General features: G+C 43.4%; 2 protein-coding genes across 6 annotated transcripts; one reads left to right on the top strand and one right to left on the bottom strand.

Moving 5' to 3' along the window:
- The first annotated feature begins 59,835 nt into the window (after positions 1-59,835).
- On the top strand, positions 59,836-113,245 carry SPDEF (SAM pointed domain containing ETS transcription factor). 4 transcript variants are annotated; one of them, XM_027876542.1, is made up of 6 exons: positions 59,836-60,262; positions 90,249-90,695; positions 107,034-107,231; positions 108,241-108,330; positions 108,467-108,613; positions 112,669-113,245. In XM_027876542.1, exons 2-6 carry the CDS (start codon positions 90,275-90,277, stop codon positions 112,845-112,847), a joined length of 1,035 nt encoding a protein of 344 aa, XP_027732343.1. In that variant the 5' UTR covers positions 59,836-60,262; positions 90,249-90,274; the 3' UTR covers positions 112,848-113,245. The 4 variants fall into 4 exon arrangements, with proteins under 4 accessions (XP_027732343.1, XP_027732342.1, XP_027732340.1 ...); XM_027876541.1 differs by having other exon boundaries at positions 60,187-60,262; positions 108,286-108,330; positions 108,470-108,613; XM_027876539.1 differs by having other exon boundaries at positions 60,187-60,262; positions 108,286-108,330.
- Positions 113,246-122,320: 9,075 nt separating this feature from the next.
- Positions 122,321-133,194, bottom strand: PACSIN1 (protein kinase C and casein kinase substrate in neurons 1). 2 transcript variants are annotated; one of them, XM_027876678.1, is made up of 9 exons: positions 133,132-133,194; positions 130,837-130,993; positions 128,143-128,378; positions 127,389-127,544; positions 126,376-126,551; positions 124,671-124,797; positions 124,411-124,538; positions 122,903-123,090; positions 122,321-122,430 (listed from the first exon to the last, which is right to left on the bottom strand). In XM_027876678.1, exons 1-9 carry the CDS (start codon positions 133,192-133,194, stop codon positions 122,321-122,323), a joined length of 1,341 nt encoding a protein of 446 aa, XP_027732479.1. The 2 variants fall into 2 exon arrangements, with proteins under 2 accessions (XP_027732479.1, XP_027732478.1); XM_027876677.1 differs by having other exon boundaries at positions 124,677-124,797.
- Positions 133,195-144,179: the final 10,985 nt, after the last annotated feature.

The raw sequence follows: 144,179 nt of genomic DNA, 5'->3' as shown, positions 1-144,179 counted from the left end.
TTCCAAATGTGAAAGAAGTCATGAAGGGAATTGCTATTCCGGACTTGATTTTGACCGGTATGCTGAAGGAGAAATGGTGGGAACCTTAGAAGAAATCTCAGAACTCATGATAGAGAAGAGAGAAACCAATACAGAGTCTGAATTTGGAAAGGAAGCTTCAAATAATTCATAGAGGGCATAGATAGCATCCCATGGCCTAAATTCTATAAAAGAAGGCAGCCTGGAGGAAAGGAGAGTCTTAAGAATGAAATTCTAAAGCCACAAAGACAAACAGTTCTGATATGGAGGAAAAATCTGTCGACAGAAGAAACTTTTGTGCATGCATGGGGAACTCATCTACCAACTTAGATTTTTTTTCTTTTTAGACATCTATAGAAGATGAAAACAAGGGCACTTAATACAAAAGAGTGTCTCGGCCCCAGAATTTTAAAGTTCAGAATGAGCTGAGCCTGACCGCAAATGCTAAGGACAGAGAAAAGAGTTCTGTGCTTTTTAAGCTAAAAATTGAAGTGAATTGGATGCCAATAGCTGATAGAGGGAGATAAAACTTTTTTGTTGTTGAGTAGTTTTTAAGTCATGTTGACTCTTCATGACCCCATTTGGGATTTTCTTGGCAAAGGTACCAGAGTGGGTTGCCATTTCCTTCTCCAGCTCATTTTACAGATAAGGAAACTAAGGCAAACAAGTTTAAGTGACTTGCCCAGGGTCACACAGTAAGTATCTGAGGCTGGATTTGAAAGTATGAGTCTATCTGATTCCAAGCCCAGTCTATCCACTGTGCCACTCCCCTGCGCCCCCCATTCTTACCTTGACTTGTCATTAATTGCGATTGAAAAAAAAATGATTTATGTGGAGTTGAAATGCAGAATAAGTCAATAAGTCAACAAGAATTTGATAAAATACCTACTATGTGCCAGGCACTAGGCCAGAAAGAAAGGGAAAAGATCATTTCTGCTTTCAAGATGCTAGCAATTTTGGGGCAGCTAGATGGTACAGGGGTTACAGCCACCAGCCCTGAAGTCAGGAGGACCTGAATTCAAATCCAGCTTCAGACACTTACTGTGTAATCCTCTGCAAGTCACTTAACCTTGATTGCCTTCCCCCCCCCCCAAAAAGATGCTAGCAGTTTAATGGGGGAGACATGCAAGCAACCATGTACCAACAAGATACGGACAGGAAATTGGGAGCAGGTTCCGCAAGAAGGTACAAGATTGAGGTGGACTGAGAGAGGCTTCTTGCAGAAGGTGAGACTCCAACTGAGCCTTAAACGAAGCCAGGGAATCCAAGAGTTGGAAATGAGGAGGGACAGCATTCCAGGTATGAGGGACAAGCCAGTGAATGTGGAATGGTGGGGAGTAAGAAGACTGGAAAAATAGGAATGAACCAAATTATGAAGAAATTTAAATGTGAAAGAGAGGATTTTATGCTTTATCCTGGAGTTAATGGGGGGCCACTTGAATTTATTGAATGTATATTTGTGTGATAGTCATACCCGAGTTTTAGGAAAATCAGTTTGATAGTTGAGAAGAATATGGGCTAGAGTGGGGAGGGACCTGAGTGAGGGAGCCCAACCAGCAGGCTATTGCATGAGTCCAGGGATGAGGAGATGAAGGCCTGCAGCAGGGTAATAACAGTATCCAGTGAGAGAAGGGGGCCTATACAACAGATGTTTTGAAGGTAGAAGAGACAGGATTTGGTACCTGATTGGATATGGGAACTGAGAGTGAGAAGTCAAAGATGATTCTGAGGTTGCAAGTCTAGGGAACTGGGAAGATAGTGGTGCCCTCAACCCTCCAAGTGGAATAAGTCATACTATTATACAGAGGATCTACTTGACCTGGAGTAGTTATATTCTCTGACATGACTTCCCATTTACTCTCCATTAGAATGTGAGCTTCTTGGGAGCAAAGACTTTGTTTATGCTTTCTCTGTATTCTCAGTTCTTAGCACAGTGAGGGGCATATGGCAAGCAAGAATTTAATAAACGAGTGTTAACATGAGTTGATTTTGGTTACCGAATCACCTGTCAATACCTTTGGAACACTGTGCAGAATAGTAGAGATACTGAAGGATTAGAGAGGGCAAACTCTCAGAATAATAATAATAATAATAATAATAGATTGTTATCTGTAGATTAAGCCTCCGAGTTTGACTTTGATTTCTAGAAAAAAGTCCAAAAGCAGCCCATAAACACTCTCCTGAATCTTTCTTGTGTCTCCTTAATGAGATGTCAGATTCCCTTGATGAGGCTAGCTCTTTGATAAAATCTGAAATCAACTCCCACCCTCCCACCCCCAAGATACTCCCTTTGTTCACATTGAGAATCATTTATTGGGCAACTCTAGAGTTGGTCCATATACCCTTGGACTTGGTACTTTAAAAGGAGCACTGTAGATTAGACTCAGGGCTAAAGAAAGAGGAAACCCAAAGTTGGGAGGTCAGACGGAAGCTGGTTTAACAAACGGGAATTCAGTTGCCAAGAGGGAAACACCTTCAGAGACTTAACGCACTCCAGGAAACCACTGGGTTACAGAAATTACATTGAATAGAGGCAGCAGCAGAATGATAGAGGAGTTCCTAGGCCAAGCCTCTTGGATTCATCAAAAATTTTAAGACCTAATGGGACACGGAAGAAAAGAAATAAACATTTATTAAGAATTTACTATTTGCCAGGCACTGTGCTTAAGCAATTTATAAAAATTATCTCATTTGACCCTCACCACAACCTTCCTAACATAAAGCCAAGGAGCAACAAGGGATAAAGCCGTGATGTAGAGGAGCAAACCTTAACCTTGATCATTACTGCTATTCAATCAACAAGTATTTATACAAGCACACATATTTAGATATAGATCAGTTATTAAGCATCTACTGTATACCAGGCCCTATGCCAGATGATTGGAATTCAATCATAAAGAATGAAATAATCCCCACAATCTTACATTCTAATGGGGGAGATAAGTACATCAAAAATACAGAAAGCATAAATACAAAGTAGTTAAATACAGGGCAGTTTGGGAGGGAGAGGACTAGCAGTTGGGGAGGGGGGACATCAGGAAAGATTTCATGCAGAGGATAGTGCCTGAGTTGGCATCTTGAAGAGGGAGACCTTTTTTTCTGTTATATTTTTTTAGAATTATATTTTTTTTCCCCAATTACATGCAAAGAGAGAGACTCTTTGAGGAGGTGAGTTATGTAAATTGTGCACATCTCAAAGGCAGGTGGGACCTACCAGAAAGCAGGGTTGATGAACATGGTAGGAGATTTTAGTTTTTGATCCACTTGGAAGAGGGATAGGGAGGGTTGTGGTGGTGGTAGCCTTCAATTTCCCAGTTGTGCTAGAATAAATCCGAAGAGACTGTGTATTATCTTCAGTAGCAGCCCAGCCTCATGGGGCTTGACTCCTTCTAGCTGTGCTGGGTTGTTTCCTTGCTACGGAATGGACTTCAGACCCAGGAGAGTCCTCTAGGGCTGGAGGACTGTTTAGGTCCTTAGGGAAAAAGAGTTCGCTGGAGGAGAAAGGAGAATTATCTTGACTGTTTATGGACTCAGGTGTAAGTTCTTTGTATTTTTCTGTTGAGTTAAATAAAGCCTGTCCTGTATTCAGTATTTTGCTTAGCCTGAAGGTTTTATAAGAGCTGAGGGTACTTCTTTTGTTGTGGAGAGCTAGACATGAGCCAAATTCTGATATGCCCAAGGGAAACTCTGGGTGGGGGGAAAATGAGCCAGATTCTAATTTCTCAGAGAGAACCCTGGGTGGGAATGTGATCCAAAAAGAGAGGTTATATGAGAAGTCCCAAAGATTGAACCCAGTCTTTGTAAACCCCAACCTCAGGTCCTGGGTGATAGGTTGCAGCATTATTAAAGGGCTTCTGAATCATTGGAAAGGGAACCAGTGATTACCAAGAGCCTACATAAGTTCATCAAGAACAGTTCATGTCAGGGGCAGCTAGGTAGCATAATGGATTAAGCCCTGGCCCTGGACTTAGAATGCACAAATGCAGGGTGAGGGGTAAGAATGGGGAAGGAAGGAAACAAGCCTTTATTAAGTGCCAGGCCCTGTGCTAAGTAGTTTTATAAATATTATCTCATTTAATCCTCACAACAACCCTGAGAGGCAGGTGCCTCCCTTTTTATCTCCATTTTGCAGTTAAAAAAACTGAGGCAAGTACAGGTTAAGTGACTTGCCCAGGATCACAGTTAAGTATTTGAGGTGGGATTTGAACTCAGGTCTTCGTGACTCCAGGTGCAGCACTCTTACCCAATGGGCCACCTAGATGCCTCTAGTATCTAGACAGCAGGCCATGTGGGAAAAGACCTGAGGGACATTAGTGGGCTATAAGCTCAGTTGGGCAGCTAGGTAGTGCGGTGGATAAAGCACACCTAGAGTTGGGAACACTCATCTTCCTGAGTTCAATCCGGCCTCAGACACTGACTGGTTGTATGACTCTGAGCACGTCACTTCACCCTGTTTCCTCAGTTTCCTCGTCTGTAAAATGAGCCAGAGAAGGAATTGGCAAAACCACTCCAGTATCTTTGCCAAGAAAACCCCAAATGGGCTCACGAAGAGTCAAACATGAAAAACAAAAAAGCTCAATTAGCTGTGTTACAGTGGCCAAGAAAGAAAAAATGATTTTGGAGGCAGTTGGTGGCTGAGCCTGGACTCAAGAGGCTCCGAGTTCAAAATCAGCCTCAGACTTGGTAAGTGTTAGACACTAACAAATTAGACACTAGCTGTATGACCGTGGACAAGTTACTTAACCTCTGACCCTTTCCATTTCCTCATCTATAAAATGGGGTTAAAATAGCATCTTCCTTCCAGGATAGTTGTGAAGATCCTATAAGATAATATTTGTAAAAAGTGCTAAGTGCAGTGCCTGGCACATAGTAGGCGCTTAGTAAATGTTTCTTCCCTTCCCTTCCCTTGTGTTAAGAGAAACGGTGTCCAGAATACTGGATATGATAGTCCTGCTGTGACCTACCCAGGTCAGACCACCTCTGGATATGGCATTCAGTCTTGGGCACCCCATTTCAGAGTGGACGTGTCTAAGCCGGAGCACGTACAGGAAGCCCGACATACAGGGAGACCAATATGGTGAGAGGAGTGAAGCTTGGGGATTTGGGAGTGGTCTAGACCGTGGTAGCTGCCTTCAGATATTTGAAGGCCATGATATAGAAGAAGGATTAGATTTTTTCTGTTTGTGCCCAGAGGGCAGAACCGGGATAATAGGTAGAAATGGAAGAGAGGCGAATTTAGGCTCAGCATAGAAACAACAGCAACCCAGAAGAGAACAAAACTTCCTAGTCACTTGCTGTCTAAAGAGGCAGCTAGAGGACTAAGTGACTTGAGCACTGGACTTGATAGTCTAGAAGGCCTGAGTTCCTATCCCACCTCAGATATTTACTAGCTCTGTGATCCTGGGAAAGTCATTTGACTTCTCTCTGCCTCAGTTTCCTTATTTGTAAAATGGAGATGGTAATAATAGCACCTACCTCAGAGGGTCATTGTGAGGATCAAATGAGATAATACAGTGTATCTCAGATGTCCGTTTATCTTTCCATAGCTAGATATATCAATATCCACAGATACATAAATGTAAAGTGCTTTGCTAAATACAAATGTTATAAATATTAGCTATTGCAAATGGAATAGACAGCCTCAGAAGTGGTGAGTTCCCCATATCTGAAAGTCTTCAAGTGAGGTCAAAGATATTGTGGAGGGAATTCCTTTTCAGGGATTTTGTGTAAAATACTGGATGATCACCCAGATTCCCTCTAACTCTGTGAGGTTTAACTTTGTGAGGTTAAATGATTTGTTTGAGGTCACAGACCTAGTAAGCACAAAAGCTAGACCTTGAGCCCAGATATCTTGATTTACTGCCTAGCAAACTTCCCACTGTCCTAGACCTGTTTCCTTCCTCCACCCTCATGCTTAACGCTCTCCTATGGAGATGTTCAGTGCAGCTAGGTGGCACAGTGGATTGAGCACTGGGCTTAGAATCAGGAAGACTCATCTTCCTGAGTTCAAATCCAGCCTCAGACACTTACTAGCTGTGTGACCCTGGGCATGTCACTTAATCCCCTCCTTGCCTCAGTTCCTTGTCTGCAAAACAGGGACACACTAGAGAAGCAAATGGCAAACCTCTCCAGTATCTTTGCCAAGAAAACCCCATGGACAATGTCATGCAGAATCGACTGAACAACAAACATTAACTACTCATACTCTAAATGTAAAATCTTTGCCCAGTGTTTGGTGTAGTAGATATACAACTTGCAGAATATAACCTTATCAATTTTGACATTCTCGCTATAAATGAAACTAGAAGACAGGAGCTAAATGGGAAGATGGTCCATGGAGCCCTCCTAGAGAGACACATAAAACAACTGAAAGAACTAATTTTGTCATCTGTCCAGGGGCAATAAGAAGCATGATTTCATGGGATATTTGGACATCTCTCAAGATGTCAACCCTTCGACTTAACCCTACAAGTTAAATAAAAATATATGATACTCATAATGGAAGCCAAGGTAGAAGAAAGCTTCAAGAAGACGTTTGTCAACAGTACTGTAGAGATGTCGAAGACGATGAGGAATGAGAAAAGGTGATTGGATTTGGTCATGAGTGCCTTAGTGGTCTTAGAGAGCCGTTTCAGTGGAGTGATCTCTGATTTTTGGTGGGGAAGGCTTCTCTGAAACCCGTAAGGTCACTCTCCGTAGACTGGCTCTGCTCTGGACATTGGGCCTCCTATTCCTCTTTTTTCTAGAAACTTCCATTGCTTATGCTCGCTTTACCTAGTTTATTTACCAGGACCATCCCTAGGCTCTACCTGCCTAATGCATCCGAACTGGAAAACCAGCCCAAGGTGCCTGAGCAGGAACCTGCACTTTTCCTTGGATGCCTTGTTGAGCTCCCTTAGTATGGCTAGGATGGGGACCCCAGACATCATTGCAGGCTGAATGCTGCACTTGGCAGATCCTGAGTGTGCCAAGGCCAAGGGCAGCTTCTCTGAAGGGACATCACTGACTCCTGTCTCTCCTCTTGCCCAAAGACCAGCCCACTAAGCTCTTGCTTAATCACTCTGTGATTAAGATCCATTGTATTTATCCCCTCCCAGCAACTGAGATCAACTGGTGCTCTTCACCCTACGTTCCTCTTCCCTTCCTCCATGATTCATTTTAGACTGGCCTTCAGCTTTGCTGTGACAAAGGCTTATTACATTACATATCACTGGTTTGTCTTACTCTTTTGTGAAAACTCTAAATCCCTAAACTGCTACATTGAATTAAATAAGTGGGTGGTGAGGAAATGGAGGCAGGAATTGTGGATGATTTTTTTCTAGGAGTTTGGCTGACAAGGGGAGAAAAGAGGATGATGGCTTGATAGTGTCAGGGTCAAGAGAAGGAATCTTCCTTCCTTCCTTCCTTTCTTTTTTTCTCTTTCTTTCTTTCTCTTTCTTTCTTTGTTTCTTTCCTTCCTTCCTTTCTCTCTCTCTCTCTCTTTCTTTCCTTCCTTCCTTTCTCTCTCTCTCTTTCTTTCTTTCCTTCCGTCCTTCCTTCCTTTCTCTCTCTCTCTTTCTTTCTTTCTTCCTTTCTTCCTTTCTTCCTTCCTTCCTTTCTTCCTTCCTTCCTTCCTTCCTTCCTTCCTTCCTTCCTTCCTTCTTTCCTTCTCTCCCTCCCTTCTTTCTCTCTAAAGGTGAGACCCAGGCATGTTTGTAGGCCAAGGAGAAGAAGCCATTAAAGACAAAGAGACTGAAAATGTAAGAGAGAGAAGAGATAGGGAGTTCAGATTCAGGGAGTTTGAACTCCCTGGGGACTCCAGCTCTCAGGTAATCAGTGATTCTACTGCTGTAACCTTGATTTGGTCCCTTTCCTGTTCCCTCCATCTCCCTGCTTCTTTCATCCCATCTGGCACCCCCTCCTTCTCTCCCTTTATTTTATTTATTTATTTAGTTTTATTATGAACTTGTCAAATATCAAATGTAAACATTTCCATATACAAAGAACAGACAAAAGATGATTGCATAAGAAACCATTTATTTCTTCAGCTCTGTTAGATAGATTGGCATTTTTAAAAATATAGAATAAATTTAACACAGTAGTACTAACACTGCCCTGATTGTTTCTATCCCTTTCTGCACTTCCTTCCACTCTCCTCAGTATATTTTAAAATTGTTCCACTGGGGCTTTTTTCTTTCTTTTTTTTTTGAAGTGGGGAGGGAGAGTATCTCCCAGCCCACTTAGTTCCCCACTCCAGACTAGAGCCCTCGATCTTGCTTTTTCTGGGTAATGTGTTTAATGATGCTAGTAATCCTACAAGCACAGAATAGTAAAACTGGAAGGAATCTCATTGGTTATCAATCAATCAGTAAGCATTGATTAAACAATTACTTTGGGATTCTACCAGGTACTGTGCAAAATACTAAAGAGACAAAGGCAAAAAACAATGGCACCTGCCTTTAAGGAGTTCACGTTCTATCAGAGGAGAAAATAACAGCCACAACAACAACAATAATAACGAGCATTTATATAAGAACTTTAAGATTTGGAAAGTACTTTACAACTGTCTTATTTGATCCTCACAATAACCCTGAGAAGAAGGGGTTATTATTATCCTCATTTTACAAATGAGGAAGCTGAGGCAGGGAGAGGTTAAATGACTTGCCCAGGATCACATGGCTAGTTAAGCATCACATGGCTAGTTAAGAGGCAGGATTTGAATTTGATGGTGTCAAGGTCAAGAGAAGGGATCTTCCTTCCCTCCTGCCTGCCTTCTTTCCTCTCTCCCTTCCTTCCTCTTACTCCAAGTCCAGTGTTCTATACACTGCATCCTCTCACTGCCTATATAAAATAAATACAAGGTAATCAAATCCAACAGAGAAGACAGGCCTAGAGAGAGGAAATAATTTATTTAAGGGTTCCATAGTGAGAACGGCAGAACCGAGGTCAGAATCTAGACCTCCCTTCCCAGGGATTCTTCCTCTGTCCCTGGGTGTGTTATCTCTTTCCTATCCATTCATCCATCCATCCATCCAAGAACAAGTATGAATTAAACGCCTCTTTTTCTTTTCTTTTTTTTTTAAATCCAGCTCTGTAACAGGTCCAGCAGAGGCTACAGGTAAGTATAAAACATCATTCCTATCCTCAAGGAGCTCATTGTCTATCTGGGGAGCAAGACTGAAACATAGGAAACAATGAAAACAGTGGAAGGTAAAGCTTGATTAAAGGCAAAATTAGGTGGCATAGACTGTGAGGACAATTGGAATTCAAGGAAAGGAGATTAAAGGTTTCACAGGAGAACATACCCCAGCAAAAGCTCTTCCAGTGACTAGGGGTGTTCAGATGATATATGTGTGGGAGGACAATGTTGGGGGATGGACTAGGGGAAAGGTGACAAGGAAGACCTCTCACAAGGCAAGTTTCCTAGAAGATTCCTAGCCATTTGATCCTTTCAATGGCCATAAGAAAGGTAGTGTGGCAGAGCCAGCCTCAGAGTGAGGAGAAATTGGATTCATATTCCACCTCTAACATATATTGGCTGAGGGACCCCAGAGCGGTTACTAAACCTTTCAGTGCCTTAGGCTACTCTCTAAGACTATAAATTGCAACCAGGCTACCAGTCTGCATTGGTAGAAAGAATTCATAGGCTCATAGGTTAAGAGCTTGAAGGGATCTAAGAAATCATTGAATCTAATCCTCTCATTTTTACAGATGAGGAAACTGAGACCCAGAGAGGTTCGTATGTATCTAAGGTGAGATTCAAACCCAGGGCCTCCTTACTCCTGCTTTCTATCCACTATGCCAGTTGCTTCCCTTAGGGCTGTTTTAAGGATCAAATCAGATAGTGACCTTCCAAGAAGCTTTCTATGGGAAGTTTATCTTCATTGGCTTCTTTCCTTCAGTCCAGTTTCCAATACCAGCCTTCCTCATCATGAGTTGCCAACACCAATGAAATTACAGATCTAGTTTGAAAAAGAGACATGGGAAGGGGCGTTAGTGGAGAGGTAATCCTGCTATTATCATCCCCATTTGACAAATGAGAATAATGACCCCTGGAACAGAGCATTTGACTTAGCCATATTCACACTGTTGTTGTTTGTTTAGATGTTTCAGTCATGTCCAACTCTTTGTGACTCCCTTTGGTTTGGGGGTTTTTGACAAAGATACTGGAGTGGTTTGCTGTTTCCTTCTCCAGCTCATTTTACTGATGAGGAATTGAGGCAAACAGATTAAGTGACTTGCCTAGGGTCACACAGGATTTGAACTCAGGAGGATGTCTTCCAGATTCCTAACCCAGTGTTCTATCCACTGTGCCACCTAGCTGCCCAGATTCACGTAGTAAATTAGTAATATGGCCAGATTAAGAACCCAGATCTCCAGGTGCCCATGAGGTTTCTGTTATATCATTCCAAACTTTTTGGTATCACATACATGCCATGCATGCTCCCTAACAGGGTACCTAAGAATTTCGGATAACAGTGGAAGCTGGGTAGGATTACAGTAAGTATATGGTAAGAGGAAAGAAGTTATGAAGGGAAGGTAGTGTTTATGAAAGGAACCAAGAAGCTATTTCCTATAACTCTGTGGTCCAAAGCACAGTTTCAATCGATGGAATTATCATTTTTAATCGCCCCCTCCCTCATGTGGAACCATAAAATTCCATTTTCTGATCATAATCACTTAGCCTGCAATCTCTCCCTCCTCTCCATCCTTCCTAGACATTCTTTCTCACCATCATTCTCCAGTCCCTCCACCCCCTCTTTGTTCTAGTCCATCAGCTTTTCTTTGACTTCATTTTCCTCTCTTAACAGTCTTGATTTTATAACTAACCAATTCAACTCTACACTACCTTCCGTTCCACCTTTGAATCCTTTGCCCCCTTGCCCTACTGCTGTTCACACCCTATTGGTCCTCCACCCTGTGGCATCCATCTGCCTTCTCCACTCCTACTTCCCTGCTGCTGAACATAGGTGGAGGAAGTTATGCAACAATTCAGACTGAGTCCACCACAAATTATTATCTAATCTCAACCCAGTCTTCACTGCTGCCCCTGAACTCTTATTAGAGCCTGGTGGACTCTATCACATTTTCCTTAGGTCCTATTCTAAACCGTCACCTCAAGTTTCTCACCCCTCTTGACCCTCTCCCTCTCTCTGCATATGATCTTACCTTTTGTTTTGTAGAGAAATTGAGGTCATCCCATCACCAAGGCTTCCTCTTTACTTAGAGGAAGACCGTGGAGTCTTTTGTTAAATCCAACCTCTCTCTACCCTGCTTCACTTTCCAGACTTTTGCCACCATCCTTCAGCTGCCTTCTCCCTCCAACTCTACGGTTGCATTCTCCCATTGATGAATTCCTTCTGGAACTTCCATTTTTAAGGAAAGACCCATACCAGCTATCTTTTATCATCTCTGAACTTTGCCACCATGCCCTTACACTTCCCCTCTCCACTCTTTAAGCTCTCATTTAATGTGTCATTTTCCCCCATTAGAACTTAAAATAGGGGCAGCTAGGTGAGATGGTATATAGAGCACTGGCCCTGGAGTCAAGAGGACCTGAGTTCAAATTTGACCTCAGACATTTATTGTGTGACCCCGGGCAAGTGACTTAACACCCCCGCCCCATTGTCTCCAAAAAAAACCCCAGAACAAACTAAAACAAGTAGTTAAGCTTCTTGAGCTCAGAGACTCTTTGCTTATATTTGTATCCCCTGCATTTAGCACAGTGCCTAACATATAATAAATGCTTATTGTCTTCTTGGCTTGACTTAACTTGGATGCTATCTGGGAAGATTACCCCAGCAATCTATAATCTCTCACTTCCTGCTGGCTGTAAACATCTCTCCTCAAGCTATCATCCTGTATCTCAAGCTTCTAGGAAGAATTATCTATTCTCACCCTTCTACTTCAAGTCCCACTTCTCAATCCCTAATAATCAGGCTTCTGATTCAGCTGCTCTCTTAAAGGCTAACAATGATCACTTAACATCTAGATCCAGCCAGCCACCTTTTCTAAGTCCTTATCCTTCTTGATTTCTCTTTAATTTTTTAGCATTATAGCCCCCTTTTCCTGAATCTCTCTCTTTTCTTGGCTTCCGTGATACTCTGCTGTCTCCTGGTTTTTCTCCCTAAGGTCTGACCTCTCCTTTTCAGTGTCTTTTGCTGGTTCATGATTTGTTTCCTGCCCTTATATTTGAGTGCCCCTCTAAGGTTGTATCCTACACCAGTGGTGTGCTGGTAAATGTTTAACAACTGACTCTCCTCCAAAAAAGAAACGGATACAAGGCATACTTTTAAACTTAATCTGCATTTAATCTAGCACTTTCTTAAGTCTAGACAATCAACAGAACTATAAATCAAGTCCTAATTTGTAGCATTTGTCAATTTTCTGGTTCTAAATGCTCATCCTAAAAATTTAACAATTGGTTCTCTTGAAGTGGTACAAACTGGCTCCAACACACCGTTGTTTGGACTACTCTCTCTCTCCCTCTCTGTCTCTGTCTCTCTGTCTGTCTGTCTGTCTTGTCTGTCTGTCTCTCTCTCTGTCTCGCTCTCTCATTCTCTAACTCTTCATCTTTCTCGGTCTCTGTCTGTCCCTCTCTTCAGTTCCCATAGATCTCTTTGCACATGCCTCCCAAATTTATATTTTTCTTTCTTCTAAAGTCTCGTGTTGTGTATGCAGTTGTGTGCTAGGCATCTCTATCGCAAACTCACTCTATCCAAAACAAAATTCATCTGTCCCTTTTAAGCTTGTCCATCCCTCCAGACTTTGCTATTTCTATCAAGGGCACTACCATCTTTCTAGGCACCAGAGTTTTTAAACTTCAGAGGCATCCTTGACTCTTCCTTCTCCCTCCCTCATTTCTTACATTCAGTCAGGTCTTGCTGTTTCTATTTTCATACTGTCTCTCACATTCATCCCCTCCCTCTATTAACACAGCTGCTTCTGTAATTCAGACACTCATTACCTCTCACCTGGACTATTCTAATAGCTTCCTAATTGGTCTTCCTGGTCCCTTATCTCTTCAATTCATCCTCCACACAGCTGCCCAAAGCGATTTTATTAAAGTATGGACCAGACCATGTTGCTCCCCCTACTCAGTAAACTCCAATGATTCCCTGTTACCTCTAGGATCAAATGTAAACCTCTGATATTTAAAACCCTTCAAATCTGGCTCCAACTGATCTTTCCAGCCTTATTATGTTTTACTTCCCTTCTCACACTCTTTAGTTCAACCAAACTAGCCATCTTACTATTCTTAGGACACTTTTCCCATGTTTCTGTTTTTGCTTAGAATATATTCCTTCCTCACCTCAACCACTTAAAAGGCTCAGCTCAAGCCTTAGCTGCTTTTGCTTTCTTCTCTGCCCCAAATTACCTTTGTAGGTTTTTATTTATTTACTTGGCATATATTTTGAATTTACTTGTGTCTGTATGTATATAACATCTTCCCCATTTAAACATAAGCACCTTGAGGGAAGAGACTTTTATTTTTCTCTGTGTATCTCTAGCACCTAGCATAGTACCTAGTATATAGTAGTTGCTTAATAAATGCTGTTCATTGGTAGACCCCTAACCTGTTGTTTTGTTTCTAGTCTTTCTTTTATCTAATTCATCATAAATCTGATGAGTTAATATTTCTTTTTAAATATACTTTTATTTTATTATTTCCCAATTACATGTAAAAATTTTTATTAATACTCATTTTAAGCTCCAAATTCTCTCTGCCCTTTTTCCCTCCTTAAGGCAAGCAATTTTATATCAGTTATACGTGTGACATCATGCAAAACATATCCATATATGTCATGTTACAAAACAAAACACAAACTCAAAAAAAAAACAAAACTCCAAGAAAAATAAAGAAAGATTAAAAAGTGTGCTTCAATCTGCATTTAGAGTTCATCAGTTCTATCTCTGGGGGTGGGTAGCATTTTTCTTCCTGGGTCCTTTTATAATTGGGAATGACTGAATAAGTTGTGGTATATGATTGTGATGGAATACTATCATGCTATAAGAAATAACAAGTGTGATGATTTCAGAAAAACCTGTGAAGTCTTGTATGAACTGATAAAAAGTAAAGTGAGCAAAACCAAGAGAACATTATACATAGTTACAGCAATATTACATGATGATCAACTGTGAAAGACTTGGCTTTTCTGTTCAAGACAATGATCCAAGACAAATTAATATTTCTGAGATACAGATCTGACCATGAACATTCCCTTGCTCAAAAATCATCAGTCACTCCCATGTCTTTCATATAGTAGACACGTAATAAATGATGACTCTATTTTGATAGAGGCATCCAGAGAAGGATGGAGAAAGCACAAGAGAATGGGTAGGGCTTCAATTTAGTCATGGTAGGAACTGGGACCTCAGAGCTTAATTGACCAAGATACAAACAGTTCCCGAGCCGTGTCAGGAGCTCTTGAAGCTGTGATGCCGTGGTAGACCATAGGACTGAAGGAATAAGAGCAAAGTAAGAGAATATAGACCAGTCAGACACCACGGCATGGGAGCAGTCCCTAGGGATGAATCAGGTAAGATGTGCATTCTATATTCACTGATGTCTCCAACTCCACTTGAACTACTTTGAGTTCCCCTATTGGTGTTGTGAGTTTTGTTTATGCCATTCTGGAGAAAGAGAGTAAGGAAATGACACTATTCTCTTGTTAACCAGGTTCAGATGCAAGTTCCCTTTCAATTTTTTACACTATTTAAAAATAAATTCAATCTCTGGCTGCTTGTTGGAAGTTTGTTGCTTAGAGAAAGATTTAGGGGAAAGCTAGAAATAAACCAAATCCATATGTTCCCGTGGACTGAGTGTTCCTAGGAGGAAACAAGTATGAACCATCTGACTTCTTAGTAGAAGGAAAAAAAAATGCCCATAATCCTTCAGGGGTCTCCCTAAAATCTTTAGGGGGTATGTAGCTAACATCTCTGGAAGTGTGATCCAAGAGGAAACTTTGCATTGTCATATGCCTCCATTCCACTGTGGTACCCCAGTCTAAAAAACATTTTTATTTCTTTAAATATTCCATAATTATATTTTCATATGTATCTTTTAAAATGTCAAGTTCTAAATTTTCTCCCTCTCCTACTGCTCCCCTATAGCTTCAGAAGGCAAATAATATGATACTGATTATACATATGAAGTCATACAAAATATATTTCCATTTAGCCATTTTGCAAAAGAACACACACAAAACAAGAAAAATAAAGTTTAAAAAGTTGGCTTCAATCTGCACTTAATATTCAGCAGTTTTCTCTCTTGAAATAGCATTTTTCATCATTGGTCCTTTGGAATTATCTTGGATCATTGTCTTGATCAGAGTGGCTAAGTCTTTCATAGTTGATCATCGTACAATATTGCTGTTATTGTGTACAGTGTTCTCTTGGTTCTGCTCACTTCACTTTGCATCAGTTCATATAAGACTTCCTAGGTTTTTCTGAAACCATCCTGCTCATCATTTCTTATAGCACAGTAGTATTCCATCACAATCACATACCACAACTTGTTCAGACATTCCTCAATTTCCAATTCTTTGCTTGTGGTACCACATTTATTAACCACTGGTGATAAACGCCCCAATTCCATTTAATCAGTTAACATGAATTAACCTTTACAGAGGGATATTTACTTTGTAGATATCACAAGAACAGAAGTACAAACATTTTTCTCCCTGAAACCTGAGGGCATAATTCTCCCCCTACACCACCTTAGGTCTGGGAAAAAATGAGTTCTGGGAATTCAGTTTCTTAATAGTGGACCTAAGACAAAGAACAAAGACCTGTATCTCTCCACTTAAAGCACTGTATCTCTTTTCTCACCAGAAAAGACTGGCTTGGGCATTTTGGATACACCCTAGTTCCAGCTTCTGCAGCTAATCAGAAAGCTCTTTCTCACTCAGGATAGCCAGACAGGAACACAGTTACAAAACGTGTGCATACTCTCCAAATCTCTTCAGGGTACTTCTTTTATATGTCATCATGCCTTTCCAGAAACAGGCTCCCAGGCTCTTCCATGTGAAAGACTGTATCAGCTGAGCACACTGATGCCTGTTCACCAGCCCCCCGTTATCCCACAGTGCAAAAAGATTGCCTATAAGGACCTAGAATGGAGGATATGGTAGGTATGATATAGTGCAACCATTTGTTGCACTCCTAAGTCCAGCTACTTCCATTCTATCACCTTCTGGTGATAGATCCTTGGCAGCAGTGAAACTTCCTTTCCTCCTTTCAATTACCACCCCCCTGCCCCCATCCCACTTAATGGATGGATCTGTCATCAGAATGGGTGTCTGCTCTTAAAGCCTGACCTCTGCCGCAGGCATAGGCCATGTATGGCCTCGTCATGCTCCACTGCCCACGCTGGGAGGGGCTTATTTTTCTTCTTGGATCACTGGTAATCATGCCTGTTTCATCCGGCCTACATCTTGGCAGGGACAACCAGAGGTTAGAGACCCAAGCAGCCTTGCTATGCCCCCCTAAGCCCCCAGATTCTGCTGTAACCAGTCACTCTAGGGAGAGAACTTAAGTGGTGTTGAAGGCTTTGGGAGAAGGCAGAAAGGGGAAGAGTAAGGAGGGACCTAAGGGAATGAAGAAGATTGGGTTAGGGTAAGTAGAAGAGATAAGTTGATAGGAAAAGGGGATTGATGAATGATTATGAGGTAATAGGTCAGGAAAGGAGGCCAGCTACATCCAATCCACGTGGAATTTTAATCTTTTCTCTGTATGCAACCTTTATTTGTCCATACCCCAAAGCCAAGATGCAGGTGTCCCTTCCGAATTTCTCTACTACCAGTCAGGATCATAGGATTTAGTTATTTTTTTTATTTTTTATTTTTATTTTTATATTTTTGGTTTTAGGCAATGGGGTTACGTGACTTGCCCAGGGTCACACAGCTGGTGTTATGTGTCTGAGGCCACATTTGAACTCAGGTCCTCCTGAATCCAGGGCCAGTGCTGTATCCACTGCGCCACCTAGCTGCCCAGGATCATAGGATTTAGAACTGAAAGGGTCCTTGTTGTTGTTCAGTGGTTCAGCCATATCCAACTCTTTGTGACCCCATGGACTATACTGTCTATGGGATTTTCTTGGCAAAAATACTGAAGTGGTTTGCCATTTCCTTCTCCAGCAGATAGCACACTAGGTTAAGTGACTTGCCCAGAGTCAAACAACTAGTAAGTGTCTGAGGCCGGATTTGAACTCAGGTCTTCCAGACCCAGCGTTCTGTCCACTGAGCTAACTGGAGGGGATCTTATACAATATTAAATCCAAACCCTTTTATTTTACAAATGGGGAAGCTGAGGCCTAGAAAGGTTAACATAACTTGCCTAAGGTCACTCAGGGGCAGCTAGGTGGCTGTGAATAGAGTAAAGGCCTGGAATCAGGAAGACTGATTTTCCTGAGTTCAGATCTGGCCTCTGACACTGGCTAGCTATATGATCCTGGGCAAGTCACTTAACCCGGTTTGCTTCAATTTCTTCATTTGTAAAATGAGCCTAGAGAAGGAAATGGCAAACCACTCCAGTATCTTTCCCTCAGAAACCCCAAGTGGGGTCACGGAGAGTCAGATACAACTGAAAAACGACTAATCAACAATATGGTCATTCAGGTAGTGGAATTAGAATTTGAACTCAGTTTCTTGTCTAGACCAACCTTGTCACCACCTTCCTAGCTTACGGGGAAAGAGAGGGTGGTTTTCTTAATAGGGGTTTACTGATTTAATACTAATTGGTAATTGAAGTGAACAATAACAATAACAACAGCCCTCACAGAATGCAGAATTTCTTAAGCTTTAGAGCACAGGAATCAAAGTTAGAGGGTGTCAGAAGTGGAGGGAACCTTAAAATATGCCTAGTCTGGCTCCCTCATTATACAGATGAGGAAACTGAGGATCAGAAAAGGGACGTGATTGTCCAAAGTCAGACAAGTAAATCAGTGGGAAGAGTGATACTTGACCCCAGGTTTTCTGACTCCTAATCTTCTATTCCTGTTGTACTGCTCTACTTCCTAAAACACCCCTAAATCAACCGCAGAGGCTAGTGCAGCTTCCTGGGACACCTAGTCTGGTTCCCATCTATCTAATGAGCCACCACTTATCTGAGAAGAGAACCGGACTTCTGCTGTTCCCTACCCTCTCTCTAAGCTTTAGGTTTCCCATCTGCAAAATGAGGTGATCAGGCTAGACGGTTTCTAAGGTTCTAGCTTAGAAAATTTTTTGTTTGTTTGCACATGAAACTGGGAATCTCTGTTTTGTACATCTTGGGTTGTTTGGGGGTTTTTTAAGTATATGATAAAATAGTTACAGAAGTGTCCCATTTGTGTGTATCTCCCTCTCCCTGCTCACTTCTTCCTCCTGGCTTCCTTCAAGACTCAGATCAAATCCTACCTTCTGCAGGAGGCCTTTCCCAGCCCTCTCTTCCCCGTGTCTTCCCTCAGATTGCCTTCCATTTATGCTGAAAAAATCTTGTACGTACTTAATTGTCAGCATGTTATCTCCCCCATTAGACTGTAAGCTCCTTGTGGGCAGACATAATGGTTTTACCTTTCTTTGTATCTCCAGCAATTAACACAGTGCCTGGAACATAGTAAGTGCTTAATAAATGCTCACTGGCTAATGGATTCTGAATTTCCTTCTGGTCTCTTCTGTGCATTTTTTTTAATGTTTCATTGATTCACTTTTTTCTTTTCTTTCTTTCTTTCTTTCTTCCTTTTTTTCTCTTCCTTTCTTTCTTCCTTTCTTTTTCTTTCTTTCTCTTTCTTTCTTCCTTCCTTCCTTTCTTCCTTCTTTCTCTTCCTTTCTTTCTTGCTTTCTTTCTTTCTTTCTTTCTTTCTTCCTTCCTTCCTTCCTTCCTTCCTTCCTTCCTTCCTTCCTTCCTTTCCCACTGGTATCTCTGGTCCTATGAGGAAGACCATGCTCATTCATTCCCCAGGTTGGGGAAAGTACTGCAGATTCCTCTTGCCTGTTCAAAGCTGGTGACCTTTCTCACAGTCCCTGCCCCCAATTCTAGGGTCACACGCCAACAAGTATTTGCAAGATTCCACTTTCTTTGCTGAATCGTGTCAGCTTCATGTTCCCCAGGAAGTTTTTTATCAGAGCCCCTTTCAAGTTTACATTGCCATAAACTCAGTCACATTTCGTCATATCTATACGTGAGCCTCACTGGTAAGGAGTGGGCTGTTTCTTCACAGTGAGAAAGAAAGGGGGAAAAGAGGAAGAGAGGATAAGGAAAGAATAGAAAAAGAAAGAAAAGAAAAGAAGAAGAAGAGTGAGTATGAAAAAGGAAGGGAGTTGATGCCCATCAGTTGGAGAATGATTGAACAAACTGTGGTATATAAATGTAATGGGAAATTCCATCGGAATTTATACCATAGGATATTATAAACAAGATTTCAGAGAATCCCAGATTATGTGAAGTGCCAGAGTAAAGTGAGCAGAATCAAGAGAATAGTTTACATAAGGACAACAACATGATAAAGAAAAACAACTTTGAAAGACTCTTCTGTTGTTGATCAGTCATTTCAGTCCTGTCTGTCTCTTTGTGACCCCTTTTGGGGTTTTCTTGGCAAAGATACCGGAGTGGTTTGCCATTTCCTTCTCCAACTCATTTTATAGATGAGGAAATTGAGGCAAACAGGATTAAGTGAGTTGCCCAGGGTCACATAGCTAATAAGTGTCCATGACTGAATTTGAATTCAGGAAAATGAGTCTTCCTGACTCCAGGCTCGGGACTCAATTCACTGAGCCACCTAGGCACCATAGTAAATTCTATATTATCTTTTAAATGAGATAAACATATGTAAAGTGCTTTGCAAACCTTTAAATGCTAGCTATTATTATTTTTCTATTATTCATTGGTATAGGAGAAGAGTGTTTACAATGCAGGCCAGTGACTCCTCAGCAATTTGTAGTCTTAGAAGATTGTCAAGAACTTTGATAGCTTAAGTGACATGCCCAGGGTCATATAGCTGTAATGTGTCAGAGGCAGGTTTTTAACACAGGTCTTCCTGACTCCAAGGTTAGCCTTTTTTCCCCCAGTATACCATAATGAGAAATGCATAAGAACATTTAGATACCCTGAACAAAGTACTATGCAAGTGGTATATAAAAAATGAAACTCTCTGAAGTTTCAGGTTTGGAAAACCAAATTTAAGGAATTATACTAAATTGTATTAAGTCTGGTTACTAGCAGATTTTATCAGAATTACATAGGAACATCTAAAAATGATTTGGAACTAGAGAAGCAGAACCTCCTTTATAGCAGTCCTGAGAGTGAAGCCTATTCCAGAATGTACAAGAGAAGATATTCAATGACCAGACAACCACATGGGACATCTGGAATTCAAAATGTGCAGATTAAATGGACATTGGGAGTGGGTTATTAAGATACAAGGAGGCTTGATACTAGTTAATATTGGCGATAATTGTTGTAAAAAACAAAACAAAAGTGTTATGTGGAGTCCAAAGGAGAAGATCAATGCTGACAGGGCATCAGGGAAGACTCCCTGGGGGAAATGGATGGGTAGGAACTCAGCATGTGAAAAGGGAAAGAGAGAGCCCTCTAGGTAGGGAAAAAGGCCTCAACAAAGGCCCAGAGACAGGAAAGTGTAATATCTTCACCATCTGGTCTAGCCCCATGACCAAAGGGAGTACCTTACAATACCTTTCTTAAATAGAATGGTGCAAAGGGTTGAGGCCCAGGACAATGAGAGTATAGGCAAGGGCCCCAGTGAGGCAACCCAGGAATCTCTTTCTCTATCTTTGCTCTGCTTCTAAGAATCCTGGGGGGTGGGGGAAGGGACTGTTGACTGTCTTGGCTCCTTAAAGCTGGTACCTACTTATCCCTGATGTCCATTCTTGGCCTTGGTTGCCTGTCCATGGGCCCAGGAGCCTTGGGAGAGGCAGAGTTTTCTGCCGAAGGGAGTGGTGGGTTGGGAAGAAACACCCTTGGTCCTTCCTGGGCAAAGACAGGAAGCTTACCAGGGGCTGGTAGCTAGCTGTCTGCTCCATGTGTGACCTAGATTCGGAAATGGCTTTATGGTGACATCTGGGAGATGTCAGGCAAACAGCAGAACTCGTAAAGGGGAGGGGCAGGGCTGGGCTGGCATGAGGCCATGGCAGAGGGAGGGACAGGCACCAAGCTGCTGCCTGGCAATGGAGGACTGTGTCCAGTTTTGTTCTTCTGGGGCAAGATAGGGGCAGGGAAAAGGGAAGTGTTGTGGGGGTAGAGGAGAAAGAGATCCGTATTTGGAGTCAGGACTTACATTTGAGTCCTGGGTCTGCTATTTACCTGGGCCTGCTATAATCTGGACCCATTGTCTCTAACCTTATCACTGCTTTCATTTATGAGGCTGAATAAATGACTTAACTTCTCTGGGCCTCAGTTTCCTCATCCATAAAATGAGGAGATTAAACTAGATGATCTTTAAGACACCTACCATCTCTAAGTTTATGATCTGGGTACAAAGATGGCCACCATTTCTGACCTTGGGTAAGAAGGTTGTGCTGAACTTCAGTACTTCCGTCTGTGAGCCTCAATATCTTTATAAGATAGGGGAAATGAAATTTAGGGGAAAAGTTAAATGACTTGTCCAAGACCATACCAAGCTCTGGGGTATAGGACAGTGTATTTTAATAGAGGATAGAAGTAGTAGGTGGGGAGTTGGGGCAGGAAGAGGATTTTGCTTTGAGGCTGGACATTGGTGGAGGGTTTTAATTGTGTGACTCGTCAATCCAAGAACCTACCATCAATCCCTATTGCCATATAAGTAGGGTTCAAATACATCTCTCTGGCATTCTAAGACCTTTGGAATCTGGACCCATCCTTTCTAACCTTATCACTGCTTTCCTACATAAGTACTACACTTAGTAGGCCTTGTGAAGAAGCTAGTGTTAGGATTTAGGCCTTATTGAACTATCAGCTTCCCAGAGTCTTAACAGATCTTTGGAATTGGCCCAGAGGACCTTTCCCTTGAACCCAGGGCTTTTACCTTACCTTATACACTGATTTTCAACTTCCCTGAACACTAATTCGCTTGAGTCAATCAGTCAATAAGCATTTGTAAAGATGTGCCAGACCCATTGTGCTAAGCTCTGAGGATACAATGAAAGGTAAAAGATGGTTCCTACTCTTGAGGAGCTCACTATCTAACGGCCTTGCACTTCCCCAACTTCTTGGTTCCTGAGCCTACTTGGCTCCTTGGAATCAGAGCTCTTCCGAAGTTGATCCTGTTACTTTCCCCCTCGCCCATTTTTGTCACAGCCAGGACAACTACATGCCTTATTCTAACATCTACTCTCTTTCTCTTCTTTGCTGGCCACACACCCCAGACCAAGAGTGCATTTTATGGGGCTTCCTCATATGGGAAAGGAGAATTATACAAGTTTAGAATATTACACCAGGTGTAAGGCAATTAGTATATATAAACAGAAACTACTCTGTCCCAGATTGAGTTGCACCTAAGCTTCCTAACATCTTTAATTAAGGTTCCTTAGAACTATCTTGGCTTTCATGAGTTTTCTTAGTTCTGGAACCCAACCTACGATGCTGTTTTATAAATTTTCTGAAGAAGACCGGGGTTTGAACCTTAACTCTTGTCATTTACTACCAACGTAACTTTGGGCAAATCATTTCTCTTTTCTGAAACTTAGCTTCCTCATCTGCAAAACAAAGGAGTTAAATCTCAAAAGTCCCTCCTAGGTTATAAATCCTATAAAGTTCAGAGGGAGTATGTCCTGTTACTGTAGTTTGTATGCTCCCCCTATATTCCTATCCACTTCCTCCTCCCCCAAAAAGGTAAAGGAAGTACTCCCAACACTTCTATCTCCTTGGTCAAAAAGATGGATTGGGGCTAGATTTTAAGGTCTTTAAAAGATAAACAGAGAACTTTGAATTTTATCTAAGAGGCAATCCAGAGTGACTGCAGTTTATTGAGTTAGGAATGATGTGGTAGGACGTACACTTAAGGATAGTCACATTGAAGGCAATATAATAGGTGGACTAGATGAGGAGAAACTTCAATCAGGGAGACCAAGTGTGAGGCCATTGCAGTAATGTCCACCCAACTCTCACCTGTGGCTCCAAGAAGCTGTAGTAATCAGGAGCAGCCATACTCTGGTAAAACCATCTCAGCAAATGGGCTAACCGGGTTGAGGGTAACTGACAGGCTTCAAACCCATTGGTGAGTTAGGCGGGGTGTCTACCCTGAGCATGTGAAGACTTCCTCTGGCAGAATGGGTGGATAAGAACAGTTTGTTCCAAAGGCCATAAAGGTGGCTGAAGCAGGCACTACGGAACACTTAAAACTTACTCAGGCATCAAAGATGCCAAGGTCATCCATTACCTCCCAGGCCATCGCCAGTCATCCTGACTTTTGTCTTGTCACTAGACTTTGATGACTGGCAGAGAGAGTGAAGCTAATGACTTAGTGAAACTGCCTCACTTAAAATCTAATTCATAAAAAAAGTCGAGACATCATTAGTGTTCCAATTTTCCCACATCTTCTCCAACATTAAGCCTTTTCCAATCCCTCTTCTAGTGCCTTCCCTCTGTTGATTTTTTCCATTTTTTTTTTTGGTTTGGGCAATGGGGGTTAAGTGACTTGCCCAGGGTCACACAGCTGGTAAGTGTTATGTGTCTGAGGCTGGATTTGAACTCAGGTCCTCCTGAATCCAGGGCCGGTGCTCTATCCACTACGCCACCTAGCTGCCCCTGATTGTTTCCAATTTATCTTGTATATAGCTTGTTTGTACATAATTGTTTGCATGTTGTCTTCCCCATTAGACTGTGAGCTCCTTAACAGCAGGGACTGTCTTTTATGTTTCTTTATACTCCCAGAATTTAGCATAATGCCTGGCACACAGTAGGTGCTTAATAAATGTTTATTAACTGATTGACTTTCAAAGGTCATCTAGCACATATGTAGGCATTCTTTCCCAATTCTGCTCACAACATTCCCTGGACTTGGTATATGTCCCTCACTTACCCACTCTTATGTACCTCTGCCAATTATGACTATCCATCCTTCAAGGTACATCTCAGATGCCAGCCTTCCCCTGACCTTCCCCAGTTGTAAATGGTAGACCTTATCCCCAACTCTCTCCACCTATCATGTTGTGGGTCTTTCCTTATGTTCTTATGTTCTATTTTGTCTTATACTTGATCTCTGTATATGTTTAGGTCTCCCCACCTACTCTTCCTACTCTTAGCCCAGTACTATTTAAGAGGTAGCTCTTATAAATATTTGTGGAATTGAAGCCTCTGACCAACTTAGCCCATAGTGATTTTTCCCTGTTCTACATTTACTCTGTTGACCATTTATTTGTCATTTACCGCATGCTACTTTGTGACAGCTTTTGCATTGTTTAGCTTAACTGTGTCTCCTTAGCATGTGCATCCAGGTGTCTGTGTTTGTGTGTGGGGGACATGTCCCCTCAGCTAGATGGTAAGCTCCCTGAGGGCAAGAAGTGTCATACTTGTTTGTATTCTCCACCATACCTGGGCAAAGCAACTGAGCCCCTAAGGTGTTTAAAAAATATTTGATGAGAGGGAGAAAGTTGTGGGAGTATAGAAAGTGCTGGATTTGGATCTGAGGATCTGATTTTAATTGGACTTGGTCAATATTAGATTGGTTAGTTTTACTGATTTTTTTTCTTTTTTATTCATAATAAGGGATATCTGTCTGGGAGGGGAGAATGGAGGGATATCTTGGGAAATGAAAGTGATGTAAAAAACAAAGTATCAATATTTTGAAAATAAAAATAAAAAGCAAATGTAGTAAACAAGTAGAACTACCAAAAACTCCAAAAATCTGGGTTTAAATCCTAGCTTTACTACTGGTGATCACAAGGACCATAGATTTAGAAGTAGAAGGGACATTAAAGGACATCAAATCTAATCTTCTCATTTTACAGACAAGGAACCTGAGATTCCAAGAAATCAAAGGAATTGCTAGTGTTTGAAGTAGGATTTGAACCCAGGTCTTCCTGAGTCCAAATCTAGTATTCAAATCTCTATAGTATTTCCATTAGATTGTGAACTCCTTGAGGGCTCTTTGAGGTACTATCTTCTACTTCTTTTTGTATCCCCGGTATTTAATACAGTACCTGGTATCTAGTAGGTGCTTAATAAATGCTTATTGATTGATACCTGTGGGACCCAGAGTAAGTCCCTTAAGTTCTCTGGGCCTTAGTTTCCTCATTTGTAAAATGAGGAGGTTGGACTAGGTCATATCACGAAGACTTGAGTTCAAATCCAGTTTTAGACACTTAATAGCTGTGTGACCTTGGGCAAGTCACTTGACCTCTATCTTCTTCAATTTATCTGTAAAATAGAGATTTTAATTGCACCTACCTCCTAGGATTGTGGTTTTTTTTGTTTGTTTTTGGCTAGGCAGTGGAGTTAAGTGACTTGCCCAGGGTCTTATAGCTAGTAAGTATCAAGTGTCTGAGGCTGGCTTTAAACTCAGGTCCTCCTGACTCCAGGGCTGGTTCTCTATCCACAGTGCCACTTACCTGCCCCCTCCTAGGATTGTTATGAGGATTAAATGAGATAATATTTGTAAAGTGCTTGGCATTGGCACATACTAGGTGCTTAATAAATGTTAGCTACTGGCTAAATCTAAGGTCATTTTCAGATCTAAATCCAGTAATTGAAAGAGTTGGGTTAATGGGAGTAGGAGTGGGGGAGGGTTGACCCCCTAGGAGAAAAAGTGATTGAATGATACTTCAGAAGCCATCAGAGCCTTTACTTTACTTACATCCCCTGCCAGCTCAGCCCCACACAGGAGGAGAACACCCAGATGACCTGCACCATCCTGATACAGGGGCTACGTTAGGGGGACTGGGATAGATTGAGGGGTGGCGGTGTAGGTAGAGAAAGGAGGTCAGTCACCACAAGCCCAGAAGCAGGGCAGGTTCCTCACATCTGTCTTTCTCTCTAGCGCACACCACTTTGGATTACCTCACCTCTCCATCCCCAGGAATCCCCATGAAGTGACAAATCCTGTGGAACGTGTTTTAAAGTTGGAGGAGAGAGGAAGGCCGGTGACATTGAGCCGCTCTGCCTCACTCAGATCCGATTCACGCACAAGTCAAAACATCAAGCTCGTGACATCATCGATCCTCTTGGAGAATGAAGTACAAAGAACAACACCAACAAAAGCTGCAGGAAAACATCTGTGGTGGGGCTGGGGGAGGGACCATTTAAGGGCCATGCACTCACTAGACAGAGTGACCTGTGGAGGACCCTTCCAGGAATTCTCTGATCCTTTAATCCTGTTCACGGTCCCATGGGCAGAGAAGGAAGACTGAGTCACTCAGAACTGTAACCTATCCAAAGTGACTCAGTCAGTCACCGCATACTCCCAACTGTGTTTTAGGAAAATCAGCTTTGATGGCTGAATGGAGAAAGGATCAGAGATTCTTATTTTCTGTGTGGCTTTACCTTTCTATGCCTCATCTGTAAAATGAGGTGAATTGGATTCACCAGCTCTAAACATGTGATTCTATGGGTTTCATATCTTAACTCTCCCACTAACTGGCTCTGTGACTTTGGACAAATCCATTAACTTGCCTCAGTTTCCTTATTTGTAAAATGAGGGAATTAGGACCAAATGATCTCCAAGGCCCCTTCCAGCTCTAACAATCTGGAAATGGGTAATAATTAATTTTTTTCACGGGATGCATAATTTCATCAGTGGAGGGAATTGCTGGGGAGGTACTTCCTCCTACCAAAGCAGATTGACACCTGCTTCGCACCTGTTCCAAGAGAGCTGCCTGAGGTGCTGAAATATTAAGTAAACTGGTCAAGGGTCATGGAGCGAATCCATGATAAAGGCAGGACTTAGACCCAGGTCTTTCTTCCTCAGAGGCCAGTTCTCAAACCACCATAATACCATGATGCCTCCTCAATAAAGTAAAACCAATTTTAGAGCCTAAATCAATTCCATCTTATTTTTTAAGTTCCAAAAGATACGAGGATGGTACTTTTACCCATGCCCCTCTCTTTTCTCTCCTTTCTCCCTCTTTCTCATTGTCCCTTCTTCTCTAAATGAGTATCTGGGAGAATAGTGGAGTGGATCAGGGTCAGTCCTGGAGGTGAAAAGGGAAGGCGTGGTGGGGCTGAGGGGAGGAATCATTTGGCTGTTTGTGATGGAAGGAAGAGAGGAGATGGGAAATCAATAATATCCCCTGGCAGCATTCCCTTTCTCCCTTATTGCAAACATTCAACTCTGGTCAGAGCCCTTCCCAACCTGGCCCCAAGCTGATTGCCAGCCTCATTATACAGCATTCCCTTTCTTAAACTCTACCATCCAGGCAAGCTGAGTTCTTCACTCAGGACACACCATCTCACATCTCCGTAGCTTTGCACTAGTGGTCTCAAATGCTTGGAATGCCCTCCCTCTTTGACTCCTACTAATATTTATCTCAAGTTCCAAGACCTTCCCTTCTCTTCCCTCCCAACTGTTAGTTTTCTGTCTCCCAAACTACCAACACAGGTTGTGTTGTTGTATAGTCATGTTTGACTCTTTGTGACCCCATTTGAGGTTTTCTTGACAGAGAGATACTGGAGTGTTTGCTATTTCCTTCTCCAGTTCATTTTACAGGTGAGAAAACTGAGTCACAGTTAAGTGACTTGCCTGGGATCACAACTAGGAAGTGTTTGAGGCTGAATTTGAACTATGAAGATGAGTCTTCCTGGTTCCAAGCCCAGTGCTCTATCCACTGTGCCACCTAGCTGCCCCAGTAAACACAGTAGGCTTTGTATTTATTCTGTTTACACTTACATAGTACATATCATCTCCCCCAAAAGAATATAAACTTTGTATTCCCAGTACACATAGAAAGTGCTTAGTAAAGGCTTATTTGATAGATTGACTGATCTCCTCATGCCCCACTGTGGGTGGAGGCTTCTCTCCACCCAATGTGATTCTTACTCTCCTATAGTCCTTGTTCCCCAAGTGGGGAGGGTGGGGGACAAAAAGAGGCTCTGCTTCTGCCTCAGTTGGCCTTCTTCTCTGAGAAAAGAGAGAATTTGTCTGGGGAACACTAGCAAAGAGACACTGCCTTTATTCTCTCAATCTGGCTGAGGGTATGGTGGAGTTGTTTTTCTTTTCTCTTATATTTCCAGAGACAGCACAGCGAAATGGCAAATGTCTGCCCCTCACTGGGTCTCTCCCATAAGTATAAAGGAGACAATGATCTTGGTCCTTCTGTAGGCTTGAGGAATAATTCAGTGGGATCAGAGTTGGGCAGGAGTATGAAGGGGAATGAGCTGGTCTTAAGAGCAATATCCGTGTGTCTGGCAAAACTTCAGGGAGGCATCATCTTTGAAGTAGAAGGAGAGCTGAATTTCAGAGGACCTGGATTTATGTCCTGATTCTGTTTACTACCTGTGTGACCTTGGGCTAGTCACTTTACATGTATGAGCCTCAGTTTCCTTATCTGTAAAATAAAGGAGTCAAATGACATTATTTCTATTGTCTCTTCCATCCTAAGGTCCTATAACCTTCCTTCTAGTTCGGGGCCCCTGTCTGGACCAGATTTTGAGTAAGGGAGTGGTTCTCCTGACTGACTCAGATGGTGGCTTCTGTGGCCAGAGCCCCAGGGGTGAATAGCCAATGGCTGCATGGGACCAGGCAGCCGGAAGCAAAAAATAAATCCACTTTTTCCCAGCTATTCTCCACTCCCATTTCTTTGTCAGGCTATCCCACCATTGTTATATAGTTGTAATGAGACCTTCCCAGCTGCTTATCACACCTGAGCATCAGGTTGAGGAGATGGAAGGGTGAGAAAAATGCAGCCTGGGCAGCCCTAGACATCCCCAACTCTCCCCTCCAGGCTTTGTCTTTTCCATAACCCTCCCAGCCCCACCTCAACATTTTATCATCACAAGTTCGCTGGATATTAGAGCTGGAAGAGACCTAGCTCACCTAGCCCAGTTCCTTTGTTCTTCAGATAAGGCAGCTAGGTTAAGTAACTTATTCAAGGTCAGAGGTAGGTCTTAAACTGTCATCTCTTGACTCAAGGGGTCTTTCAACTAGTGCACTCGTGGACTCTGAGTCCTCTCCCACCAACTCTCCAGCCCCAGTCCTTGACTCCAACCCCGGCACCCTCCCTGTAACCCCTACCTTGACCCTAGCGATGCTCCAACCCTGATCCTGGTCTTAATTGAACTGCCACTTTCTCTGCCTCTGATCTCTGATCCTTACGCAAGAGGGTCAGGGCCCAGCCTGTGAGAATCCTGTCAAGAAATGAAGGGTCTGAGAGTGCCTATTCCCCTTGGGGGATGCCTGGCAGCCAGGTGATCCCTAGGAACCCCTCCCGCTTCCTGGTTTACAGTTGAAGAGGCTTAGACCTGTTTCCCAGGAACCCCATGGTAACTGTATCTGTGAAGCTAGAGGGTGGGGTGTGATAGAGGAGGTCGGGCAGTGACTCACTCCACCTGGCCTGGGGAGGAGCTGCACAGGTGCTCAGGTCCAATGCCTCAGGCAGAGATGGGGCTTCCTCTGCTCCCCTCACCTGAATAGTACCTCCACACTCTGATCATGGCTTCTGAGTCCCCTCCCCCAACTACTCAGGCCTCTTATCCCAATATCCAGGGCCTGCATCCCACCTCCTGCCTATCCTGGACCCTTACCCTTAGAATCACAGAACCACAGAATCTTAGAACTGGAAGATATCTTAGAACCGATCCAGTCCACTCATTTGGTAGAAGAGGAGGCAAAGTGGGTATGGTGGAGAGAGCATTGGATGCAGTTAGAAGACCTGGGTTCCAGTCTTGGTTCTGCTACTGACCACCTGTGTGATGCTGAGCAAGTTATCTTACCTTTCTGGTCCTCAGTTTCCTCATGAAGGAATAGTAAGGGAATAACTAATTCCCTTGATAAGTTCAGAGAAACTGGTCCAAATGAATTAAATGCTAGGGGAAAAAAACTGCCAGATATGATTGCTGAGCTACCATCAGTGATTCTTTTTGGAGGCAATTAGGGTTAAGTGACTTGCCTAAGATCACACAGTAAGTGTCTAAGGCAGGATTTGAACTCAGTCCTCCTGCCTCCAGGGCCAATGCTCTATCCATTGTACCACCTAGCCGCCCCACTGTCAATGATTTTTTTTGAAAGATAGTGAATGACAGGTATCATAAGACTTTTGCTGCTGTTGTTATTGTTCAGTCATTTCAGTTGTGTCCAACTCTTCATGACCTCATTTGGGGTTTTCTTGGCAGACATACTGGAGTGGTTTGCCATTTCCTTCTCTAGTTCATTTTACCGATGAGGAAATTGAGGCAAACAGGGTTAAGTGACTTGCCCAGAGCTGGCAGCTTGTATATTTGAACTCATGAAGATAAGTCTTCCTGACTTCCAGGTCTGGCATTCTATCCACTGTGCCACCTAGTTGCTCTTAATGCTGGGGTAAGTCTGTGACTATGATCAAGAACATGTTTACCTTTGCCATGTACTTCTTCAGTACTATACCAATCAATACCCTGACTGCTTAGGCAGGGGACGTCCATCCTCTGGAATTCTACTCTCTGATCTGTATTGGGAAAAGAAAAGGCAGAAGACACAGGAACTTGAGGTCCCAGAATCTCAGGCCACCTGAGCAAACACATACAGTTCACCATGTGCTTCCCTGGCCCATTCTCTGCCCATTAACTGTTATTGGGCAAGGTCGATGGTGGAAGAGAGGGAAGAAGAGATGAATCTGTTTAGTTCTTCTCAGTTGTGGGAGACAGAGATAGTAAGAGAAAAAGATACAGAGAGAGGCAGAGAGACAGACAAAGAAAAAGAGAGACACAGAGACAGGGACAGAGACAGGGAGGAAGAGAGGAGAGAGGGAGAGAGACAGAGAGAGACAGAGAGAGAGAGAGAAATGACCAGCTTATTTTATACACCATGTGGAGGAGACAACTCTTTGGATTAGACTGTCTCCCAGTGCTCATACTTATCTTCTGTGGAGAGTCCCCTTAAAATGTCCCCAAAGGACCATGCCCTGTCATCTATCAAGTTGATTGAGGACCTTATCAAGTTGATCAGGGCCTCCCCCATCAGGCCACCTTAAATATTATTGTTTTTATTTAATTTTAATATTATTAAAGAGTTGATTAGTGAACATGTAGAAGAAAAAAGTGGTGATCACAAAATGCTAACATAGCTTCATCAAGAACAGGTTATATCAAACTAACCCATTTCTTCTGTTGACAAGGTTACTAAAAAGGTAGATGAGAATGTTGTAGATATAATTTATCTAGATTTGATTTGATTTGATTTTTTGGAGGCAATTGGGTTAAGTGACTTGCCCAGAATCACATAGCTAGTAAGTGTCAAGTTTCAGAGGCTGGATTTTAACTCAGGTCCTCCTGACTCTAGGGCCGGTGCTTTATCCACTGAATTTTTCTAGATTTTAGCATGGCATTTGACAAAGCCTCTCATGTTATTCTTGAGAAACAGAGAAAAATGTGGGCTAGATAACATTACAGTTGCTCAGAAGTTCCTCCTGGAACCTCCATTTTCAGGAAAGGCTCATACTAATCATCCTTCATTCTTTGGACTTGGCTACCATGTTCTGCTATATGTGACATACCCACTCCAAATATTCATGTGGACTATTGGTGCCCAGCCTGTGGTAGAGCCTTCCAAGCTTATATTGGTCTGATCAGCCGCGGTAGGACGCACTGTACCTTGAGCCCAACATAGTGGTGTCATTTGGGTCCTCCTTGAGCATGAAGGACTACAACCAACCACCACCCCTGTATGCCTTCCTGTTCCCCATTCTTCAGCTCCCGTATTAGAATGTAAACTCCTTGAGGGAAGGGACTATCTTTGTTTTTGTTCATATTTGTGTTCCTAGTGCTTAGCACAGTGCCTGGCACATATTAAATGTTTAATAAATACTTATTAATTTGACTTGGTTTGGAACTGGCCAGACTCAAATAATAATCATTAATAATTTGAAGTCAGCTTGGAGGGAGCTCTCTAATTGAGCTCCTTCAAGGGATCTGGCCTTGTGTTGTTAGACATCTGGATCAGTGATTTGAATAAAGGCATGGATGGTGTGCTTTCAAATTTACAGATGATATATGAAGCTGGGAGAGATAGCTAAATTACATGATGATAAGTGAGAATTCAAAAACATATAGATATGCTAGAACATTGGGCTGAATGGAATAAGATGAAACGTAATGGAGTTAAAATATAAATTCTTTGGAGTCAAGATGGCAGAGTAGGAGGAAGAAATATGGTGAGCTCCCCTCAACTGCCTCCTCCCAAAAAAACCTTCTCCCAAACAGATCTAGAACATGTATCAGGCTGATTCCTCACAGGAAATTAAAAAACAACACAAAACACACTGAGTCATTTTTTCTATACTAGGTTGGTATAGACAGAGGCTCTGAGGAAAAGGTCTGGTCAGGAGCATATTGTCTGAAGTATTTCAGCACAAGTAGAGGCTGTGCACCAGGCCAAGAAGTCCTAGATGTCTCAAAGAGAGGCCTAAAGGTGCAGGATACAAGGTCAGGTGTTAACTGGTTACTATCAAGCTCCATTCAATTCCAGGGTCATAGATCCAGGATGGACTGAGAGGAAATCTGCACTTAGGGCCGACATTCCCTCAACAGCACGGTTCTTTCTGGGGAGCTAAGGCTGAGCTTATGAGAATCATCCTCCTTTTTCTTGTTTCCCTTATTTTTAAATTTTCCTTTTTAAAAAATTATGAATTTAATATCACAAAAAAAACCTCTAACACAAAAGGAATGAAAAAGATTTTATGTGAAATTGTGAACTACTGTTACATAAAATGTATTCTTTTTTTTTTTGGCTAGGCAATGGGGTTAAGTGACTTGCCCAGGGTCACACAGCTAGTAAATGTCAAGTGTCTGAGGACAGATTTAAACTCGGGTCTTCCTGTCTCCAGGGCCGGTGATCTATCCACTGCACCACCTAGCAGTCCCCCATAAAATGTATTCTTTAAAAAAATGTGCATTAAGTTTAACAAGATAGTGACAAAATTGCCCAGTTGATTTGTGCCCCTTTTCAACTTCTGTTTTCTTATGTACATTTTAAAATGTCACATTGGTGTTCTTTTCTTTCTTCTTCTCTTTTTTTTTTTTTTGCATCTATATCACTTCCCACTAATTTACTCCCCTCTCCCAATAGAAGCTCTCCATTATAACAAATAAGTACATTAGGCTGTGAGTTCCTTTAGAGCAGGGACTGTTTTTTGCCTCTCTTTTTTGGCTTAGTGCTTAGCACATAGTTGGAGCTTAATAAATGTTTATTGATTGACTTTTTAAAAAAATTATATTGAATTTAACACATTCGGAATAATAAAATTTCCCTATTTGTGCCCCTTCTGAACTTTTTGCATGTGAGTGTATTTTTGATTTTATAAAACCATAAGTAGTTAATGCTACTTATCTAATAGTTGAGGCAACTAGGGGCTAGGAAGATCGAGTTCAAATTTGATCTCAGCCACTTATTAGCTGTGTGAGCCTTGGCAAGTCACTTAACCTCTGTTTGCCTCAGTTTCCTTATCTGTAAACTGAGGACACCTACCTCTCTGGGTAGTGGTGAAGACCAAATGAAGTAATAATTGTAAAGCACAGTCCCTGATACATAGTAAGTGCTATATAAATGTTAGCTATCATTATTGTTATTATTATTATTATTATGCTTCCTACCACTTTTTTCCGTTAGTTCAGAAACCCTTTGAAATACACACTGAGATTGGTAGAATTTTACTAGATAGACAAAAATAATTTTTCCTTTTCTTCTTCCTCCATTATTGCCAGTTTATAGATGAGGAAACTGGGGGCAAGCAGAGGTAAATGACTTTCCCAGGATTACACAGCTAGGAAATGTCTGAAGCTGGATTTGACAACACCTGCTAAGCAGAGGCTTACAAGATTCTGCAGTTTGAGAGCACCAGGGTGACTTCAGATCCTCCAACTTAAGGATAGACTGAGAGAAGTTCTACTTTGGAGACCTTTCAGTGCCTGAGAAATGGAAGGTTTACCAAAGGAAGTATATCAGGGCACTCTGGTGCATGGAATGTCAGATCTACCCAATGAATGGTGCAACAGTTCACCTCAATGACTCCTGACCACACCACTAGCTGTCTAGCCTATAATTGAGATTATGTTATTCTTTTTGAACAGTGGGCTGAGCTACCTTAGTTCTCCTATTCACAGTCCTGTGTTCGGTTGTTTTTTTTCAGTCATGTGTGACTCTTTGTGACCCCATTTGGGGTTTTCTTGGTGACGGTACTGGAGTGGTTTGCCATTTCCTTCTCCAGCTCATTTTACAGAGGAGGAAACTGAGGCAAACAGGGTGAAGTGACTTGCCCAGGATCACACAGCTAGTAAGTGTCTGAAGCTGGATTTGAACTCAGTCTTCCTGACTCCAGGCCCTACACGCTATTTACTGCACCATCTGGTGCAGTACAAAGGCAAGGAAGGGTTAGGTAACAAGACTTTATTAAGTGGTAACTATATACCATACACTGGGCTATACCAGTAAAAGCAAAAAGAAAGGCAGTCCGTGCCTTCAATGAGCTTACATTCTAATGGGGAAAGATAACACATCAAAGAGAACCAAAAAGTTGTGGTAGGGACATGATTTCAAAATCTAGAAAAGGAATGATGAATGAAGATTAGCCAACCTGGGGCCCTCCCCAAAATGGAGACTGGAAGAAACTCACCAATGGAAGAAGGAGGCTAGCGGCAGAGGGAAGTTCCAGGTTAAGAAGGTCTCAGGGGAGGAGGAGCGCTCCTGGGTGATGAGGCCTTACACACTGAGGGAAGCTCCAGGGTGAGGCAACTGCTGAGGCCTGGTGGTGAACGCTAGAAAGTCACAAGCAGAGCTAGGAGGCAGGACCCACTGCCTGTCTAAGCCAGCCCCTTTCACTTTTGGCCAGCTCTAATCGTTAGGAAGTTTTTCCTCATATTAGGCCTAAATTGGCCTCTTTGCAACTTTTACCCATTGCTTCTGGCTCCTCCTCCTCAGTCCAGACAGAACAAACTGAATCCTTCCTCCCCAAGATGTCCTCTGCACATAGAAGATATTTAATAAATACTTCTTGGTTAATTGGTTGATTCTAGTGGTTATCACTTGGTTACATCCACCCTAGATGAAGATTTCTTTTTCTGAGAGCCCGTTGTTATAATCAATGATCACATCCAGTACTTCTTAAACTGTGGGTTGCGACTCCATATTAGCAAAAATGAAAGGTTTCTGAACGCACAGCGACCAAAAATTAATTATAAATCAAATGTGTAATGAATCCGAGGTGTTTCTGGTAGCGCCCGCCTCTGTTGCACCACACAACTTCACTGCAGCCTTGATTCTGAACACACTTTGTATTGCACGTGCTGTCACACCCATGCAACGCCAATGAATGCTGCCGAAACTTGAAAAAGATTCTGGAGAGGAAAAAGCTCAAGAAGCCTTGTCATATACCATTCAGGCATTCATATTCAACATCAAAAAACAATTCCTACTGACTTCTAATACATCGGTTCAATCATTTTTCATTTGTGTCAGACTCTTCATGACCCTATTTGAGATTTTCTTGGCAAAGATACTAGAATGGTTTGTCATTTCCTTCTCCAGCTCATTTGACAGATGAGGAAACTGAGGCAAACAGAATTAAGTGACTTGCCCAGGGTCACACAGCTAGTAAGTGTTTGAGGCCAGATGTGAACTCAAGTCCTCTTGACTCTAGGGCTGGCACTCTGTCCACTGGGCCACCTAGCTGCTCCATCTAGTACATTTTAAAAATACTGAAAAAAAAAAATGTTTACATTTTTAACACAGGCACCTCCGGGCTTCCTGTCTAGAGCTGGTTGTGTCTAAATTTACAGTAACTTTAGAGAAGAAAATTATTCTTTCACTGACTTAGGAAACTAAGGTTTTTGAATTTATTTATAAATTACCTAGGAAAATAAAATAACTTGGACATGTTCTTCCTCTGAGCTTTAAACTTAAACTGGCCAGCATTAACTGAGGTAGACTGGTGTAGTGGAAATAGCAAAGGTCTAGGGTTCAAGAGACCTTTGTTTAGTCCCAACTATTCAACTTACTCAACTGACTTGAGCAAATGCCTTGTGTTGATGGTGTGTTTATCAAAGCTGGAACAAAACTGGAATAAACAGCTAGCAGGTTGATGGAGAGAACTGGGATGCATAGACTAGAACATGGGATGAATATAGTAAGATGAAATGTAATCAGCAGAAATATAAAATCTTCCCCTTTAAAAAAAATTAACTATATTCTATGTTGTTGTTTTGATTAAAAAGAAAACCACCATGTAATATCAGAGCTGAGAGGGACCTTAGAACATAAACTATCAAACCTGGAAAGGCATTTAGAACGTAGAATGTCAGAAACAGAAGAGACCTTAGAGATCATCTCAGTGGTTGAGGAAAACTGAGGCTCAAAGCAGAAAAGTCACACAGAATGTCAATTAAAGGTCATGACTAGAGCCCAAGCCTTCTCTTTCCCAGGCTGGTTATTTAGGAAAAGAAGAAGGAGAAAAAAAAAGAAGAAAGAGGAGGAGGACAGAAAGAGAAAGAAACAGAAAGGAAAGAAAGACAGAACAAAGAAAGATCAACTGTGTTGATGGAGGCAGAGTGACTAGACATCAATTCCTTTGAAAAAGTTGTGGTGGGTTTAGTGGGTTGGAATCACAATGTGAATCAACAGTGTGATATAGTAGCCAAAGAAAGTATGAGAGCTTAAAGTGAATTGAGAGAGGTATATTGTCTGGATAGAAGGTGGGCTGACTGCTCTGGTCAGAAGACATCTGGAATAATGTGCTCAGTTCTGGGGTCCATGTTTTTGGAAGCACATCTGTAACTTGTCTGTCCAGAAGAGGGAAACCAAGTCAAATCAAGTCAACAAGAATTTATTAATCACCTACTGTGTTCCAGGCACTGTGCTAAACACTTGGGGATACAAAGAAAAGCCAAAGATACTCCCTGCCTTCAAGAAGCTCACCATCTAATTGGGGATACAGCATGCAAACAACTGTGTACAAACACTGTATGTACAGGACAAGCTGGAGATGATTGAGAGAGGAAAGGCACTAAAATTAAAGAGGATAAGGAAAAACTTCCTGTAGAAGGTGGGATTTTACCTGAGACTTTCAGGGAAAAAAATATAGTCCTAGCTTTCCAGGAGTTTACCTTCTATTTTTTTTAAATTTTTATTTGTTTTGGCAATTGGGGTTAAGTGACTCACCCAGGGTCACACAGCTAGTACATGTCAAGTGTTTGGTCTGAGACCGGATTTGAACTCAGGTCCTCCTCTATCCACTGTGCCACCTAGCTGCCCCAAGGAGTTTACCTTCTAAATAGGGGAGCTAATATAAAGAAAGTCTCTCTGCAGGGCAAATGAAAAGATTGGAAGTTTTAAAGGCAGACCAGTGAGATGGATGACAAGGCCTAAAGGTACCTAGGTTACAGAAGCAGTTAATATGACAGTACCAAGAGAACCCAGGGCATTGAGGGAGGGCAGATGATAAGGCCTGCTGGACCTCCATCTCATCAGAAGGAGTGGAGTTGTTGATTCTCAGCTCATGCAAGCTCTGTGATCAGTCAAGCAGATTGCGTATAGGAGGAAAATGAAGATAGCCCCTGTCAGTGGTGGCTCTTTCCACTGCCTGCCTGTCCTAGAGAAGTTCTCTAACAGCCAGGGGAGGGATAAATAGGGGAAATTAAAAGAGATGAGTGGTTAGGGTTCCTATGATGGCAGCATTTGAGGCATTTATGTAAAAAAAAAATCACAAAATAGAGGTAAGCAGAATATTCAACTTGCAAACATCCCAAAACAATAGAAAGATAAAGGTAAATAAGTACAATTATGGAGAAAAGATGAAATGATTAAATCTATTATTTTGTGCTTATAGGCTATTTTTTTTTTAAAAAGATTGGCCTCTTCCTATTGGTTCTAATTCTTCCTTACAACATGACTACTGTGAAAATATGTTTAATAGGAATGCATGCATATAGCCTATATCAGATTGCATGCTGTCTTGGGGAGGGAGATAAGAAGGGAGGAGGAGAAAAATTTAAAACTCAAAAGCATATGGAAGTGATTGGTGAAAACTAAAAATAAATTAATAAAAAAAAATAAAATAGATTGACCTGAAGGATAAAAGAAAGAGCAAAAAGCCTGGAAGAATTGAATTAACACACCACAGACTAAGTCCCAGGATCTCCTATAAGTAAATCAGTCTTTTGTGGGAAAGGATAACACTGTGGGAAGAAGACTAGGTAAAATTCAGAGAGGAGCTGAAGAGACACTCTTACTCAGCTTATAAATAAACAGCAAAAGGATACTAATTTCTCTAATCTCTCAAAAAGAATGGGGGGCTATAGAGAAATAAAACAGAAGTAATGGAGAAGAAGAACTGGGATAGAAAGGCAGGGATAGGCTTGCCTTGGAAAGTGAAAGGAAAAGCTGTCACTAAAGTACATTCTCATGGGGGAAGCATATATCTTTAATAAGAGACAGGAAATTTATAAAAAGTTTCATCTGAGTGGAATTTGTACATTAGGAAACATTCTCTGAGAAACATTTGTATCTCATATAACTTCATTCTAATCCAGGAAAGGTAATATATGATATCCCCAAAGGCAGCTAACACTTAGAGAAGTGGGAGGATCTTAAACCAGAGATAGGACAACTTGGCCCTAGGAATGGTGGATGATCATAGTACAGTATGGTACTATGGGTGACTCTCACCACGTGTCACTGCTTCCATTTGACATTGCTTCTGTCATGAATTGATATTTCTAATATTGAGACAGATCAGAAAAAAGGAGGATGAGGTAAGGTTTACAAATAAAATAACAGAGAATGGAACAGAGAAGAGGGTTCAACTTTGGCACTCCAGAAATATGCCCCCATAAGGAACACAAAGAGAATAAAGAAGAAGCAAAAAGGAGATAGAGCATAAGTTGGAAAATAAATTTTAGAAAAACTAAGAAGGAAGAGAAATGAGAACAAAGCAAAAAAAAAAAAAAACACAAACTTCTTGGAAAAGTACAACAAAGAAAGAATGTTACTTAAAACTTAGAGGTTGAAAGGACCAGGGAGAAAGAAGATTGTGAACCACATTTAACTGGGTAGAAAAAGAGAAGGGTCAAAAGACAGGAGAAATAGATAATAAATAAAAGAAAAAGGGAAAAGAGAAATTAACAATGTAAATAAAGTCAAGGAACTTTTACTATGGAGAATGATTTAAGAAGAAAGAACCATTGGGAATGTGCTGTAATCCTAAAAGTAGGAGCAAAAGTAATAGCAAGGACAAAACACTGAGAAAAAGGACAAAAATTAGTGCAAAAGAAATAATGGAGAAAAACACAGGCCTAACCACCACCACTTCAAATGGGAATGGATTTACAAAATAACAGTCGTAACAGTGCAAATTAATGGGATGAACTCACCCATGAAATAGAGTAGGATAAACAAATAGATTAGAAAGCAAAATCCAACAATATATTGTTTACAGGAAGCACACTTGAAACATGAAGATTCACAAAAAGTTCAAATGAGAGACTGGAGCAGAGTTTACTTCTTTTTAGGCAAATTCAAAAAAGCCAGGGTAGCATTCATGATCTCGGACAAGGCAGAAGTAAAAAGTGACATGGTTCAAAGAGATAATTAGGAAAACTACATTTTCCCTGAGGACACTATAAATAATGAAAAAATATTAATACTTAATACATATGTGCCAAACAGGGACCATAGATTTAGAGATGGAAAGGAATAACTTAGAGGCTTCTTTGTGTGCCCCTTTCAGTCCTAGAAAATTTTATGTGGGTTTTTTTTTTGGCTAGGCAATGGGGTTAAGTGACTTGCCCAGGGTCACACAGCTAGTGAGTGTTTTGTGTCTGAGGCCGGATTTGAACTCAGATCCTCCTGAGTCTAGGGCTGGTGCTCTATCCACTGCACCACCTAGCTGCCCCTGTCCTAGAAAATTTTAACAAAAATAAAATAAAGAAGAAGTTAAGGGTTTGAATGAAATTTTAGAAAAGCTAGATATGGGAATAGAAATGAATACACATATTTCTTGGCTGTAGTTTGCCCTTTTACAAAAATTGTTCATGTGCCAGAGTAAAAATCTCATAAACAATTGCAAAAAAAAAAAATATTCAACATATGCTTTCCTGACTACAATGCAATAAAATTATAACAAAAGGCTTCAGAAAAAATAATTTAATTCTAAAGAATTTGCAGGTCAGAAAACAAATTGTAAAAACAATGAGTAATTTTATTAGAGAAAATAACAACAATGAGATATCATACCAAAATTTTAGAGTTGTAGCAAAACAATCCTTAAATGAAAATTTCTATTTCTGAATATTTTCATTAACAAAAGAAAGAACAGATCAATGAATTGAGCATTCAACTAAAAAAACAGAAAAGCAACAATTTAAAATATAAGAAAACTAAACTCAAAATAGAAATTCTGAAAATTAAAGAAAAGACAAAACTGAAAACATTTATTAAAATGATAAATTAAACTAAGAACTGTTTTTTAAAAATTCTAACAAAACAGATAAACCATCAGTTAATCTGATAAAGAGAGAGAGAAACAAAATTTCCAAAAGAAAAATGAAAACAAATGAAGAGGAAATAAAGGAAGTTAATAGAAACCATTTTGGCAAATTATATAGCAGTTAAAAAGATAACAAGTGAAATGGATGAATATTTTAAAAAATATATAAAATACCTAGATTATCAGAGTAGGACATAGATCATTTAGTAATCCAATCTCAGGAAAAGAAATTGAGCGAGCCATAAATGAACCTAGGACCAGATAGATTTCAAGTGAATTCTATCAAACATTCAAAGAATAATGAACTTAAAATTTATCTAAAATCTTTACAAAAAATTGGTATAATTGGCATCTCTTTCTATAACTAAGTTCTTCTATAAGATATAGTCCTGATACCTAAACAAGGTAGACAGGAATTTGATAAATAAAACTATAACCCATTATGTCTAATGAATATTGATATAAAATGTTGAATAAAATATTAAGAAAGAAACTACAGTAACATATTAAAAGCATTAGTCACTATGTCTAGAATTTATATAGAAATACAAGGTTGGTATTAGAAAAAGTATAAACACAAAATAGACCATGTCAATACCCCCCCATACAAATTACATGATTATATCAAGAAATGCAGAAGAGATTTTTTACAAAATATAATACTCAAGTTTAAAATACACCAAAAAAAGCATAGGACTAAATACACCTTCCTTTGATATGGTAAACAGACTCTAGCTAAAACCAAAAGCAAGTATCATTTATAATGGAGAAACATTAGAGGCCTTTCTAATAAGATCAAAGGTAAAGATGTCCATTGTCACTATCATTTCACATAGTTCTGGGAATATTATCTAGAAATAATAGCAACAAAACAAGAAAAACTTGATGGAATAATCATAAGTTAGAAAAAATAAAATTATTACTTTTTTGAATGAAATGATGGTTTACTAGAGGACCCCAGGATTTCAAATAAATTAATAGAAACAATGAGTTAACAGGATATGAAATGAATCTAGAAAAATCATCAGTCTTTCTGTGCATTACCAACAAAACCCAGGAGAATGAGATAGAAAAAATTATATTAAAGAATATGTAAATCAGTTAATAAGCATTTACTAGGTACTTACTTCTATGTGCTAGCACTGTGCTAGGCCCTCGACATACAAATACAATAAATGAAACAATTTCTGTGCATAAGGAGCTTATGGTTGTTGTTCAGTCTGGTCCAACGCTTCATGACCCCATTTGGGGTTTCTTTTTGGCAAAGATATTGGAAAGGTTTGCTATTTCCTTCTCCAGCTCATTTTACAGGTGAGGAAACTGAGGCAAACAGGGTTAAGTGACTTGCCGAGGGTCACCCATCTAATAAATGTCAAACTGGATTTGAACTCAGGTCTTCCTGACTCCAGAACAGAAATTCTATCTATCCACTGCACCACCCAGCTGCTTAACAAGATATGTACAGTAATAATGTGACTACAACTACAAAACACTTTTCAGGCATAAAGGATGGCCAATAAATTGAGAGGAATTAATTACTTAAGGTTGGGCCATGCTAATATAATAAAAATGACAATATTGCCTAAATTAATTAATAAATTCAATCCCATACTGATCAAATTCCCAAAGGATTGCTTTGTAGAACTAGATAAAATTAAAACAGAATTCATCTGGAGGAATTAAAGGTCAATAATCTCAAAGGAAATAACAAGAAAAAAAAAAGGCAAGGAAGGAAGGTTCCAGAGCAACACCAGATCTCAAACTGTACCACAAAGTAGTAATCATCCAAACAATTTCCTACAGGTTAAAAAAAATAGATAGGTCGATCAATGAAACAGATTAATAGGTACACAGTAGAGTAGTGTTCAATAAAACCAAGGACACAAACTTAATGGGGTAAGGACTCACTATTCAACAAAAACTGCTGGGAAAATTAGAAAGCAGTTTAGGAGAAATTAGTCTTAGATCAACATCTTGCACCATATACCACAATAAGCTCTAAATGAATACTTGACCTAGATATAAAAGGTCATGTAATAAACAAACTAGAGGAAAAAGGAAGGTGATACCTTTCATAACTATGGAGGAAGAGTTTCTGACCAAACAAGGGATAAAGGGGATCACAGGCAATAAGTTAAACAAATTTGATTACATACAATGGAAAGGTTTTTGGGTAAACAAAAGTAATTCAGTTTAGAATTAGAAAGGAAACAGTTGGCTGGGATAAAATCTTTGCAGCAAATTTCTCTAATAAAGTTTTAATCTCCAAGATATATAAAGTATTGGTACAAATGTATTAAAACAAGAACAATTCATCGATAGATAAAGAGTCAAATCATATGAACAAGTAATTCTCAAAAGGAGAAATGCAGAGCTATCAACAGTCATTTGAAAAAAAAAAATGCTCCAAATCACTAATAATAAGAAAATGCAAAGTAAGACATTCTGAAGTTCAACCGCATACCCATTGATGGGCAAAGAAAACAAATAAAGAAAATGACAATTGTTGCAAAGATCATGGTGGAGTTAAAAAATGGTCTAATTCTGGAAAGCAATTTGGAACTATAACCAAAAAGTAACTCATCTAGGGGTCAGCCAAGTAGCGTAATGGATAGAGCACTGGGCCTGGAGTCAGGAAGACCTGAGTTCAAATCCAGCCTCAAACAATTACTAGCTATGTGACCCTGGCAAGTCACTTAACCCTGTTTGCCTCAGTTTCCTCAGCTATAAAATGAGCTGGAAAAGAAAATAGCAAACCACTCCAGTGTCTTTGACAAGAAAACCCCAAATAGCATCACGAAGAGTTGGACACAGTTGAAATGACTGAACCTCAAAGTCACTTGGACATACCCTTTGATCCAACTATACTGTTACTAAGTGCCAACAGAGATCAAAGAAAGAAAGGAACCTTATCAACAAAAATATTTATAGCAATGTTCTGTTGTAGCAAAGAATTGGAAACAAAGTAGATACCCATCAACTGGGGACTGGGGGAACAAATTACAGTATATGAATGTAATGGAATATTACTATATTCTAAGACATGATGAAAGGGACAGATTAAGAGAAGCCTGAGAATACATGTATAAACTAATGCAGAGTGAAATGAGCAGAACCAGGAAAACAATGAATGCACTAGAATAACAAAGGAAACCTGGATGGCTCCAAAAAAGACTGTGTCAAAGATAGAATTGGACAGTAAACCAGGAAGATACCCAGTTCGTAGATTTTACCTTGCCGTCTCCAGAGTGTGGTATTTAGCTCTCTCTCCTTGGACTTCCCATGAAGGAATGGGGTAGGGACAACTTCTTCACCCCAGCTCCAGCTCACCTAGAATTGCACATGGTAGTCAGCACATGCACTGGCCTATGTGAGCTTAAGATGGCATTTCAAAGCCCTACAATGCCTCTTTTGCTTTATGTTTCTTTCTTGAGCATAGGTGACTAAACAACAATACTGAGATGAGCCCTTCTGGCTTTGGAGACAACCTTGTGATCTCAGTAGGTTGGGAGCTCCTAGGTTTCTTAATTGGCAATGGCTTCACTATAAGACGTTTACCATACAACTCTTCTTGGAGGGTAGATGACCACCAACAGTAGGATAAACTGAAGCCCTGGCCTATCTTGACAGAAAATATAGACCTTGAGGAAAATTTTCAGGCAGTGCAAAGTTAAAGTGAAGGTGGGATGGCTACTCAGCAATCCTACAAAATGTTTATACTTTGATGTTTTAAGTATCAATCTTCTGGGAGATAGTTCTAAGTAACTGCGTTATGTTTAAATTTTTGTCAGTGAGTGTTTGTGAGTCTTTTGTATCTGGTGGCTTTAAAAAAAAAGCATTTCTTTTTATAAAGGAAATAAATAGCTGTCCTATACCTGATGTACATTTTATGTTGAGTACCTTCCTAATCATCTTTTGGGGAGAAGCTAGGCATGAGTCAAACCTAAGCTTTAAGTGATTCTCCTGGTGCTCTGGGGTGGTAAAAAGCCAGAGTGAGAAAAAACAAACAAACTTTATCACTATGGTTCACATAGACCTTTAGTGGGAAAGAAAGAAAACAAGTTCCCCAATTCCCTTGAGCCAGAAGGGATTTTTTGGGGGTATATACGCACACATGTATACAACACTCACATATATATATATATACATGTATACATGTATATGTGTGTACATGCATATATACATAATATGTATATATTTATATACAACATATGTGGTACATATGCAAATATGCAATCCACATGTGTCTCTGTAGTGTAAACATATATTTATACATATGCATTTATTCATTTAGATGTGAATATGTGTGTATATTATAAATGTACATGTAGAAATACATGTGTATACATATACATATGTATAGATGACCTTAGGTCAAAATACCCTTCTCTGGACCTCATTTTCTTTCCTTAAAAACACAAGTATTGAACTATGCAACGGCAAAAGCATCCATCTAAATTCTCTGTCTCTGTAACCCAGCAGTATCCTTGGCATCCCCCACAGACTACCACACAATGGTCTGGTTTCGTCTTCACCCATTCTAGCACCACCAGGGTCCTTTCTTCTGGTCCAGTTTCATCAAAGGGAGCAGAGGAGCAGGTGGAAGGTCAAGGCTGAAGTCTTAAGGAGACTGAAAGACCTGGAGGAGGAAGGAAACAGAGCTCACAAGAGAAGATGCCGTCTAGGGGTGGGATGCCTGATCATGGAGAGCATCTATCTCCATGCCTATCTCAGTGTCCAAGGAGAAACTCAATTTTTGTATCCCAGACTGTGATTGAGAGACCATCTAAGTAACTGGACACAGCACTGGGCTTGGAGTCAGGAAGATTTATCTTCATGAGCTCAAATCCAGTGACTTCAGACTGTATGACCCTGGACAAGTCACTTAACCCTATTTACCTCAGTTTCTTGTCTGTAAAATGAACTGGAGAAGGAAAGATACTCCAGTATCTTTGCAAAGAAAACCCCAAAAGGGGTCACAAAGAGTTGTTTATAACTGAACAACAGTAAGTAACAGTGCAACTCCTCACATACACATACACAAACACACAACACAAGAGCAGCTAGAACACAGAATCTAATATTACCACTAACTTACTATGTGACCTTGGTCAAACCTGGGGCTGTCAGTATGGATTTTTGAATCTAGAGCAAGGGAGAAGAGAGGGCAGGGATGAGGTGTTGAGGGAGAGAGAAAGCAGAGTCAGAAGTCAGAATGGATGGGGCCCTCCTGGGGTCCAGGCATCCTAGGAGGAGGAAACATGAATGATGCTGTTGGTACCCTCTAAATTTCAGCACACTGGATCAAAGCACTGCTTCCCCTGTCCTAGTTAGTGCTCACAGAGTTCACCACTCTGGGCCTCAGTTCCCTCATCTGTGAAATGAAGGGACTGAAGTAGATAATCTATAAAGTCCCTTCCATCTAGAAACCCTGTGATTCTAAAAGGAACAAGGCCACCTTCTTAAGGACCTGACAGTCTTGAACCTTCTTTTCCTGCCCCCCCCTTCCCGCCACGTGTTGCCTTCCAACTACAAAGCCTTTCCTCTGGCCAGAATCTGAGCCCTGGAGGGCAGGCTGGCAGGTGAAGGCTAGGAACAAAGGTATAATCACTTTTGGCTCAAGGAAAGCTCTCTCTGTTGATAAGGTGGGTAAATTTCAAACTGGGCTAATGAGGCAAGGAGTAAGAAGGGGTGTTGGTGTTGATAGCCTCCTGATTCAGGGGGCCCTTGTGTGGCCAGACCCCTCCCCATTCCCCAACCCTCCCACCCCCTGGCTTCCTCCCCACCCCTTCCCCCTTGCAGGTCTATTAACAAAACAGGTTCCGATTGTGCTCTTATCGGAGCCTGTGGTTTTGTAAACGCGGCTGTTTGGCACTGGGCTAGTGGGGAAAAGGGCAGTGGCCACCTCTGGGGGTGGAAGCAGTGACACCCTCTCTTCCCTATGGCTCTCCTCGGCAAAAAGAAGCTTCCTGGGATGGCAGGATGAGGCTGGATAGTGCCCCCAAACAAGGGCACTCCACCATCAATCAATCAGCCAGCATTTCCTTAAGACAGTAGTCCGTATTATATGCTAGGTGCTGGGAGCATATTTCCAAAGAAAGAAACAATCTCATCTCCCTCATCCCCAGGGTGGAGCAGGAAATATGGGGCACACAGAGTTCCAGTAGAGCCAGGGGCTGGAGGTGAGGGAATCGGGGTAATTAGAGAAATCTGGAACAGTGCCAGATCTAGAAGGTTTGCCAGAGGCGCTGTCCCTCTGAGAGTTGGAATTTAGTGTTGGTCCTCCCTGAAGGCAGAAGAAGGGATGAGCAGACACTTCTCTGTGTGTATATACCTGGGTTTATGTTTGTGTCTAAATGTGAGTGTGGTTTTGGGAATGTTATGACTGTGTGTGAATGTATATATGCCTTTCTTTTTCAGATCTACTCTGTATTTTGAGTAGGTGTTATTTAGTCATGTCTGACTCTCTGTGACCCCATTTGGGGTTTTCTTGGCAAAGATACTGGAGCAGTTTGCAATTTCCTTCTCCAGCTCATTTTACAGGTGAGGAAATGGAGGCAAACAAGATAAAGTGACTTGCCCAGAGTCACATAGCTAGTAAGTATCTGAGGCCAGATTTGAACTCAGGAAGATGAGTGTTCCAGACTTCAGGTCCAGTAGTCTATGCACTATGGTGCCACCTACCTGCCCTTTTTACCCTCTATATATCTTCTATATAACTAATTATTTGGCATATAGTTTTCCTTGTTAGAACATGAGCTCCTCGAAGACAGGCATAGTGCCAGGCACATGTAGCACTTTATTTATTTATTTATTTTATTTTACTTTATTTTTAGGCAATTGGGGTTAAGTGACTTGCCCAGGGTCACACAGCTGGTGTCAAGTGTTTGGTCTGAGGCCGGATTTGAACTCAGAACCTCCTGACTTCAAGGCCGGTGCTCTATCTACTGCGCCACCTATCTGCCCCCACATGTAGCACTTTAATAAATGATTGTTGACTGATTGATTGTATATGTAAATGTATATGCCAAAATTCGTATTCACAGTGGCACAGTGGTCCTGGAATCAGGAAGACCTGTGTTCAAATAGGGCTTGAACACTAGCCGTGTGACCTGGGCAAAACATTTAAACTGTCTGACTCAGTTTCCTCAACTGTAAAATGAGGATAATAATAGCACCTACATTACAGGGTTATTGTGAGGATCAAATGAGATAATATTCGTTAAAAAAAAAGCACTTAGCATGATACCTAGCACACAGCTGCTGCTATATACATGCTTATTCCCTTCCCCCTCTCCCACTTCCAGTTATTGTCTCCTTCTTGCCCCTCTCCTCGAAAGCCATGCTCACTTGACTCTTAAAGAACCAGATTGCTAGCTATTGGCTTTAATCTCATTGGACGGGGGTAGGGAGGAGAGAGGTCACTTTCCAACGCTTCTTTACTTCGGTGGGGAGACATCCCCCACCAATGCTCTCTCCTCAATTTTCTCTATGCAGATCCCTGGAGGGCTGAGATTCAGAAGCATGATCAGATAGGTAACCATGGCTGGCAAACCAATTCAGGAAAAAATAAAAGCAAATCATCAGAATTGGAGCTGGGAGGAAGCTTACAGGTAATTTAATCCAATCACCCCTTTTCATAGATGAAGAAATTGTATCTGAAGTCAGACAGATAGTAACTAACAGAGCACATCTTCTGTCCCCAAATCTGGAAATTCCTACTATATCATGCTATTCCAACAGACAGATCTCAAGGGTTTTTATTTCATCCTAGAGGGACAATTAGATAAGACTTCATCAATGTACCTGTTTTTCAAAGCAGAGACCATGACATGGGGAATTAACCCTTTCAGCTCTGGAATTCCTGCCCTAAGCCCCACACTGTCCTGACTGGTATGTCATGTGGTCTGCTACATCTAGCTGGCCTCAGTCATGATACACTTTCCACCCTGCATAGCTTCTTGCCATCTGACCTGCCCATTCAACCTTTCCCCTACAGTCCTCATGGGGCCCCATATTGCATCTGTGGGACCATAATCTAATCAACACTACCATTACCACTAGAGAGGGCATGCCAGTCACCTCCTTTATGGCCCCATTCACCATCCTGTTCTTCTTAAACCTCCTTTCTTCTTCCCCTTAATCCAGAATAGAGACTAAACTTGTGTGGGCTGCAGGAATAGGTGCCAAATGGCAGCTTTGTTGCTCACTATGCAGTCCAGGGTCATGGATGCAGGACAGATGGAGGAGGGAATCTGCATGGCAAGGTAAGGAGTGGTTGCAGGCTCTGGGTGGTGCACTGGGCAAGGAACAAGTTCAGAAGTAAGGAGCAGCTGTGTGGTTCTGATCCCACAGGATCAGAACAGTAGCAGAGTAGGGTCTTAGTTCCAGTTCATAGCCCAGTCTGAATCCTGCAGTGGAATATGCAGAGCAGGAATCTCAGACCAAAAGGATTTTGGTCATTATGAGCCAGCAGAGGTCCCAACTAGAAAACAGTTAGCTGAATCCAATGTCAGTCAACTGGAACTCCAACTAGGCAAGTCCATAGGCCTCTTGGTCAGATGCAAACCCATGTCAAGAGACTTGCAGAGTTAAGACAAGGGGGCAAACATCAGACTTTGCACTAGAACAGAACATTTTGGGAGCACTGAAATCTTTCAAGTTCCCAGTCTAAGCAGCCCCTGAGATCTTAGAATAACTACGAACAGAAACAAAAAAACAGCATCACGACCAGCCCAAACATTCCCTTCAGAAATGCACAGAGCCTGAACCTAACATAAAATCTGAAGTCAGAAAGTAGGCTGAAAAATATAAGCAAACAAATAAACAAAAAAGAATCTCATCATGAAGAGCTATTTAGTTAATATAGATACTCAAGACACAAACTAAGAAGAGAATGACTCCTCAAAAATCTACAAACAAGGACTCAAATAAAAATAGAGACTGGGCAAAAAATCACCTAGAATTCTTGGAAGAAACAAGACCAGAGGTAAATGGAGAGTTTAAAAATGTTACAAATAAAATGAGAGCAAAAAAGGAAAAAATTAGAACAGAAATGAGAGCTATAGAAGAAAGAAGTAGAAGGGGAATTAATAGCTTGATGTAAGAGGTACCAGACCTTACCCAAGCAACAAACTCTGAAAACTAGAATGGACCAAATAGAAGTTAATGACTCCATGAGACAACAAAAAATACTAAAATAATGAAAATAAAGTCAAAAGACTAAGAAATAGAAGTATTTGTGAGTTATCTCATTGAAAAAACAACTGACCTAGAAAACAGATTGAGGGGAAATAATTTAAGAATTAATGGACTACCTGAAATTCATGACCAAAAAAGAGTCTCGACATCTTGTTTCAAGAAATCATGAAACTGCTCAGACCTCTTAGAACTAGAGGGCAAAATGGATGTGGAATGAATCTACCAGTTACCTCTTGAAAGAAATCCCAAAATGAAAACTCCCGGGAATATTTTAGCCAAAAATCTAGATCTTCTAAGTCAAAGAAAAAATACTTTCAGTAATCAGAAAGAAAGACTTCAACTACCGAGGAGTCACAGTCAGGATCACATGAGATTTATTTAGCTCCTACCATAAAGGAGAAGAGAGCTTGGAATATGATATCCCAGAAAGCAAAGAATATAGGCTTATAGTCAAGAATAACTTACCCAGGAAACTGGATATAATATAATGGGGAGGGGGTGAGCAATGGATCTTTAATGAGATTGAGGACTTGCAAACATTCCTAATGAAAAGACCAGAGCTTTAGAAACTTTGAAGTGCAAACACAGGAGTCAAGAGAAACAAAAAGGAAAACATGAATGATCATAAGGGTCTAAAGATAAACTGTTATATTCTAATGTGAGGAGATGATACATGTGATCCTTCAAACCCTATCATCATCAGGATTCATAGAGGAAGTTTAATTAGACAAGACCTGAGGGTGTTTCTGTTATGTCTTGATGATCCTTTAAAAAAAAAAAAGACTAGAAAGGGAGAGAAAGAGGAAGACATTAGAAGAGGAAAGTTAGAGAAAATTATCTCATATAACCAGAATGCACAAGTAGAAGTCTGTACAAAAAAGGAGGAAGGGGTGAGCAGTTGATACTAGAACCTCAGTCTCAGGGTAGCTAAGTGGTACAGTGGACAGAGCACCAACCCTGGAATCAGGAAGACCTGAGTTCAAATCTAGCCTCAAACACTTGACACTTACTAGCTATGTGACCCTGGGCAAGTCACTTAACCTTGATTGCCTTGCCAAAAAAAAACAAAAACAAAAAAACCTCAGCCTCATCTGAACTGTACAAAAGAGGCGAAAATATACACACAGAGAGGTGGGTACAGAAATAGATGTCACTGAACAGGGGGAAAGACAAGAAAGGGAAGGAAGGGGTGGATTAGAGAGACAGAGTAGATAAAGGGTAAGAATAATCCTAAACTAAACAAATTTTAATTAGAGATGTACAAAAATATTTATAAAAGTTCTTTTTGCAGTGGCAAAGAATTGGAAACTACTAATTGGGGAATGGCCAAACGAGTTATGGCATATAAATGTGATGGGATACTATTGTGATGTAAGACGCAGAGTTAGGCAAACAGAATTAGAACAGTTTATACAGTGACAACAACATTGTAGATACAAACAACTCTGAAAGACTTAGGAGCTCTGATCAACGCCATGACCACCTACAATTCCAGGGAACTCGTGATACAATAGGTTGCCCACCCTCTGATGGAGAGAAGTTGGACTTTGGAATGTGGATTGTGACATTTTTTTTTGGACATGGCCAATTTGGGAATTTGTTTTTCTTGACTCTATATGTTTATAACAGATGTTTTATTTTTCTTTCTTCCTCAGTTAGGGTGGGAGGGGAGGTAGGAAGGAAAGATTTTTTTTCTGATTTAAAAACATTTTATTTTAAAAAAACATTTTATTTTTTAAAAAGTCTACAATATGGAAATATATTTTACATGATTGTATATGTATAACCTATATCAGATTGTTTACTATCTCAGGGAGGGGAGAAGGGAAAGAGGGAAGGATAGAATTTGGAACTCAAAACTTTAAAAACCTCAAATGTTTAAAATTGTTTTTACTGTAATTGAGAGGAAAAAAAATAAAATATTACTATTTTTAAAAAGCCTCTTGCTGTAATTGAGACTAGAGATCATAAGGGCCTGGACTAGGATAATGGGAGCAGAAATAGAGAGCAGAGGACATATTCAAGAGATAGTTGGAAGGAAGAATTAATAGGACTTGGAGAAAAGACCCTTTCTGCCTCCAGTGTTTGGGAGCTGTGTACTTGGCCTTGGGTGCTTGGTAGGAGGAAGAGAGGACGGAAGGTGCTGAGCTAGGCTGGGCTGGTTGGTGCCCGGTGAAGGAATCTTATGGGCTCCTGAAGCAAGGGATCTAGGATCTCAGGATGAGGTTCTCAGAGGCAAAGCCTCTTTCTCTGGCTCAGCTCTTCTTTCCTGATCTCTGCTGACTGGACTCAATCCTTTCTTTCTTGTAGGAGAACTAGTACCAGGGAGCCTCTGCTCCTCTTGTGTCCAGCTGCAAGTAAGGAGGTAGGGGACAGGCAGAGTCTTCCCATTCTTCCTATATGCTGGGGCTGGAAGGATAATCATAATGGGCAGGCCAATGGAGCATTAGATGGACAAAGAAATTGGTGGCCACTGAGAACAGTGCCCTATTTGTGGGTAGATGTCAAGCTTGGGAAGACTGGGAAATGGTGAATGGTTCAATGCCTTATCATAGAATCAAAGGATCAGACATTTAGAGTTGAAAGGGGTCTTAGAGGTCATCCGAGCCAACCTTCTCACTTGACAAATGAGGAAGATAAGACCCAAAGAAGAAAGAGGTGAAGATGCAACAAGACAGAATATGTCTCTTAAACATAGAGGTTTTGTTCTTTTTCTCTTCAGAAATACATCTTAATGGTCAGAACCACCCCATAGTGGAATTGGCTTCCTCGATCACTAGAGGGTATCAAGAGGAGACTGGTTGACCATTTGTCAAGGTTGTTGCAGAGAGGCGCCCTAAGTATGGGTTGGACACAGGGGTGTGCTGGTTAACAACCACATCTCTGAAAAAAAAGTATGCATGGCACACTTTTAAGTTTAATCCTCATTATTAACATTTCCCCAGTCACTTTCCTAAGTCTAGACAACAATAAAACAATAAATCAAACCCTGGTTTGTAGCTGATTTCCAAAGTGTAACTGCTCCCACTCAGAATTTAACAATTTGCTCTTGTCAGCTGGTATGAGCTGGCTCCAGCACACCCCTGGCTGGACTAGAAGTCATCTGAGCCCTTAGATTCTGTGATTCTAATCTACTCAATTCTTTACTCACCAGGAATCTGGAGCTTGGGGTGGGAGTAGGGGTGGCAGTGGAAGGGATGGGGTGAGAAAAGGATGCCAGCTGGAGCTCTCACCTGCTAGCTTCATACCTGAATGCCTTCTTTCTTCCCTTTGGAGTACCTAAGACAGGGGTTGGCTTTTTCAAAAGGGCTTTCCTCCTGCTAATAGCTCACATTTCTTTATGGTTGAAGGTTTTCAAAGCTATTTTGGCACAACCACCCTGTGACTTAGAGAGTATAAGTAGCAATTACTATTATCATCATCCCTATTTTAGGATTATTGAGGTTCAGAGAGGGAAATGTCTCACACAGCAATGTCAGAACTTGGTCTTGAACTTGAACTGAGGTTCTCAAGGTTCTGATTCTGAACCCTGCCCTTTTGTTGTCGGTGAGTCATTTCAGTCATGACCGGGTCTCCATGACCTCATTTGGGGTTTCCTTGGCAAAGATACAGGAGTGGTTTGCCATTTTTTTCTCCAGCTCATTTTACAGATGAGGAAAACAGGGTTAAGTGACTTGCCCAGGGTCACACAGCTAGTAAGTGTCTGAGGCCTTATTTGAACTCAGGTCCTCCTGACTTCAAGGCTGGTGCCCTATCTACTGCACCACCTAACTGATCTTCTGCTTCCATGGGCCAAGGAGGAAAAGATAATAGAAAGGAGCCTCAGAAACACAAGACTGATCCCCCACAGAGCATGGGAATCTTAATTTAAAATAATAACAATAAAATTGCTTATGTATGCATGTATATGTGTATGCATATATATGTATATATATATAGTACCCCCAAAGTCTTAGTCAGTTGGAAGCTTTAATAACATCAGAAGTATAATGCTACAGACTTACAAGAAGTTTATTAGTTATTTATATTTCTCTTATATTTATTTAGTTTTGTGAATTTTGAATAATAAAAATATAATTTTAATTTAATTTTCTGGATGACACTTTCTCAGATCAGTGAATCAGAAAAGGAGGTCCCTTTGCTTGGCCATCTTGGTTACCTGATCTCTCTCCATTAGGCTTTTTTTGGTAGAGTCATGTTAAAATTGCCATATATACATAAAAATTGCATTCTTTGGATGACCTTAAGATTAGGATTACAATGCAGTCCTTTTAGTCACTGAACAGCCAGCTGATGAAAGTTTTTTTTACAAAGTTTGAAAATCTACTAGAGCAATAGGTAGCACAAGCTGGTGGTTATATTGAATTTTCAATATGAAAGTTATCAATATTTTAAATAACCATTCGAAAGTTTTTTTGTAAATTTATAGCACTTATTCTTATGAAGTTATTAAAAATCAAAACTGCACTAAGACTTCTGGGACACCTTGTGTATATATTCTTTTGTCCAGAACTATGATTTCATTTTCATGAGGTACTCTCAATGTGGAAGTTCCCTCCACTGATCACAAATCATAGATATATAGCTGGAATGGGCCTCAGAGGCCTAGTTCAATTTCCTTACTTTGAAGATGAAAAAAACTAAGACCCAATGGAGATTAAATGATTTTCCCAAGGTCACATAGATAATTAACATAGAGAGTTAACCACAGATAGTTAACAGCAGAGTGAGAAGGGGAGACTTGAACCTGGACCTCTGACTCAAGAACTTTGGATACTAAGCCTCCCTAAGAGGCATCTTATCTTTAATTTAAAGAAAGTCACCAGAGACACTGAAAAGTTAAGGGACCTGTCTACAGCCAGAATGTCAGAAGCCGGTCTTGTGGACTCCTCTATTCTCTATCCACCACTCTAATTAATTCATCACCATCATCATCACTAGTGTTTATAAAACACTTTAGGGTTTGCAAAGCACTTTGCTCACAACACCCTACGAGACAGGTAGTACAAATGTTTTCACCCCCTTTTTATAGACAAAGGGAACCAAAGATTTGAGAGTTGATGGTTGAAGTGAACTAGGATAATGGGAATTGCGGCTGGAAGGGACTTCGAGATAACCCTAACCCAAACCCTTCATTTTACAGATAGAGTAACTGAGGACAGAAGGGAAGTAACTTGTCCCAGGTTGTACTACTAGTAAGTAACAGAACTGGAATCCAAATTCAGGTCTAGTCTTGCTACAGTCTTAGTCTTTAGGCCAGGAGTGGGGAACCTGCAGCCTCGAGGCCACATGTGGCCCTCTAGGTCCTCAAGTGCAACCCGAATCAAAGGGCCACATGTGGCCTTGAGGCTGCAGGTTCTCCACCCCTGCTCTAGGCTTATCTATGTCCTATGGTCTCCACGCTTTTTTGGGATGATACTGATCAACTGTCTCTTCCAGCCCCTTTTACAGACCAACTCCCCATTGCTTTTGCTACAGAATGGGTATCCTTTGTGGTACCTTGTTCTATTTGAAAGGCTGTACTCAACTGAAAACTCTTGGGCCCAATTAGACCCAGTTAGATATTTACTTCTTTGTCAGCTACTGGCTCTACCCACTCACAGTAAGAGAAGGTTCATTTCATCAGATATGAACCCTTTGATGCCCTGACACTCTATACTCTAACAAGGGAACTAGGTAACAGCCCCCAGCCCAGAGAATCTGCAAGTGCTTTATCGAGCATAACCCCATGTTGTTTTCCCAGGGTCAAAAATCTCGTAAAGTTTGGATTTAACCTTTGGTTTTCTGATTCCAAGACCAGTGCTCACAGCTCCCCTAAGGCCTTATACAAGCAAAGGGCAATGTTTTCCTTTTGGTGTCCAGACTAGAAGCAAAACTAGGCGTAGGCAAAGTGGATGGTTGACCAAAGTGCAATGTGTAGGACAGTGGTGGCTGAATAAAGGACACTTTTTCATTTTTCTTTTTATAGACACATAAACATATATACATATAGATATTTAGAGAGACAGAAAGAGAGAGAAGAGCACAATGTTTGGATTATAGTGGACACTTAATAAATGTTTATTGACTGACTGACTGACATATATTTGTAATACCAGAAAACTCCGGGCTTCGTGGCAGGTTTTATAGAAATAGCAGCACAGTGTAGTGGAGTGAGCACTAGATTGGCACACTAGAGTTCTGGCACATGGGCAAGGTTGGATAAATGCTTCTTAATTGAATGCCCAACTATCACTAACTATCGTAACTGAGTAACACTGGACAGATCACCCTATAATATCTGTAAAGCACTTAGAACAGTGCCTGGCACTTAAAAGGAACCTAATAAATGCCTGTTTCCTTCTCTTCCTCCCTCCTTTTTTTCCTTTCATCCTTCCTTTCTTCTCTCCCCTCCTCCTTCCTTCCTACCCTCTCTCCTTCCTTCCTTCCCTCCCACCTTCCTTCCTTTGTTCCTTACTTCCTCCCTTCCTACCCTCCCTCCTTCCTTCCTTCTTTCCTTTCTTCCTTTATTTGTTCCTTCCTCCCTCCCTCTCTCTTTTCTTGCTTCCTTTCTTTGTTCCTTCCTCCCTCCCTCTCTCTTTTCTTCCTTCCTTCTTTCCTTAGGAACAGTCAATGTTAGGCAACAGTCAATATCTGTGGACATTTGACCTCACAAGAGAACATCTAACCCACTAAACTAAACACAAGAAATCAATGGGACTGATAGGACTAGAAAAAAAGGGTCCAAGCACTCTGGATGAGTCTTCTGAGACACAGGAGCCCTTAACAGTATCTCTCCACTTTCCCTTACCAAAACCTGCTTTTAGTCAGTTAGTAAGTTATTAAACATTTATTAAGCACTTACTGTGTGCCAGGCACTGTGCTAAGTGCTGGGGGTACGAAGAACAGTAAAGGCGAGTCCTTGCTCTCAAGGAGTTTATAATATAATGGGGATGACAACATGCAAACAATTATGTACCAATAAGCTATCTATATACAGGATAAGCTGGAAATCATCAACAGAGGAAGGCCATGGTGTTGAGATTGGAAAGGGCCTCCTGTAGAAGGTGGGATTTTAGCTGGGATTTGAAGGAAGCCAGGAAAGCCAGGAGGCAGAAAAGAAGGTTCTGATCAACTCAATGACCTTGAAGAGTTAGCTCTCCTAGGAGAATTGGTATTTCAAACAAGAACAAAGCCTGAAGTCAAAGGAATAAAACTCAAATAGTAGAATTTCAGACATCAATTAGCAGGTGGTGAGGATTTTTTTTCCACTGTAGATGGCAAATCATTGGATCATGAATTTAGAGCTGGAAGGTGCTTCAGGGGACGTAAATCCAACCCTTCATTTTATAGATGAGGAGACTGAGGCCCAGATCTGGCAACTAGGAAGAGAGGCAAGTTTCAAATGAATTCAATTCAACTGATTGAACATTTTTTTTTTTTAAAGGACTTGTGTGTCAATGGGCAGCTAGGTGGCGCAGTGAATAGAACGCTGGGCCTGGAGTCAAGAAGACTCATCTTCCTGAGTTCAAATGTGACTCTCAAATACTTCCTAGTTGTGTGAACCTGGGCAGGTTACTTCACCCTGTTTGCCTCAGTTTCCTCATCTGTCAAATGATCTGGAGGAGGAAATGGCAAACCACTCCAGTACCTTTGCCAAGAAAACCCCAAATGGGGTCACTAAGAGTCAGACAAGACTGAAACAACTGAACAACAACACAGACACTAGATGGTACCTATAATGTGCCAGGCACTGTGCTAAGCACTTTACAAATATTATCTCATTTGATCCTCATAATAACCCTGTAAGGTAGATGCTATCGTGGTCCCAACTTTACAGGTGGTAAAACCGAGGCAGAATGGGGCTAAGTGACTTCCCCAGGTTACGTGTCTAGTAAGTGTTTGAAGCAGGATTTTGAACTCAAGTCATCCTGACTCCAGGGCCAGCAATCTATCATCCCCTGCACCTCGATGCTTGTCAAGTGCCTTCTGTGTGTTTAGCCCTGTGCTAGGTTGCAGAGCAGCAGAAGTTAGTGCCCTCAGGGAGTTTGTATTTGGTGGGGAAAAGGCCCATGCACATAAGGGACGTCAGGAGAGAACAATTAAGAGCTAAACTGTATATGGGCTCCTTCCCCGATGTAGCTGCAGAATACAATGTCAATGGACAGACAGCTGGACACAAGAGAGGGCGAGGAAAGCTGGGCAGTGTTCATAGGGTGAATTCCCCTTCCTTCTCCCTGGTTTGCCCTTTCCGAGGGGGAGGACCTTTGGCTATGACTCCAAACTTAGGCAAGTATAGTGGAAAGAAGATTTAATTCATTGCTTTTCAATACAACAAACATTTATTAAGAAAGTGCCATGTAGGAGGCACTGTACATACATAGATGTGACATGGGCCCTGCCCTCAAGGAGCTTTTGTTCTAATGGGGAATTTGAAGTCTATTGGACTTGAAGACAGAAGAAAGGGGTTTGAAGCAGGTCAGAGTTGAACTGGATGATTTCTGAGGTCTCTCCCAACTCTGAGATTCTATAAATCTCATTGCCTCCCGCCATTTTGCTGTTTACTAGCTATGTGAATTTGAGCAAGTCACTTAAGATTACTCTCTCTGAGCCTCAGTTTTATCATCTGTATAATGGAGATTATTGTTGTTCAATCATTTTTCAGTTGTGTTGGCTCTTTATGACCCCATTTGGGATTTTCTTGGCAGAGATACTGGAGTAGTTTGCCATTTCCTTTGCAAGCTCATTTGACAGATGAGGAAACTGAGGCAAATAGAGTGAAGTGACTTGCCCAGGATCCCACAGCTAGCAAGTGTGTGAGGCCAGATTTGAACTCAGGAAGATGAGTCTTCCTGACTCCAGGCTTGGTACTCTATCTACTGCACCACCTAGCTGGGAAATATTTAATAAAATAAATAAAAATACAATAGAATATAGATAATGTTAAATTTTGTTTTTCTAATTCAATATGCAGCCTGCAGGGATCCTTACATACAGTTTAGTGCTCCCTACACCTACCTTCTACACTTTTCTATTTGAGTTTGATACCATTGGTACAGAAGATAGTTCATTAGACTTGTAATCAGGCAGATCTGAGTTCAAATCCAGCCTCAGCCACTTATTTTCTGACTCTAAGCTAGTCGTGTAACTGCTCTGGACCTCAATTTTCTCATCTATAAAATGATGGGGTTAGATTTGATGACTTTTGAAGTCCCTTCCAGTTTAGAATCTGTGATGCCATGAAATGAGGAGATGTATATGAAATGGATTTGTGAACTTGAACGTGCTATAGAGACTTTGGCTATTATTAATATCTTTTTAAGGGAGGGAAGAGAAGAGAGAGAGACTTTTGTTGTTCGTTTGTTTCAGTCTTGTCTGACCCTTCATGATCTCATCTAGGGTTTTGCTGGCAAAAATACTGGAATGGTTTGCCATTTCCTCCTCCAGTGGATCCATTTTGCCAGGCAATCGGAGGTTAAGTGACTTGTCCAGGGTCACACAGCTAGTAAATGCCTGAGGCTGGATTTGAACTCAGTTCTTCCTGACTCTAGGCCTAGTGCTCTCTATCACTGAGCCACTGGCTGCCTCAAGAGATGGATTAGGAAGTATATATTAAACACCTACTGTATGTCCAAGACCGTGCTAGGAGACAGAAAATAACCACCATTTTAAAATTCTTCTTTGTTCTGGGCACTGGAAATGGGACATTTAGATAGAGGCATGGTAGCTACCCCAGATAGCTGACAGTCTTCTGATAGGGGATGAGGCACCAACTATAATATTCAGCATCACATGATAAGCATATTAGAGAGGGCCTAGCACATCCCACTGTGATGTCTGAGGGCTAAGAAATGTGACCTCAGGAATACGTCTTGCCCTCTGGGTCCTTGGAACCTTGCTGGCTGTTTCGGAAAAGCTTCCTGGATTAAGTTTTGGGGGAGGAAGGAAGAATCCAGCCCTGCAAGGGTTAAGACTCCAAGCTATCTCTGTGGTCTGAGGTAAGCAGGGAGAGTATTTGTTCAGGTAAATAAGGAAGGATTACTTATAATGGGAAATCAGGCTCTGACCCAACACTTCATCTCCCGGCTCTGCTGACTTCCTTCCAATACATACCTGCACACCACCCTCTCCCGAGCTGCCCCGACAGCTCCGTCCCCCAAGCTGGGCACTTCTCCCCTTCCACCCCCCGGGGGCTGGGCATAGCCACAGCCCTGGAAGGTGGCACTGGACAGGGGGCAGGTGGCACCCTGAGGACAGCATTGCCTTTAGTCAGAACACCTGTCTCCCCTTCCTTTCTGCTACCCAATCTTGGGTACCGCATATAGGGTGGCATTGCCCACCGTGCCACGCCCCATCACTGCCTTTGCCTCCTGCCTTGTCCCCCCTATTCCCAGTTTGCTCTCCTAATGCCTGGCTGAAACAATCCAGCACCTACAGCTGCCCTCACCTCTTCCTTGCCTCTGGGATTGGTGCTGCTGCTCCTGAGTCCTCCCTGGACACGGGACATCTAACGGGTAAGTCTGGCACAAAATGACACAGGTCACTTTGCCCTTGGTTCTTCTCCTGGGCTGCTGACTCTGCTTCTCTGGGGGTCCTAGGAGTGAGGTAGGGAGTGGGGTTGATTCCTGGAGGACCCCAGAACATGGATGTAATTTATTCTGAATTTTCCATCTTAACTTCTGGGATTCACCCTTGGGGTTTGGAACCTCGTTCCCTAATCTTCTGGGGGCCATGCCCACCTGTCTGTCTCTGCTACTCCCACTGTCCAATGCCAGGTGCAGAGAACAGGAAAAACTGCTAGAAGACACAGTCCCCAATAGCATGAACGTGGCAAGTGTCTGATGCCATCCACACTTGGCATGGTCCTGGTGGAGGAGGGGAATCCCCTTGCTTTCCCTCACTCTTCCCCTGCACAGTGCTCTCTCCTGGCTTTTCACCCTCTGGGCTTGGGCAGGGGTCAGTTTAGGGAAGTGTCTTGGGCCCAGTGAACCCCCTAATGTATGGCTGTTGGTGCTCGTACAGCAAAACACAATCCTCCTGCTGCCGGGGTATCCCAATGCCCTCTTTCTGTGCTCAGAACATCCCTCTGAGGTCAGAGCTTGGGGGACGGTTAACCCCACATGAAGGGGTTCCAAAGTCTGGGGCTCCACATACATTTGTACTTCTCATTCCTCAGTGGCCATAGCTTAGAGCTGGACAGAGGGGAAAAAAGAACACCGACGGTCCAGGATCCAGCCATGGCAAAGGGACCCAGCTGGGAAAAAGCAGGGGCATGGAGGCAGGAGAGTGGGGAGTTGGGGTGGGGACAGAGGACTAAGGCAGCATGGACATAGAAGGCAGTTGAGGAACAGCTGCAGGGTAAACTGCTTTGCCATGTGGGGTTGTGGGCATAGCAGAAAAAAGGTGGAGTCTGCGTGCCAGTGAGGACTGTCTGTACATTTTACTAGGCATTTGCATACAGAGGGTTTGGTGAAGGATTTTACCCCCACCCCCACCCCTTCTTCAAAGCTTAACTTTTTTTTAAAATTCCAAGATTTGCAAGATATATCCCCAGGGGGAGTGGAAGGATTGTAGAACATTGGGGTGGGGGTGGAAAAGGAGGAGGAGGAGGAGGAGGAGGAAGAGAAGGAGATGGGGGCGGTAGAGAAATAGCTAAGGGGAGAGAAGGCAGGAGAAAGGATGAGATTTTTCTAGGAACTGAAGTTGGGGTGGTGACAGGAATGGTTGAGAAAGGTGGCCAGAGGGGCAAGAGAATAGGAAAGAAAGATAAGATTGGAGAAGGAGAGGAGGAAAGGAGTAAAAGAAGGCAAGAAAAGGAAGGAAAAAAGAAGGATGAGAGAGGAAAAGAAGAGGAGAAAGGAGGGGAAGCTGAAACTATATCTTATTTATATTTCTGGTGTCTGGCACATAGTAGGTGCTTAAGTGTCTGTTGAATTGAATCCCCAAGGGAAGAGTGTAGGGGTGAAGGATGGACTTAGCAAAGAAAGGGCAAGAGTCAGGGTGAAGAGGCTGGAACCAGTTGCTCTTCTGGGACATGGCCAAAGAGATAAATTAATGGAGTCTTGAGGGAATCCTGCCTTGGGTTGGGGGTCAGTCCTTATCTTCAGAGATCCCAGGTAAGAGAATGATGGTGGAGCTGGGCAGAAGATTTCTCTCACTCAGAGTCAAACTCAATAAATAAATGCCTTGCAGCTTCCTACCTTAGGTTCTGACCTCCCAAGCCACCCCACCCCACCCCACTCCACCCCCCTCAACTCACGTCCTTTCTCTTATTTCTTAGTTCCATGGCCCTGGCTGGGCCTTTGCTCTCATTTCCTGCTGTGCCCCCAATAAACCTTTTTCTATCACCTCCCAATAAACCCCAGCTCTCCAGCACCAGCTGCCCGCTGAGTAACAAAGCAAATAGGCTAGCACAGAACTATCCCTAGTCTGGAAGAGATAAATCTTATATGGACCCTAGGGCCTGCCACCCTCTCCAGCCTAGCCTGCCCACCTCAGAATGTCAGGGAGGAGAGAACAATTGTGGGACAGGCCACAGGCTTGCATCGGTGACTAGAGGGGTGGGACCTTGGTCTGGGCCCAACCCCCCTCGACCTTCTCTCCTAATCAGGCCTAAACACCCAGATTTCAGTGGAGAGTTCTACTTTCTAGGCACCCCGGGGAGGTGAAAGAAGGGAGACCAGGAGAGATCTCTAGGTCTGGGATTCAGATTCGGTGCAGATTTCCCTGCCCAGGGTTTACAGTTCAGTCAATTAACGAACAAGTATTTCAAATTTTTGTTGAGGTCTTTCTATTCTGTGGTAGGCACTCTAGGGGATGGATGCTAAAGCACTGGCCTTGGAATAAAGAGTTGACTCCGTTTCAAGTCTTGATTCTGACATTTATTACTTATGTGGCCACTTAACCTCGATAGGACTCAGTTTCCTTATCTGTAAAATTAGGGCGTTGGACTAGATCAGTGGTGTTGAACTTAAATAGAAACAGGAGCCACTAATACACACATAAAGATCCCTGTGAGCTGCATATTGACTTAGTTTTTAAAATATGATGTTATCTATGGTTTATTGTATTTTTATTTATTTTTAAGAAATATTTCCCGATTATGTTTTAATCTGGTTCCAGTAGCACTTGGGAGTATTGTGGCCTGTTGTGGGCTTGACATTTCTGGAGTAGGTGAACTCTAAGTCCTCTTCCAGGTGGTGCCATAGTGCATAGAGCTCCAGGCCTGGAGTCAGAAAGACTCCTCTTCATAAGTTCAAATCTGGTCTCAGACACTTACTAACTGTGTGACTCTGGACAAGTCACTGAACCTTGTGTGTCTCAGTTTCCTCATCTGGAAAATGAGCTACAGAAGGAAATGGCAAACCACTCTAGTACCTTTACCAAGAATGGGGTCATGAAGTAGTGGTCATAGTGGATAAAGTGCTGGGCCCGGAGTCAGGAAGAGCTGAGTTCAAATCAGCCTCAGATAGTAACTGTGTGATCCTAGGCAAGTCATTTAACCCTGTCTGCCTCAGTTTCCTCATCTGTAAAATGATCTGGAGAAGGAAATGCAAACTACTCCAGTATCTTTGCCAAGAATACCCCCAAAATGGGGTCATGAAATAGGGTCAGGAATGGGTCATAATGGATAGAGTGCTAGGCTTGGAGTCAGGAAGACCTGAGTTCAAATTCACCTCAGATGTGTACTAGCTATGTGACCCTGGGTAGGTTGCTTAACCCTGTTTGCCTCGGTTTTCTCATCTGTAAAATGGGGGTAATAATAGCACCCATCTCCCAGGGTTGTTGGGGAAATCAAATGAAATAATATTTGTAAAGTGCTTAGCATAATGCCTGGCACATAATAGGTGCCATATAAATGTTTTTTCCCTTCCCTAAATCTGTGTTTCTTCAAGCCTCAGTTTTCTCAGCTGTAAAACCTACTTGGTAATAAAGTTACTGCACCGGATCATAGATTGAGAGCTAAAAGGGACTTTTAAAAGATCATATAGTCCAATTCCTTCATTTTAGTACCAAAGAAACTGAGTCTCAGAGAGGTTAAGAGCTTTGCCCAAGGTCACACAGCTAGCAAGTGGCCAAGCTGAGATTTGAACACAGGTCCATCCAGGATTCTTATAGGTTTGTGAGGCTCAAATGTGAGGCTCAGACACTTACTAGCTTTGTGACCCTGGACAAGTCCCTTAACCCTGTTTGCCTCAGTTTCCTCATCTGTCAAATGAGCTGGAGAAGGAAACGTCAAGCCACTTTGACATCTTTGCCAAGAAAAACCCCAAAATTGTGTCATAAAAAGACTGAACAACATTTAATAGCATAACATTTTGTGACATGGCCGACAATGGAACATTCTTTACTTGACTCCATATATTTGTTATGAGGGTTTTCTTTTTCCTTTTTTAATTGGGAGGAAGAGAGAGATAAGACGAAGGGAAATAAGTGCTTGTTAATTGAAAAACTTTAATTTCTTTAAAAAAAAAAAGGATTCAGGGGCAGCTAGGGGGCACAGTGGATAGAGCACCGACCCTGAAGTCAGGAGGACCTGAGTTCAAATCCGGCCTCAGACCAAACACTTGACACTAGCTGTGTGACCCTGGGCAAGTCACTTAACCCCACTGCCTAGCCAAAAAAAAATGTGTCAAGCACTTTGCAAACTTTAAAGTGTTCTCTCTCTGTATGTATGTATGCATGTATCTGTGCCATTGGTAATTATTACAAGAGTGTCTAAAGAAGATACTCAAAGGCCACCTCCTTCACCAATCTGTTCCTGACCTTTTCCCCCAGCTGTAAGTGCCTCCCCTTACCTCAAAATTTATTGTTGAACATTGTCATTTTTCAGTTATATCTGACTCTTTGTGACCTCGTTTTTGGGGTATTCTTGGCAGAGATACTGGAGTGGTTTGCCATTCCCTTCTCCAGCTCATTTTATAGATGAGGAAATTGAGGCAAACAGGATTAAGAGATTCATCCAGGGTCACACAGCTAGTAAGTGTCTGAGGCCGGATTAGAACTCACAAAAATGAGTATTCCTGCCTCCAGGTCTGGTACTCTACCCACTGCACCACCTAGCTGCCCATTCCCTCTAAATTATCTCATGTTAATTTTGTACATATTTCATGTCCACTTCTAACGTCCATGTTGTCAGCCCAGGTAGGACGTGAGTCTGGAGCTCAAATGAGCCTCTCTCTCAGCTTTGTGTGGGATTGGAAAATTATAGGAACCATTTCTAATTCAAAGACATTCACCTGCATTATTGGACTATTTAATTCTTATGATCATCATAACCCCAGTGTCTGGCACAATCCCTTAATTTTACAGATGAGGAAACTGAGTCTCATCCAGGTTAAGTGGATGCCAAATAATAAATGTCAGAGCCAGTAAGGCACCTAATAAATGCTGATTGATTAATCCTATAATCATAAGAGGATCAGAATTGGAAAGGACCAGAAAAACTACCTAATCCAACTCCTTTATTTAATGGAGAAGGAAGCTGAGGACCAGGGATGCTCAATTCACTGAACATCATGCAGTGAGACAGTGGCAGTTGGACTTAAAGTCCAGGTCTCCCACCCAAGGTCTCTTCTCCCATAATTACCTACCTTTCTATGATGCTTCTTTCATTGGTAACCAAATTCTGAATAGCCATAAGGATATGAGGCCAGTAGGTGGTACAGAGCGTAGAATGCTAGGCCTGGAACCAAGAAGACTCCAATTCCTGTGTTTAAATCCAGCCTCAGACACTTACTAGCTTTGTGACCCTGGACAAGTCACTTAACCCTGTTTGCCTCAGTTTCCTCATCTGTCAAATTACTGGAGAAGGAAATGTCAAGCCACTTTGACGTCTTTGCCAAGAAAAACCCCAAAGTTGTGTCATAAAAAGACTGAACAACATTTAATAGCTGTGTGACTTTAGGCAAGTTACTTACCACATCTGTGTTTATTTATTTATTTTTCGACAAGGCAATCAGAGTTAAGTGACTTGCCTAGGGTCACACAGCTAGTAAGTGCCAAGTGTCTGAAGCCAAACTTGAACTCATGACCTCCTGACTCCAGAGCCAGTGCTCTATCCACTGTGTCACCTAGCTGCCCCTATAATCTGTGTTTATAATCAGAAGATCTAGGAAGGGTTCAAGGAGGAAGTGGGACCTGAGCTGGGCAGGATTAGGATGGTCTGAGTGGGGGTTGGGGTCTTGGTGGGAGTTGGGGTGGGGGTCCAAAAGGGAGGAGAGGAACGGAGATCTGGTTTCTCTTTCCCCTCCCGGAGATTTAGCCATGGCAGCAGCCAGATAGGGTTAGATTTCTTTGCCCCAGCAGTACTCCATTCTGAGGCTAGACTCAACAGGAGCCCCTCAATTTTGTGTGGGGTTGTGGTGTCTGAGGTGCCTTTTATATTTCAGAGACATTCTCTATTCATTGGATCCCATTAGGGTTTGATGAAATCCACCCCACCCCTTCCTTCTACTGTGCACCAGCTGTGGAAAACCCGGGGACCAAGGCAGGTATTGGTCCAGCGCTGCCCTAGGGAGGACAGGAGCCATCGTGGGGATGAGAGGTGGAGGGTAGTCCTGGGTTGTCGGTCACCTGGCTCATCCTGGAGATGCTAGGGAGCAAATCACACTCTGTGCAAGGGACACCGAACTTTATTCATTTCCCTTGTCCTTTTCCCCTTCCCTATGGACTCCAGACCTATGGCCTCACCTATCTTCTCACCTGTTCCTCACCTGTCTCCTCCTGTCCCCTCCCCCTTTTACATGTGTCTCCTCACCCCAGCCCACTTCACCTGGGCTCTCACCTCACCTCTCTTGTCATCTCCCTAACCCTCACCTCCCCTGTCCCTCCATTCCTTCCTTCACACCTCCAGCTTCCTATCCTATAATCTCAATTTATCCCCCACCCCCAGCCTAGCTGCCAGTCAGGTGGAGCAGCCCTTCCCAAAGCAAACTTTACACAAGGAGACGTTGCCCTGGGCCCTTCCTGACATTTAAGGCAGTTCATTATCTAAACTAGTTTGCATATGTTTCTGCTCAGCCCTTGGGCAGCCCAACCCAGGTGATTCCTCCCCTCCCTGGGACCTGGGTCAGAGCCCAGAGTTTTTACCCCTATAGAGCCCCCGACTTCATTTCTCTGAACAACCTCTCATGGAGATTTGATGGGAGTCTGGGAAATGAGCTGTCTTGACTGTCCTTCCTCTGTTTTTCTTAGGCCAGAGGGAGGGGGAGTTTCCTTCTTCCTCCTGTGACCTCCCTTCTCCTGCTCTCCATGGGCTCAAATTTCCCCCCTTCCCAGGGAAACTCTTGCCAGGGAACTGTATGTGTCTATGGCGAAAAGACTCCTACACCACTGGAGAATATAGGATCTAGGTTATCCATCCCACCCCACCCCACCCCCTCACATCCCACCCCACCCCACCCCATCCCACCCCATCCCATCCCATCCTATCCTACCCCATCTCAGTTCTGCTTGGTCCCAGAGGGCAGGGCTAAGAATAGTGGAAAGTTAAGGAAAAGTAGATTACTGGCCTATGTAAAGAAAAACTATGTAACAATTAGAGCTATCCTTTTTGGGCTTGCTATAGAGGTCCTGTTCAGATATTGTTGCTGTTCAATCATTTCATTCATGTCCAACTCTTTGTGAGCTCATTTTGGGGTTTTCTTGGCAAAGACGCTGGAGTGGTTTGCCATTTCCTTCTCCGGCTCATTTTATAGATGAGGAAATGGAGACAAACGGGATTAAGTGACTCATCCAGGGTCACACAGCTAGTAAGTGTCTGGGGCTGGATTTGAACTCAGGAAGATGAGTCTTCCTGACTCCAGACCCGACACTCTAGCCACTGTTCCACTTAGCAGCCCCCACCTGTTCAGATATGAGTTAGACCATATGACTCCCAAGGTCCTTCCAACTCTGAAATTCTGTGACTCATGTTATGCTATCCCACGCCAGGCCATCCCATTTCATCTCATCCCCTCCCTACCATAATATTCCATTGATCAGTCTCCTCTTTTCTCTTCTACTTGCACAATGACTATACCCTAGTTCAGACCTTCCCCACCTCTTCTTCAATCGTTTCCCCTAATTCTATCTTTCAGCTCCTTCCATTTTGGTAAATGATCTGAGGGTGTTGGGGGGAGGGTCTAGAAGCTGAGGAAGAATGGAGAATTGGAGATAATGAAATCATGCTCGATTTGAGTCACAGGATTTGGTTCAAATCCTGGTGTTGCCATTTACCATTTATGTCACCGTGGGAAAGTGATGTCACCTCTATGGGCCTCCATTTCTCATCTGCAAAATGAAGGGGTTGTACTAGATTGCCTCTGTGGTTTCTTCTGGCCCTGTATCTGTAATCCTAATTCATGAGGCAGTCTGGTACGTGGGAAGAATTCTGGATTTGGAGGCAGAGGACCCGAGTTTGAAGACTGCCTCAGTTGTTTACTATGGGACCCTGGGATATGTTGCACATGTTTTTTGCTCAGCCCTTGGGCCCCCCAGGACACCTTCCTGTGTGCTAGTGATTCAACTCTCTAGAGCGTAGTTCCTTATCTGGGGAAGAGAGAGAGAGAGAGAGGGAGAGAGAGAGAGACAGAGAGAGAGAGAGGGAGAGAGAGAGAGAGAGGGGGAGGGAGGGGGGGAGAGAGGGAGAGAGAGGGAGGGAGAGAGAGAGGGAGAGAGAGAGAGGGGCGGGGCGTGGAGAGAGTCTTGGCTGTTCTCTACATCTCTACTTCTCCAAGTTTCTCCCTTCCTTCAAGCTGGGAAGACTCAGCACAGGTGGGACTTCCTCTTTAGAGCCCTCTCCTATCCCCCCAACTAGAAGGGATCCTTTCCTGCTCAATCTTTCCCGATGGCCCTCTATCCTTCTTCATTTTCCTCATGTGAATTCATTTTTAAATAAGACTTATTGTGTGCCTGGCTCATTCTACCCCCCCCATCCCATTAAATTGTAAACTTCTCAAGGGCAGTGACTGTGTGTCCTTTTTCCATCTTTTATCTCTCCCCCACAGCCTAACAGGGTGCCTCAAATAATCAGTCCTTGATGAATTAAATCCAATTCTAGACAATACCATTCCATCCTCACTTCAGGGAAGTCTCCTGCAATCAATTTTCTCATCCTCTTCCTTGTAATCACCTCAGGAATCTATTATTCTATAGGAAAGAGTCCTCCTTCTCCAGAAGCAGCTCACAACTCCTCCATGCCTTCAGAGATAGTCTTTGCATTTCTGATTCTGAGCCCAGCCTTCTGGGGATGAGCCCCTCTGAATCTAGCTAGTCTGGTCATTGGATGACAAGACACATGCGTCACCAGACCCCTCCTCACAGCAAACTCAGGTCACAGACACATCAAGATGTGATAATGGAATGGACTTTGGTAGAGGAAAAATAAGTAAGCAATAAAATCATTTAAAAAAATGGGCAGCTAGGTGGCACAGTGCCGGGACTGGAGTCAGGAAGACTCATCTTCCTGAGTTCAAATCTGGCTTCAAACACTTACTAGCTAGGTGACCCTGGGCAAGTCACTTCACCTTCTTTGCCTCAGTTTCCTCAGCTGTAAAATGATCTGGAGGGGGAAATGGCAAGCCACTACATTGTCTTTGCCAAGACAATCCCGAATGGGGTCACAAAGAGTCGGACACGACTGAAAAACAACTGAATGAATGATTTCCCATGTGTAAAATGAGGGAGTTGGATTAGATCATATCCAAGGCTCCTTCTGGTTCTATGCTGATGATCCTTTGATCTCCTCCAAAGCTGAGATTCTATGATTCCTTCATTTGATATTCACAAAACCCTCTTGGAGGTAGCTGTAGAACAGCAGCTTCTCAGCAGAGTTGAGACTCAAGGACACCGTTCTGCTAGGCCTTGGGTCCATTACGGTGGAGCCTGTACTCTTTCTTTTCTTAGTTAAATTCCTGGAAGAAGCTGTCTACACTCACTGCTTCCACTTCTCCATTCAATCACTACTCAGCCGTCAATAGATTTGGTCGATTTGCAATTTGCCTTCTGACCTCCTCACTCAACTGACGCTTCTTTCTCACAAATTACCAAAGATCTCTTAATGGCCAAATCTGATGGGTTTAGTTCCTCATTCTTCTCAACCAGTTTGCTCCGTTGGACACCCTGGACCACCATCTCATCCTGGATATGCTCCCCTCTCAAGAGTTTCGTGGTACTTTTCTCCAATCAATTGTCAGATGTTATTTTGACCACCACAATATCTCTTACATATATTCCTTCCTTCCCACTGAGCTGCTTTGTTGTTGTTCAGTCATTTTCAGTCATACCTGACTCTTTGTGACCCCATCTGGGGTTTTCTATGCCCTAAGCCCTGCTGCTCTTCTATCTGACTGCCCTCAGTCAATGATCTCTTCAGTCCCATTAGTTTAATTGTGATCTGTATGCCAGGGACTCCCATTTCTATATCTCTGGTCCCAGTTTCTCCTGAGTTGAATCAATACTAGCAATACTGCTTCAACTATTGCCTATTGTACTGGATATTTTAGAGATATCTTAAACTCAGCATGTCTGAAACAGACCTCAAACCTACACCCTTCCAAACTTCTCTATTTCTGTTGAAGGCACCACCAGCCTTGCAGTCTCCAAGGTTCATAATCTTGGCATTATTCTTAACTCCTCATTCTCTCACTTCATATATACAATCACTTACCAGATCTTGCCATTTTTACCTCCACATCACTCGCATCTGACATTTTCTCTCTACTTACATTGCCACCTCTTTAGTTCAGACCCTTACCGCCTCTCAACTAAATTATTGTAATGGCCTTCCAATTGTTCTTCCTGCCTCAAGTCCCTTCCCTTTTCAGTCCATCCTCCTCATGGCTGCCAATGTGATTTTCCATAAGTGCAGATCTGTCCATGTCATTCTTCTACTCAATAATCTTCCATGGCTCCCTATTATTTCTAGGATCAAATATAAACTCCTCTGCTTAGATTTAAAAACCCTTGACAACTTTGCCTCAACCTATCTTTCCAGCCTCATTGGATATCATTCAGCTTCCCACATTCTTGTCGTTGTTCAGTCATTTCTCAGTTGTGCCCAACTCTTCGTGATGCCGCTTAGTGTTTTCTTGGCAAAGATACTGGGGTGGTTTGCCCTTTCCTCCTCTAGCTCATTATACATATGAGGAAACTGGGGCAAAGAGGGTGAAGTGACGTGCCCAGGGTCACACAGCTAGTAAGTATCTGAGGCCAGATTTGAAGTCAGAAAGGTGAGTCCTCCTGACTCCAGACCTGATGCTCTATCCACTGTGCCACCTGGCTAGATTAGTCAAACTAGCCTTCTCTCTGTTCCTCACACATGACTTTTCATATATCCTCTACATGCCTTTGCAATGGATGTCTGTCATACCTGGAAAGAGTTACCTCATCACCTACTCCTAGTAAAAGCTCTTTCTTCCTTCAATATGCAACTCAAGCACGAATTTACCCATGATTCCTTTCCTGATTCTTCAATTGCTAGTGCCTTGCCTCCCAAATGATCTTGTATTTAACTAATCTTTATTTATTTATTTGTATTGGCTAACTTTATATTTATTCTATGTAGACATAATATATTGTTGTTATTGAGTTATTTCAGTCACGTCCAACTTTGTGTGACCCCTACTGGGGTTTTCTTGGCAAAGATACTAGAGTGGTTTGCCATTTTCTTCTCCTGTTCATTTTATAGATGAGGAAACTGAGAAGAATAGAGTACATGACTTGCCCAGGGTCACACAGCCAGCGAGTGTCTGAGGCAAGATTTGAACTCAGGTCTTCCTGACTCCAGGCCTGGCACTCTATCCATTGTGCCATCTAGCTTCCCATAGACATAATATACACACATGACTCATCACATGATACATATATGTCACACGCATATGTTGCATAAGTTATATTATGTAATATATTGTATGCCATGTAATGATTTATTATATGCTTTATGTGTGTATGTCCATGTTGTCTCCCCCATTTGAATGAAAGCTCTTTGTTTCATTCATTGCATTTTTATCCCAAGGACATATCACAATACCTGGCACATAATAGGCTCTTAATAAATACTTGTTGATTGATCAGTTGATTGATTGTTCCAGATATGAGGCAGAGAAATATTTCATACATTCACACTCACAGAAACAAACTTTAAGTGAAATACAGACCTTGGCCTTGTGGAGTTTACAGTTCACTGGGCATATAGAGCCAAACACCTGTGGAAAGGCTTCCCTTCTTTCAGTGTCCAGCCTAATAGTCACCTCTCCCCCAAAGCCTCTCCTGACTCTGCCTCCTCAAATCTTTCCATGACTCTCTTTGGCTTTCCTTTGCCCTTAGGATCCCACAGACTCCTAGGGTCACACACCTAGAGTTGGAAGGGACCTCAGAAGTCATCTCGTCCAACCTCCTTGTATTTTAGAGATAAGGAAACTGGAGTGTGGAAAAGTTAAGTGATTTGCCCAAGGTCACGTGGTTGTGTCAGAGGAAGCACTTGAATCCAGATCCTCTGAAACTCAAGCCAGTGCTCTCTCCACTGTACCAGACTTAAAATATTCTAACTTTTATATTTGTCTTCTGTGCATGTCTTATCCCTCCTCCCAGTCTGACTAGATGGCAAGCTCCCTGAAAGCAAGGATTTTGCTGCCCAGGGAATTATACAGAATGGATGCTTATTAAGTACTTGTTCCCTTAAACTGAACTGAGGTGAACAACTGAATTGAAATCAACAACATTTGTACATAACAATAACAAAACCCAGGGGGAAATAGTATAAATGGAAGTCCATTATTCAAAATACAAAAATGCATAAAAATCAGCCTACTGAGGTACCCTCAGGACCTGTATAAATGTAACTACAGAATGCTACTCAAAGAAATACTGACCCAAATAGAAGAAAGGATATTCAGTGTTCATGGTTAGGCTGTGCCATAATCATAAAAATGGCAATACTATTTTAATTAATTTACAAACTTAGTAGTAAGAAGATCTCTGGACTTGGAGTCAAGAAGACCTAGTATTAGATCCAAGACAGCTATTAGCTCTATGACCCTGGACAAATCATTCTCTGTGCCTCAGTTTTCCCATATGTAAAACATAGTAAGCAATTAATAAATGTTTATTGCTTGATTGACTGACTGATTGTGAAATGAGGATTAAATGGCCTCTCAGGTTTTTCCCAATTCTAAGTCTATGAATCTAGAAACTCCAAAGGGGACACTTTATGGAGCTAGACAAAATAATAGCAAAATTCATTCAGTGAAACAAAAGTTCAGAATCTCAAGGGAAACAATGGGGGAAATAGGAATGGAGGGGCAGAACATAATTGAATTATATCCCTATGAATAAATAAATATTGATAACCCCACCCCAGCCCAGGATTCTGTCTTTGACAGTAGTTCTGAGGGCAGAAGGGTAGGGGTACCCTCCTTGAGTTCAGCCTCACAGATTAGAGATGGCCTTCAGATCCTCCTGACTTTCTCAAATGACCCACAGGTTAGGGATGAACATGGATCTATCACCTAAGAATTGATCTAAAGCCTTATTAAACCTCTTGGGATTTGCAGATAGTGTTATCTCTCCAGCACTGAAGCAGCAACAGACAATTACCTAGAGTGGAACATCCGGGGGCTCCAGGGAGGGGCTAGTGAACTTTTCTCTTCATAAATCTACACATTTTAAAATTTCTGTTTATTTATTTTTAGTTTTCAATTTTCACTTACACAAGATTTTGAGCTCCAAATTTTCTCCCCATCTCTCCCCTCCCCCCACCCCAAGGTGGCATACATTCTGATTACCTCTTCCCCCAATCTGCCCTCCCTTCTATCACCGCCCCCCCCATAATCAGCACATTTTTGAAGCCAGAAATTTTGCTCCAGGCACAGATTAAGTCCTATGTAGTCCAGTGAAGGCTTAATGACTCTGGTAGTCAGGAACATACAGGAGAGGCAGAATTCCCAGACCCAGAGGATGTAAATACTGCCTACTATACCACGTGATGAATCTTATAAGTTTCTTGACCCATTGGATGATGGAGGACTTCTTTTTATTGGTCCTAAAGGGGTCTCTTTCAAAATTTAAGAAGTTCCCCTTAGTTCCAATAACAACAATAATAGCTAGCGTTTCCAAAGTGCTTTTTATTAACCCCATTTTGCAGATGAGGAAACTGAGGCACAGAGTTTACGTGACTTGTCCAGGGTCACACAGATGGCAAATGTCTGAGACCGGATTTGAACTTGGGTCTTCCTGAGCCCATGTTCAGTGCTCTAACCACTGTGTAACCTAGTTTTAGCATTTAGGGATCAGGTCCCTGTATCCTCCATCCCCAAATATGCCTTTGGTGATGTTTCACATTTTGATCAACCAACAAGTATGTTTTGAGCACCTTCTGTGTATCCAGCTGTATTTCAGGTGCTAAGGGAGATTCAAAAAAGAATAAGATGTGGTCTTTAACCTGAAGAAGCTTACAATCTCTTTAGGGGAACAAGATATGTAAAGATGAACCACAGATAAATATAGTTAATGCTGTATTGTGTGGTACAGACTGCTTCTTGGTGCTATAGGAATATGGCACCACTTCAGGGTATTGATGGGGCAGCTAGGGGGTGCAGTGGATAGAGTGCTGGGCCTGAAGTCAGGAAGACTCATTTTCCCAAGTTCAAATTTGGCCTTAGACACTAGTTGTGTGACCCTGGGCAAGTCACTTAACCCTATTTGCCTCAGTTTCCTCATCTGTCAAATGAGCTGGAGAAGGAAATGGCAACCCACTCCAGTATCTTGGCTGAGAAAACCTCAAATGGAATCCTGCAGAGTTGAACATGACTGAAGGGACTAAACAAGAAGGGCATTGATGTAACACTCCAGGGCAGCAATTCATGTGGACTGGAATAGTCACAGAATACTTTGCAGAATCATAGACTCACAGAACACCAGAATTGAAATGCACATCAGGGGGCCATCTAATCCAATGCTTTCTTGAACAAGAATTCCCTCTAACGCATCTCTGCTAATTGGTCATCCAGTCATCTCTTGAAGACCTCTGGTGATGAGGAGCTCACCGCCTCCTGAGGCAGCCCATTTATGGAGGAGCTGGACCTTAAAGGTGTGGAGAGGAAATTAAAAACGAACAGCATGGCTAGGACGTGAGCAAAAGCCTGGTGGCCATATTGCTCATGGCAATGTCAAGGACAGGGAAGAGACAATTTGATTTGAGGCTATCTATTGTGATATAGTGAGTGATAAGTTTAGATAGCTAGGTTGGCATCAGATTGGGAAGAGGCTTTAAATGCCAGGCAAGAGGAGTGTGAATTTAGAAAGGAGCATGGTGCAGGGAAAACCATGTTAGATTTGGAGCTGGTGGCCCTGAATTTGAATCTTCCTTTTGCCATTTACCACCTATGGTACTTTGGATAAGTCACTTAATCTCTCTGAGCCTCAGTTTCCTCATCTATAAAATGAGAGAGTTGGACTAGATGACCTCTAAAATCCTTTCCAGCTTTAAATCTATAATATTGTGAACATACGAGCATAGGAACAATGAGTAGAAGCTGAGAGAGGCAGATACAGACGTGGTTGAATAAGCAGACACTCATTTATTTTGTGTTTAATGTGTGTCAGGCTTGATTTAAAGGAAAATAGCATGGCCCTACTTTCCAACCATCTTGAACTGCACCTCTGGCTCTGAGAGATGAGCTTTCACCTCATCTTTCTGGGAGCTCAGACCTCTGTGACACTTCCTGGGCATATCCTCACCATGTCCTGACCCAGTAGATACCTTCTTACTTCTTTACCCTCTTTTCCAGCCCCTCTTTATGTGTTGTCTTTCTCCATTTGAATATAAGCTCCTTGAGGGCAGGGATTGTCTTGCTTGGTTATATTTATATCATCAGCACTTAGCACAGTGCCTGGCATATGGCAAACATTTAATATATGCTCTCTCTATCAATCTATCTGTCTATCTATCTATCTATCGTCTGTCCAACAAATAATGCTGTCTAAAAATGGAATGGGCTACTGTAGGGGGTGATTGGTTCTCTTTCATTGTTGTTATCATTCAGTCACGTTCGACTCTTTGTGATCCCATTTGGGGTTGTCTTGGCAGAGATACTAGAGTGGTTCTGCCATTTCCTTCTCCAGCTCATTTTACAGATGAGGAAAAGGAAGCAAACCAGATTAAGTGACTTGCTCAGGGTCACACAGCTACTAAGCATCTGAGGTCAGATTTGAACTCTGGAAGAGGAGTCTTTCTGACTGTAGACATGGTGCTTTAACCACTGAGCCACAGGGTTGCCCATTCATTGGAGATCTTTTAAGTAAAGACTGGATGACCATTTGTCAGGAACTATGTTGTAGAAGAAATTACTGTCGAGGTGTTTGTTGGACTAGGTGTCCTTTGGGGATCCTTCCAGCTCTAAGACTATTTGATTGATAGAATCTTTGAATGTTAGGATCATCTAACACTCTCACTTAAAAGAAGAAGAAACAGAGACACACAAAGGAGAAATGACTATTTGAGGTCACACAGGAAGCAAGGGCTTGATGTAATAACAAACAGGGATCACTTGGTCATTGTGAACTGTGACCGTGTATTCTCTCAGCCCTCCCCCTTCCAGTCTAAAGATTTTCTGGGAATCTTTTCCGAATACTGAGGGAGAGAGAAGAGGAGAGCAGGGATAGGAGTTGTGAGAGAAACTGGGAAAAGAAATGGGAAGATCCGTCATTTGGGGAAGAAACCAATTAGCCTCAAATGAAATTGTGCCTAGTGCCTTTTCAGTGGCCACTGACCCTAACTCCATGGTTTGGGGGCTGAGCAGTCTTTCATAATGCCCCTCCTCCTTCTCCAGGGGCTGGATTAGGGCAATTGAAATAACCCTACATGGAAACAGACACAATCACCACATAGACCAGCCTTGAAGCTCAGTCTGGGATTGTGGATGGGACAGAAAGGCTTCCATATGGAGACTACCTTAAGGCTCCAACTGCTGGTCCCTTATCTCTGCAAAGTATCACATGTATTCACTGTGTGTATGCATGCATACACATATACATATATCACTACGTGTACAGACATGTGAACTGTACATGGACATGTGTGTCTGTGTACATGTGCACATGAGTAGAGCATAAATATGGGTGTGTGTTCATACATGTATATGTGTTGTTTCCTTTTATAGAATGTGAGCTCCATGAAGGCAAGGGCAGTCTTACTTTTGTCTTTGTAGTCCTAGTACAGTGCCTTATGTATAGTAAGCAATTAATAAATGCTTATTGATTGACTGATTGATTGTCTATGTGGGAGACTGGAAATGACGAGAGTGGACCATCGAGATGGTCAGTAGAAGTGATGGGTCACAAAGAATCAAAGCCTTGCCTTTTCTGCATTTTTTACAGCTTTTACAAAGGGATATTTATTTCAAAGGTATAGTAAGAACATACACTCATACCCCTATACACACACCCCAACATCTGGGTGAGGCAATGGTCTCCCCTACTCCATTTAGTTTTCTGGGAGGGAATAAGTTCAAAACTTTCCTACATAGCCTTGGTCCTCCCAAGTTCATATCCAGATGCAGCATGACTGCCATATACGCCCAGCTACTGCTGGGTTGTGTTCCAAGCCCTAAGGTTACTCCTTGTTCCTTGGCACATTGATACTGTGAGGCTTCAGAGCTCAGACTCAGAGCACCCTCCTGACCTTTTGGATTGAAAAGGCTGGGAAGCTCCACTCCTTTCACCAAGAACATGAAAAGACAAAGATAAAGACCCTTTCACTACCCCACAGGCCTCTCTCCTTACAGTGTGGTCAGAGTAAAAAAGTCCCTGAGATCCCTCAAGAGTGAATGAGAGAAAAGAGCCCAGGATCCCATATAGACTCACAGAATATCAGCCCAGAAAGGCACCTAAGAGATTGTTTAGCTCAATCCTCTCATTGTATATGTGGGGGAACTGAGGCCTGGAGAGGGAAAGTGACTTTCTCCAGGACAGATTGAGGGAAAACAATATCATTCTGTTATTACAAATCTCTTGGCACCCCACAGAAGGTGTGGACAAAGCAAGATTGTAATGATAGCTTATATTTTAGTAACATTTAAAAAAATCCTCACAACAACTCTGTGAGGTAGCTGGTAGAAGTGTTATTTATCCTATTTTACGGGAAAATAGGATATCCAGTGAGGCTGAGTGACTTGCCCACGGTGCTGCAGCTAATAAGTGTTGGTCTAGACCCCAAGTCCAATACTTGTTCCACTATACTATATTATGCTATGCCATGCTAGACTATATTACATTATATCATGTTATTGTGTTATAGTACATTACATCACATCATATCATATCATATTAACTTAATGGGGTGGCTCAGTGGGACAGTTGATAGAGAGCTGAGCCTGAAGTCAGGATAAACCTGAGTTCAAATACAACCTCAGACACTTGCTAGCTGTGTGATCCTAGGCAAATTGCATACTTTCACATAGTTGGTAGGGTTGTTGTGAGGATAAAATAGGATAGTATTTGTAAAGTGCTTAGCATAGTGCCTGGCACATAGTAGATGCTATATAAATGTTAGCTATTATTATTCTTATTAATGGCATCCTCTAACTCCTCTTATTTCCCATCTCTATCCCCTATCACCCTCCTCTGATTTTCCCATTTCCTTTCATATTCCCATTCTCTATAGCCTTCCATCTTCTAGGCATTAGGGACGTGGAGTTGTTCTCTGAGCTAAACTTTCTTTTCAGCAGGACTGTAAAGAACTAGGGAGACATGTAGAGGTGGAGAAAAAGCCAAGGAGAAGAGGGTTGGACAGTGCCAGGTGATGGAGGAGAGCTAGATAGGGAAAATTACCTCTTTACTCCCATGAAGGACCTGGACCAACTCTTCCTCCTTCTCTTCTCAAAAATATCTTTCTTTTATCAGGAATAGGAGGTATGACCTGATGTTAGCATAAGAGAGTGATACAAGGGAGATGACAAATGGGAATATCTCAGTCCCATGGGAAATAAATTGGACCTGAAAAATTGCTAGGTCAGTTAGATGGAATCACACTAAGGCCAAAGAGGTATGAAAAGAAATTGATGGAAGTCATTCCTCAATTGATAAATGGTCAAAGGTTATGAACAGGCAGTTTTCAGACAAAGAAATCAAAGCTATCTATAATCATAAGGAAAAAAGATTCTCTAAATCATTATTGATTAGAGAAATGCAAATTAAAACAACTCTGAGGTACTACCTCACACCTATCAGATTGGCTAATATAACAAAAAAAGAAAATGTTGAATGTTGGAGGGGATGTGGGAATATTGGGACATAATGCACTGTTGGTGGAGTTGTGAACTTATCCAACCATTTGGGACAGCAATTTGGGACTATACCTAAAGGGATTATAAAACTATGTATACCTTTAGATCCGGCAATACCTCTGTTGGGTCTGTATCCCAAAGACATACAGAAAAGGGGAAAGGATCTATTTGTACAAAAAATATTTATAGCAGCTCTTTTTGTAATGGCAAAGAATTGGAAATTGAAGGGAGGCCCATCAATTAGGGCTAAACAAACCACGGTATATGATTGTAATAGAATATTATTGTGCTAAAAGAAATGACAAGCAGGATGATTTCAGAAAAACCTGGAAAGACTTACATGAACTGATGCACAGTGAAGTGAACAGAACCTGGAGAATGTTGTACACAGTAACAGCAATATTGTACAATGAAGAATTGTGAATGACTTGGCTATTCTCAGCAATACAATGATCCAAGACTATCCCAAATGACTAATGATAAAGTATACTATCTACCTCCAGAGAAAGAACTGATATTGCTTGAATACAGACTGAAGCATGCTATTTTTCACTTTTTTCTGTCATTTTTTTCCTTTTATTTGTGTCTTCTTATACAAAATTACTAATATGAAATGTTTTACATAATTGCACATGTATAACCTATATCTGTTTGCTTACTGTCTCAGGTAGGAGGGAGGGGAGAGAGTAAGGGACAGAATTTGGAACTCAAAACTTGAAACAAAAATTAAAAAAAAGAAAAGAAATTTATGAGGATGAGAGACAGAGACTGTGAGGATAGAGAGAGGAAAGGAGGGAGAAAGAGAGAGAAGGACAAGACGAAATGAGAGAAAGGATGCAGAGAAAGAGAAGACGGGGAAGAATGGGGGAGATGAGAAGGGAATGAGAAGGGAAATAGTGAGAGAGATAAAGACAGGAGAGACAGAACCAGAAAGAGAAGGAAGAGAGGAGAGGAGGAGGAGGAGGAAGAAAAGGAGGAGGAGGAAAAAGCAAGAGAGAGAAGAAGAAGAAGAAGAAGAAGAAGAAGAAGAAGAAGAAGAAGAAGAAGGAGAAAAGAGAGAGGAAGGAGAGGAGTGGAGGAAGAAAGAAAAAGAGGGAAGAGATAGAAGAGATAGACAGGGATAGAAAGAGAGGAGGGGGAGGGATGGGAAAGAAGGGGAATGAAAAGGAAAGTAGTGAGAGAGATAGAGAGAATCAGAAAGAAGAGAAAGAGGGAGAGGAGGAGAGAGAAGAGGGAGAGAGAAGGAAGAGTGAAAAAGAGAGAGAAGAGAGACAGAGAGAAAGAGAAGAGGAGGGATGGGGGAGAAGGGAAATGAGAAGAAAAGTAGTGAAAGAGATAAAGAGAGAGAATCAGAAAGAAAAGAAAGGGAGAGGAGGAGAGGGGAGAGAAGAGTATAGAAAAACAGAAGAGAGGAGATGACAGGAAGAAGAGAGAAAACAGGCGGGATAGAATTAGGTGATAGGAACAAAACCCTGAGAAGCCTGAAAAAGCATTTAGCCCTAACAAGAACCCAGATTCATCTAGGGCCTAAATATCCCACTGATCTTGGGTCCCAACCCTGTAGCTCTCTCCAAGGTTCTGGCTTGCTGACCAGGAAACTGAGCCCCAAGCCAGGCTACTCACTCACCCCAAGAGTACATAAGCTTCCAGCTTTTGCCAAACCCTAAGCCTTTGCCTATCCCTAGCTAAGCCTTTTTTTTCTTTTTTCTTTTTTTTTTGGTAAGGCAATTGGGGTTAAGTGACTTGCCCAAGGTCACACAGCTAGTATGTGTCAAGTGTTTGGTCTGAGGCCAGATTTGAACTCAGGTCCTCCTGACTTCAGGGCCGGTGCTCTATCCACTGTGCCACCTAGCTGCCCCCCTAGTTGAGTCTTAAACTGTAGAAGGAGAGATAAACTACTAAGAGTAAAGAGTTTTCTGAAGGAAGAGCCTCAAGAAAGTGTCCTAACTTAGAATCTCATTATCTCAGAGTTGGCAGACACTTCAGAGGTCAACTGGTCCATTTCTAAGCAAGAGTCATCTCTGTAATATCTCTGAGAAGTGGTCATCCAGATTTTAATCCCAGTGGTCATGGACCCCTTTGGCAGTCTGTTGAAGCTTCTGTATCCCTTCTCAGAATTCTATTTTTAAATGCATAAAATAAAATACCTTGGATTACAAAGGAAACCAATTCTATTGAAATACAGTTATCAAACTATTTTTTTAAGTTCTGGTTAAGAACCTCTGCTCTAATTGAAGGCATTTGGTGATGTGGAATTCATTAGCTTTTATAGCAACCCTTTCCACTTAGGGACAGTTCTGATTGTTAGGAATTTTTGCCTCATTATAAGATGTAATCTGTCTCCTTACCTTTGACCTCCTGTTGAAAAAAAAGGTGGATTTGGAGATTCACAAAGCAAGGTTTGTTGTGACCAAACACCTAATTTTGATCTGTGCCCTATTTCCTCCATCCACTGCTCCTTGATGGGCTGGACTTGGGGAGAGACTGGCAAGATATATGGATAGGGCTCTGGTGCTAGGTACAGACTCATCTTGGCTCTGCCATTAGCTTGATCTGTGACCTTGGACAAGTCATCTCCCTCCTCTGGGTTTCTGTCTCCCCATCTGTAAAATGAGAAAGTTGTACCAGAGTAAAGGTTCTTAACCTTTTGGTGTCACAGACCTCCCCTTTGGAAGTCTAGTGAAACCTATGGACCCCTTGTCAGAATAATGTTTTTCAATGCATAAAGTAAAAAATGTAGCATTACAAAGGAAACTAGTGATATACTTATGGCTATATATACATATGTAAATTAAATATAATATTTAAATATCTGCTTCTATAGCTTAAAACTATACTGAGACTTTTGGGACACCCTGTACAGTTATTCAAAAACAAAATAAGTTCACAGACCCTAGGAATTAAGAACATCTGGACAACATGATCACTAAGGTATCTTCCACTCTAATGCCATGTAATAATAATGACATTAATATGTAGTAATAAATATATTAATAATGATCATAATATGATCATAGTGCTATGATTATATGACACCATCTTCAGAATAAATTTTGGGGTGGGGTTGACCATGGCCTTGGGATTAGCACTAGGACTGAGGTTAAGTCTTAACCCCTATGTTCCATACTCTGAAGTCCCATCTTATCTCTAGGATATAAATCTGGAATGGAGTGATATGGAATGGAGTGATAGGATAGAAAGCCATGAGCCTTTTGAATTCAAGGCCTCAACAATACCCTCAACAACATCATCAACAATACCCAGCCTCTGGGTTTGGAGCCCTAGTTAAGCTTCATGGTGATTTTAATCTCACTATGGCTGAATTTACAGGAGAATTGAAGGAAACACTGACTGAGAAGATGACTATGGTAGATGGAAATGGGGGGGCAGGGGGAGACAGAGGGAAATGAGAGAAAGGGGCTGGAGGGCACTGGGGAGACAAAATTGCTCTGGAGGAGGCAGCTTCATCAGGGAAAGGATGGGAAAAAGGAGACCTGGTCTAATTTTGGTTCTTTCAGCCCTTTCCTTTCCTCTGTAGGTAGGGTTAGGGCTGGGGGAGGGACGGAACCATTGGAGCTATTTAATCCTCTCTGTCCCCTGCTTCACCACTCTGCCCCTGACTGTCTCTGGCCTCTGGCCACACCAGCTGTTACCAGAATCCCTTTGTCCAGAAGTGGAATGGGGGTGGCAAAGAGAAGCTGATCTCTCCATGTCTGTAGCTTAATCCAGAGAAAATCAACTAAAGTTTTGCAAAAGAAGGAGATATCACCCAGGGAGACAAGAGCTGTACCCAGTACCCAGCCCTTTGGTCCTAACAGAAGCTGACTGACCAGAACCTAGCTTCAGGGTGCCTTCCCTTGCAGGGCATCAAGGAGAGTAGGGAGTGGGTGATCACAGATTGCAGAGCGCAGACAACAGCTAGAAATCATCATATAATATCATGTCATGGAAAGAAATCTGAATTTTGAATCAGGAAACCTGGGATCAAATCTCAGCTTTGCTACTTACTACCCACAGAAACTTGGAGAATTCATTTTACCCCTCTGAGCCTCAGTTTCCTCATTTGTAAAATGAAGGGTTTGAGGCAAGTAGGTGGCATAGTGCATAGAGTGCTGCAGTCAAGATGACCTGATTCAAATCCTACCTCTATCTATGTGACTATCTGTGTGACCATGGCCAAATCATTTAGCCTCATTGTGCCTCAGTTTCCTCATCTTTAAAGTGGGGATAGTAATTAATGGTGCTTAATTAACAGGGTTGTTGTGAAGATCAAATGAGATTTTATATGTGTGTATGTGTGTGTACACACACACACACACACACACACACACACACACATACATGCATATCTTTACAAACCTTACAGCACTATGTAAACATTAACTATTATTATTAATCTCTAAGTACTAACATTTTATGTTAAATGATACTCAGTACTTATTAATTGTCTGCTCTATTCCCTGCATCAGGCAGGGCCTAGAGTGGGGAAGCAAGCATATGATATATTCGCCTTTAAGCAGTTTACAATTGGACTGAGGAATCAACACTTCAAAACTCACACACAAAATAATTAGATGATTAATAACAATGAGCAATTATTAACTACTCAAATAGTTAACATTTATTTAGTGCTTTAAGGTTTACAAAGCACTTTACAAATACATCTCAGCAATCCTTGTAAGGTAGGTGCTATATTTATAGATGAGGAAACTGAGGCAGAGGTTAAGAGACTTACCCAGGGTTTAGATAGCAAATAAGTGTTTGAGATTGGACTTGCATTCAGGTCTTCTTGATTCTAAGCCCAATACTCTCTCCACTGTACCACCTAGCTGCTCTATAGATGATATCAGTCGATAGTAATGCATGCCTGGATATATAATCAAGAGCTGAATCTCGCATTAGTCTCTAAGTGTTGTAATCTTAGATAACAGAGAGAACATAACGGGGAGCTTGGGTGCTCAGGGAAATCTTCATGGAGGAGGTGGGACAGGAACTAGAATCACTCAATCAGCAAGCATTTATTACAATAATAATAGCTAATATTTATATGGTGTTAGGCACTGAACTAAGCACTTTACAATTACTATTTCATTTGATCCTCACGATAACTCTGGGAGGTATATACTACTATTATCCCCATTTTACAGATGTTGAGAGGATCCCAAGCAGATTTGACTGGTGGTGTGGAGCAAGAGAGAAAGGACCAACATAAGTAAGAGAGGAAATGGGTACAATGTGTAGGAGCAATAGGGAGCTAGTCTGATTAAACTGTGTTGGGGAAATGTGGTGAGATAAGGTTTGAAGGGCAAGTTAGTTTATTGCAAAGAAGGGCCTTGAATGCCAGGCTGAGGAGTCTGGATTTGGTGTGATAGGCCATGGAGAGTCATTGAAGGTTTTTGAGTAGAGGAGTGACAGTCAAGCAGGGTTATAGGAAGATCAGCATTGCAGTGTTGTTCTGAGGGCATTGGAGAAGGAAGCAATTCAAGGCAAACTTCTTTTAGGGATTTCTGTAAGGCCAAAGTTCTATTGACCTCCAAGGGGACTACAGATAGATTTCAGGGTGATCTGTAAACTTAGATGAGAAAAAAATCACATCTTTATTTTCACTAACTGAAATTTAACATTTCCTTCAATTACTGAAAAACACTTTTTCTTATAAGGGGTCCATAGGCTTTACCACACTATCAAATGGGTCCATGACCCCCCAAAAGTTAAGAATCTCTATTGTAGAATCTTACCAAAGGAGTATGAACAGAAGTATGATCATAGGATCACAAGAGTTAGAGCTGAATGGGACCTCGACATCTTCTGGTGTTACTCCCTCATTTAGGAGGGAACCGAAGCCCAGAAAAGTTAAGTGAGTTGCCCAAAATTGACTAGAGATAGGATTTGAACCTAAATTCTCCAGTTCCAAATACTGGTCTCTTTCTACCATATCACAATGTCAACTCAGAGACTCCTAATCTGCTAAATCAAAGCAGAAACTCTAGAGCAAGATAAGAGCAAATGGATCCATGGAGATACGCAAAGGCATGTGCGCCTGTCCTCCAGTGCTGCCCATCTTCCTTGGCTAGTGAGCTTAGTGGGGATGCCCAACTATGCTGCCTGGGCAATGCAAGCCCTGACTCCCTATTCTAAGGTGCTTCCCACTACTCTCTGTGCAGTGTTCCCCACCACTCTCCACCTTCTGTACAACCTTCAGACAATTGGGCCTTTTATGCAGCCTTAAGGTTATTGATTAACTTCTCTTTCACTTGGAAAAAATGATTGGAAAGGAAATCTTGGAACTAGGATTAGGTCAAAGCTTTTTGGTCCTTTAATGGTCAGGGGAGCTTATGAAAGAAGACTGGGTTATAGGTTTGTGGGCGTGGGAAAAGGGGGTGTCTTTTTCTGCTCCCTATTTCCCAAAGTAGGCAAACTGCCACTCCCCAACCTATCCATCTTCCTGTCGCCCTAACCCAAAAGCCCAGCAGCCATCCCTGTTTCCTACGCATGATTGATGCCAAGAACATAGCCACAGCACAAGGGGGAGTGAATTCTCCTGCTTCTTGGAAAAATCCTGCTCTTCTTGGCAAGAAGCCCAGCAGGACTGGCAGTATGCGCCCTAACGTGGCAGAGATGGGGGGTGGGGGTGGGGAGAAGGATATGGCCGGATTGGAATACAAGGAAGAAAATGGTGGAGAATGGGAAATAGATTTGAGTGACATGGACCTCTAGGGGCTCCCCCATCTTTGTTCATGGGGCACCGACTTGGGGTAGGGGGAAGGGTGTGGGTCTAAAAGGCGGGAAACAGAGGGACAAGGAGAGCCAGGCTGTTGGTGCAGCCTGTCCTAAATACCTAGGTAAATAACCTCATCCCACAGCACACACGTGTGTTTGCACAGAAGGACCTGAACTCACTCCAGACCTTCCCTCTGTCTCCCCCCCACACCTGTCACACCCCACCCAATTCTGACCTTTCAGACCTTGTCACTTCAAGTAACCCAAGGAAGGGAGTGACAGCCAAGGGAAACCTCTTTTTTTCCCCCCCTCTCCTTGTCATTACTGACGATCTCTAGGAAGCTAGATTCAACTTCCAAGCTATATCTTTATTCTTCTGGTTCTGCCCGTGGGACTGAGGACCTGGGCCGGGGTCTTCTTATGCCAAAGGAGGATTTGGGGTTTAGGATTTGAGGTTTAAGGAAGGCCTCCCTTGTCCCTAGACATCTCCTTTACTGACCTTGATGCCTGAAGGTTGATGATAAGGAATGCACAGAATCATAGAATGCAGAATATTGGAAAAGACCCTTAGCTATCATGGAGCCCAATCCTCCTTGCTTTCCTGATTCACTCCTTTGAGTTAAACATTGTTCTCTTTTTGTGCCCTCTTTGAACACATTTGGAGGAATGGGAGATTGAGTTCTTAATATTTTCATGTCAATGAACATATCAAAGGATCATAGGTAGTATCATGTATTTAGAATAATAATGAACCTTACAGATCATTGAATCCAACCCCACCCGTTATTTCACATAGGAGGAAATTGAGGCCTAGAGAGATGGTTATTTGCCCAGCTTCAGTAGGAGTAAGACCAGGGCCTTCCTTACTCTAGGTCCAGTGTTCTACCCACTATGCCATGTTGGTTATCCCCTAAGGAGATAATCAACTGCCCTCCTAAGAAGATGGTTAGTTGAAGACCTTTAATCTGGGATAAGATTGAAGAGAGAACAGATAACTAGGAAGATCAAGAATAAACTTACCTTATTTTACAAGAGATGATAGAAATTGTAGATGTCACAGTGGATAGTGTTGGACTTGGTGAGTCAGGAAGACCTGAGTTTAAATCCTGCCTCTGGTACTTACTAACTGATCTTATTCAAATCACTTAACATCTCAGCCTCAGTTTCCTCATCTATAAAATGGAGATAATAGCATCTGCCTTACAGTGTTGTTGTAAGGATTAAATGAAGTAATATATGCAATGAGCTTTGGAAATCATAGGTTGTTATTATCAGATGAGGGTTTTGAGAGGTCTGAGAAGGAACAATGAGGAGTCCAGAAAGCTCTTTATTGGATTGTTATTTTATTTCTGGAGTTCTGGAGTTCTGATTTGGAATCAAAATCAATCCTTCAAGTATTTATTAAGCTCCTACTATGTACCAGCACTATATGAAGACACAAAGAGAAAGAAGAAACAGTTCCTACCATCAAGGAGCTTACATAAAGGTTTTTAATCTCAGTTCTGCCATTACCTTTATAATCTTGTAGAAATCTCTTCACCTCCCTGACCTCAGTTTCCTCTGCTGTAAAAATAAAAGGGTTGGACTAAATTATCTCTAATATCTCAGGTGATCAATCTCTAAGGTCCTTTCTGGGTCTAAATCCTATGTTCTTCCTATGCCTCTGAAATCCCACCATAAATATGTCTATCCTAAGAAAAAAAAGGAGTAGAGTCCAGTTTACCAAGCCAACCAGCATACAGCAGCTGTCCAGACTCTCACAGGCCAAGTCTCTCCTTTGACAAAGCATTCACAATTTTAAAAAATTAAATGTTTTATTAAAAACTTATGTAGTGATTGCATATACATAACCCATATCAAATTGCTTATCATCTTAGGGAGGGAAGAGGTGAGAAAGAGGGAGAAAATTTGGAACTCAAAATTTTTTTAAAATTAATGTTAAAAATTGTCTTTATATATAATTGGGAAAAATAAAATTATATATGTGTATGTATATACACATATACCTATACCTATACCTATATGTATATTATGTATGTGTATATATGTGTACACACATATATATATAAATATATATCACTTATGCAGCCTTACCCTTAAACTAGGCAAGTTTGGCTGGGGCAGGAGTGGGATTATTTAATTTAATTTAATTTATTTAATTTAATATTAAACATCAGCACAACTAACTAAATTGCTTGGTAGCTTTTGCTTGGTAAACTGAAAAAAAAACGAATAAATGACTAAAACAACAAAGCTTTTAACATTTAAACTGGCTTCTGTGCATGAAGTGGCTAATGACTTTGGAGCCATAACAAGATTCTTTGTCCATTCATTCTCAGTCACCTGTTCTCTCCTACAAATCACAGGATCTTAGAGAGACCTCAGGCACTATTCAAGCCAACCTCTCATTTTACAGATAAGAAAACTGAGGCCCAGGAAAATTAAATTTGCCCAAGGCGAATATTTCATAGTGAAATTTTCAGTGTGAGCATCTATGCCTCAGAAATGGGCAAATGCTACAAACCAGAGCTTGATTTATTGTTTTATTGATTGTCTAGACTTGAGAAAGTGATAGAGAAAATGTTAATAATGCAGATTAATCTTAAAAGTGTGTATCTTGGATACCTTCCCCCTCTCCACAGAAAACCAATTGTTAAATATTTACCAGCACATCCCTACACATGGTACAATTAGAGGGTAATTGGATCTGTTCTCTGCCTGGTCTCTAAGGACAGAATAAGAGGAAACAGTCTGTCTCACAGGAAGGATTGAAGTTAGACTTCTGAAGGCACTTCCTCATCTGTGTATGTACATGTGTGGAGGTGGAGTGGGGTGTAGTAGGATTGTCCTAGAAAAGGACCAATGACTTCAGAAAGGTGATGTCTTGACTTGCAAGTGAGTTGGATTTAAGTGAGGCAGAGGTGGGCAAAGTCATCAGCCACACTTTTTCCTCAGGGTCATCGGAATCCAGTGGCAAGGCATAGGTCAGGAAGACTGTTGATAGCCCAGGATGCAGTGGGAGATCTTGGCCTTTTTAAGCTAAGGCCTTTCCCAGATCTCATTTTGTCTGAGGCAACATCCATTCAACGATTCAAGGCTAGGTAAGAATCAAGGTTAAAAGATGGTCTGCTTTGCCTTCACAGAAGAATCTTGATCAGGGAGGAGAAGACTCTCAGAGTTTCTGGTCAGAACAGAAACAATTGGTATTTACACTCCGGTACTAGGATAAATTATTCAGGAAAGAGGTAGAAAACTTTTTTTTTTTAAGAAATAGGTCTGGAGACTGAGGAATAGTTAGGCCCCCTTACCCTAGGGGCCTAGCCCAGAAGCAGAAGGCTGCACAGTAATATTTCTTTTTTTTGTTGTTTTGGGGTTTTTTTAGGCAATTGGGGTTAAGTGACTTGCCCAGGGTCACACAGCTAGTAAGTGTCAAGTGTTTGGTCTAGAGGTCAGATTTGAACTCAAGTCCTCCTGACTTCAGGGCTGGTGCTCTATCCACTGTGCCGTCTAGCTGCCCCCTACAGTAATATTTCTTGATGGTGTTTCCTGATTGAATGAGCAGCAGAGGAATAAGGCCAGAGGAGATAGGAGACTATAGGGCCATGGATTTGAAACTGGAAGGTACCTTAGAGGTCATCTAGTCCAACCCCTTCATTCTACAGATGACAGAGAGTGACTTACCCAAGGTCACCCAGGTAGTAAGGGACAGAACTGGAATTCAAATCCACACCTTCTAGCTCCTGATTGATGGGGACCTGGGTCTTAGAGGTAACACGGTTCTGTAGAGGGTAAGAGTGAGGATCTAACCATGAGGAGTCAGGAGAGCTGACTCTACCCTCACCTAGGCAATTTACTTAATTTTTCTGAGCCTCAGTTTCCTCAGCTCTCAAATGGGGATAATTATTGTCATACTTCTTGCATCACATGGCTATGTGAGGATCAGACAAAATCATGTGTGTAAACTGCTTCACTTAAATAATTATATCAAGCATTAATTAATTATAAAATTAATAATTATTAATTAATATGTTAATTGATTAACTTATATTAAGTAATATGGAAATGTCAACTCTCATTATCATTACTGTTGTTGTTGTTGTTGTTGGAGTGTTTCTCCCTCCTAGGGACTCATGAGGTCAAATCTATACACAACTTCCCCTTCTCTCATCAGTGTCCTCTGGTGAAGGTGAAGTTCTTTCCCCTCTGCTCCTTGATCTAAATACCACAGCCCCAACATGGGAGACACTGGCCAGAATACATTGCCTTCGTTCGCCCTCTCTCTCCCTAGCCGTGGTGCATTTCCCTTTTCGAATGGATTGTCTGTGTTTTCCACAGCACGTCCGGGTCCTCTCACTGCCCAATGACCCTGAAGCCACTGAGCTCCCTCCCCTGCCTTCCCTGAGCCAGGCAGGGTACCTGCCCAGCCCCTTATCCCCCTAACAGGCTTAGCATCCCCTGCTGAGCGAGCGGGACTTTGGAGATGAAGCTGAAATCCTTACTCTCCTATCCTCCACAGACACCTCGGTCAACCTGAGTGGAGCCATGGGCAGTGCCAGCCCCGGCCTGAGTGCCCCACCACCAAGCCGCCTCCTCTTGCCTGATACAGGGCTACGGAACAGCCTGGAAAAGGGGTCAGGGGCCGAGAGGAGAGTCTGGAGCCCCAGCCCCCCTGCTACACCTGAGCAGGGTTTATCGGCCTTCTATCTCTCCTACTTTGATATGCTGTACTCTGAAGAGGGAACCTGGGGGGGAAAGGGTCCAGTCGAGGAGGACCAGGAGGAGGCCCCCAAGGAGCCAGAGCAGTGCCCCATCATCGACAGCCAGGCCCAGGGGGCGGGTCTAGACTACTCCCCAGGCAACCTGACCCTGGAGGAGCACTCGTTGGAGCAAGTACAATCCATGGTGGTCGGGGAGGTGCTGAAAGACATCGAGACTGCCTGCAAGCTTCTCAACATCACCGCAGGTCGGGGGCTGGGATGAATGGGCCTTGGGGTGGCTGGGTGCTGGATTTCGGGTCAGGAGGGAAACCATCAGTCTCTCAAGCCAGAATGAGCCTTAGAGTGCTAGAAATATGAGGGAAGGAGGGGGATTTCTTACCAGGCTTTGCCCATGCCCTACCTCCCCCCCACCCCATACACACATACTCCTTGATGCGGTACCCAGGAAGGAAACCTTATTCTCTGTCAAGTGGTGCTCTTAAAAAAAAAAATCTGAGTCTCATATACACCCTGCCCATAAACTCTCCTTTATATCAAGTCAAAGTCAGAGGTAAAAGGAACCTTAGAGCATACAATGTGGAATATCTGAGTTTAGAACATGGAATCCGGGGAAGGGTCTTTAGAACTTAGAATATCAGACCATGGATTATCAGAGCTGGAAGGGACCTTAGAACTGGGATGTTAAGACACAGAACATAGAATATCAGAGCTGAAGATACCTTAAAGTATTGAATGTTGTTAGGATAAAGAACAGAATGTCTGAGCTGGAAGGGACCTTACAATATTGAATGTTAAGACAAAGAATATAGAATGTCAGAACTGCAAAGGACTTTTAGGGACTGTCTAGTCAAATCAAACCCTCTTACTTTTTTTTTTTTTTTTGAGAAAGGAACTGAGATCCCGAATGGGAGATAGCTGATGACCTCCTTTGAAGCCCTTCCCCAAGCTGCCCCTTTTGTGACATCTTCTCCCATTCCAGAAAACTCTTGGTGCCTTTCTGATGTTCTCCAAGAGAAAATGCTGAGAAACTTGAAGAAACCACCCCCAGGCAAGAATTGAGTCTATTCCTTCCAAGGAACCCCAGACACAATCCTATCCGGGCTTCTTTTTCCACTCCTTCCTAATGCAGGCCACACCCCAGAGTTTCTAGACCAAGACACTGGGCTAGTTAGTTCCAGAAGCTGTGCTGATCTCTATGGTTAGGTTAAGGAGATCTGCGGATAAGATTCCTGAGCTCTGTAACTTGGCAATTCTGCACTATCTAAGCAGTGTGGAGTGGTTGAAAGAGCAGTGGGAATGGGGTCAGAAAACCTGGCTTCAGGCTCCCACTCTGCTGGGCCTCTTTGTGCTTTCTTCCCCCATTAAAACAGGGAGAAGAGTACTTGCCTTGCCTTGCTTCATGGCGGGGTGGGAAGGAAGGCTGGACTGAGGTGTAATACCAAGTCACAAGATCAGTGTTTGAATCCCCGCTGTTCTGTGTTCGTGCGGCATCTTTGGCAGCTCACTGCCTCTCTCTCTTGGTTCTGGGTTCCTCTTTTTGCAAAATGAGGGTTTGGACTGGCAGAACTCTAAGATTCCTCCCAGCTCCAGACACTAAGAAAATGCTCAAACCTTAACACAGTTATATAAATGGGAGTTGTGAAATGTATCAGGCTGACAAGTTGGCATCTCCAGAGGTTGGTGTGTCTGTTTGGAGAAGGGAACATTGGAATACGTGTTTTCTGCGTGTTGACGTGAGTCTGGGTATCTCTGTGAACCTGCTTCTCCATTTCTGTCTCAATCATTTTATGCAATACCCCTGGGCTAGGTACTGGAGAACTGAAGACACATTTGTTAAAGCGTGAGCCAGATGAGAGAGGAAATGAGCCAAACGTGCTCCCAGCTGGGGGCTCTCATTCCAATTAACCTTTACTTATGGACACCCCCAAAATATAGGGATGCAGCCACTCCATGATCTCCCCTTACTGCTGCTACTATCCCTTGCCTTACCTGGGCATTTTCCCCCTTAGCACAGAGTGATACCATGGTTGTATTTTTTTCAAAATGCTCTTTCTTAGCCCTTAACGGATAGGAATGAAAACAAAACTCTTTGCAGAGCACAGGAACAAAGACTGGGATTAAGCCTAAAATCACCCTATTTAATCATTAATAAGAGCAAAAGCTCTGGGCTCAATAGCCTTGCCTTTCTTATCCTGTTATTATTATTCCTAACGTACTTACTGTTGTTATCATCAATAACAATTGTTCAGTTGTTTCTGATTTCTTTATGTTGTCTGACTATGACCCCATTTGGGGTTTTCTTGGCAAAGATATTGGAGTCGTTCACCATTTCCTTCTCCAGCTCATTTTATAGATGAGGAAACTGAGGCAAGCAGGGTGAAGTGACTTGCCCAGGGTCACACAGCTAATAAGTATTTGAGGCCAGATTTGAACTTCCTGGCTCCAGGCCTGGTGCTCTATCCACTGTACCACCTAGCTGCCCCTCTGTAACAATAACTCACAATTATCTATTGTTCTAAGGTTTACAGACTGATTTATGTACTGTGTGCCTGTGTAGTAGGTAGTGTAAATCTTATCATTCTCATTTTACAGATAAAGAAACTGAGGCTCAAAGAGTAAAGTGTTCTGTCCATGGCCACACAGCTAGTAAGCTTCAAAATCTAGACTTAAACTTTGAAGTCTTTGGGCTCCAAATCCACTGTTCTTCTCACCAAGTTGCTCTGAAGGAAACACTTTGAAAATCCTAGAAGGCTAGAGTAATGCAAGTTATCATTCGTAGTATTTGTAGTATGATATTTGTATAGTGTAGTTTATATATAATATATATAGTATAATACAGTATAGTATTTATAGTACAATTAGCATTATACCTGGCAATCAGTCCTCCTATCCTCCCAACCAATCATCTTTTCCCTGTCTTTATCTCCTTCTAAGCCTTGAATTACCCTCCCCCACATCTTCCAGGCCTAATAGCCCTGGAAGAAATCCCACACCATGTGGACTGGGTCCACTACAAATTTATGTCATCTGATCTCCACTGGGCTCTCACTGCTGCATGGCAATCCTTTTATTCTTCCCTAGTAGAGTCTCTCTCATGTTGCCCAGAGTGGCTATGCCAAAGCTTCAATCATTTTGCTATGATCATCCTCTGCCCACCCCTCCTACCCTGTTCTATACCTCAGAACCCCTTGTCACCCTCTAGTTTTTTGTCCTCTTCTTTGCTCAACCTCTGATGAAGAGGTGACCTCTCCCACCAAGATCAACTCCTATTCTTACCCCTTTGACCTCTTCCCCCCCCCATCTCCTCTAGCAAGCTGCCACCTCAATTATCTTTGCTCAATTTAAAATTTTCCATTTCTCCCTATCTATTGGCTCCTTCCCTGCTGCTCATCAACATGCCCAGGTCTTCCTCATCCTTTAAAAAACCTTCCCTTGAGCCTCCCATCCCCTCAAGCTGTTGTCCAATGTATTTCCTTCCTTTCCTACTTCTCCGCCTATTCTAAACTAGCTTCTAACCTCATCATCACTCAATGCAAATACTCTCTTTGTGGTTAAGAGACTCTAATGGTCTCTTAATTGCTTGCTAGAATTAATTACTAACAGATTTCTCTCAGCCCTCATCCTTCTTGAATTTTCTAAAGCTTCTGACTTGGCCAAACAGCCCCCTCCTCCTCCTACATACTGTCTCCTTTCTGGGTTTCTGTGGCAATGCTCTCTCCTAATTCTCTTCTTACCTGGCTTCTGCTTCTCAGAATCCTTTGCTAGATCATCACCCAAATCCTGCCGTGATTTCCCTCAAAGTTCTTCCCGAACCTTCTCTCTATATATCTACACCCTCTTTCTTATTATTATTATTTTTTTTTTTTGGTTAGGCAGTTGGGGTTAAGTGACTTGCCCAGAGTCACACAGCTAGTTGAGTGTATGTGTCTGAGGCTGGATTTGTACACCCTCTCTCTTGCCAACCTCATTAGCTCCTATGGATTCAATTATCATCTCTATGGAAATCATTCCCAGCTCTATGTATTCGGTCCTTGTCTCTCTCCTGAGCTTCAGGCTTGCATCACCAACCACCTGCTTCTTTTCATATCCCCAGTGGTTAGCACAGTGCCTGACATATAGTAGGTACTTCATAAATGCTTACTGACTGACCTGTTGGATAACTCCAACAGCATGTCCCATGAGGCGTCTCAAAAATTCATTCAACATGTCCAAAACAGAGCTTATTATCTCCCCTCACCAACCAATCCCTCTTCCTATTTTCACTATTTCTAACCACTCAAACTTATAACCTCAAAGTTATCTTGGATTCTTCTCTCTCCCTTACTCCCCATGTCCAATCAGTTGCCAATTCTTGCCAATTCTATCTCAACCGCAACATCTCTTAGATCTGTTCCCTTCTTTCTACTCACACAGATGACTCTCTATTTCAAGCCCCCATCACTTCTTGCCTGTATTATTGCAGTAGCCTCCTAATTGGTCTTTTTGTCTCCAATCTCTTCCCTTCTCTAATCCAGGCTCTCCACAATTGCCAAAATGGTAATCCTTTTAAAGCACAGGTCTGATCATATCACTTTCCTGCTCAAAAAATGTCAATGGCTGCCTATTGCCTCCAGGATAAAATGTCCATTCCCCTGTCTGACATTTTAATGATCTGATTCCAATCTATCTTTCCAGACTCATCTCATATTACTCCTCCTCATACACTTTATGGTCCAGTCAAACTGGTTCACCTGCTGTTCCCTGTACATGACATTCTGTCTCAGTCTCTGCACCTATGTCCAGATTTCCCTGGCATTTGATCCTTCCTCACCTCCACCTCTTGGCATCTCTAGCCCCCTTCAAGGCTCTGCTCAAATGTTCCCTCCAAGACAAGACATTTCCTGATGCTCGCTAGCGGTCAGTGCCTCCCTTAGAATTTCTTTGTAAATAGTTTTCAAAGACTTATCTAGCCTCTCCAATGTAAGCTTCTGGAGAGCAGGCATAGCTTCATTTTTGTCATTGAATTCCCAGTGCTCAGTTCCCTGACTTGACATAACAAATGCTTGGGGATTAAATGAATAACCTCATATTTAGAGCTGGGGGAGGAGGAGCAAATAAGCATTTTTATATAGCACCTACTATGTGCCAGGCACTATGCTAAGTACTTTTTATCAATATTGTGTCATTTGTTCATCATAATGATCCTATAAGGTAGGTACTATTATTATCCCCATTTTATACTTAAGGAAACTTAGGCAAACAGAGGTTAAGTGACAGGGTCACTAGTAAGTGCCTAAGGTTAGATTTGAACTCTAGACTTCCTGACTCCAGGCCCAGCATTCTATCCACTGAACCACCAGCTGAACTTTAGAATCTAATACATTCATTTTTACCAATGAGGAAACTGAGGCAAATAGAGGTTAAATAACTTGCCCAGGGTCACACAGGTAATGTATCAAGTAGGTTCATAGGGTTTGACAAAGCTGAATCTGTCAAAGCCCAGTCTTCTGATGCCAAATCCCATGTTCCCTTTCCCTCATACTACACGTCTTTTCTAGGAGTTTCACAATTATCTTGGCCATTGGGTAGGTCAGTCATCTTGTCTGGGGAGTAGGATGTTGTCTGGTCAAGCGCACAGCCATCTCAGTCTCCTGATTCTTCTCACCACTCAAACTGGGTGCTTTCTTAGCTCCTTCCACCAACTTCCCAAACCAGTATTTCTGGCAGCCTTCAGTCAATCTACTTTGATTGTGGAGAAGCTCACCCAGGGAAATAGTCACAAGTCTGCCAGACCACACGCTGAACAATGTACAGGTCTAACCAGAGGTGGGATGAGGTATTTATATGCCCTAGGCAAAGGGTGAAGCTTGTTCCCTGCTTCTAGTCACTTTCTACTGGCAGCTTTGAGCCTTTTCTGTAACGCATACGTCTTGACCTTTCATATATTAAAAGCCATGCAGCCACAGAAAATGAGATTTTCTGACAGTAAAATATGTGCATGTGTAGGAAGGAATATGAAAGTGCCCTTTGTTGCATCCCTTCCGTGTTGCCTTCTAGGCTTCTGCTTCCCTTTTGGCTCAGTGGAAAGTGGGTTAGACTTGGAAGTAAAAAAAAAAAAAATGGGTTCAAATTTTGGTTGTGTCATTGACTAGTTGTGTGACCCTGGGCAAGTCCCTTCACATCTCTGAGTTTTGATTTCCTCATCTGCAAAATGGAGATATTAATATTGTGCTACTTATTTCTTTGGGTGGCTGTAAGAAATCTACCCATCAATCACATGTAATTCACATGTTGAATGTGTCAGTCAATCAATCAAAAAACATTTATTAAGTGCTTACTATGTGCCAGCTTCTAGACTAAATTCTGGAAATATAAGGAAAGGCAAAACCAAATCTTGTCCTCAGGGAGCTTATATTTTAATGAGGAAGATAACATATAAATAACTAGGTATATATAAGATAAAGGGAATGTGGCATAGGTAGACGCTTCTTTGAGAGGGGAAGGCATTAGGTGCTGAGGAAACTAAGAAAGAATGTGCTTTGTAACTTTCAAGTGCCATGTAAATGTGAGCTGTTCTATCCCCCCTAGACCTGGCTCTGGTCATACTTACATACCATCCTGAAATCCCCAAGGAGGTAGGGTAGGGGAGATAATTGGATGCTTTGGCCCTCCCCTCCTAGATTCCCTTTCTTTATTTCATATGACACTGCTCTCTCTTGATTCTCTTCTTATCTATAGGACTACTTCTTGGGCAGTCAGTCAATAAGCATTTATTAAGTGTCTACTATGTGCCAGATACTTTGCTAAGTGCCAAGGATAGGAAGAAAGGCAAAAGACAGTTCCTGTTTTCAGAAAGCTTATAGTCTGATGAGGGAGACAACATGCAAACAATTATGTATGAACAAGCTATATACAGGATAAATGGGAGATAATCAGCAGAGGAAAGGCATTAGCATTTTTAAATTTAATATTTTATTTTTCCCCAATTACATGTAAAAACAATTTTTAACATTCCTTTTTAAAAATTTTTGAGTTTCAAATTCTCTCCCTCTTCTCCCCTCCTCATTGAGAAGGCAAGCAATTTGATATAGATTATAACATACAGTCATGCAAAACATATTTCCATGTTAGTCATGTTGTGAAAGAAAATACAAAGAACCCCAAGAATAATAAAGAAAATTAAAAAGTATTCTTCAATCTGCATTCAGACTCCATCAGTTCTTTCTCTGGAGGTGGATAGCATTTTTCGTCGTATGTTCTTCAGAATTGTCTTGGATCATCGTATTGCTGAGAATAGCGAAGTCATTCACAATTGATCGTCATACAATATTGCTGTTACTGTATGCAGTGTCCTCCTGGTTCTGCTCATTTCACTTTGCATCAGTTCATATAAGTCTTTCTAGGTTTTTCTGAGAGTATCTTGCTCATCATTTCCTATAGCACAATAGTATTCCACCACAATCATATGCAATTTGTTCAGCCATTCCCCAGCTGTTGGGCATCCCCTCAATTTCTAATTCTTTGCCACCACAGAAAGAGCTACTATAAATATTTTTGTACATAGAGGTCCTTTCCCTTTTTTAAAAAAATCTCTTTAGGACACAGACCTAGTAGTGATATTGCTTGGTCAATGAAGTTTTATAATTTAAAAAAAATTTTTTTTTTTTAGGCAATTGGGGTTAAGTGATTTGCCCAGGGTCACCTAGCTAGTAAGTGTCAAGTGTTTGGTCCGAGGTCACATTTGAACTCAGGTCCTCCTGACTCCAGGGCCAGTGCTCTATCCACTGTGCCACCTAGCTGCCCCCCAATGTAGTTTTATAGCTGAAAGGCACTATCATTAAGGGGGTATCTAGAAAGACTTCTTAGAAGTATTTTTGTTTAGAGAAAGACTTCTTGCAGAAGGTCCTTAGGACTTGAAGGAAGCCAGAAGGTGGAGATGAGGAGGGAGAAAATTCCAGAAATGGAGGGCAGCCTGTGAAAATACCCAGAGTTAGGTGATTAATTATCTTTTTCAAGAGACAGCAAGGAGGCTGGTGTCACTGAATAAGAGTATGTGGTGGGGAGTAAGGTGTAAGAAGACCGGAAAGGTAGGAGGCAGCCCATTTATGAAGGGCTTTGAATGCCAAACAGAGGATTTTATATTTTATCCTGGAAATAATAGGGAACCACTGGAGTTTATTGAGTAAGGTGTCAGACATGGTCAGAAATGAATTTCAAGGATCAATTTGATAGCTCAGTGGAGGATTGATTGGAGTGAGAGACTTGAGACAGGAAGAACAACCAGCAGTTTGTTGCACTAGTCTAAGTGTGACGTGATGAGGGCCTGCCCCAGGGCAGTGGCTGTGTGAGTGGAGAGAAGGAGGTATACAAGGTAGAATTGACAGGACTTGGCAACTGATTGGGTCACACAGCGAGTGAGTAGGGGTGATTAAGAGTGAGGAGTCAAGGGTGACACCTAGGTTGGGAGCATGGATGACTGGGAAGATAGAAGTGCCCTTGACAGTAATAGGAAAATTTGGGGGGGAAGCTAGGTGGTACAGTGGATAGAGCACCGGCCCTGAAGTCAGGAGGACCTGAATTCAAATCTGGCCTCAGACCAAACACTTGACACTTACTAGCGGTGTGACCCTGGACAAGTCACTTAACCCTGATTGCCTCACCAAAAAAAAAAAAAAAGGCAAAAAAAGAAAAGAAAGAAAGAAAATTAGGAGGAAGGGAGGATTGGTGGGGGAGGGGAGAGATAATGAGTTCAGTTTTGGACATGTTGAGTTTAAGATGTCTATGGAACATCCAGTCTGATATGTCCTATAGGCAATTGGAGATGTAAATCTGGAGGTCTTTGAAGAGGTTAGTGCTGGATAAATAGATCTGAGAATCATCAATATAGAGATGATGTTGATAGAGACTGAATCCATGGGAGCTGTTGAGATCATTGAGTAAGTTTGTGTAGGTTTGCAGCTAGGTGACACAGTGGATAGAATGCTAGGCCTGAAGACTCATCTTGCTGAGTTCAAATCTAGCCTCAGACCCTTACTAGCTGTTGTGACCCTGGGCAAGTCACTTAACCTTGTTTGCCTCCACAAAACGAGCTGGATAAGGAAGTGGCAAACCACTCCAGCATCTGCCAAGAAAACCCCAAATGGGGCCATGGAGAGTCAGATACTGAAAAAGGACTGAACAACAATGTAGGTTCTGGCTTCTCTCCGAATCCTTCTGGGCTCCCTGCTTCTGAGAGGTCTCCTTCCTCGTGTTTTCTGCTGGCTGTCTGTCTGAGCCTCCCCTTTGTCTTTCTCACACTCTATTTTGTGTACTACTTACTTGTCTACATGTTGGACCTCCCTTTTAGACTGTAAGCTCCCCAAGGGCAAAGACTATCTTGTTTTCCAATTTTGTATGGAGAGGAGAGGAGAGGAAGGGAAAGGAAAAGGGAAAGGGAAAGGGAAAAGGAATGGGAAAGGGGGAAGGGAGGGGAGAGAAGGAGAGAGGAAAGAGGGAAGGGAAGGGGAGGAATCTATGATTTCATTAATATGAGGAAATTGCCTGTACATCTTCTCTGCAAAGTCTTACAGCAGAAATTCTTAGTCCAGGGTCTACAGACCCCTCCCCCAAAAAAAGGTGGTCCATGGATAGATATCAGAGGCCCTGTGAACTTGGAAGGGGGAAAAATTACCTTTTTTTTAAAATATTTTTTATTGTTAATATTTTAAAATATTTTATTTATTTATTTAACCCTATTTTATTTTCCCTAACCTCTAACTAAAACATTTCCTTCAATTACGTAAAAACATTATTCTGGGAAACGGGTCCATAGGCTTTCACCAGACCACCAAAGGGGACTGTGATCCCCAAGAAAGGTTAAGTACTCCTGTCTTAGTTGCCTGGGTCCATTGAGAAGTGAGGTGACTTGCCTGGAGTCACACAGCTAGTATGTATCAAAGGTAGAATTTGAACTCTAGGCCTCTTTCCACAAGGGAGCTCTTTCTTGTCTGCCACACTGCCCTTCCCTTGGTATGTAGCATGGCTGAAGAAATGTTTGTTGAAATGGTCTAATAGAAAATAATGCCATAAAAAAAAAAAAAAAAAGATGCAGAGCAGGAGTCCTTGGGCCCTGGGCCTGCATGTGTTTGGATCTCCTGACTTGTTCTTATGCAGAGTTCCCATCTGCACCAGCAATGCCCCTAACCACTAAACCTGAGCCCTTCCCTACCCTGGGAACAAAGCAGCCCCAACCTGGGATCTATAGCCATCTACACGCGGGACTCTGCTCCTCCCTTATTTCCTCCATTCTCCAGGGAGGTCTCTTGTATGTGAAAGCGGGGTGAGGCCGCCAAAGCTGTCCTCTAGTCCACAAGGAGTTGAGTTCTCCACTCCCTCCCCCCCAGACCTCAGTTTCATCCTTTCCTTCCCTCTCTAGCTCTCCCACACCCAAGGTCTCCCAAATTCTATATGAGTCCCTGGTCAGCTGCGAGGCCTTGGATTCTCACCCTCCCCACTCCTTGCTGCAGGTGATCTCCGGGAGGTGCCTCTGTTCCCAGAACAATGGAGACAGGAACAAATTGCTTTGACACGGGCAAGAAAATGGTCTGATTAAGCAGGGGCAGCTGAGGCAGGTCATCGGCCCCTGGGCACTGGGTCCTTGGGTCCAGGGTATTCATTAGGAGAGTTCATTGTGTGCCTGCTGTCCCTGCCCCCACTGCCTACTCGTCCCTGCCAACAAAACTGGGTGTCTAGAATGGGGAATGGGAGGGGGGAAGAGGGAGGGAAAGGGAGAAAAGACTCAGCTCCCTCTCCTCTCCTTCGCTGCCTTGCAGCCAGGCTGGCCGGGCCCTGCAGTTAAATCATGTATCACAGAACCTCAGAGTTGGAAGGGAACTCAGTTTTTATCTAGTCCAACCTGTTCCCTTCTGGCACATCCTTGGCATGAGCTCCTCGGGGCTCTGTGTAATGAATCCCAGGAGAGGGGAGTCCCCCACCTCCTCAGGCAGCTCCTTCCACCTTCAGATGGCTTTGGTTTTAGAGAGGTCCTTCTGTGTATCCTGCTGAAATCTGTCTACACCTAAGACAGACTCTCCCCAAAGCCACCAAGGGAGAGTCAGAGAAACCTTGTGGCCAATGGAGGCGAGGAGCCCTCTGAGGAGATGCCCAGACATCACTGGCTCCATGCCAGGCTCGGGCTAGCTCTCATTCTCCTGGGTGCCAACTTTGAGTTTAAGAAACTGAAGGAGATGAGAGGGGGATCAGGGCAGAAACTAGTCCAGCCCAGGCACACCTGTGAAATAGATTGTTTATTTTTCAGTCCCTCCTCCTCCCCCACCTGCCCTTTTATGTAGTAATAACAGAAACTGTAGAATGCTCAAGGCAAGGAGAGAACATCGAACCCAGCCCTTTCTTTTTACAGATGGGGAAAGTGAGGCAAAAGAGGTGAAGTGATGTGCATCAGGCTACATAGATATTAAAAATAGTGGAGCCAAGATTCAAACTCAGGTCCTCTCACTCCAAATCCAGTATTATCTCTATGATACCAATTTTTCCATAGAAAACCAAAATTTTAAATGTGGCTCTCAAGCACATGATCTTAGCTACCCTCTGCCTCCAGATCAAGTGCTGTTATGTTCATCTTAGAGATCAAGGAGTTGAGAGAGGAGAGAGGCTGAATAATTTGGGAGAGCTGGGTTCCAATGATTAGAGTACTTGAGCTAGAGTCAGGAACACTTGAATTCAAATTTAGCCACTTAAGAGCTGTATGACCCTGGGCAAGTCACTTAACCTCAGTTTCCTCATCTCTAAAATGAGAATGATAATAGCACCTACCTTCCAAGGTTGTTGTAAGGATCAAATGAGATAATATTTGTAAAGCACCTGGCACATAGTAGGTACTATATGAATGTTGGCTATTATTATTATTATTGTTCAAGGTCATATTTATCTCTACTATAACACAATGCACTCTCTCCCTAGGTAGAAATCAGTGCCTAGGCCAGAAAATAGACCAAGCAGGCTCTACCCCACTTAAGATCCCACGCCAGACCCCTTGGTCCACTTTGGTGGTTGCTGTTCAGTTGTTTCAGACTCTCCGTGACCCCATTTAGGGATTTCTTAGCAAAGATACTGGAGTGCTTTGCCATTCCTTCTCCAGCACATTTTACAGGTGAGGAAACTGAGGCAAACAGGGTTAAGTGACTTGCCCAGGATCACACAGCTGGTATGTGTTCGAGGCTGGAGTTGAACTCAGGTCTTTCTGACTCCAAGCTCTGCACTCTATCCGCTGCACCACCTAGCTGCACCCAACTTGGGTTGGCTTCCTTTAATAGAGTCATACTGTCCTATATCTGACATTTACTTGTTGGCATTTTAGAGCTTCTGGACAACATGAATGAAGCAAAAATATCATTGGTCTTGGATCTGGAAGATTCAAATCTTGGCCCTATTACTTGGAGGGTGAAGGGCCCACAGCTTCCTCATCTGTAAGATGGAAAGATTGGGCTAAATGATTTCTAAGTCCCCTTGCAGTTCTGACATCCTGTGACCTCACAGCCACAGTCCCCAGCCTGAGCTTAGGCCAGTAGGATGTACCAATTCTCCCAGATTCTCTTGGCTAGAGCACAGAACTCTCCTTAATGCATCTACCAACAAAGGTTGGATTTTAGGTAAAGGAAAGGAAGAAAGGAAAAGACTCACAGTGCTGAGCTGTTGAATTACAGTTTAGCCTAAAATAATCTGAATCTAGGTATCAAGGCCAAGTCATGCTTACGGCATCATAGAACTATGGAATGTTTGAGCTGGAAAGGGACCTTTGAAGTTGTCCACTCCACCCCTCTTTTTACAGATGACGAGGAAATTGAGGTCTAAAGAAGGGCTATTCAAGAAGTAGCTTCCAGATCTGAGTTCAAATGTGACTCAGACAAAAACTAGGTGATCCTGGCTAAGTCACTTACCCTCTGTCTGCCTCAGTTTTCTCACCCATAATATGGGAATGATAATAATAGCACCTACCCCCAGGGTGGTCATAAGAATTAAATCAGATATTTGTAAAGAGCTTAGCACCATGCCTGGTGCTAATAGGTCCCTAATAAATAGGTCCCTAATAAATGCTCCTTTCCTAGCCTTTCCCTAAGTCAGCCCTGTATAGACATACTCTGCTTCCACCCACATAGTTGATATTGTCAATACATTATAACCAAATTTTACTGAAAAGTAATGAAAGCCCACAAAAACATTTGGCCACCAGCGATTGATAACATTTTAATATTTCCTCCTGTTATACTGTTTCTCTAATAAAAATCATGTTTTTTGGAGAATCAATCAATGACCTTAAGTGGGGTAGGCCAGTATTTCCTATGGTCATCAGTCCACTGTGTTAGCCAAACTCTATTTAGATTGATTTGGAAAAAGCTAACCTCCCTCCACCCAGGAAATAGTCAGTCAAGAACCATTTATTAGGCACCTACTATGTGCCAGGCCCTTTGCTAAGCATTGGGAATACAAAAAAGGCAAAAAACAGTCCCAGCTCTCAAGGCGCTCACAATCTAATGGGAGAGGTGACAAACAAAAATGTACAAATGAGTTATATGTGGGAAAAGTAAGAAATAGTTAACAGAGGGAAGGCACTAGAATTAAAAGTGGTTGGGAAAGGCTTCCTGTAGAAGATAGGATTTTAGCTGGGACTTAAAGGAAGCCAGGAAACAGAGAGGGGGAGAGAGAGCATTTGAGGCATGAGGGACAGCCAAAGAAACTTCCCAGAGATACCCAGATAGAGTTACTCATTTGAGGAATAGCAAGGAGGCCAGTGTCACTGCATCAGAGTATGTGATAGGGAGGCAGCTAGGTGGCACAGTGGATAGAGCACTGGCCCTGGATTCAGGAGGACCTGAGTTCAAATCTGGCCTCAGACACATAACACTTACTAGCTGCATGACCCTGGGCAAGTCACTTAACCCCATTGCCTAACCAAAAACAAACAAAAAAACAAACAAAAAAAACAGAGTATGTGGTAGGAAGTAAGGTGTAAGAAAATTGGAAAGGTAGGAGGGGGCCCATTTATGAAGGGCTTTGAATGCCAAACAAAAGATTTTATATTTGATCCTGGAGCTATTGGAGTTTATTGAGTGTGGGGGGGGGGGTAACATTGTTGGACCCGAGCTTTAGGAAAATCTAAATGGGGGATGGATTGGAATGGGGAAAGATTTGAAGCAGACAGACTCACCATCGGGCTATTGCAATAGTCCGGCTGTGAGGTGATGAGGACCCATATCAGAGAGGTGACAGTATCACAGGAGAGAAGGGGACATACATTTGAGAGATGCTGTAAAGGAGAAATTGCCAGGTGTTGGCACATATGAGTGGTGAGACACAGTGAGGAGTTGAGGATGACGCCTAAGTTTTTATCCAGCCTGAGGGATTGGGAGCATGGTATTGTCCTCAGAAGCAATAAAGAAGTTAGGAAGGGGAAAAGACAATGAGTTCCATTTTGGATACATTGAGTTTAAGATGTCTATTGGACATCCAATTCGAGATGTCAAAAGGCAGTTGGAAATGTGAAATTGGAGGACAGCAGAGAGGTTAGAATGTAGGTTGTAGGAAAGAAGCCAAAAGATGGAAGAGATTGAAGATAAATGCTGGGATGGAGATGACAGAGGAGACAACCTGTTGGAGAAGAGGATAAAGAAGGAGGTCTACTGAGTTCAAATCTGACCTCGGACGCTTGACACTTACTAGCTGTGTGACCCTGGGCAAGTCACTTAACCCCAATTGCCTCACCAAAAGGCAAAAAAATAAAAATAAAAAACAAAATAAAAGGAGGTCTATTTTGCAAGTAGAAGGGCTAGCTTTGGTAAAAAAATAAGGCTGCCTTTTTGTGTAAGATAAGAGATGGAGGAAATAGTGTCAGAAGGCATCTGAGTGACGTGAGATGAGGAAGAAAAAAGAAGAGGAAGTGCACAGTAAATGAGCCTCATTTTTTTCCTCTGGAATATAAGGCAAGGAGGGAGGTGGGGAGGGAGGGGGAGAAAAATAGAAAACGCAAAAGCTTGTGGAAGTGATTGTTGATAAATCAAAATAAATTAATAAAAAAAAGAAAGAAATATAAGGCAAGGTTATCAACTGAGAAAATAGGAGAGAAAGCCAGGAAGTTTGCGGCAAGATGAAAAGATGTGGAAGAGCCGCTGTGGAGAGTGGGATGGCGAACTGGTAAGGGAGTTGTGGAAGGATTGCCTGGTAAGAGGGAAGGCCCAGTTGAAGTGACTGTATGATTTTCTCCACCTATGTTAAGCAGCAGATGTGCAGGAGCAAAGGCATCGGGGAAGGCAGGTGGGAGTCATCCAAGGCTGATATTTAGCAGGGTCCAATCAGCAATATATCCCCTGAGCCTTTCACAAGTTTTCAAATTACATCCATAGCATCCAGGGACAGTGTGGCCTAGTGGACAAAGAGTTAGTCTCCAGAGTGAGGGAAACCTGCCTCTGTTACATAAATAATGGCTGTAGGACCCTAGGCAAGTCTCTACAACTATAAATTTCAGAGAAGGTAGAAAAAATATCTTCACAATACCGGTGAAATCACAATTCCAATACCATCTCATCTTAAGATCTCAAGGCCCATCCAGGCTGCCAAGTACACTCTCCATTTAGTCAGTATTAAATGGACATCCAGAATTAAATACGTGCTCCAGAGTCTCTCTGAACAGGATTTCTTTCAATGAAGTCTAAGACTCAAGTAACTTTTGACTGCCATATGCCATGACTGATACTGGGTTTTCTTAAAAAAAAAAACAAACCCAGATCATCCCCCCCACCTCATGCACTGCTGCTCTATAGCCATCCCCTACTTGTGAAGTTGACTTTTTGAACCCATCTAAGAGTTTACATTTATTCTTAAGAAATTTTACCTTAAACAGGACATTCTCAAATATGCAAAATAAAAAACCTTCAGGACCTAAAAGAATGAACCTCTGGTGCTAGAATTTCATGTGCCCTGGCAGCTTGTCGGGGAGATATCTTTGTTGGGAGAGAGGGAGCTTTCTTTGAAGGGACCCTTCAAATCATGGCATTTGACAGAATTGGAAGGGGTCTCAGAGATTGTCAAAGAGTCCCCTCCATTGTTCATTTATTATGTGCCCAGTTCTGTGCTAGGCACTGAGGGAGATACAGGGAAGATTAAAGATACATACCCTGCCTTCAGGGGTCTGTTTGGGGAGATAGGGCGCCTGTGTCCTGGGGTAGCTAGGTAGTACAGTCGACTGATAGGGTGCTGGGCCTGGAGTCAGGTAGACTCATCTTCCTGAGTTCAAATCTGGCCTCAGACACTTACTAGCTGTGTGACCCTGGGCAAGTCACTTAACCCTGCTTGCCTCAATTTCCTCACCTATAAAATGAACTGGAGAAGGCTATGGCAAACCACTCCACTATCTTTGCCAAGAAAACCCCACATGGGGTCACAAAGAGTCAGACACAACAATTCCTGTGAAAAGGATCAATAGAAGGTCTACATGGTGAGGTGGGGGAGGGAAAGGGAGTAGAGAAGCCTCACTACCCTTCCCAGAAGGCCTTCTTCCCCATGCATAGGCACTGTAGTCTCAGGAACTAAGACTGGAGCTTGTCACCCCACAGATCCCAGTGACTGGAGTCCAGGGAATGTGCAGAAGTGGCTGCTTTGGACAGAGCACCAGTACCGGCTGCCTTCAGTGGGCAAAGCCTTCCAAGAGCTGGGGGGCAAGGAGCTGTGTGCCATGTCGGAGGAGCAGTTCCGCCAGCGCTCACCCCTCTGTGGGGATATTCTGCATGCCCACTTGGACATCTGGAAATCAGGTAGGCATGGGCAGGGGCTGAGGGGCAATGGGACAAAGGCTGGGCTACACAAACCCAAGGGGCAACCGCTCTTCTTCTGCTTCTCACTGGCCTTTGCTACCCACTGTGATTTACCACCCTATGATGACCCTTCTCCTGGATTAGAATACACCAAGAAGATGCATCTGGGTCCAGGTGGGGAAGTCATCTACTCTCTTCCAGGGAAAATAGATCCCTTTGCCCCTAACCCCTTGTTCAGGCACAAGTCCTTTGATCTTGGCCCCCAAGCCCATCTTTACTACATCCCCATCCCCTAATGTCATGAATAGGACATTGAACTTGCAGTCAGAAGGCTTGGGTTCAAATCCCACCTCAGATACAAGATAGCTGTGTGTTGCTGGGCAAGTCATTTAATTTCTCTGTGCCTCAGTTTTCTCATATGCAAAATGAACTCAGTGCCTTAGAAGGTCCCTTCCAGCTCTAAATCAATGATTCTCTGCTCCAGCCCTACCTGTGGTCCCATTCTCAATCCTGATTCCATTCCCGTGCCCAAACTCAGCATCAACTCCAGTCCTGTACTAACCCTTGTTATACTTCTGACTCTCCACTCCCCTCGAGCATCCTGGGTCACACTCCTCTGGATGAACTCTGACATACCAATATTCTTCCCCAGATGGGACACTAGAACTGAACGCTCCAGATGTGCCCTATCTCCTCGTTCTTTCTGGACACCACTCCTCTCTTATTAAGTTCTTTTTCCCACACTGCAGACACACTTATTTTGAGCCTTGCTGTTCATTCCCCTGACTCAGAGGGAAGCAACATGGTCCAGGAGAAAGAAGGCTGGATCTGAGTCAAAGGACCTGGGTTCCAATCTCACCTCTAATGCTATTACCTCTGTGATCTGGGATAGATCATTTTACTTACCCAGTTTCAGTTTCCACCTTTGTAAAAGGATGGCCTCTGAGGTCCCTTCCAGCTTTAGGCTCAGGGTCCTAAGGTCCCTGTCTTCCTCTTCCCTGACACTCAGGCTGGTGCCTCTGTGATTCTCATCAAGCCCTTCCTTCTGCTACAGCCACCTGGATGAAAGAGAGAGCCTCTGGAGCTCTGCATGTTTGTGGTAAGTTCCTTGGGAGGCTTGGGTTTGGGTAGGGTGGGGGGTGGGGTATGGGGGTGCGGGGGGGGGCAGCTAAGCCAAGGCAAACAGGGGGCCCTCCAGACCTCAGCAGTGTGTCTCTCCTTCCTTCTCCCCCCAGCAGTGGAGAGTGAGGAGACCTGGAACGACAGTGAAGTGGACTCTTCCTGCTCTGGACAACCTATCCACCTTTGGCAGTTCCTGAAAGAGCTGCTGCTCAAACCACACAGCTACGGCCGCTTCATCCGATGGCTCAATAAGGAGAAAGGTGAGCACTGGGAGTGGGGTGAGAAGGGCCATACTGGGAACTGAGGAGACTGGAGGCAAGGAGGACCCCTGAGCAGGAGAGGGAGGGGATGAGAAGACTTCAGGGATGGGGAAGGGGAGGGCAGACGGGGTCCAGAGGAGGAATCTAGACCTTAGAGACCCCCTGGGCTCGCCTTCAGAGAAGAAAACTGAGGTCTAGAGAAGGTAAGTGATCTGACCAAAGTGGCATGATAAGTAAATGCCGGAACAATTCAGATTCTTGGGTTTGCATCTTGTCTACCATGTGCTATCTGTTTTTTTTTTTTTGTTTTGTTTTGTTTTTTGGCTAAGCAATGGGGTTAAGTGACTTGCTCAAGGTCACACAGCTGGTGAGTGTTATGTGTCTGAGGCCAGATTTGAACAAAGGTCCTCCTGACTCTAGGGCCAGTACTCTATCCACTGCGCCACCTAGCTGCCCCTACTATCTGGTTTTTTGAACAGCATTTCATTTTTTCCAATTACATGTAAAGACAAATTTTAACATTCATTTAAAAAAATTTTTTGAGTTCTAAATTTTCTCCCTCCCTCTTTCACCTCCCTCTTCCCTAAGACAGTAAGCAATTGGGTATAGGTCATATGTGTGCAATCACGTAAAATATATTTCCATATTAGTCATCCTATGTACTATATGTGCAGACTTGGTCAGGTTATTTCATATTTCTCAGTTTCCTATTCTGTAAAAGGAAGGGATTGGACTAGAGCGGGAGGGGGAAAGCATTTATTAAGTACCTACTGTGGGCCACATTGGAGAAGGAAATGACAAACCACTGCAGTCTCTTTGCCAAGACAACCCCAAATGGGGTCATGAAGAGTCAGACACAATTGAAACAACTGAACAACAAAAACAAAATTTCATCTAACAAGATTTGGCCTTATGTTCTAGACTGTTAGGATCTTTTTGGATACTGATTCTGTAGCTTTTTATCTCAACAATGTGTCATTTGCGAATTTGAGAAGCATGCCATCTGTGTTTTTATCCAAATGGTTGATAAAAATGTTGAACAGAACAGTACCAAAGACAGATCCCACTAGAGACCCACATTGACTTATACTTCATTGTATCTGTGTTCTCCTTGACAAAGATCCTCCCTCTGACATTGGGGGGGGGGGTGGTGAGGGGGAAAGAACCCATTCACATCTTCTCATCCTGTGTAATACTTATCTGTGTTCTACCATAATCACCCTGCAGAGATTTTCTTGACTAGATCTCAATATTATAAAGATATGACAGTACCACTATAGCACCCAAGCATTCAACTCTCTGTTATGCCTTGGTCTACCTAGATACCCATCCCTGATCCTTTACTGATTTTCTACTTTAGAGTACTTGTTGTACATAATTCAATTCAATAAGCATTTATTTACTTATTTTTAAAAAGTTTTTATTGATGTCTTCTTATTTACATCACCATAGTTCTATCCAACGCCCTTCCTCTCCTACACCCAGAGAGAAATCCCAAATAACAAGTAGTATTTTTAAAGAACCCCCCAAAAAAAGAAAGAAAGGAAGAAAGAAAAAATAAGATTTAAAAATCAGCCCAACTGGTAAATACATTGAAAAAGTCTGAAAATATGTGCAACATTTAATACCTGTGGACCTCTCTCCTCCATGAGGTAGAGGTGTCATCTCATGTTGTTATTGTTCAGTTTTCTCTGACTCTTCATGACCCCATTTGGGGTTTTCATGGCAAACATACTGGAGTGGTTTGTCATTTTCTTCTTCAGCTCATTTTACAGATGAGGAAACTGAGGCAAACAGAGTTCAGTGACTTGCCCAGGGTCACACAACTAGTGTGTGTCTGAGGCCAGATTTGAACTCCTGAAGATGAGTCTTCCTGATTCCAGGCCTGGTGCTCTTATCCACGTCACCACCTAGCTGCCCCCTGAATTTTCTCATATGTCTTCATGAAGTCCTGCTTGATCTTTACAATTCTGTTACATTCATTTTTGCTTTTGTTGGGTGTGGTTGGTGTTTCCATTATATAGCTATAGTCACTGTCTGTGTTATTTTCCTGGTCCCGTTTACTTCATTCTACATCAGTTGTGAGGATCAAATGAGATAATATTTGTAAAGAGTTGAGCACAGTGCTATATAAATTATAGTTGTTATTATTATTATTATTCAAAGAAAACTAAAAGGGAGCTGAATTCTGATTAATTGTAATGATTAATCTTGGTCCCTGAAGTTGGAATAGATAATTAAACAAGCCTTGTTCCTTGGTCTTAAGCAACAAGATTGTGGGTACACAATGCTGAATACATTGCCAGTGACCTAATAAATGCTGATTGACTGGGCTCATACTCCAAGCAAGCCATCAGTAGGAAGAAAGCCACCATATGCACCAAAGCATTTACAGCAGAACTTTTTGTAATAGCAAAGAATTGGAAACAAAGTAGATGCCCATCAAATGGCTAAATGTCTAAACAGATTGTGGCACATGAATATAATGGAATATTATTGCACTGTAAGAAATGATATAGGTGATGAATACAGAGAGGCATGGAAAGATCTACATGAACTGATGTAGAGTGAAGTAAACAGGATCAGGAAAATAACATAGACAGTGACTACAGATATATAAATGGATAGACCAACCATACCCAACAAAATCAAAAGTGAATGTAACAGAATTGTAAAGATCAATGTACTCACTTTTTTTGGGGGGGGTTCTTTCTACCACAAAAATTCATGCCTATGCTCTCATTTTTATTCTTTTTTAAGTTCTGATTTTGATTTTTTGCTTTAACAAGTTAATGATTTGGCAGCCAATTTGTAAAGCATCCCACACATCAGTAACCATCCGTTTCCTGTCTGTTCAGTTTTAGTCAAGGGTTTTTGGCTGTTATTTAGTGCTCATCTTCTTGAATAACATATTCATGGTATGTGGTTTTTGTATAAACTGCAAGTTTTCAGTCTTTTGGGTTTCTTGATCCTGAGCCATATTTTCCAACATATTTTTCACCATCCTCCTCCATGCTGACAACGGCACTGTAGCCATCAAATGAATGTTAAGTTATACGTCAATTTTATTTGAAAGGTCTTAGGGATACTGTCATATAATTTCTCCAGCTCTTTACTCTCTGTCTCAATTATCGCACATAAGCTGCCATTATTTTCATGGTGATCTTTTTTGTTTACACTTGACATTAGCAATGCAAGGGGAGATGTCTTCATGTTCCATAAAGAGCCATTTCTTGTTGCCTTTGCCCCATATGACAAAATTAACTTCATCTTCCATTTGCTTTTTCCAAGGAGAACCCATGCACTATTCTCCCACCTAACTGCATGTTCCTGATATCTTCTGATCGCATCTATCATGAGAATGTAAAGATTGACACAATTCATTTCCTTAAAAAAAAATCTAATTCATTTCCTTCAGCTGTAAGCTGTCCCGGTGGTCACTGGACAAGGATGTCACATTCAGAGTACCAGCAGATAGGTTATCTATGCTTATTCTCAGCACCCTCTGCCCTCTTTTCCAATACTCTGCCAATGTCACTGGAGGAGAGGAAGGGGCCCATATGGGACTGAGGATCATTTTGTGCCTTCCTTTGTTTCATGGGTTCCCAGGTCATCACCAAAGTGGCCAGGCTATTGGCAATATGTGGTCCCACTAGTAGAGGGCACCTGCTTTCCAAAAAACAGATTTTAGGGAAAAGGTTAATCTGGAAGCCAACCATCCTCAGTGATTCAGACAGTCCTGCCTGAAGGCACAAAAATGAACTCATAGACTTACCAGATTATTGGGATATTTCTAATTTGCTTGAGGGGCAGGAGAGGTTTAGGGAGGGAATATTCACACATACACCCCCATCAACTCCTCCTTCTTTCCCTACTGCAGCCTAGTCTAGAGTGAAGACTTTGACTTGACTCTCCAAACATCCCCCTATCCCAAATTCTCCACCATCCAGGAAAATGATCTAAATTAACTCCATCTCTCTCTTTCTTTGTCTCTCTGTCCTTCACTCTGCTCTCCTACCCTGATTCCCTACACTCACATGACAAACCTTCTCCAGGCATTTTCAAGATTGAGGACTCAGCCCAGGTGGCCCGGCTGTGGGGCATCCGCAAGAATCGTCCAGCCATGAACTATGACAAGCTGAGCCGTTCCATCCGCCAGTATTACAAGAAGGGGATCATTCGCAAACCCGACATCTCCCAGCGACTGGTTTACCAATTTGTGCATCCTGTTTGACTGGGGGGCAACCCCAGATGCAGGGAGTCAGGAGAGGGACAGAGCAGGACTGGGACCCTGATCTCACCCCACTGGCTTACCTTTCTCTCAGCTTGCCCCCCACCCCAACCTAGGCCCTGCCTGCTCTACCCCTGACCCTAGTCAGTGCTGCTGGGAACTGTACTCAGGCCAAGGGGACTGGGAAGGCTGAGCTCCAGATTGGCTGATTGCCCAACCCCAGAGCTGATCCCTGTCCAAGGAACAAGGGGCCTGTGTTGGGGAGGTGGAAGACTGGTCTTCTCTTGGAACAAGCACAAGTATATTCTGGGGTACTGGGGCCCTATAGGGGCGGGATCTTTCTTTGACCAAATTGTTGACCTGACTCTCCTTCCAAAATATTAACCTGCTCTCTTACCCTATTCTGTGCTCTATGCTCTCCCATGGGGGAGAACACACACACACACACACACACACACACACACACGATCACTATGACTTAAGACTGCAATGACCTCTCAAGGGAGACTCTTTCAGCTGTTTATTGCCACATTTCCCATGCCCTGGCTTGGGATCCCAACCCAACTGTAGACTCCCAGGGGCCCCTGGATGCCAGTTATCAGCCTTTCCACTCTCAGTTCATCCCATACAGCTTCACTGAGAACCTGGTCTGTGCTTTGGGCTAGGAAGGGGTGGGTATGGGTGAGAGGATGGATGCTAAAGAAATCAGAGGCTTTGTCCTTAAGTAGAAGGAAGTCATGGTCTAGTTGGGGAAGCACCCACATTCACATAAACATGCACACAGATAAAAAATGGGAATCCAGCACAAAGTGTGACTAAGTACAGACTGGAAGGGTTCAGAGGAGGGAGGGGAGGACTGGTGAATTGTCTGTGCTGGGGGAGGGAGCTACCAGAGAAGGCTTTTCAGAGGAAGAAGATGGGGAAAACTTGAAGGATGGGCAGGAAGATGGAAAAAGAATCTAGGAGAATAGTATGGAAGGGGATGTATGAGCCAAAGCAAAGAGGTAGAAATGAGCATGATGGGGGCAGCAAGGAGAATCTGTCTTTTTAGCTCCGTCCCTTGAATTCATGGAGTTTGTCTAATCTGAAGCTAGGGTCTGGAGTGGGGTGAAGGGACTCATTCCCCAAGGCCAAGAATAACAGTGGGGAGGAGGCCAGACCTGCCTTTCTCTTACTTTTACTTGCCAGCACAAGCTTAGGGTGATAGGCTTGGCCTGATAGTTGCCTCCTGGAGGGGAGTGGGAAGAAGAATGGGACAAAGGGATTTCAAAGCTTGAGCAGCCCCAAGCCCCCACACCAGGCCCATCTGACCAGGGCCTGCCACCCTGACAAATGCAGGTGCCTCCCCATCTCCCCCCATCCCTACTCTTGCCAAAGGAAGCTTTTATCATGGCAAGCCTTTGGGAGAATATCTGGAGTGGGGGTGGAGGAGGGGATATGATCCCCTTTTCCTTTCCTGGCTCCCTTAGGGCATCACGCTTCGAAAATGTGACTGTCTTGGTGGAGCCTCTCAGGGGAGCTCGAGGTGAGCTCAGGTCAGTGGGATTGTCAAGCCCCGCAACGCCCAGAAGTTAGTTGTTTGTCTCCTTTGTGAACAGACCTAGAGAATCCCCATCCCATCAGGAGTGTTTCTGTGAATGTGTCTATTTCCAGACTTGTGAGGGTGGGAGAGTTAGTGCCAACTGAAGAGGTGTGAATATGTGCGTGTGAGAGAGGGGGTGGCAGGTGCAAGTAGGTGTGAGCTTTAACGAGAAGGTCTGGGACTCTCAGCCCCATGACAACTTGCTTGTTTAAGAGAAACTGTGATTCTCTCCTCCCCACCCCAACCCCCAAAGAATCACAGGATCATAGATTCAGAGCAGAAGGAAACTCAGAGGCCATTGAATCCAACTCCCTCACTATACAGGTGAGGGAAATGAGGCCCAGAGAGCTTTACCTGAGCTGACACAGCTAGTTAGTGGCAGAGACAGAATTTCAACCCAAGACCTTTGAGTCCGAATAAGAGATGGAGTCAGAGCCAAAGTGAGCCTCAGAGAACTGAGGGTTAATCCCAGTTTCCTGGACTGTCTTTTTCAACCTCCCAGCAGTTTTATTGTCAAGGATAAAGTTTACTTCTGAGTTGAGCAAACAGACTATTGGCATCTTCTGTGCCATCTGACTGGCTCCAGCAAAAGGGTTGCTCTGTCTCTGTCCCCCTTACCTCTGGCCTCTCCTGATCACAGAATCATAGGACTGGACAACTGGAAGGGACAGCAGCAGCAACTGATCCACACAAGCCAAGTCCCTGCTGTCCCATCCTGTCCTGTCTTAATTCCTCCAGGCTTTCTTCCCCCTAGCAGGGGAGGAGGAAGGCTCACACCCCAGACCAGATCCTTAGCACGGGGTTTGTTCAACAGGTTTTCTTTGTCTCCTCCCAGTTCTTCTAGGGCCCATCTTCAGCTTCCCTGGCTCTGCTCCTGACAAGAGTTCTAGGTGATTCTCTCCTTCCCTCAACACCCCTCCCTCTAAAACCGGGGGCTGGGAAGAACATCTAAGTCAAGGGTGGGGAATCTGCAGTCTCGAGGCCGCATGTGGTCCTCTAGGTCCTCAAGTGCTGCCCTTTGACTGAATCCAAACCTCACAAAACAAAAATCCCCTTCACAAAAGAATTTGTTCTGTAAAACTTGGACTAAAAAAAAAAAAAATAGGCCACACCCAAGGACCTAGAACGCCACATGTAGCCCCAAGGCCATAGGTTCCCCACCCCTGATCTAGGTAGAAGAGCTATCTTAGGGATCTGAGGGAGGGAAGAGTCAGAGGAAAAGGAAGGAGAGTCAGATGGGCAAGAGAGGCTAGGGTCTTAGGATGGGGATGGAAGCTTCAGGAAGAGGGAGGAACAGGAATAGAATGGGGCAGGGATAGGAGGATAGCTCTGTCTAGTTGTATGTACTTCCAGACACGCAGAGGTATAGGAGACTCCATCTCATACATCTGCTTCCCAGCCTTGGCAACCCTGACAGGAATATGCAAGGAAGGCTTCTACTATGCCACAAACTGTGCCCTGCCCCTACCTAGATCAATTCCTCCTCCATTTCCCCAGCACCTACTTTTTTGTGCTCCCAAACACTAGGCCCATGCCTCGACTCTTCAAAAAGTTCCTTTCTCTCCAATCAGGTGTGACCCCCATTACCAGGGTCCCACCAATAACCAAGCTCATATACATGAATAAAATAGTTTTGTCTTTATTCATAGATTTGGGGGTTGTCAAGGGGTCAGGGGGTCTGATTGGGACCTGGGGTCCTTCCCCTCTATTATATCTGTTGGACAGAGAGGGGAGAGGGGACAGGCAGGTTGGACAAAGATGCAAACTCAGACTATGATGAAACAGCAATGGGATGGCCTTGAGTCACTGTATCTGCTCACCAGGCCCTGTTCTAGGACCTCAGAGTTGACCATGAAAAGAACCTTCTTCAGAGGTTTGGTGGGAGATGGGATGGGGCAAGAGGAAGGAAGGATGTTAATATACATTGGATCACCTGTTTTCTCCCAGAACCACACAGCTTGGAACCTTATTTGTTCCTGTGAGTTTCTAATTCAGAAAGAAGGACCCTCTCCCTAGTCAACTGCTCCTCACCAGTTCAGAGGCTGAGCTAGGATTCTTCTCAGGGTGACTAAAGCCAGGTTCTCTGAAAGCCACCTCTTCACATTCTGTACCCTCCATTCATCCATGCAAGACGAAACCATGAGGTTTCCTCATGAGGTGCTGCTCATGGGGAATATCACTGAACTGTAGAACCAGAGACTCTTAGAGTTAGGATTTTGTCTTAGTGAAAGGACTGTATATTCTGATTGACCCATCCTGCTTTGTCTAACCCCAGTGAAACCATACCTCAGGATCCAGTTTCCTTCTCACACTAACCCCCCCATCCCCCCCCAAGCCTTCTTTGCTACTGTCCCTGGGGCTGCAGCTGGGGAAAGAGTTCCCAACTGGTATAGAAACAGCCCTAGGCACTATTTGGAGAACTCTTGCCATAAGAAGCAATTTTACCCACGACAGGGACACCAGGCTTCCCTGCCCACTCTGGACAGTGGGGGTTGAGATAGATAAGAAAGGCATTAAAACCTAATATAATAAGAGTCAACCCTTCCCCACCTCCCATTTTACAAAGGAGGAAACTGAGCCTAGAGGAGGGAAAATGACTTGTCCAAGGTCTCCAAAGTAATAAGTAGGAGACTGGTATTACAGTCAATCCTGATTCCAAATCTATTACGTTCTCTCTTTATCTCTAATGCATGGTGTAGTTATAGATTTGGCCCTGGCTCTTTCCTGGGGATTGTTTTGTTTGAGTTGGGATGGGAGGAACAGGGAGTTAAGGGAAGAGCCTGTGTGACAGGTGTTGGGAATTGGGCAGCAAAGGGAGGTGGTAGAGGGAGTGGAGTGGCCAAGAAGTCCCCACAGTCATTGCTGGTGGGATAGGGAGCTCAGAAGCCCAGCGAACAAGGTTGCAGCAATATGAGGGCAATCACCAGACCTTGGGAAGTCAGCCTACCAAACTTCCACCTCACAGCCCCCATCCCTGGCCTTGTCTGGGCCCAGGTCTTGACCTCTCTGTCCCTCTATTTCCTGCATGAAACCTTTTCCAAGTACCCTCAGTCCCTGGTAACTTCAGAACTAATCTCAAAGTTATTAGGCACCCTCTGGTTCTATCCCTGCATGAATAACTGCATTCCCCACCCCCGCTGCCATGATATTGTCCATAAGGGGTCATCTAATTTCTTCCTGAACACATTCAGTGGTAGGGACCTCATTACCTCCTTCAGCAGCTCAATTCCTCTCTAGGACAGATCTAATTGATGGGTGGTTTTTCCTTTTATTGAACTAAAAACAAGCTCTCTTCAACTTCTATGTATTATTCTTCATTTTACCCTTGTTCTAATCCGTCTTCCAAATGACACCTCTTTAGACATCTGGACACAGCTGTCAGGTGCCCCCTAAGTCTGACCTCCTCATTGGCACGTCTTGTTTCCAATGGCCTCCTCCATGAGAGGTCATCTAGTCTCTGCTGGTCCTTGAGATGATAGGATGGTAAAACTGGAAGGGACCAATCAGGCCAGCCCCCTCCTGTTCCAGGGCAGGGACCTGATGTCCAGAGAAGCCACTTGCCCAAGGATACTGAGCAAGTTCTCGGCAGGAAATGAGACAAGAACTAGAATTTCCTGAATCCCTGGGCCAGCACCCTTTCTACAGCACCACTTTTTCTCTCTGTGGACTTGCGCCATAATGGTAACCAGACTCTGAAGGAAAATCCCAGGAGGTTTCTTGTACCCCAGGAGCAGAGGATATTCAAATTAAGATAAAGTCCAAGAGACAGCAACAGATTTCTGGTTTTTATCCAGTCAATCACAGTATCTAAATATAAATATATATATATATGTATGTGTGTATGTATATGCATGTATATATATACGTGTACACATATGTATGTGTATGCATGTATTTGTATGTATGTATGTGAGTATTGTGGGGTGGGAGTGGGGATGAACCACAATGGAGGAGTGAGGCTGTGTGTGTGTGTGTGTGTGTGTGTGTATGCGTGTGTGTATTACAGGGCCATAAGAGATCACCACTGGCCTTCTCACATTCCCTTGTCCTTGTCCCTTGTCCCCTTTAGATTCTGCAAGTCTAGGTAGAGGCCAGCCCCAAAGTCCCAGAAGAGCCAGAGAAGGCTGATTTAGAAGTGCTCCTGGGATATAATATGGGGATGGGGACTTCTCAGCAGTCAGAAGAGATGGAGGCCCCAAAACAATTCCTTGGGCAAGAGGGAGGGCATAGTTAGGTTGGAGTCCAGTGCAAAAAGAAAAGAAGGGAGACTTAGAGATTGGGCAAAGCAGCAACCCCCTCCCTTCCCTAACTACAGAGATGTCTCCAGGCCTGTCACTAAGAAAGAGTGGTATCCACATCCTAAGATGCATAAGTGTCCTATCTCCATGAGAATGGGTATAGGGAAGTAAGGAGAGGGGAAAACAAGAGGCAGAGTCCCACTATCCTAACTGGTTTTAGGATCAGGAGCTGGATTATAATGGCTAACATTTATATAACATTTATAGTGCCAGACACTGTGCTACATGCTTTATAATGATTATCTCATTTGATACTCATAACAACCCAGGGAGATAAGTGGATTCCTGTGCTCTTTCTGCCTATCCAGATGGGGTGAAGATGGGGAGTGTGTACAACGTTGATTGGAAGTTTCCTGAAACAAGGCTTTGAGTTTTACAGGGGACCATCTCAAATCAGAGTGGAAGTCTAAAGCTGCATCAGTGATGGGGAGAGAAAGAGTGGGAAGATTTGTTGGTGTGGCTAAAGGCTGGTGAGGAGCAGTGCACCTAGTGGGTGACTGCCTTGGACCCTAGGGAGAGATCAGATCCAGCCCCTCTCGGAACACTGCCACTCCGTATCAAGGACTCTGAGAATCTGAGAGTTAAAGCTTCAGGGTCGATTCTAGGAAAATGATAAAGTCAAGGCATCTAGAGGCAAAAAAAAAAAAATATATATATCCAAGAATTCTTTCTCTGGGTGTTCTTTGTGACCCTGGCTGAGTAAGGGGTTTCTATCCATGGTCCTAAGTTTCAAATTCCATTTCCACAGCTCAGTCTTCCTTTGGCTTTAGCAGCAACAAAGGGGGGGAGGGGGAATCAGATTAAAGAATAAAGGATCTTGATGCTGCTAGAATTGGCCTCTGTTTAGCATGCTCTAGGAGGTGGAGGAGGATTGAATATTTCCAAGGACTGGGATTGAGAGCTGCTAAGATCAGGTCTCACCTGGTGTTGCGTGACCATCCATTGGCATCAGCTTCCCAGGGAGACCCAACCATGGAACCCTACAGCTTTGTGGATCACCAGGACACCCTTCGCTACCACTACTGCCTACTACTAGACCCAGACACACTCCAGCAGCAAGAGGTTGGTCTGGAAGGAGGCAGGGAAGGCCCTGTGGAGCCTTCACTCATCCTATTCCAGGCCTGCTGGCCTTTGGCTTGAATGGAGTTAATCTCCCAAGCACCTCTGTAGCTGCCCAGATAGGAGGAGGCAAAGATCTGAAATCCTCTATCTTTAGTATCTCCTGCCTTCCATTTTGGCAGAAAATTCTTTCATCTCTGTCTGTAGGGACTACCAGCCTTCTACCTCAAACTCCCAAGCTCACCTGGCCATGGTCCATGCTTGTCCAGACTAAAGAGGTGGGAAGAGAAAGAGAGTGGAAACAAACTCACTGCCTCCCTGACAAGACGAAGATGAAGAAATCAAGGAGAAAAGAAGACCCCAGGGAGATAAGACTACTGTGTCACCTAAGGCAGTAGCCATCTTGCTAAAGTGTCAAGGCTTTCACCTTCTAGAGAACAAAGACTGCTCATCGCCTGTCCATTCTTCCTCCTAAGTGTATTGGGAGTCAAATGGAGTCCTGTCCAGTAGAGGGCCAGGTTGGGGGAGGGGGCAGTGACCTAGGTTTCTAGGAGTAACTCTCTTGAGGAAGAGGGGACAGGGTGAAGAAGATAGTAGCCCTAGGATTCTGAATGGAGGTAGAGCGAGCTAAGAGGAACAACATCATTGCCCCTCCCATGGGAATCCCTCCCCTTCTTCCTTGCCAGTAGCCCCACAGACCCAAGGTTTCAAAGGATGGCTCCCAACCACAAGCTCACTCAGGCTTTTAGGGACAGAGTATCTACAGTGCTTACTCCAGGCCAGAAGGGGGAAGGGGAAGGATAAGATATGCAGAAGTGGAGAGGGAAAATGGGGTCCACATAGTCTATCTAGAAATAGAGAGTGGAAGAGGCAGGGGCCTACCTACTTGGGTTCTGAATGTCAAACATGATTAAATGTTGCCTTCCTGCATCCTCTGTGACAAAGTAGTTGCTACTGTTGCTGATTTTGTCTGCAAGGTGCTAGACCTCTTTAGAACTGTGGGGTCCTAGAAGCCATCTAGCAAGTGTTTACTTGGGGGGTGAGGTATCCATGTGTGGGTATATTTGGAGGGATAACCCCTTCCATCCAGGTCAGCAACCATGATTGGGGTAAGATGGCTGCCCTGAGGCCATTACTGTCCCTTCCCCACCAGACAGTGATGCTAAGAGTGTGAACTTCTGGGAAAGGCCATCCACCCAAGTTGGGACTCACCCTTAGCTCCCCTAACCCAGGCTTAGGAGAAAGGATGGGCAGGAATGGTCTCACTGCTACGACCCTGATGATCCCAGTTGGACTCTGCACCAGCATCCCATCTCCTGTGACACATGGGGCTGAGCCCAGCAACTCAGGAAGGAGAAGGCTGTGCCCTCTGTCCCCCAAACAAAGGCCCTAGATCAGGGTGAGCCAAGATCAGGAGATGCTCAGGGCATCCTTGCCTCCCCATCTCATTGCTGGGAGTGCCTGTACCTCTAGGCTCCCAAAACTACTCTGTGGGAGCTACTACCTCCTATGTACCCCAGGTTGGAGGGAAAGGATTCATCCTGCCCCTCACAGTCCTTTCACCTGCATCTCCTTTTTCCCCACTTTTTCTAGAGGGAATGGAATAGCATAGGAAAAGGATATGTGAGAATAGGAAGACCTCAGAAAGCCCAATGGAAGACTTGGAGACTGAAAGACCTCACCCTCCCTCAGACAGAAGTCCTTTGGTGGGACACGTGGGAGGTGGAGGAGTGGGCTGTCCTCTCATGAAAGAAAAAATAGAACAGAGAGAAGAGAGAGAGAGAGAGAGAGAGAGAGATCCTTGAAGAGGGGTAGGAAGGAGCCCGTGGGAACAGGAGTCCTTAGAGATCAGTGTGGTCTAGTAGAAAAAGCATTGGATTGAGCAGTCAGGCGTCCTGAACTCTTGTCTACTGCTATCCTGTGATGTGACCTTAAACCAGTCATTTCCCCTTTCCAGGCTTCAGTTTCCTCCTCTATAAAATGAGCGGGGCTAGACTGGACAGCTGTAAGGTCCCCTCCAGCTCTGACATTCTGTGAGCCAGCCTAGGGAGAATGGATGGGAGTCAGGGATTCTGGAGGAGGGGATCTTGGGAGACTTCTGAAGGGCACAGAGAGACAGACCTCTTTGGTGAGATCTGAAGACCAAGAGCCCTTGCCAACATTGCTGGCTGAGGCTGTGGCCCCTCACCTGCAGGAGGATTACTTCCCCAACCCTACCCCTTCCCTGCCCCCACTCTATGGTGCTATTTCAAATGCTTATTTCTGGTTTTTCTTTGTTTTTCTTTTTTTTTCTATTTTTTTTTCTTCCCAAGACGACTTTTAAAAAAATAAAAGCTTGATTGGAAAATATGTCTGGAACTCTATGGAGCTGGGGCAGGAAGAGGAATGGGTTGATTGTGGAAGAGGGTGGATTAGAAAGGATAGAAGACGGAAGAGGGTTGGCAAGGGATGAAGGGTATAGATGGCAGGAGAAGGGAGACTGGGAGGGATAGTGGGGAAAGGCATGAGGCGGGCTGATGGGGGACGGGGAGAGACAATTAGATGGACTCCACATAGTTGGCAGGATAGAGGCCAAGCTGCCCGCTGTCCAGACGACCTCGGCACCAACCCTGCTCATCTTCTTCTCCCAGTTTGGTAAGTTCATCTCCTGGAGGAACATACAAGGAGATGGGAGTTAGTGGTTGGGGAAGAAAGGAATGTGGTTTGAGTATGCATCCCCAAGACTCTTGGAATGAGGACCCTTAATTCTACCCTATAAGCTGCCTGAAATCCTCCTCTGCCAGGCTCCCAATAGCCACAATTCCATCTTTCGTATTCCAATCTCTATCCCCTGACCCCTCGCCTTTCAGGTCCCATACACCTTGACTCTTGTAGTCTGCTACCATATCTACATCTATCCCCTCTTTGTGAAACTTCTGTTGAGCCACACCCTCAATACTCCTTGCTGCCCTCTCACAACTGCCCAATGCCTGTCCTCTTCCAGCTGCCCCCATGTCCTCGAATTTCATAGTTCTTCATGTCTACTTGTCATCTATTCCCTGCACAGAAACTCTATTCCTTGATCACCCATGCCCCCCTGCCCCATCCCAACCCCCCCACCCTGAGTCCCCAGGTCAAACCTGCTTTGAAGCTGAGCTCGTCCTGCTCCTGCCCATCATAATCATAGAGTGCGCGAACACGCACCCCCTTGGCATCATCCTCAAAGGGGTTGGCACCCCCGTTGGCCTCACCCGCCCCGAAGGGATTTCCACTCTCATCATCAGACCACTCGGTGGCATATGGCTGGCCTCGGTCATAGCTGCTGACGCTGAGTGGAGGGGGACGGGGGAAGGGGGATGGAGATCATCATTGGCCTTGTCCTCAAGGGGTTTCCCACCCTCCCCCAGCACAAATCACAGAGTCACAGAATTTTAGGGCTGAAAGAGACCATGGGGTCATCTGACAATCTAGGCTAACCCATACACCAAAGGATTCTCTACTATAATAAACCCCACAGTTAGTTGGTCATCCAGGGTCAGCTGGAACAGGTTCTAGAGTGAGGGAGACCTGAGTTCAAATCCTGCCTTAGACCCTTATCAGCTGTGTGTTCCTGGGCAAGTCACTTAGCCTCTGTTTAGCTCAATTTTCCTCATCTGTAAAATGGGGATAATAACAGAATACACCTCCCAGGGTTGTTGTGAGGATCAAATGAGATAATATTAGTAATGCACTTGTAAAGTGCTACATAAATGCTAGCTTAAAAAAATGAAGGGCAGCCCATTCTGCTCTGGAGCAGCTCCATTGCTTAAGAAATTTTTCTTGACATCAAGCCTAAATTTTCCCTTTGCAACTGGCATCCACTGCTCCTGGCTTCTGCCCTCTAGAGCCAAATAAATAAGTTGAATCCCTCTTCCACATGGCAGCTTTTCAAAGACCCTGCTCTAAACTTCTCTAAACGATGGAAAGTGCTAGAGGATAGGATCAGGAAGAGAAGGAGACTCCTCTACAGTGGTCCAGAGTCAAGAGACCTGGGTTCAAATCCCAGCTTTGCTTCTAACTAGCTGAGTCACCCTAAGCAAGTGATCCTGATCCTTTCTCCTTGGGGGAAAAAAAAGTTTGTGCCTCAGTTTCCCCATCTGTAAAATGGAGCTATAGGCAGACTTCATTTTAAGCAATCCCAGGAAAGAGGGTATCTAATTATTTGCATTGCAAAGGATCTTTTATAGAATTCCTTAAATAGTGTCTCTTCCCCAATACAGTCCAAATAAGATTCAATTTAACCATCTTTTTTCAGAATGTTATCAGTGCATAAAGCAAGGGGCATATGAAATCTTCCCTGTTCTGTCTGCTGAACCAGCCTGCCAGGAATAACAAAAAAGATAATAGATGTAAGAGGGTTTGGGGAAACATTTTTAAATGTTTTGGGAATATGAAAGGTGATATCATTGTTATTGTTAAGGTCCTAGAATTTCAATTATAAGGTACTTCCAAGGCCATCTAGTCTAACCTACACCTGCTAGAATTATAATAATTTACTAATGGACCCTGCATGCCCAATGCTTGGGCACATCTCTGGGCAACAAGCAAGCTTCAGTGGAGGACCAACTTGAGAGGTGGGGGAGAGAAGGTATGCCCACCTGGTACTCACCTGCCACGGTCGCCAGCCTGCGCCATAGACTCTGCCACCCCTGAGGCATTGGTCAGGGTCACGCCCTCATTCTTCTTGGGCAGTTTCTCCTTCCTGGTGATGGTATGGGTGAGGTCTGGATTCCACTCCTAGTGGCAGTATGGGGTATGGGTATCTGTAAGGTTGCTCCCTGCCCCCTCCACGTGACTCCCTCCTCCTGGCCCTCCCTGCCTCTTCCTCACCAGCCCCAAGTCCACCTCTACATACAACAAAGGCAGGACACTGACCTCAAACTGGGGCCAATTCATGGGCATGCCGGGCCCACTGCTGCTTCGGAACCACTTGAGGTCATCCTGGGCATCAGCCCCCCGGATCGTCTGCTCCAGCTCACGGTACACATTGATGTAACTGGGCAAGGGAGAAATCGGGTGTGGTCACTCAGGTCTTTGCCTGAAGTTCAGGGGGAGAAACCAGGCCACACCAGCGTCTAGCTCAGGCCACCATTCTGGAGGTCATCAAGATTCTTCTTCTGAGGGCACTTCAGATCAGCCCCAAGGCCACCTACCACATAGGATGGGCACATAGGGTATGCCTACCTAAAACTGGTACCAAGTGCCCACGCAATGGTGACAATTGAGCCCAGAGCCTCTTCCTTCTTTCTCCTCTCACTCTGTCAAATTGTAGTATTAGAGAGACATCGTGGTATAGCATATACGCTTGGAGACTTGGAAGGCCTGGATTCAAATGCTACCTCTAACACTTTCTAGCTCTAGGACCAAGAGCCAGTTCAAATGATTCTCCCTGATTTCCTCATCTGCAAAATGGGGATAATAATACCTGTAGCACCTACTTCACTAGGTTGTTGTAAGCATTAAATGAGATAATGCCTGTCAGTCAGTCAGTGAATAAATATTTAAGTAACTACTATGTGCCAGGAAAAGAGTGGATAGGTGGCACATTAGATAGAGGACTGGGCCTGGAGTAAGGAAGACCTGAGTTCAAATCTGGCTAGCTATGTGACCCTGGGCAAGTCACTTCACCCTGTTTGCCTCAGTTTTCTCATCTGCAAAATGAACTGGAGAAGGAAATGGCAAACCTGCTCCATTATCTTTGCCAAGAAAGTCCCAAATGAGGTCATAAAGGAGTCAAACAAAACTGAAAATGACTGAGCAACAAAATGTGCTGAGCACCATGCTAAGCATCTGTACACACATGTGAGAAGCTTGGACCACGTTAAAGGCAGTGCTGCACTCTTCCCATGTCACAGCTGAGCTGGCTGAGCTCTCAAGCCCCTTAGGGCAACAATCTCAAATGTATCTGTGCTGCCAGCCGACACCTCCTCACTCCACTGCTCAAAAAGCTCCAGTGACTTCCTAGTACCTCTTAAGAGAAAACAGAGATTGCTTTCCTTCCCAGTCTGGCTCCAGTTTATCTTTCCAGGCTCATGGCATGACTCCTCCACTTGTGGTCCACGCTACCAACAAACTGACCCTCACGCATTTCCCTGAATTCCATCTCTATCTCCTTGTACAGGCTGTTCCCTGGGCGGAGGGGGGTGGGGGAGGTGGGACAGGGAAGGGGAGAAGAGGGCAGGAGGTGGGGAGGGGGGTTTACTCCTCCTAGTCACCTTCCCCTCCAGGCTCAGTTCAAGGGCACTTCAAGAAGACTTTCCTGAGTTTCCGGTGTTGTTAGTACCTCCCCCTGCCAAATCACTGCGTATTTATTTTGCCTATATTCTGTATTTACTTATCTGCGAACATGTATCCTGATAGTAAAAGGTAAACTCCTTGAGGATAGGGACTCTTCCATTTTTGTCCTGATGTCTCCAGCACAGTGCCTAGCCCATAGTAAGCCTTAAATCAATACTTCAGGATCGATTCAGGCATAAAACAAGGGGGTTACACCACACAGAAGATGAGCTCTTCTTGCCCGGAGTCCTGTTATCCTAGGGTCTTAACCCCTCCCCCCCATGCCCAGCACAGGTACCTGCTGTTTTCTGCCAAGTTGAGGTGGCGCTTTATATCCAAGAGCACCTCCTTAAGGAAAACCAGCCTCTTCTCCTCAAACTGCTGGCATTGCTCAAACACCTGCTCCATGCCTTCCATGTACTGGGGTGTTGACTTGCCAATCTCATCCAGCACCTTCTCATATTTCTCTTGGGTCTGTTGAGGAAGGAAGGAATGTAGGGAGGGAGAGAAGGAAGGAGGGAGGAAGGAAGGAAGGAAAGGAGGGAGGAAGGAAAGGAAGGAGGAAGGGAGAGAGGAAGGAAGAAAGGGAGGGAGGGAGAGAGGGAGGAAGGAAGGAAAGGAGGGAGGGAGGGAGAGAGGGAGGAAAGGAGGGAAGGAAGGAAGGAAAGCAGGGAGGGAGAGGAGGAAGGAAGGAAAGGAAGGAGGAAGGGAGAGAGGAAGGAAGGGAGGAAGGGAGAGAGGGAGGAAGGAAGGGAGGGAGGCAGGGAGGAAGGAAGGAAGGAAAGGAGGGAGGGAGGGAGAAAGGAAGGAAAGGAAGGAGGAAGGGAGAGAGGGAGGAAGGAAGGAAGGGAGGGAGGAGGGAAGGGAGGAGGGGCACGCTGAAGCCTGAGGACCTTTAGGATTTTCCCTTCCACCCCCACCCCCACTACCCCTACCCAGGGGCTGGGCTGGTAAATGTTTAACAGCAGCTCTCAATTTAAAAAAAAGAGAGTGAGAGAGCTCAATGCACTTTTGAGTTTAATCTGCATTATTAACAACTTCACTTTCATATTTCTGGACTTAAGAAATACCAAGCCTTGGATTACATCTTTGCTGATTTCTAAAATGTAAATGCTCATACTGAAAATGTAACAAATTTAACAATCGGCTCCAGGGAAGCAGTATGAGTTGGTTCCAGCACACGCCTGCATTCACCTTCCCCACGCTGGAGCGTGTGGTAGCCCCTGACCCCAGCGCCCCCACCTCTACTCCATAATCTGCATGCCTGCCCTTCCACATCCTCCCCTCCCCCTCCCAGTTGCAGACCCAGACCTTCTGTACATCCTGCTTGCACTTGTCCACTTTGTCCTGAAGTTTCTTCTGCTGTTCCGGGGTAACTGACTGCTCTGCCTTGCTGTTGGCCTCCCGGGTCACTGCCAACTTCTCCTCTTTGCAGGCCAAGTGGTAGGCTTTCTTCGCTGCCTCCAGCTTTCAGAGATGGGGAAGTTAATAGCCAGCATTTATATAGTGCCTTAAGGTTAGTAAAGCAGGGAGGCAGGGACTATTACCACCCCCATTTTACAGATGGAGAAACTGAGGCTAGAAGAGGTGAGGTGAGTTGTATCTAGCCCGGGGTCTAGAGTGTCTAGCCCAGGGCCCTGCAATAGTGGGGACTTAATTACCAGTTATTGAATGACTTACTGAATTAGAACAGGGCCCCTTCTTAGTTCCTCAGTGACGAGGTAGTGACCCTATGGACACTGTCCCTCTAGAAAATGTATCCTTTGGCCAGGAATACCTCCCTGTTGATTCTACTAGCATCATACACTTAGAGCTGGAAGGGATCTTAGAGGTTGTGGAATCCAACTCCCTAATTTTATGGAAGAGGAAACTAAGGCAGAGAGAGGGTAAGTGACTTGTCCCAGGTTACAACAGCTAGTAGGTGTCTGAGGGGGGATTTGGACCCAGGTCTTCCTGACTCCAGGGCCAGTGCTCTGCTGCCTCTCTCTAGGCTTCCTGTTGCTTTTACCCACAAGGAATCTCACGCCCTTCCTCCTAGACCCTCTCCCCACCTCGCCCTGGGTACCTCTTTCATCTTCTTGGCCCAGGGTTTCTGTGCTTTCCGGAAGCCATCCTCAGCCTCCTTCGTCTCCTTGAAGCCGCCCATGATCTGCTTGTGGTAGGCATCCTTCTGCCAGTTCTTCACCTTCTCCAGGTCATCATTGACCAGACTGTTCTTCATGTCCTGATGCAGCTCGCTCACCTTGTCAGCCTCCGTCATGATGGCGCCCCATGCACGCTCCAGGCTGCCGTACTGTGGGCCTGCAGGGAGAGACCCGAAGCCCGGGCATGAGCTGGGTGAGAGACAACAGCTGCTGTCTTGGTTTAGCTCACCTGCCTCTGAAACCTGTACGTGACTGAAGGAGAGCAACCTTCCCTCTCCTGCTGCCCCTCCCCCTGCTATACCCAGCACCCAAGGCTGGGCAGGCAACCTAAGGAATGCTCACATCTGACTCCTGCTGCACCTTGGGGTTTCCTGAGTTTGATTCAATTCAACAAAAGCACCTTCAATTTGCCAGGCACCATGCTAGGCAGAGGTGTAGAGGGCACTGGAAGCTTAAATTCCACAGGCTAGAGCTTTGGGTCAAATCTAATGAGATGAAATTTGGGAGGGGTAGATATAAAGTCATCAGATCATAAATTTAGAGCTGGAAGATACTCCAGAGGCCATCTAGACCAACCCCTTCACCTTATAGATGCGGAAATGGGGGCCCAGAGAGGTCAAGTGGTTTATTCAAAGTCACATAGGTTAATTGAAAAATATATACATAATTTTTTTGGAAATCACAAAGTTAAGTGTCAGAGGCAGAGTTTGAACCTAGATCCTCTAACATTAGATTTACTTCTCTTTCTACTGTGTTCTGCTCCAGCAGACACATCTTCCTGTTTTTCTGAATCTTACCCAGGTTATATGGTCACAGGATTTGAAGTAGAAAGGCGCCACCTTAGAAATCATCAAGTCTGAGTCCCTCATTTTATAGATGGGGAAACTAAGGCCCAGAAAGAGGACACGACTTGTCTAAGGTCATGTTAACAGTGAAGTAGCAAAACCAGGGCTTTAAATCTAAGTGTTCTGTCTCCAAACACAGCATATTTACTGCTATATCACAACCTCACAGTCTCTACCTCAGAAGAGTTTCTCCTAATGCCTATTAAGACCTTCTTCTTGGCTATCCATTAAGGCCCAAGTCATAGAAATACGAGCTAGGAAGGACCTCCAATGCCTGCTGGTCTATCCACCCCCTACTTTTACAGCGGCTCTCAGAGGTAATGTACCTTGCCAAAGGTCACACAGAAAGTGAGTGTCAGCGGTGGGATTTGAACACAAGTCTTTGTGTTCAGAACTTTGCAGTCAGTGCATGGCTTCCACAGTGCTAAGCTGCCTCCTTTAATCCTGTTGCTTCTAGGAAACCTTTCCTCACCTCTCTCCCTCTCCTCTGAACTCCCAAGAGCTCTTTCTGTCTAGACTATGACTTCTCTTGTTAGTCACCAATTTGTGTGTGCTTGCATTCATTCATGTGTGTGTATCTCTGTGTGTGTGTGTGTGTGTGTGTGTGTGTGTGTGTGTGTGTGTGTGTACATTATCTCCCCACCCTGCTGTGTGATCCTTAAAAGTAAGAACCAGATCCTATACACTGGTCCTGGAGTCAGGAACACCTGAGTTCCAATCCAGCTATGTGACCCTGGGTAAATCATGGAACCTCTATCTGCCTCAGTTTCATTAACCGTAAAATGGAGAGACAGTAATAGCACCTACCTCCCGAGTGTTGTGAAAACCAAATGAGATAACATTTGCAAAGTTCTGGGCTCAGAGTAGTGGCTTCATAGACGACGGTTCGCCCACCCCCACCCCCACCCCCAGCACTGCTGTCCGGCCCAGAGGGAAGACTTCTCTAATTTCTGACAGCAGTTCCTTGAAGCTCTTTAGGCTGCCTGTCATCCTCAGCAGAAGGTGCCTCTGCTGCCTGTATCCTTTCATTCAGCATGGCCAGCCTCTTCTCAATGACGTCCACAGACTTGGCTAACCGAGACACAACCTCTCCACGTCTAGCACAGGCCTGGGCACACAGCTGGTGCTAAGTAATAATAATAGTTCCAATTCCCATAGTACTTTCATGTTTACAAAGTACTTTCCCACACGTACAGAGGACAAATGTACAATCCCACAAAGTTGCCTATCTAAGTGCTATTACCCCCATTTTACAGCTGAGGAAACTGAGGGTCAGAGGGGTAAAGGGACGTGCCTAATTAATACTTAGAGGGTCATATGATCTAGAGCTGAAAGGGAACTTAGCCTTCATCTTGCCCAATCCCTTCATTTTACGAAAGGGAAAATTGAGACTGTGAGGGAAATGACTTACCCAAGGTCACTTAGATAGTAAGGAGCAGAGCTGGCACTCAGACCCAGGCTCTCTGACTCTAAACTCAGGGCTCTTTCCTCTATGCCACTCTTGCTGAATTACTGAATGACTAAAACGTGCCTGAGGTCAGGGTGGGACCCAGACGTGGCAGGAGGCCCTCCCAAGATCTGCCCCACCTCCTCAGGCACAGCCTCTATAGCTAGAGGAACCTCGATGTTTGCCTTCTGTCCCTGGGGAAGAGTGAGGAGCCGTCAGGGCTGGATCCCCCAGCTCATGTTCCTCCCCTGAGCGTGGGAAGGGGCCATAACCATTGCTTGCCAGTTTGGGGTGGGATGGTGTGGGGGAGAGCACGGGGGCACCTTTCTCGAGGAGCTGGCGCCAGCGCTTGGCCCAGTCTGTGAGCTGCTGGGCGTAGGCCTTCTCGATCTTGGCTCGCTCGTGAAGGCAGCTCATGAGGTCGTTGCAGAGTCGGTGGCCATCATCAATCCGCTTTACCGTCCGCTTGTAGTTTCCCACCTGGAGGAACCCCAAGGACAAATGGGCAACCCCATTCCTTGGCTACCCTGGCAGTTGCTGCCTCTCAAGTGGGACCTCTCTGGGCCTCACCCGCTATGGATCAATTTTCCTAACCATCCTCCAAGAGCAACAGCCAAACCGCCCTCCTCCAAATCATCGTAATCATAACAACTTTAAAAGCCTCCCTCACAAACAACCCCCGCCCCAATCGTATCCTGTTGTGTCCAACAGGTGCCCATCCTGAGCAAGGAAGGGCTGGAACTACCGAGGCAGGTGATCCAGCAGAAACCATCCGTCCCCCACCTCATCCCACATTCCAGCCTGGTCCACACCCCAGTTCCCATATTTCCCACCATCTACCAAACCTAGAGGGAAGGGAAATAGATGAGCCCCATTCAGGTTGCAGAGGGGGCGGGAGAAAAGTTGAGAACAGAGGAGCAAGAAAAGAAGAATTGATATGTTGTCTAAATGGAGAAAGATGGGAGAGAAAGGAGGCAGAGAGAGTCACAGAGAGGCAAGCTGAGGACAGAAAAGAGAAGAGGGGAGAGCCTAGCAGAGAAAATAAAAAAAAAAAACAAAACCAGAAGGATAGGTGAAAGGTAGGATAGGTCACACAAATATAGCACCTTTAGGTTTACAAAATGCTTTCTTCACATCCACCTGGCGAGGTAAGTAATGAGAGCATTAATCTCCCCATTTTATAGATATGCCAACTGAGGCTCAGAGAGGGTAACCTGCCCAGAGTCAAACAGCTAGTAAGGATGGCATAAGGGACAGGAAGTAAGGGAGACAGGGAGTTAGAAGATAAGGATTAGGACATTAGAAGCAAAGAAATAGAGGCCTGAAAAAGAAATCCTGAACCACACCCTGGACTAAAATTTAAGAAAAGCTCTATTTACCTTTTATTAGTCACTCAATAATAGGGGATAGGGCTTAGACCTGTGATTTCATTGATTTAGGGAACTCCCAGGAAGGAAACTACCTCTACTTTCCTGCAATATGTACTCTTGGAGAGCTGTCTAGGGTGCTAAGTGGTAAATATTTTGTCTCCGGTCACACAACCAGTGTACATCACAAGCAGAACTTGAATCCTGGTCTTCTGCACCTCTGAGGCCACCTCTCTGACCACTGTGCCACAACTGCTGCCATCACCATCATCACCATCACCACCATCATCATCCTCACTCTCATCACCATCATCATCGCCATCATCACTCATTCCTACAATGTTTTCATATTTACAAAGCTCCTCCTTCACAAAAACCTTGTGGGGTAGTTCCCTCAAGAATTATTACTCCTATTTTTTTGGTTGCTGTTGTTCAGTTGTTTTCAGTTGCGTCTGACTCTTTGTTACCACATTTGGGGTTTTCTTGCCAAAGAAACTGGATCAGTTTGTCATTTCCTTCTCCCACTCATTTTACAGATGAGGAAACTGAGGCAAACAGGGTGAAGTGACTTGCCCAGGGTCTCACAGCTAGTAAGTGTCTGAGGCCAGATTTGAACTCAGGTCTTCCTGGCTCCAGACCTGGTGCTCTATCCACTGTGCCACCTAGCTGTCCATTACTCCTTTTAGTTACTAAGTAAATAGAGACCCTGATAACCACTCCCTTCACTCCCCTGCTCCCCAAATAAGCAGCCCACAATGCAGAAGGCATCTAAAATAGTAAGTAAGCTTCTAGAAGAGGAGGAAGAGAGGGTGGAAGGTATGAGAGAGACACAAAATGGCAGACAAAGGTTTGATTTGGGTTGGTGGGTCATGAGATGCCTCAGGGGAGACAGGAGAGTGGATGGAGCTTCACTGAAAATGGTCACCCTGCTCCCTCTTGTGGCTACAATATGCCAAATTAATTCTCCAGAAAGGCTGTGAAGAAGGGCAGGGAGGAAGTAAAGATGGGTGGAGGGTTGGATGGGTAGAGGAGGAAGAGAAATAATACCAAGGCAGGGCAATGAGGGAACCCAGGCCCAGGTGGTACTGAAATATGGACAGGAGGGTGCTGGGCGTTAGTCCCACAGGACTGGCACAGGCCCCCCCCCCAAGGTTGTGACCCCTTCTGTGGAACACTAGGCAGAGGTAGGACTGGAATCTGGGAGGGAAGTGTATGTGAGAAAAAGGGTTGGGGAAGGGGGGGGGATCTCACCTCCCAGAAGCTGTCTGTGATCTCCTCCACTGAAGGTGTGGCCTCATCATAGGAGCCAGACATGGTGCCTGGGGTTGGGGGTTGGGGCTGGGCACTGGGCTGCAGCCAGAGACAAACCTCTGCTCATGCACTGAAAGACAGGAGAGAAAAGGGTGGTCAATAAAACATAGGAAGGAGATGTGACGGCCAGCTCTCCCCCTTTACCCCCACTCCCAATATCTATTTCTGTCCACAGCTTCAAAGCCCTGAACCTAGCTGAGAACTCAGAAGTATATAAAGTTTTAAGTCATAAGGGACCTTAGAAATCACCCATTCCAACCTCCCCATTTTACAGAGAAAGAAACTGAGGTCAGAGAAGTTAAATGATGTGCCCAAAATCACAAAGCTTGTCAGCAGCAAAGCCAGAACCCAAGTCTCTTGACTTCCATTCTTTTTTAGTGGCCTTTCCACTATTTTCCATTAGCTCTGTAATCCAGGCACAGACCTGGCAGAGAATCCAAAGATGGGTCCCTACAAGGGTCATTCTGGGCAAAGTAGCACTGAACCATATCTCAGCCAGTTCCCAGATCTTAAAGCCCTGGTGGAGTGGAGCATGGAACCTCAGCACTCCCACTTTGGACAGTGGGGATTCCTCCTGGATTGCACCAGCAAACTAGTGCTGATTTTGTTGTAGTTCAGTAGTTTGTTGTGCCCAACTCTTCATGACCCCATTTGGAGACACTAGAGTGGTTTGCCATTTCCTTCACCAGCTCATTTTACAATTGAGGAAACCAAGGCAAACTGAGTTAAGTGACTTGCCCAGGGTCACCCATCTAGCAAGTGTCTGAGACCAGATTTGAATTCAGGATGATGAATCTTTCTGACTTCAGGCCTGGCACTCTATTCACTGCACCACCAATATTTCAGGTTAATTCATCCAAAAGAATACTCTATATCTGTCCCACCCCTTTGATCTCCACCACATGACCTCAGATTGCTGAGCTCTAAACTCAAGAGTTCTGCAAATGCTGTCTCTTTGCACCATGCCGTCCCCTCCCCGTTACCCCCAATGCAGGAAAAGAGAATGCCAGTCACAAAGGATACACCTTTACATGACTCTCCAAAGATGAAATCTTAATTCAGAGGAATTCAAACAATGCATAAACTAAAAGGCAGTAACAAAAGGTATGATGGGGCACAGTAGATGACTTGAACTTGACAAGTGGCTGCAAATTTTTAGAGCTACAGGGGGCTTTCTAGTCCTCCCCCTCATTTTCTTTTTTTATTATTAATTTATTTTTAGTTTCCAACAATCACTTCCATAAACTTTTGAGTTTTTTTGTTTGCTTTTTGATAAGGTAGTCGGGGTTAAGTGACTTGCCCAGGGTCACACAACTAGTAAATGTCGAGTGTCTGAGGTTGTGTTTGAACTCAGGTCCTCCTGTCTCCAAGGCCGGAGCTCTATCCACTTCACCACCTAGCTGCCCCTAGCTTTTGAGTTTTAAATTTTCTCCCCCTCCCTCCCAACCTTCTTCCCCAAGACAGTATGCAATCTGTATAGGCTTTACATATACATCCCTATTAAACATATTTTCACATTAGTCATGTTGGAAAGAAGAATTAGAACCAATAGGAGGAACCACAAGAAAGAAGAAACAAAACAAAACAGAAGAAAAAAGAGGAGCAAATAGTATGCTTCAATCTACATTCAAACTCCATAGTTCTTTCTCTGGATGTGGATAGCATTTTCCGTCATGAGACTTTTGGAGCTGTCTTAGATCCTTGCATTGCTGAGAAGAGCTAAGTCTATCAAAGTTAGTCATTGCAAAACGTAGCTGTTACTGTGTGCAATGTTCTCCTGGTTCTGCTCACTTCACTCAGCATCAGTACATACATGTCTTTCCAGGTTTTTCTGAAGTCCTCCTTCTCATCATTCCTTATAGCACAATAGTATTCCATCACATTCATATACCATAACTTGTTCAGCCATTCCCCAATTGATGGGCATCCCCGCAGTTTCCAATTCTTGGCCACCACAGAAAGAGCTGCTATAAATATTTTTGTACACGTGGGTCCTTTTCCCATTTTTATGATCTCTTTGCCTCCCCCCTCATTTTAAAGGAGGAAATTGAGATCTACCATAGGAAAGTGACTTGTTCAAGGTCAGACAAGTAGGTTGGAAGTAGCCTGAGCTAGGCTTAAAACCTTGTGCCTCAGTTTCTTTCTGCCACACCACCCTCTCTCCCCCCTTTTGCTGCCTTCACAGTCCTAGACACATACTATGCACTCAATAAATGTTGCCCAGTCTATGGACATCCTCCCTCCCCCACCCCTGTTTTCAGTATCCCAAACCACCGGCAAGGATGTCCCTGCCCGGCCCCAGCTGGGTGCTAAAGAGATACCACCTCCCTGTGGCTCCCCACCTCCCTTCTCTGTAGTAAAGCCCCATGGCCCAGCTCAAACATCTGGTTCTTCTCCTCAGTTTCCCCTGTACTGTGTACAAGCCTCTGCAGAACAATCAGTGCACTCTGCCCAGCTCTGCCTATCCAAATGTTTCTTTTCCCTTAAAAGCTTAAGCTCTTCTTCCTCACAGTCTTTCCTGATCACCACCACCCTCCCTGAAAGCGACCTCTCCATCTTCACATTTCTCGTGGAACACTTTGGATGTTCCCCGCGTTTCTCTTATAATCTATTTAGTATTCTACTTTATCTGTGGACATGTTGTAGTCCTATTAGAGTCGTGAAGTCTTGGAGGGGAGTGATTATGTAATTGTCCATCTCTGTATCCCATTGTCTAGCTCAGTGCCTGGCTACTCAGTAGGAAATTAATAACTACTTGTTGAATGGAATTTGTTGGGATTCCTCAGTATACAGATGGCCCTATCTTCCTCATGCTCTCCCCTGTTACAGACTCAATTCCTCCTTGCCCCTTTCAGCTACAACATGCTTCTGCCAATGTCCCACTTGCCCCTGGCAAAGCCAACAAGGGGCACAGGCCCTGAACTTCCCACTCCTTCCCTCTTCCCTCAAGCAGGGACTGCCAGACCTGACCCTCCTCTTAGAAAATGTTCATCTGCCTTCCTCTGGCCAGCGGATCAGCTGGGATTTGCTCAGCTGTCTGTGTGTTGATCTGCCCTTGAGCCGTCTGTCTGCATCACTGCTGTCCAATTTAGCCTGCAAGTTTCTGCAAGGCAGAGTCTGTGACTCCTCCTCCACCCTCAACAGATCCGCTGCTAGCCTCTTAACACACCGAGAAAGCTCATCACCGTCCCTCACCCAGGAACTGCAGGGCAAACCAACTAGAAAGGGAAGAGAACTAGTCCTCAGAGAGTGAGGCCGGTGTCCAGCCAAAACCTACCCTGAGCTGCAAGCCCTGTTTATGGGATCGCAGAATTTGGAGCTAGAAGGACCCCTAGAGCTCATCTAATCTGCTCATTTTTCAGGGAAAGTGAGTCTCAGAAAATAGAAATGACTTGGCCAATATCACAGAAGTAGCTGAGATCTAAAACCTGGTCCTTTGATTCAAAATAAAATGCTTTTTCATCACACCATATTGCTGGCGGTCCAACTGCTGCCGGCTCTGCTCTGCCAGGCTCAGTTGCCAAATTACCGTCTCCCTTTGCCACAAAGCACTGACCAATAAAGATCTTATGAGAACTCCACTCAATCTGGGAAGGCAAGGAGATGCCCCATCCCATCTGACTTCCCAAGCTATCTGCCCCTCATAACCTGAGAGATTTCCATACATCCCAAGCAGCAGAACCAAGGACAGCAAACTCTGGGATCCTTCTAAAATCTTCATGGGAAAGGGTCTGATAAATTCAGTCACAATAAGGTGTAAATGGTTAATAAGAACTTCTGAATTATTATATTATTATTAATACTTTCTACCTGTATAGCCAAATAAGGTTCCTCCACAGCTATTGTCTCATTTGAACAACTGAAACTGTTCTCTTCGAAGTGACCAAGCATCTTCTAACTGTGAAACATGGTGCTCTCATTTCCATCCCCAACCTTCTAGATCTCTCTGCAGCATCTGACACTGTTGATCACCTTCTCTTCTAGGATACATTCTCCTTTCAAGGTTTTCTTGACACAGCTCTCTCTTGACTCTTCTCCTGCCTGCTTGACCACTCCTCAGTCTCCTTCGTGGGATCTCCTAATTGTAGATGTTGCCTAAGGGCTCTGTCATGAGCCTTCTTCTCTTTTCTCACTCTCTCACTTGGTGACCTTATCAGCTCCAATGAGTTTAATTATTTCCTCTATGCTGATGACTCACAGATCCATATATCCAGCTCTCCATCTCCCTCCCTAATGGACATTTCAAACTTAAATCCTATCAGCCTCTGAAATTTCCTCAACATGTCCAAAGCAGAACTTGTTATCTTCCCTAAACATTTGTTACTGAGTCATTTTTTCAATTGTATCTGACACTTCATGACCCCATTTGGGGTTTTCTTGGCAAAGAAACCGTAGTGGTTTGCCATTTGCTTCTCCAGCTCATTTTAGATGAGAAAACTGAAGCAAACAAGATTAAATGACTTGTCCAGGGTCATACAGCTAGTAAGTGTCCAAAGCCAGATTTGAACTTAGGAAGATGAGTCTTCCTGGTATTCACTGTGCCACCTAGCTCTGCATTCCCTCTACCAAAAGGCACCATCATCCTTCTAGGCACACAAATTTAAAACCTCATGGTCACTGTTATTCACTACAAATAATAATAATAATACCACCTAATATTTATATACCAATTTAACATTTGCAATAATGTCTCACTTGATCCTCTCAACAACCATATGAGGTTTACATTATTAGTATCCTCATTTTACATATGAGAAAACTGAGTCTGAAAGAAGTTAGTCACTTGTCCAGTGTCACACATCTATTAAATGTCTGAAAAAGGATTTGAACCCAGGTCTTCCTAACTCCAAGTTCACCTCTTTCATCAACTACACCACAGTCCTTCTCTCAGTCAGTTGATAAATCTTGTCATTTCTACCTCCTCAACATTTCCCCTCTACATTCTCTTCTCCCCTAGGCCAGTCCCTCATCACCTCTCATCTGAACTATTGCAATAGCCTTCTAATTGGTCTCTCCTCTCCAAGTCTTTCCCCACTCTAATCCATCCTCTACCTAGCTCCCAAAATGATTTTCCTAGGTCTGACCACGACTCGCCCCTACTCTATAAAATCCAATGGCTCCCTATTACCTCTAGGACAAATATAAATTTTATTGTTTGGCATTTCAAGCCTTTCACTCCCTGGTCCCTTTCTACCTTTCCAACCTTATTACACCACTTCTTTTACTCTATAGCCGAGGCAGTCTGGCTGTCTTCGTACCCTTCATCTCCTCCCATCACCTAGCCTTTGCTCTTGTTGTCCACCATGTTTAGAATCCAATCCCACTACACATCACTTCTTAGTATCCTTAGTTTTCTTCCAGGCTTAATTTATTCACCATCTTTTACAGGAAGCCTTTACTGATCTTCTCTCCCCTCAAAAAAAAATCGCATATTTATTTTATATATATTTTATATGCCTATGTATTTGCATGTTGTTCTCTCTGTAGCATATAAGCTCCTTGAGAACTGTTTCATTTTTATTTGTATTTCTCTCTTTTTTTTTTTCCTTTTTAGGCAATTAGGGTCAAGTGACCTACCCAGGGTCACACAGTTGGTAAGTGTCAAGTATTTGGTCTGAGGCCAGATTTGAACTCAGGTCCTCCTGACTCCAGGGCCTGTGCTCTATCCACTGCACCACCTAGCTGCACCTCAACAAGCATTTATTGAGGAATAGAAATATAGGTTACATAGCTGTTTGAATGTCATCTCACCCATTAGACTGTGAGTTTCTTGAGAGTAGTGACTGTCTTTCATCTTTCTTTGTATCCCCAGCTCTTAGCATAGTACCTGTATAGAGTTGGTGCCTGATAAATGCTGATTGACTGCTACTCTGTCTATGATCTTTACAGGGCTCTTTCCACCATTTCACTCACCCTACAAGAAATGGAGATCTGGTTGAAAAATGATGGGCCCGTATCCAGCTGAGTTGGTGAGGTTGGGATGGAGTTAGAGCATTATAACTCTCAAATCACACCCTGAGATAATCACCTAATCTGTCTACATGTGATGACCGGCAAAGTCTTTCCGTCTGGTCCTGGCATTCCTGAACCCTCCCCTGTAAACAGATGACAGAGCATACGTATAGGCAGACGGGAACGAGACCCAACAAATACAGGGTCAAGTCACCGGATGTGGTTAGAGTGGGAGACCACGAGACAGAATAAAGGGCTAAAATCCAGCCTGTCTCTGGCTAGGGAGGAGCAAAAAAGCACAGACCAGCACAGAACCACAGAGTATCAAAGCTCCTCAGAGGATCACTGACTCCAGTTCTTCTATTTTACAGATGAGGAAATCGAGACCCAGAAAGAGACTTGCTCAAGGTCACACAGCTGGCATGTGGCAGTGGCAGGCCCCAGACCCACGTCCTGTGTTCTTTCCAGGGTAATTCCTCATTGCTATAATCAGAGATCCTTGATCATACCTCTTCTCCTCTAACCATTCATATGCCCCTTGTGGTGAGGTTGGGTCTTTAGAAGAACCCTTTTCAGGAACTATGCCTTTCCTAGGCGGCCAGCAAAAATAGCGGCATAATCGACTTAAAAAAAAATCATTGGCCTAAAAGTTAGGAGGTTCAGGTCTGTCACTGATTCATGGTGAGAACTTGGGTAAATCGTTCCCCTACATGGACCTCAGTTTCCTCAGCTAACCTGAACAGGAATCCCTCTGTCTTACCCCAAGTGATTTTTCCAGCCTCAGCTTGAAGAAACCCACTGTCCCCAGAGGCAGATTATCCCATCGGAAGACGGCCCTGATTACTAGGAAGTTGTGCCTGACATCTGGACAAAACCTGCCTCTTTGACTTCCACCCACTGTTACTTGGCTCTAGAAATCATGCCCTCTGGAAATAAGAAAAACAAGTCTCCTCTCTTTTCCATGTGACAGCCCTCCAAATATTTAAAGACGGCTCCCGTGTTTCCCCTAAGTCTTCCCTTCTCCAGGTTAAACATTCCCAGTTCCTTCAAGAAGATGTGTCCAGGGTATGATTTCCAGTAACCCTTCCCATACTACACACCCTCCAGTTGTCAAAATCCTTATTAAAATGTGAGGCCCCAAACTGGACACAAACCTTAAGGTTTGATGCTTTTGCTCTGTAACTCATTGGTTCTCTGACCCTGGGCCCATCTGGACGTGGAGTCGGGAAGACTTGAGGTCAAACCCTGCCTCAGGTACTGACTAGTTGTGTGACCCTGGAAAAGTCACTTAATCTCCGCCTACCTCAGTTTCCTCATCTGTAAAATTAGGATAATTATTATTAGGATAATAATAAGGGGTAGCTAGGTGGTGCAGTGAATAGAGCACTGGCCCTGGAGTCAGGAGGACATGAGTTCTAATTTGGCCTCAGACACTTAACACTTACTAGCTGTGTGACCCAGGCAAGTCACTTAACCTCAATTGCCTTGCCAAAAAAAAAAAAAAAATTTAGGACAATAACAGCACCTACCTCTCAGGGTTGTTGTGAGGAGCAAATGAGTTAAGGCAAATAAAGTGCTTTGCAAACCTTAACAGGCTCTATGTAAATGCTAGCTATTGTCGTTGTTATGTTATTGTTCAATCATTTCAGTTGTGTCAGACTCTTCCTGACCCCATTTGAGATTTTCTTGGCAAAGATACTGGAGTGGTTTACCATTTCCTTTTCCAGCTCGTTTTATAGATGAGGAAACTGAGGCAAACAGGATTAAGCGACTTGCCCAGGGTCACACAGGTAGCAAGTGTCTGAGGCCAGATTTGAACTCAGGAAGATGTGTCTTCCTGATTCTAAGCCCAGTGCTCTATCCACTGCACCATTTTCCCTAACTTTGTCTCAGTGAATTAAGTGGAAGAGGATCTTTGTCCATGCCTAGGCCTGGAGAGGCAGCTGTGCTGGAGGCAGCTAGATGGCTCAGTAGATAAAGCACCGGACCTGGAGTCAGGAAGACTTCATTCAAATCCAGCCTCACCACTTACTAGGTAGCTGTATGATCCTGGACCAGTCATCGAACCTCTGTTTGCCTCTAGAGAAGGAAATGGCAAACCACTCCAGTATCCCTACCAAGAAAACTCCATGGCCAGTATTGGCGTGATATGATCCATGGGGAGGAGGGGCACATCTGACTGACAAGAATAGACAACAGCAACAGCGTTAGGTGGGAGGAGAGGATGTAGAAGGAGGAGTTCAGAGATATGGGCTATTTTAGAGAGATATATTTCACATGGCACCAAGTAAGAGTATAGCTGTGCCCTCTTCCTGTCTAGAGTCCTTTCTTTGCCTACCTTCCTCCTTTGACTGAGCTCCCCATCAGAAAAACAGCTGACCGGCACAGTCAGAGTCACAAGCACTTATAGATAGAGGAGGAAGCAAAAGCCTAAAGAGAGTGTGACTTCCCCAAGGTCTCACAGGTAATTAAGCCCATGATTCCATCAGGAACACAGCTAAAGCACACGGGCTGTGAGTGAAAAGGCCTTGCTTCCATTGCATCATGCCGTCTCTAAATTCCCTTCTAGAACTGAGAGCCTGCCCCCACTCTCCTCCAGCACGAGCTCGAGCTCCTTACCTCTCACTAAACTGGAACTCATCTTTGGGAGCCCAGCCCACCTGAGATCTAGCCAAGACTGCCTACGAAAAGAAACTTCTCTTTGGAGAAAGAGAAAAAGGGCTGATGGACAGGAGACCTGAGGTCTGGTTCTAGCTCTTCACTAACTTTCCATGTGACTTTGGACAAATCACTGTGAACCTTGGCTTCACCCTCGTACAATGGGTAAAAGGAGGGGCAGCTAGGTGGTGCAGTGGATAGAACACCGGTCCTGGAGTCAAGAGAACCTGAGTTCAAATCTGGCCTCAGACACATAACACTTACTAGCTGTGTGATTCTGGGCAAGTCACTTAACCCCCATTGCCTCACCAAAAAAATAAATAAATAAATAAAACAAAATGGGTAAAATGCCATCAGCCATTGGCTCTCAAGGTTGTCAAAGGAGGAAATGTTTTCAATAAATAGCACTTTGAAAAATATAACCTGCCACAAAATTGTTCTGCAACTGGCACAGGGCGCTCAACATGGTGACCACATGTCACCATAGGATACCTTTCCTGATGATTGTAATAGGGTGCCATGCATTGTTACTATTTGTGTGACCTTGGGCACATCTAACCTCTCTAGGACTCAGTTTCCTCCCTTGAGAGGTGAAGGGGAGCTTATAGGATCTCAGATTTGGAGCTAGAAGAAACCTTAGAGATCATCCCATCCAATTTCCTCATTTTATAGATAAGAAAACTATGGCCCAGAGAATGTAAATGAATCCCCTGAGGCCACAAAGGTGGTAAGGAACAGAGACAAGATCTGAACCCCAGCACTCTTGACTCTAGAACCAGTAAGGGGAGGGTAGATCTCCCAAGATACCATGCTGTCTTTAAATTCCCTTCCTCCTTTCGATCTTAGTAGGCGGAGCCATGGAGTAGAAAGGATGTTGTTTTGGAAGTTAGAGCCTATTGGTTCCAATCCTGGCTCTACCACTTACTCTGTGAGATCCTGGGCAAGTCACATTACCTTTGGGCCTCACTGTTCTCCTGTGTAAAATGAGAGGATTGGGCTAATTCAGTGACTCACAGTTTAAGAAGCATTGGGCTAGATGAAGTCTTTCTTGTTGTTTTAGTTGTGTCTGACTCCTCATGACCCCATTTGGGGTTTTCTTGGAAAAGATACTGGAGTCATTTGCCATTTCCTTCTCCAGCTCATTTTGCAGATGAGGAAACTGAGGCAAATAGGTGTGAGGTGACTTGTTCGGGGTCACACAGTTAGTAAGTGTCTAAGGGTGGATTTGAACTCAACAAGATGAGTCCTCCTGACTCCAGACTCTCTATCTATTGTACCACCCAGCTGCCCTCTGAGGTCCTTTCAAGCTCTAAATCTATGATTTTATGATCTTTTATGATGTTTTATATAATTTTACATGTATAGCAGATATCTTATTGCTTGCCTCCTCAATGGGTGGAAGAGAGGCTGGAGGGAGAGAGAAAATTTGGAATCAAAATTTTGAAAGAAGTAAAAAATGAATATTTTTTTAAAAAATAAAATAATCAAAAACAATAGTCAGACAGCCCCTTAAGTATAAGGACTAGTTCATTGTTTCAATTCAATCAATTTAATTCAACAATTATCTCCAATTCATCCTGTCTATGTAAGGAAGCTAGGTGGCACAGAGTCAAGAAGATCTGAGTTCAAATCCTATCTCAGACACGTACTAGCAGTGTGACCCTGGGCAAGTCACTTAACCTCTATTTGCCACAGGTTCTGGAGATAATAATAGCATGAAAGCACTGCCTCACTTTTTCTTCCTGTCATAACTTGAAGACCATTCCATCTAAGGTTCTGGCAACTTTCCTGGTTGCCTCTGCTCCCATTCACAGAGGTTTCCAGTTAGGCTTTATTCTTTCCCATGTGTGATACTGAAATAATGGTTTGTTGATTTAACTATTACAAGATCGTCTGACTGGTTTGTGAACTAAACCCACCCCCACATCCCAAGACCTCAAGCTGTAGGAACAGATGGGCACATAACTTCTTGCCAAATTATCAATTTGTTGATTCCAATCCGGGTAGGAGTAAGGGGGTGGGGGAGGGGGAGTGCTAGGGAAAGGGAGAGGCTTTCATAAAGATCTGGTGAATTTTCCTTTCCACTCCATTCCTTTGACTACATCTTTTATGAGAAGTTTGGGGGCAATTGGGAGTTTTTAGAAAGGAAGAAAAGGATTCAAGCCAACATTGGCATCCAGGTCACGGACAAAGGAAGGATGCTCTGCCTAGAATGTGTCACAGTGGAAAGAGCTCTGGATAGTAGCTCAAGTCAAAGGACTTGAGTTCACATCCCAGATTTGCCATAATATCCATAGATTCTTAGGAAAATCACTTAAGTTCTCTTAGCACCAGTTTTCTAATCTGTGAAATGGGGATAATAATAGCATGCACTTCGA

Source organism: Vombatus ursinus, unplaced genomic scaffold (assembly GCF_900497805.2).
Source record: "Vombatus ursinus unplaced genomic scaffold, bare-nosed wombat genome assembly UNPS02014811.1, whole genome shotgun sequence".
Taxonomy (NCBI): Eukaryota; Metazoa; Chordata; class Mammalia; order Diprotodontia; family Vombatidae; genus Vombatus; species Vombatus ursinus.
This window is presented reverse-complemented; position numbering and strand designations above follow the sequence as displayed.

What these genes read in the sequence shown, in the direction of transcription:
- SPDEF (XM_027876542.1), top strand. Translation starts at nt 90,275, where the DNA reads ATGGGCAGTGCCAGCCCCGGCCTGAGTGCCCCACCACCAAGCCGCCTC. An exon ending in GCTTCTCAACATCACCGCAG is followed by an intron (nt 90,696 to 107,033) that starts GTCGGGGGCTGG and finishes GTCACCCCACAG; the next exon opens with ATCCCAGTGACTGGAGTCCA. An exon ending in TGGAGCTCTGCATGTTTGTG is followed by an intron (nt 108,331 to 108,466) that starts GTAAGTTCCTTG and finishes TTCTCCCCCCAG; the next exon opens with CAGTGGAGAGTGAGGAGACC.
- PACSIN1 (XM_027876678.1), bottom strand. Translation starts at nt 133,194, where the DNA reads ATGTCTGGCTCCTATGATGAGGCCACACCTTCAGTGGAGGAGATCACA. An exon ending in CAGGCTGGCGACCGTGGCAG is followed by an intron (nt 123,091 to 124,410) that starts GTGAGTACCAGG and finishes CCCTCCACTCAG; the next exon opens with CGTCAGCAGCTATGACCGAG. An exon ending in CGAGCTCAGCTTCAAAGCAG is followed by an intron (nt 122,431 to 122,902) that starts GTTTGACCTGGG and finishes ATGTTCCTCCAG; the next exon opens with GAGATGAACTTACCAAACTG.